The 140,792-nt window shown below is 42.6% G+C and overlaps 7 protein-coding genes and 1 long non-coding RNA gene across 13 annotated transcripts; 5 read left to right on the top strand and 3 right to left on the bottom strand.

Moving 5' to 3' along the window:
- Positions 1 to 6,303: 6,303 nt before the first annotated feature.
- On the top strand, positions 6,304 to 10,474 carry LOC130208221 (adenosine receptor A1-like). Its single transcript, XM_056437226.1, has 2 exons — positions 6,304 to 7,650; positions 8,548 to 10,474. Exons 1-2 carry the CDS (start codon positions 7,295 to 7,297, stop codon positions 9,191 to 9,193), a joined length of 1,002 nt encoding a protein of 333 aa, XP_056293201.1. The 5' UTR covers positions 6,304 to 7,294; the 3' UTR covers positions 9,194 to 10,474.
- Positions 10,475 to 16,314: 5,840 nt separating this feature from the next.
- On the bottom strand, positions 16,315 to 22,951 carry LOC130208222 (uncharacterized). Its single transcript, XR_008834377.1, has 2 exons — positions 22,554 to 22,951; positions 16,315 to 17,079 (listed from the first exon to the last, which is right to left on the bottom strand). It is a non-coding gene; the product is annotated as an uncharacterized LOC130208222 (long non-coding RNA).
- Positions 22,952 to 29,379: 6,428 nt separating this feature from the next.
- LOC130208795 (tubby-related protein 1-like) lies at positions 29,380 to 41,640 on the top strand. Of its 2 annotated transcripts, XM_056438119.1 has the most exons (16): positions 29,380 to 29,397; positions 29,529 to 29,610; positions 29,715 to 29,808; positions 30,461 to 30,509; positions 33,008 to 33,140; positions 33,236 to 33,346; positions 33,777 to 33,908; positions 37,117 to 37,236; positions 37,407 to 37,541; positions 37,618 to 37,700; positions 37,804 to 37,968; positions 38,076 to 38,188; positions 38,285 to 38,393; positions 38,530 to 38,628; positions 38,995 to 39,166; positions 40,312 to 41,640. In XM_056438119.1, the coding sequence occupies exons 1-16, from the start codon at positions 29,395 to 29,397 to the stop codon at positions 40,443 to 40,445; spliced, it is 1,734 nt and encodes a 577-aa protein (XP_056294094.1). In that variant the 5' UTR covers positions 29,380 to 29,394; the 3' UTR covers positions 40,446 to 41,640. The 2 variants fall into 2 exon arrangements, with proteins under 2 accessions (XP_056294094.1, XP_056294095.1); XM_056438120.1 differs by lacking the exons at positions 29,380 to 29,397; positions 29,529 to 29,610; positions 29,715 to 29,808; positions 30,461 to 30,509 and adding an exon at positions 30,812 to 30,934.
- Positions 41,641 to 45,235: 3,595 nt separating this feature from the next.
- LOC130208346 (transcriptional enhancer factor TEF-5-like) lies at positions 45,236 to 88,319 on the top strand. Of its 3 annotated transcripts, XM_056437412.1 has the most exons (14): positions 45,236 to 45,737; positions 67,683 to 67,747; positions 68,725 to 68,787; positions 68,947 to 69,009; positions 76,011 to 76,022; positions 78,334 to 78,459; positions 78,623 to 78,663; positions 79,315 to 79,371; positions 79,794 to 79,858; positions 79,947 to 80,083; positions 80,612 to 80,785; positions 84,633 to 84,776; positions 85,092 to 85,244; positions 86,119 to 88,319. In XM_056437412.1, the coding sequence occupies exons 1-14, from the start codon at positions 45,539 to 45,541 to the stop codon at positions 86,230 to 86,232; spliced, it is 1,413 nt and encodes a 470-aa protein (XP_056293387.1). In that variant the 5' UTR covers positions 45,236 to 45,538; the 3' UTR covers positions 86,233 to 88,319. The 3 variants fall into 3 exon arrangements, with proteins under 3 accessions (XP_056293387.1, XP_056293389.1, XP_056293388.1); XM_056437414.1 differs by lacking the exon at positions 68,725 to 68,787 and having other exon boundaries at positions 45,237 to 45,737; XM_056437413.1 differs by lacking the exon at positions 68,947 to 69,009 and having other exon boundaries at positions 45,238 to 45,737.
- Positions 88,320 to 89,340: 1,021 nt separating this feature from the next.
- Positions 89,341 to 98,866, top strand: smpd2b (sphingomyelin phosphodiesterase 2b). The gene is made up of 11 exons (XM_056438280.1): positions 89,341 to 89,547; positions 91,149 to 91,263; positions 91,363 to 91,459; positions 91,664 to 91,740; positions 92,078 to 92,171; positions 93,602 to 93,691; positions 93,784 to 93,866; positions 94,100 to 94,232; positions 95,706 to 95,810; positions 95,909 to 96,086; positions 97,446 to 98,866. Exons 2-11 carry the CDS (start codon positions 91,214 to 91,216, stop codon positions 97,868 to 97,870), a joined length of 1,332 nt encoding a protein of 443 aa, XP_056294255.1. The 5' UTR covers positions 89,341 to 89,547; positions 91,149 to 91,213; the 3' UTR covers positions 97,871 to 98,866.
- Positions 98,867 to 105,044: 6,178 nt separating this feature from the next.
- Positions 105,045 to 119,787, top strand: pkp1b (plakophilin 1b). The gene is made up of 13 exons (XM_056436873.1): positions 105,045 to 105,338; positions 106,426 to 106,520; positions 107,853 to 108,304; positions 109,335 to 109,476; positions 110,409 to 110,616; positions 111,459 to 111,627; positions 113,904 to 114,021; positions 114,905 to 115,081; positions 117,594 to 117,764; positions 118,197 to 118,350; positions 118,566 to 118,752; positions 118,930 to 119,014; positions 119,384 to 119,787. The coding sequence occupies exons 1-13, from the start codon at positions 105,149 to 105,151 to the stop codon at positions 119,456 to 119,458; spliced, it is 2,223 nt and encodes a 740-aa protein (XP_056292848.1). The 5' UTR covers positions 105,045 to 105,148; the 3' UTR covers positions 119,459 to 119,787.
- Positions 119,788 to 120,179: 392 nt separating this feature from the next.
- LOC130208025 (troponin T, cardiac muscle isoforms-like) lies at positions 120,180 to 125,382 on the bottom strand. The gene is made up of 10 exons (XM_056436879.1): positions 125,167 to 125,382; positions 124,986 to 125,007; positions 124,825 to 124,888; positions 124,606 to 124,722; positions 124,437 to 124,514; positions 123,718 to 123,819; positions 123,512 to 123,621; positions 123,324 to 123,414; positions 122,438 to 122,478; positions 120,180 to 120,583 (listed from the first exon to the last, which is right to left on the bottom strand). The coding sequence occupies exons 4-10, from the start codon at positions 124,702 to 124,704 to the stop codon at positions 120,544 to 120,546; spliced, it is 561 nt and encodes a 186-aa protein (XP_056292854.1). The 5' UTR covers positions 124,705 to 124,722; positions 124,825 to 124,888; positions 124,986 to 125,007; positions 125,167 to 125,382; the 3' UTR covers positions 120,180 to 120,543.
- A 2,218-nt stretch (positions 125,383 to 127,600) lies between these two features.
- On the bottom strand, positions 127,601 to 138,023 carry LOC130208023 (troponin I, slow skeletal muscle-like). 3 transcript variants are annotated; one of them, XM_056436877.1, is made up of 5 exons: positions 136,982 to 138,023; positions 136,617 to 136,862; positions 136,073 to 136,249; positions 135,152 to 135,279; positions 127,601 to 127,649 (listed from the first exon to the last, which is right to left on the bottom strand). In XM_056436877.1, exons 1-4 carry the CDS (start codon positions 137,033 to 137,035, stop codon positions 135,178 to 135,180), a joined length of 579 nt encoding a protein of 192 aa, XP_056292852.1. In that variant the 5' UTR covers positions 137,036 to 138,023; the 3' UTR covers positions 127,601 to 127,649; positions 135,152 to 135,177. The 3 variants fall into 3 exon arrangements, with proteins under 3 accessions (XP_056292852.1, XP_056292851.1, XP_056292853.1); XM_056436876.1 differs by lacking the exon at positions 127,601 to 127,649 and having other exon boundaries at positions 134,795 to 135,279; positions 136,982 to 138,019; XM_056436878.1 differs by lacking the exons at positions 127,601 to 127,649; positions 136,982 to 138,023 and having other exon boundaries at positions 134,795 to 135,279; positions 136,617 to 136,969.
- Between the last annotated feature and the right edge of the window lie 2,769 nt (positions 138,024 to 140,792).

Genomic DNA, 140,792 nt, shown 5'->3' with positions numbered 1-140,792 from the left:
TGGCTCTCTCTCATGTGGGTCCATTATTGTTGGATTTTTATCACCTTTAGTGTGACTGACTCAAAAACTGCACTCATGTCCCACTTTAATGGTGCAACATCAATGAGAAAGACGCATTGGGTAACAGAGATTAAGGTTCAATTCCTCATCTATTCCATCTCCTAACTTTAGCAAATCCAATGCAATAACATATAAGATAAGATAAGATAATATTTTCCTTTATTAGTCCCAGAGTGGGGAAATTTCAGGATCACAGCAGCGGGTGCACATTAGAGCATTAATACAAATCAAAGATAAAAATAAAACATAAAATACAATAACAATACTAAATACTAATACTAAAATACTAAATATACAGAAAAAACAAAATATACAGGACTGTCTCAGAAAATTAGAATATTGTGATAAAGTTCTTTATTTTCTGTAATGCAATTTAAAAAACAAAAATGTCATGCATTCTGGATTCATTACAAATCAACTGAAATATTGCAAGCCTTTTATTCTTTTAATATTGCTGATTATGGCTTACAGCTTAAGAAAACTCTAAAATCCTATCTCATAAAATTTTAATATTTCCTCAGACCAAGTAAAAAAAAAGATTTATAACAGCTGAGTGTTTGTCAAGGCTCAGGAAACCCTTGCAGGTGTTTCGAGTTAATTAGACAATTCAAGTGATTTGTTTAATACCCTACTAGTATACTTTTTCATGATATTCTAATATTTAGAGATAGGATATTTGAGTTTTCTTAAGCTGTAAACCATAATCAGCAATAAATCAGAATAAAAGGCTTGCAATATTTCAGTTGATTTGTAATGAATCCAGAATGCATGACATTTTTGTTTTTTTAATTGCATTACAGAAAATAAAGAACTTCATCACAATATTCTAATTTTCTGAGACAGTCCTGTATACACAAGGCAGTGACCAAAGCTAATTTCCAGCAGGAAAATAAAGTGCAGAGTGTTCCAAGATCAAAAAGGAGTGTAAATAAATATGCTGAACCCATTCATGCTTTCGTCATGTACGAGCAGTGATAGTATTTTATATTATTTCATATTTATATTATACTATTTTAATTAACACATTTAAGTGGCGCTTCTTTTCTTCTCCTGCACATTTCTTTTTCAAACTAGAAGTAGGAATTTGATCAAATACAACTATTAGTTAATTTTTTTGGCAGCGAGTATCACTGAGCAGACAATCAATGAGATGGTCTCCAGTTTCTTAGGGAGGCTAATTCAATGTCTGCCAGTAAATATCCTCGGTCAGGGTCTGCCTATTTTTTTCATAAAGAAGGCGATGACTCAGGATGTTGTTTTAGGACACATGAGCTCAGGCTCTGGTCGAAGCATTAGAGTGTTCATGAAGAGACTCTGAATCAGTTTTATTACGGCTCTGCATTCATTCGCTCCACTAGCATGCATTATCCTCTCTAATCGTGAAGACGCAGCGGCTAATAATGTCAAAAACACTGCCGCATCAAACAGATTGGTTCAACACTCAAGAACATTATGCTGCATTTGTTACGCTTGTATTGTCATTGGACTCATTTCTTCGTTTCAGTTTCCTTTTCCCCTCTTGGGGCGATCCAGTGATGTTAAAAAGTCCCCTTTGTTGTCCTGTGGTTGCACAGTAACAAGGGATGTAACATGACTGAGAAGTACTCATGGTCAACTCTTTGAAACAGATTGAAACCATTGTATAGGTTTGTATGCCACACCAAAGAACGGCTATTTTGGCCTGTAAAATAATTTTAAAAAGACATGTTTTTTTTATTTTTTATTGTTCCTTTTTTCTTTTATATATTTATTTTGATTTTACAAATTAACAAGACAGGACTTTAAGGATACAATACAAAGGGAAAGTAGAAATATAAGGGTAAAGAACAACAAAAAACAGACCAAAAAATAGATACAAAATAATTAGAAAAACCACAACAAATAACACATTTGCACATCACCAGTCTGACATAAGTACATCTTTAAGGCTACATCATCAAATCAAGTCAGCACCGGTACCAGTGTGTTTTTAATCTGGCAGGGCAAATCCCATCTCGGAGGGGTCCACCATGTCTAAGACCAGAATTGTTCCTTTTAATCACTGTGCCATTTTATCCTTACGGTAAACATTAAGTTGAATTATGACACCAAATTGAAATTTCCAATAGATCTGTAATTTTATTCCACCAATAAAGGCAACGTGCTTAGCAATATTTATTGTAAATAGTTTCCTCCCATAATCAGAACATTGTAATTATATATAACAACACAAAAAAAAGAAGGCTGCCATCCAAATATTCGCATCTGAGTCGAGATCATTAACCCGGTCGACCTTCCGACAAATCTGTACGTCAGCAATCCACCGAACGCGTTCTGTGGAGAAGGCTGTCGGAAGCAGAGTGGGGCGGGTCCAATGTGAAATCAAACGAATGTTCAGAACAGACATCTGCTAATGGCTGTGAAAGAGGTCATTTGGCAAGTGGATGAGAATGCACTTTCCAAAAAAACTCTCTCATATAGCTATTGCACCGTTGGTAAAAATACCGCGCGCCTCCCCCTGCATTAGACGTACGTCATAATAAATATAAATAAATAAATATACACTTTTATTAATCCCCAAGGGGAAATTAGTTCTCTGCATTTAACCCATCCTTAGTTATTAAGGAGCAGTATTTGAAGTATTAATTTTGTTCTTCAAACTTCAAGCTCAAAGGAAGGCCAGTTGTATAGCTTATATCACCAGCATAACTGTTTTCAGCTGTGCTAACATAATTGCACAAGGGTTTTCTAATCAGACATTTGTCTTCTAAGGTGATTAGCAAACACAATATACCATTAGAACACTGGAGTGATAGTTGATGGAAATGGGCCTCTATACACCTATGGAGATATTCCATTAGAAACCAGACACTTCCACCTTGAATATTAATTTACCACATTAACAATGTGTAGAGTGTATTTTTTATTAATTTAATGTTATCTTTATTGAAAAAACAGTGCTTTTCTTTGAAAAATAAAGACATTTCTAAGTGACCCCAAACTTTTGAACGGTAGTGTACATCATGTACATATTTCTTCCACTGATATTCCTCCACAGAACCTTTTGTTGCACCACCCCATAACAACATCATCTATGAACAGACGGAATGAATTTGATTATGGTCTTGCAGAGATCCGCTGTGCCACAGGGATTACACGACAGCAGAGCTTCTGTTACCGGTTCCAATCAACACAATTATTCTCAACATCCTCGCGAAGCATCCCATCTTAATGAAGAATTCATTTCACTCTGACATAATGACTCCACTGATGCTCTGTCTCTTTTTGTGTCGCAATTAAATCGGCCAACTTCCACAAGGATGTGAGCGTAATAGAAAACAACTCGGGAATATTAAATGTACAGAGCAGCAGGATAAGTGTGTGGATGGTGGTTGATCTCGTGGTTCCTTCTTTGTTGAGTGTTATTAGGGCTAGAACTGCTAAAAATAAAAGTATTTTCAACAGTAACTTTTCTCTTCCTTGTGGTACTTCTGCTATCATCACTTTCACATTTACCCATTTATTGTATTTGTTATATGGTGCATTTAAAAAAATTAAAAGTTTGCTTTGCGTGCATATTTTTGTGTCCGTCATGCCAGCTCAGTAATACTTGTAATTAGTCATTATTATTACATAAAACAACACAAACAAGGTCACAAACTATGACTTTCACTATGACCTCTGTCCAGACTTAATTTACCTAATTATGTGACTTCTGAAGATCATTTGTAGCAACATATCGAATATAGGGGCTTCATAACAAAGGCGTTGAATACATACGCACACACCTCTTTTCGGTTTTGTATTTATAAAAAATTTAATTTTGACAATTTTGTTTTTGTTCCATCACATGAATTCCCCCCAAAAACATCCATTTCGATTTCTGTGCATAATGCAACAAAATGATTGTATTTATTATTATTTTACAAGTCAAATGCTACCACAGAATGACAAACTAGCATAATGACGCAAGCCTGCAAAACAATCCAGATGCACAGCTTGCAGGCAAAGTATCTTGGAGTGTCATCACTACTTTTCTACTCACTACTTTTTTGTGCCGAGCTAAGACACAAGGTGCAACGTTTTTCTATGATCGGGCGACCCTGTTACAGCTGAGAGAGCGCAGTCATTTTGGACTCTTTTCCCCCTACGAGCCGCAACTCTACCCAGAGCTAACATGCTATGTTGACTCGATGCTAGGCCGGCACCCTGAGAACAACAGGCCGAAGCGGAGGCGCGGCAGACGGGGAGGAGCTGACCGAAGGCTCCGGCGCTTGGTTAGCATCGGAAGGCTAACACTCCCAATCATACTGTTCGCAAATGTTCAGTCTCTGGACAACAAGATGGACGAGCTACATGCTCGGATTTCCATGCAGAAGGACATTCGGGATTGCTCCATACTGTGTTTCTGTGAAACCTGGCTGGGGGAGAGAACACCCGACGAGGCAATGACACCAGATGGCTACACGGTCTTCAGAGAGGACCGATGCGCTGTGGAAAGCGGAAAGACTCGCGGAGGAGGAACGGCCGCACTCGTCAAAAAATCCTGGTGTACCGACAGTAAGATCATATCAACATCTTGCTCTGAACATGTGGAGTATCTGACTTTGAGGCTAAGACCATTTTATTTGCCCAGAGAACTGCAATGTATCATTGTGAGTGTTGTGTATATCCCCCCCTCCGCTAAGGAGGAGGCTGCACTGAAGGAGCTACACGACATGATCAGTGAGCATGAAAACACATATCCCGACGCTGCTGTCATTATTCTGGGAGATTTTAATCACTGCAATCTCCGGAAAAATATGCCCAAACTGCATCAGTTTGTGACCTTCCCCACCAGGGGAAATAAAACACTGGACCAATGCTACAGCAACATCAGGAATGCCTTCTCAGCTGAACCAAAACCCCATTTTGGAAAGTCTGACCACATGGCAATCTGGCTCAAACCGGTCTACAACAAAAGGCTCAAGACAAAGCCAGTCCTCGTCAGAACCTTTAACACCTGGACTGATGGGGCACAGGCTAGCCTTCAGGGCTGCTTTGAGGCCACAGACTGGAGCACCTTCAAAGTGGCCACCAACGACATCCACGAATACACAGAGACTGTGAGTGACTACATCAGCTGGTGTACGTCCCTATGTGCACCTCCCAGGACTGTGCGTATGTTCCCCAACCAAAAACCCTGGTTTAATGGAGACATAAAAAATAACATCAGGAAGAGACGGGACGCCTTCAAGTCAGGAGACCAAGAGGAGTATATGAGAGCCTGGTACGAGCTGCAGAAGTCCATCAGAGCAGCAAAGAGGGCTTACTCCCAAAAACTTGAAGGCTACTATCTCAACCACAACACGCGCAGGATGTGGCAGGGATCCAGTCTGTCACTAACTACAAGAAAACCACAACAACCACAGACCCCCGTGATCCCACCCTTCCAGACAGCCTCAACTACTTTTATGCCAGGTTCGACAGGCTGAATACGGACACACCCTCAATAGCGCCCTGTGACCCCATGGACTTTGCCTTTCAGGTGACTCACACACAGGTCCTGAAGGCCCTGAAGAGGGTAAACCCCTACAAGGCTGTGGGACCTGATGGAGTTCCCCCCAAAGTCCTAAAGGTCTGTGGGGAACAACTAGCCGGAGTGTATGCTGACATCTTTAACCTGTCACTATCTCAGGCTGTAGTTCCCGTATCTTTAAATCCTCCATCATCATACCAGTCCCCAAAACCAGACACACCCACCTTAAATGACTTCAGGCCAGTGGCACTCACACCAGTCGCCATGAAGTGCCTAGAAAAACTGGTCCTCGCCCACATCAACCACACGGTCCCGGACAATGTCGACCCCCTCCAGTTTGCATACCGCCCCAACCGATCAGTGGACGACGCGGTAGCAATAGCTCTACACCACACTCTGCAACACCTGGAAAGCCGCAGAACGTATGCCAGAATGCTTTTCCTGGACTATAGTTCTGCCTTTAATACCATCCGCCCGGGAAAACTAATCAAGAAGCTGACAGACCTCGGCGTCCCAACTCCAACCTGCAACTGGATTCTGGACTTTCTGACAGAAAGACCCCAGGTGGTGAAAATGGGAGGACGGGTGTCTACCGAGCTCACAGTCAGCACAGGATCCCCACAGGGCTGCTGCCTGAGCCCCAAACTATTCACCCTGTACACCCATGACTGCACCTCCACCCAGGACAACACCATCCTCATCAAATACGCCGATGACACCACCGTCCTGGGGCTCATCAAGGAGCGGGGATGAGTCGGACTACAGGACCCTGGTGAACAACATCCTGGTCTATGGAGAGGAGAACGACCTCATCCTCAACACAAACAAGACCAAGGAAATAATACTGGACTTCAGGAAGAACCCTCCCCCTCTACAGCCTCTCATCATCAAAGGGACTGAGGTGGAGAGGGCTGACGGGTACAGATTCCTGGGAATGCAGGTGACATCTGACCTGAGCTGGACTCTTCACACCACAGCCACGGTGAAAAGGCCCAGAAAAGGCTTTATTTCATCAGGATGCTCAGGAAAGCTGGTCTGAACCATCGCCCTCTCACCCAGGCCTATAGAGGACTGATAGAGAGCATCCTCACCGCAGGCATCACTGTGTGGTATGGAAACACCACACAGGCAGAGAGGAAGGCTCTGCAAAGAGTCATAAGGACCGCGGAGAGGATCACAGGGACACAACTTCCGTCCATGGACTCTATGTATGTGCAGCGCTGTCGGAAAAGAGCAGAGGGAATCATTGGAGACTCACTTCATCCAGCTCACTCTCTGCTCAGACACAAACACTGCACATACAACCTGAGACAGAGCGGACAGCATCGTCACCCATAGGACACGCTTCTTCAACAGCTTCTTCCCTGCCACAGTCAGACTGATGGCACAACACAGCTACTGAGAAAGAGGCACTCCTTGAAACTGTGAAAAATGTGCAACACTACAATCAGTGCAATAGCCCCACACAACCTTCCCCCAACATCTGAACATGTGCAAGGGTTATTATAGTGTGTTGTTTTGTACCTCTTGACTCGGAGAACCCTGCAAAAATAATTCCGATGTGTCTGGACTGCTGGTCTAGGCACAGATGGCAAATAAAAAACCTTAAACCTTACACCTTAAACTTGAATATAAAAACAGCGTGACCGAGGACTTCCTCAAAGGTTTCACAATACCGAGATGAATGAAAGAGGGGACGTCGCGGCTCATTCAGGCTCAGACTCGCAGCATGTTTAGATGCCATTAACGATCAGACGAACCACCATGGATGTGGGAGAAGGGATCTACACGTTGTTGGAGGTGCTCATCGCCGTCAGCTGCTGTCTGGGTAATGCACTGGTTGTTTTGGCGCTGTGGACCAGTAAGAGCATTCACAAGCCCACCTACGGCCTCATCGCCTGTCTGGCTGTGGCCGACTTCATGGTCGGCTGCGTGGCCATCCCGCTGGCCGTGGTGATGGACAGGCGAGTGGAGACTTCATTCCACGGCTGTCTCTTCATCAGCTGTGTGGTCATCCTGTTGACCCTCGTTTCAATTTTGTGTCTCACGGCTATCGCAGTGGACCGCTTCCTCCGGGTGCATCTCCCCCTCAGGTAGGACTTTTTTCTGGATTATTTATTCTGCCTAGAAACGGTCTATTGTGTCACGACGGGATTAGGGTGGACCCAAATGCACGACTCAGGAGACAGATAATGCTGATAAAGATCCTTTGCTGAAAGTGTTGTCAGGAACGGAACAGACCGAATAAACAAACACACTGTGGAACGCTCAAGGGCTTGGTCTGAGAAACACAAGACAATCTGGCAGAGGACAAATGCAAGTGAGGGAACCTAAGTAGACAAGGACTAATTAGGGAATGGGCAACAGGTGAGATGGGCATGAAGACCAGGTGAAGGTAATGAGGTACTAACGAGGGAGTGACCAGAGGCAGGTGAAGGGAGTTGGACTGACGAGATGGGAAGCAGGATCTGGAACGACATGATAGTTAGAGACAGGATGAAAACAACTAATACAAAAAGGAAGGTGTGGAGCTAAACTGTTACATTTTGTGGTATTAAGTATGGCTTTGAATCACAAAACGTACAGTGGGTACGGAAAGTATTCTGATCCCTTTAAATTGTTCACTCTTAGTTTCATTGCAGCTAATTGCTAAAATCCAAAAAGTTCCCTTTATTTCTCATTATTGTACACTCAGCACCCCATCTTGACAGAAAAAAACAGAAATGTAGAATTTTTTGCTAATTTATTAAAAAAGAAAAACTGAAAACTCACATGGTCATAAAAAAATGTTAGCATCCGTTTCATCACAACCTCATCACAACCTAATTTCTCACCCTTGTTCATGTCTTACACTTTAAAGGCACTGATTTATTTTCAGTTTCTTCATAACAATGACGTCATGACTTGTTTTATATAGTTTGTAATTGCATCGTGAATTTAATGAATAAACAGTTGGTTAAAGCAATAACTTAGTGTTTTTTTCTTCACAGGTACAGAAGGACTGTAACACAGAGGCATTCTCAGCTGGTGGTAGCAGCGTGTTGGCTTGTTGCAGTACCTCTGAGTTTTTCTCCCATGTTTGGATGGTACAACCATGAAACCTTGTCCGAGTCCACCAACTCCACCATAGTCTGCCAGTTTACGGCTGTGATCCCCATGTCATACCTGGTTTACCTCAACTTCTTTCTCTGCACCCTCACACCTCTGCTGGTGATGACCGTGCTGTACGGCTACATCTTCTGCACCATCCAAGGAACCCTTCGAGAGAAACCAGGCGACGGGCCCCAGAAACCGTGTCAGAACTACCTGGAGAAAGAGAAACAGCTGGCAGGCTCTCTGTCCCTGGTCCTGGCTCTGTTTGCCCTGTCCTGGCTCCCTCTCCACATTATGAACTGCATCGTTTACTTTGGTGAGCCCAAGGATGTACCAGGAACAGCTTTCCACGTCGGCATCCTGCTCTCTCACGCCAACTCGGCTGTGAACCCAGTCGTGTACGCGTTCAAAATAGAAAAGATCAAGACGGCGTACCTGAAGCTCTGGAGACGGTACATCACATGTGGAGAAGAAACCCAAGCAGCTCCGACCAGCCTGACGACAGACAACAACCTCAGCAACAGTAACATGAACAGCTTATAGACAAACACAGGTAGAGGAAGATGTCCTTGTTTGTCTCTTTGTTCTTAAGGAGCAGGTTCGATTGACTCTCAAGCGTAATTAAACATTCACATTGTGAGAACGTTTAAGATGGCAGTTACAGTGTGTGAAGTGTATTGAAGACCAACGGCCACCTTTTTTAATTGATGTTGAGGCACATCTTCAGCAGTTTGCACTAAATGTTTTGTTATCGGCCAAGTTCAAGAATGTGTGTTGCGAAAAACTGTCATGTCGGGGGGGGGGAAATGCAACTTCCACTTGTCTGAATAGCTTTAGTTTCATTTCACTGTCGTTTTGTTTCTGTTCCATTTCTTCATATCCTTTAACGAAAAGAACGCTGTTGGAAATCACCTTCACGAAAAAGAAAAAAAGATCCTTCACACGAGCAGTCTGTCCTTAACTGACTGTCACTGAGGTGACATTCGTTGTACACTTGACCAGAAAAATACAATGTTCAATTTTAAAGACTTGCAGTGTTTAATTTTTTTTGTATCAGACAGGTGTGAGCTGCATGACAGACATCCGTTTATATTTAGTTATTTGAAAACACCACAAAATGCAACCTCAAAGAGATGTTAGATAAGATATGTACTTTATTCATCCCCAGGGGGAAATTTCTTTAAAACAGCAGCAGACATGTTTACACATAAACAATACAATAAAATAGGGCATATTACATTTAAGAATTTAAATAAAATGAAAAATGTAAAAAGAAAACAGAAATGAAAGTGTATACACTGTATCTTAGTGTACATGAGTATAAAGTGAATGCGGTGCAAGGTTTATTGATGTTCGAATTTTCCGTTCGCCGACAGGAGAAAAGACGTGCTAATTAATGGTTTCTCCAGTAAACAGGCCAACTTTTCAGATTTAGTCTATTTTTTTAATTAATCTGTATACACAGCGCTGAGATTGTGATTTAGATGACTTTATGCTGCATTGTCATAGTTGCAATCCATACATGACCAAATATTGCATACATTTACCAGTTACCCATTTCATAATGGTAATTGTAAATAACCCCTTAAAAGGTTTATTGTTTTGTGTTGATTGCCTTATTTTGTATCTGCTTTATTGGTTGTGATGTATGCCTTTTTATATTGTATTGTTTTAATGATTTTGGATATGTTTTAATCTACTTCCGCTTTGAGCTAAATTTGACTTTTATTTTGAAATGTTAAAAGGAAGCGCACCTTTATTTTGTTAATATACAAACTTGACGGTACAGCTAAGTGTTACGGACGGATGCGCATTTGATATAAAGTTGTCATAGTTTTAATGGACCCGTATGAGGCTAATGCTCTTACGGTGGTGACAAGGTGATATTTATTCAAGAGTTTTGGTTCATGTTTATACAACGAAAGAAAGGAAATAAAGAAGTTCACCAGCAGTAAAGTCTCACGCCGATTGATATACGGGGATCCGTTACAGTAATAACTAGAATGGGCACTCGGTAGAGCGCATACCTTCGCATATCACAAGATTGGGCATTGAATTATGAACATTTTGGCATTAGTTGCATGCCAATTGGACAAAAATGTATCGTGCTATGGTAAAAAAAGAGTTTGACCTTTCCATGACCTTGACCTTTGACCCGATTGATCCCAAAATCTAATCAAATGGTCCCCGGATAATAACCAATCATCCCACCAAATTTCATGCGATTCAAGAAAATGTTGACCTGTTCATGACCTTTGACCTTGACCTTTGACCCGATCGATCCCAAAATCTAATCAACTGGTCCCCGGATAATAAACAATCATCCCACCAAATTTCATGCGATTCGGTTAAATACTTTTTGAGTTCTGCGAAAGATTTTGACCTGTTCATGACCTTTGACCTTTGACCCGATCGATCCCAAAATCTAATCAACTGGTCCCCGGATAATAAACAATCATCCCACCAAATTTCATGCGATTCGGTTCAATACTTTTTGAGTTCTGCGAAAGATTTTGACCTGTTCATGACCTTTGACCTTTGACCCGATCGATCCCAAAATCTAATCAACTGGTCCCCGGATAATAAACAATCATCCCACCAAATTTCATGCGATTCGGTTCAATACTTTTTGAGTTTTGCGAATAACACGCATACAAATAAATAAATAAATAAATACACGGCGATCAAAACATAACCTTCCGGCATTTTCAATGCGAAGGTAATAAACATCTCATACGTGCCGCCGCCAGGTAACTTCCGGCAGCAAATGGGCGTGAGTAAAATGTAAAATGAGAGCTCAGAGAACATGGATGTTCCAATAAGAGAAATGTCTCACTCGCTTCTCCAGCTGGAGGCTGGAGTTTTTTTGAGCAACCCATCCTGTGAGTCACATGAATTGGTTCTGCAAGTTCTGCACATTTGTTTTCAGCCAACGCAACATAATAAGGCATTACAAACTAAAACACGGACACTATAATAGTTCTTGCCCCTTGCCTTGCATATATAATGACTGTGTTCTTTTAAGACACACGTTGCTCTGAGAAAATATTTCCATTTGTTAGAATGTTTTTTTTTTAAAGGCCTTTAAAAGTTGTATTAAAATATTTTTTCAGAAATAATCAATTGTAATTTTCAAGAAGTCAATTGAAGTTAATACTGCGAGTTATATTTATGGTTATCAAAAACTGCTGTTCCTCAAACGGCCACTTGAGAATTTCATACTCACTTCATCTGAACTATCAGTCTATGAAGCTCATGTTCCAGTTCATCCAGCAGGTACTTCTCATGTTGGGCCACAGTGATCTAAAACTAAGGTTACAAAGAGAGGACTTGTACACCAGGAGGTGCAGAACCAGAGTCCTCACCACCCACAGACTGTTTCAGCTCTTTCCTCAGGCCATCAGGATTGTGAACTCCGACCACCAGGACCCCACACACACACACACACACACTCACTGTAAGCCACTTTCATTTCACTGCACACCCTGTGTGTGTATGTGACAAATAAAACATCTTGAATCTTGAATCTTGAATCTTTAAGAACCAGCTTGCAATGTAAATAATCAAGTGCAGTTCATGGCGCAGCAGCCAGGGGTGAATATACACTACTGTTCAAAAGTTTGGGGTCATCCAGACAATTTCGTGTCTTCCATGAAAACTCACTTTTATTTATCAAATGAATTGAAAATTGAATAGAAAATATAGTCAAGACGTTGACAAGGTTAGAACTAATGATTAATATTTGAAGTATTAATTTTGTTCTTCAAACTTCAAGCTCAAAGGAAGGCCAGTTGTATAGCTTATATCACCAGCATAACTGTTTTCAGCTGTGCTAACATAATTGCACAAGGGTTTTCTAATCAGATATTAGTCTTCTAAGGCGATTAGCAAACACAATGTACCATTAGAACACTGGAGTGATAGTTGATGGAAATGGGCCTCTATACACCTATGGAGATATTTCATTAGAAACCAGACGTTTCCACCTAGAATAGTCATTTACCACATTAACAATGTATTGTGTGTATTTTTGATTCATGTTATCTTTATTGAAAAAACAGTGCTTTTCTTTGAAAAATAAAGACATTTCTAAGTGACCCCAAACTTTTGAATGGTAGTGTAGATCAAAGTGTTCTCAAAGGAACGCACACACACACTTAATTCATGTTTTCTCCAACAATTAGTACATCTTTCCTCCTGTCGGCAAAATTTAAACTGCAATCACCTCCCCTCCCTTACAGAAACTTTACACACTAAGTTATCTCTGCTAAGCATCATCAGCGCACTACACATTTTCAGCTGATTAGTGCAAACAACTAAATAGATTTAGTATTGACAGTTACAAAACATAAAATTATAAGTAATGACCAATTAAAAGTTTACGCTGAAATAAAATCGGGTTTACAGTGCAGTAACATATAGGCAATCTTTGACAGATTTATGATTTATGGATTTTGTTGGAGACAATGAAGGTCTTTTTTTCATTTGTTGGTCATACAATGATGCTCTCACACTTGTCAGGATTTGTTTACAGTCCAAAAAATATTAATTCTTTCATGAGGTGATATCTGACAATATACTGTGTAAGACACGGTAGAATCCAGTGATGGCCACACATTTTCTTCATATCATTGTTTATTGTAGTTTGAGATTATTAAAATAGCATAGAGTCGTGCACAGTCATCTCCTGTGTTCTTGCATCTGATTATATCTTTATCAAATACCATCATCAAAATATACATTAAAACGTTTTTATTATTATTCTTTTGCAAAACACATATGCAATGAGACACATTACCAGCAGCACATTATTGACTGTAGGTCTTCGTCCTATGAACTGCCTCAAACATCTCTAAGACAACATGTGGAAGACCCACAATTAGAACTGAGACACAGATTCAGGAGTTTGCAGGAGCTACTTTCATCACGTCTTGTGAATATGGTTCCAGATACACACACGCTAGTTCCCAAAGCTTCCAGAGTGGGTTTTTCTTTGGTCCAATTTCCAGAGTGCTGACCAGTTTTCCCGGCAGCTTGGTCCGGGTTCTGGACAGTTGGGGGAAGTATCCCAGTATTGCCGAGCACCGTTTAGATGAACTGACTCACTAATTGCCCTGTTATTATTATCATTATTATTAGTTATTTGCAGTCTTCCTGTGCACTGCAGATTGAAAACGGTCCCATTTACAGCCAGCAGGTGGTGCTATAGAAACATCCCATGACCAACTTCAACCTGAGATCATGTTGTAAAGAGAAGGGGGGGGGGGGTATTATTTTTTATTTGGGGTTTGTCTTTTCCTATGTTTCATATGTTTACCACAGACTCAACCAATATCATCTAATTGAAAAGCTGCAGCTGATCCACTCCTGCAGTGTTCGTCTACCCTGTGCCTCCTAGTCGCTAGATGTTTACACTCATCGGGGGCGGTTTGCTCAGAAAGTTGTCCAGATGTTCGATATTGGCCAAAGGAAATGAATCTCTACTTATTCTGTGAAATATTTCAACATCTACTTGATGGATTGGCAAACAAATATTGTTATTGCGACATACAGGACTGTCTCAGAAAATTAGAATATTGTGATGAAGTTCTTTATTTTCTGTAATGCAATTCAAAAAACAAAAATGTCATGCATTCTGGATTCATTACAAATCAACTGAAATATTGCAAGCCTTTTATTCTTTTAATATTGCTGATTATGGCAACCCTAACCCTAACCCTTAAGAAAACTCAAATATCCTATCTCTAAATATTAGAATATCATGAAAAAGTATACTAGTAGGGTATTAAACAAATCACTTGAATTGTCTAATTAACTCGAAACACCTGCAAGGGTTTCCTGAGCCTTGACAAACACTCAGCTGTTATAAATCTTTTTTTTTACTTGGTCTGAGGAAATATTAAAAAATTTTGAGATAGGATTTTAGAGTTTTCTTAAGCTGTAAAAAATAATCAGCAATATTAAAAGAATAAAAGGCTTGCAATATTTCAGTTGATTTGTAATGAATCCAGAATGCATGGCATTTTTGTTTTTTTAATTGCATTACAGAAAATAAAGAACTTTATCACAATATTCTAATTTTCTGAGACAGTCCTGTATATTGTTATTAAAATATATATTACTAGTTCAGTATGTTTTTGTTTCCTACCGTCACCTCTCTTGTTTCTATTGTTATTGCTTCTAGTGCTTATTTTTACCATGTAAAGTGACTTGAGTATACCTTGGAAAGCACTTTACAAATAACATCTATTTTTATTATTTATACACAATGTGATTAAAACTATGACTCAACATCAAGATCACAAGAAAACGTATGCTCGTTAAGATGTCAAGTTAAAGTTATTCATTCAAATATTTTTTTCCTGTGGTAAGAGCTCAACATTTAGAATGAAAAGAGAGAAAAAAAGAGGAAAAAAAATCACAAATAATTAGGGCTGTCAGCGTTAACGCGTTAATCTATGCTGTGGCTGCGTTTACCAAATTAAAATATTTTAACGCAATTTTTTTTTTTTTTTTTTTTTTTTTTTTTTTGTAGTACGGTTTTACGGTTGTTTTTTTTTTAAAACAATAAACAACCCGCGAAAATAAGGAGAAGAAATCAGTTTAAACTTCGGGTTTCCTCCTCCGCCTTCCCCCTCCGCCTCCCCCTCCTCCTCTGATCTGATACACAGGAGGGCGGAGGCGCGGTGGTGACGTGACGCGAGAAGAACTCGTCCGTCACACGAAACCTTCAACGGATTCAACCTGAGCTCAAATGTTTGTTTAAAAAAAAACCACAAAAAAACAACCAATGTAAATCATAAAGGACCTCCCCACCATGTGATGCACGTGACAGAGTCAGTCAGAGAGAGCAGAGAACATGGCACCAGGCAACTGAGCTCTCAAGAGAGAGAGAGCTGAGATTGTGAGAATTGTGACATATGTGACATGTAGATATGTCATAAAAAAACCTTTAAAAAGGTAAATTGACATTTTGTGTAAATGTATAAAATGAGCCCAGATGGTTAACATGACATACATGAATATTTGAATGTCAAAAGTCAGTTGGGGCCATTGGTTCTGCTGTTGTTCATGAGATGACAGATGGGGTCTCAAATGGGGTCTCAATATACTTTTTTGTTACTAACTGAAGAAAGAAAGATGAAGAAACAATATCATATATTATATAATATAATGGCACTTTATACTTTATAGGTCTTGAAAAACACAAACACAGCTCTGTGTGGTCTTTTAAAGAATGAACTTGAACTTTTAACTTTTAACTTTTAATTAATCGTAAATAATAATCGCGAATGCGATTAATTAATTAATCGCAATTTCACAATGTGCGATTAATTAGTTAATTTTTTTTAATCGATTGACAGCCCTACAAATAATATAAAAATACTACAATTGACGTCACGCGGCTGCAGGTCCAAGTCCAGTGAGGGGCGTTCAGTGGAGTGGACCGGGCTCTGAGCAGACCAAGAACATTCTCAGTTAGTTCAAGTTCAGTTCGTCCTCGGCGTGACTCAGCAGCGGTCGTCCTTCGAGGGGCTCCAAACCAATCTTTCCGTGGTGACTTATGAACAGGTATGTATATGCATCAAGTTTAGGGGTTTATGCTTCAAAAATCCATCCCACTATAACCTTTTTCAGATATGCTTTGGGCAACCAGACACAGCTCCTGGACAAGCCTTTTAGTGAAAACAAAGCATGACCAGTGGTTCTCCGGCTCACCCAGATTTAAATTAGTTTCACCCTTTCCACACATCATAATGCATATCGAATTAACATCTGAGATCTTCTTCTTTTGAACTTTGTCCTCTTTGGCCACAAGATGGCACCCGAGTGGCTCCGACGCATTCAGTGTGAGTGAGCTTCATTCCAAGCACTCATTGTACCTCTCAAGGAAGGTAATTGGCTGTGTAGTTATCACCTGAGTAGGATTTACTCGATCCCACAAACTATACAACCTACTACCTCACCTTGCTAGGCTCAACTTCAGCCACCAATAAATGGCCTAAAAACAATGAAATATGTAACTTCAGTACATGTTGTTAGAATAGACCAGTTCCATCGTTGTGTCTCGTAAGTATATGAAGTTGTTGTTATGTCCACAGTCTTCTCCTGAGTGGTGAGCTTTTACTTATAAAAATGCTATTTTGTTGTCTCCTTAAGAAAGATGATTACAACATCATAACCAATAACCAGATTTTTAAACTATAGGGGATGGGTTATGTCTTGTTTGTGAATTCCTTTATTCCCGGAGCCTTCCGGGTGCATAGAGAGCACATCTTCACAGCAGATCAACCTGTCTCCTGAGGAAAGACAGTAGACTGTATAGTTATCTCAGAGGGAGGACACGAACCCCACAACTATTCAATCTACTACCTCAGCCTTGAGGACAGACGCTTTTGCAGGAAGCCGTGGAACGTTGTCGGTCGAAACTATACGAGACAGAAATAGAGAGCGATTAAATGAGGTTGTATTCCACGTGGGACAAACAGCAGATGAAACTCTTTTTTTTTTAAAGTCTGCGTCGGGGAAGCATGTCATCATCTCAGATTATATTTAGTAGCGGCACTAAATGAGGCGTGACTTTTTTGGGGTCGAAAGCTACTGGAATTGCATTTAGAATACTTGCACGCACAACTGGAGCACAACTTTATTCAGATGACCCCCCCCCCCCCCTCTCTCTCTCTACACCACGGCATGAAATCAGCTAGTCTGGGAACAGTTTTATCAGGAATTACCTTCAAGGAGCAATTCCCCAGTAGTTCAATCCCTTTGGCCTCAACAACCAGAGAGCGAAGGGAAAAAGATGGAAAATGGCAGTACCTCGGCCATCTTAGGGAGTTATTTGGCACCCGTACCCAACATCTGTGGTGCAACCTGTTAACTTGTGCCTCCTCCTTCCAATCCTTATCCATAAAAACAGACTGTTTGTTTACCTCCAAATAAAAGGAGAGTGGCTGAAGGAATTTTTCGTTCATAAATCATTTCAGAGTGCTGATTGTTGCACATTCATGCTGGCAGTTGTTGTTTTTGCTTGGAGTTTGAATCGAGAAGCTCCAGGTTGGACTTCAGATTATTGCCTTTTTTCGCTCAGTGTGAAAGCCACTTCAAGTCCATTGAAATAAAAAAAGAGGTCTTCTGTGCCAGCTAGAGTCTGGGAAACAAGCTTGGCTGTCTGGACCCAGACAGAACCTCCCTTTGGCCCCAGACACTGTTATGGTAGACGACGATGGTCATCGCATGCAAAGGATGGGATGCTTTTGCATAAATTAGCATGTGAACCGGGCTCTCTGAAAAGCGGCTGGGCGATTCATTAACATTCTGAATTCCTCTTTGGCCTAATTAATGCCGACAGTGATTGAAATGTTTTGGCACGCCGTGCGGCCGCGCTGCCGGGGCATGCTCATTTGTGCAGGATGAAAAAGGCACAAGGGCATCAGAGAGTGGGGAGCCTTAATTGAGATGTTGAATTAATTAGACGGTAAATGGTATCAAACTCCTCTAACCGGCTGGCCAACACAGAGGGGATGGAGTGGATTCAACTTTTTACACAAAAAGAAGTTGGGTGGATTTCAAACAAATGTTGTTCTGGTGATGGACCATATACTAATCAACACACACACACACACACACACACACACAGTTAAGTGCATTATTTCATTAAATTATCCGCAGTCAGCATCCGTTCTTACCTTGATTGTTTCCAAATATCCTATTTGTGATTGTGCCTTTGAACAAAAGCTGAACGAGAGGTGAACACTAATTAGTATCTCCATTACGATCCCTTTGGTTTGGATAATTCTGGGTAGAACTAAAGCTAACGTTCTTTTTTTTTACACCCGGAAGTGATGGTTTGATTTTCACGGTACATCCGCATGCTGCGGATGAAAAGAAAATGGCCGCTCATTTGCAGATTACAGCAACGGTAACGTCATCGATCCGTGACGTTCACTTGAGACTCACTCTGACCGTGTCAGCGATTTGATGCCCGGCACGCTGGTTGTTCTTTCATTGTTGCTCCAGAGCCGAGAGCAACACGTCTCAATGGCAAACGTTCAAATGATCAAAGATATCCATGTTGTCGAATGCCCAGGTGGCAAAGAAATTAGTAGATGAAGACGCAACAAAAATCTACCCATGACACGTTGGCGTTGGTCCATGACGATCGACGGAGTCCAGGGGACGACTGTGAAGGAAAAAAGACTGAGGTTGGTCCCCTTGAGCGTCTCTCTCCAATATGTTGGTGCCAAGACATGGCCATTGTCTGCGTGCCAAGCTGAATCTCAATGAGACCCCCCAACAAAAGGAGAGCGATGCTGAAGATGCAGCATGGCGGAACCCGCCGCCGAGGGGGGAGGAGAGGTTTGGCAGCCAAATGAGAGGATGCCGTGTCAGAAAGGAGCTATGATACCACACAACAAGGCATGGAGGCTACCCTGCTGCCAGATGCTCAGAGCAATGAGAGCGAGGTGATCGCACGTCGAGAGAAAGGTCCTTTGTTTCCGAGAGCAGACTTCGTCTATATGTTGGGCAACTGGTTACGTCTCTGTACTTGTTTGTGGTTTCAGTTGAAACTCATCCTGTGTGGTTAATAAACTACCGGTTAGCCGGAGTTTACCGCCATCTCGCAGGCCGACGTCTTTATCGAGAACATCATTTACAGATACACTATAATTTCAATAAGAGGTGTCCCAATTTACCGATATTGACTAGAACAGGGATATTTCTACATTTAAATATTGATACGCATATGATAACATTGTGTATAATTTTAGTGATTGTGTTTCAGTTGGCACAGAATTTTTTTTGTTCATTAGTGGATCTGATTGCATTTTCTATTAGTGTAATTATGCACTTTTTTACACTTTTGTACAGCTATGATTACTCTCTCCAGCTCCTCGCGGTGGTTTTTTGAGTATAATTAATGTGCTGAAAATGGGACAAAATGCACAATAAACAAAGGAATTTAACTAGTGGTATTGTTTGTTTGTAATTACATTGTACAGATATCGCAAAACATATTGTTAATGTGAATTATTTAGTTTGACACGAACTATCAATGCAGCTTAATGGAGCATAACTGAATAAAGTACTGTACTTAATATTTTCTTCCAAAAGTGCACATATCAGTAATTACATTCACTCTTCTTATAAACTTTTAAACTATAAAGATTTTTAATTATACCCCCCAAAAATGTATTCCTGAGAAACAAAGTAAGACTATTAAGCTAACGTAAATTAGCGCCAACCAATTTCAACCAATAACATCATGACATTAATTCATCATTAAACCTACAGTCCTATTTAGCTCCGTACATTTAAAGCTCGTCCACTTTTTAGTCCGATCAAAGGCAAAACATTTTACTTAAATTGCTTTTGTAACCGTACACGGCACACTGGGGGGTACTCGGAGTACAGAGGCTAATGACGCTTTCACTTCTGTTTCACAGGGATTTAAATCTTACAACCCTCAAGGGGGTCCAGACTCCAGACGGGTGAGCCACTGCTCTATTTAATATCTGGTCCTAATTGAAAAGAAAATAGCCCCTTTTATTTTGTCAGGATGTCATTAGATGGACCGGCTTTGGTCTTTATAAATGGCATGTGGCCGGACATGAAGGGCATTTGGTGCCGACTTTGATTTACCAAAACCACTTCTAAGATTACATGTAAACCGCTGCCACTTCTATCTCATGCCTGTTAAATGAAGGGCAATGTGCAAACCAAAAGGGGGGAGCATTAGAAGTATGTGTGATGCAGGGTGACGAAATAATCATCCTAAAATACTTTTCACGTTCACTCTCTAAAATGGTTGTCGCCGCTTGTGGTATCGGTCATTGGAACCGTTGAATTATGCTCTAACCAGAATGTGCCATGACTGCATAAGTTGTCTTCTGTCGGTGTTTATGGTCTGTATTGCAATATTTATTTATAAACTTTGCATTATAATATCTAAATTGCTACTAGTATACCTGCTATTTATTTAAACCATCTATACAACTTACTTCATTATATTCCGAAGTACAAAGAAGGGCCATGCCACTATAATTTTAATCTGAAGTATGTTCATGTTATGTGAAGTGCTTTGGAGTTTATGTGGAAATCTCTTTTCTCGGTTTACTTCTCGGTGAAGTACGACAGATTGGATCTTTACTTGACGCACAATGACTTTCTCAAGAGGCCGCGGTAAAAAAAATCTTTGTGAACACTTTTTATGGTTTGTTGTATTCAAAGTTCGCAGCTTGATGTCAACACGACGAGTGCCCGAAAGTTTAGACAATGTCAGGAGAGCGAGAGTGAAACTGAGTTGTCGTACGCGGCTCTATCGAGTCACGGAGGGGAAAGCCGCCAATCCGATAGTCCACACATTGAAACAAATGCAAAGACACTGGTCGAACATCTGGACCTTCCAGATGTAAATCTCAAGATAGATGTCCCCCGCCCAAAACTAGAACGAGTTTAAAAGTGGTAATTTATGTCAAGAATCTGATCAAATGCAGTGTATAGCCCAGGAATGTGTTAGCTAACAAACAGGAAGAGCTGAATGTGTGTTTGCTGTACCTGTTCCCCCCCCCCCCCCCCCCCAAACACACACACACACACACACACACACACAAAAAGAGACTTTGATCCTGGCAACCACAGAGTCACTCTAAGCAAGCGGAGGAGAGGAACTCAAATAGCGGAGGAGATGGCTTTCCAAACAGCATGTCATCAAGCAAGTTCATCTGAGGAGAGCCACAGGAGGGGGAGGGAGGGGGGGGGGCAGGATGTAAGTTAATGTGTTCTCTCTCGCTGCCTCTTTCCTTCGTTCGCCCTTTGTGTACAACTGTCGTAATCGCGACAGATTACGGTATGCAAACAAAAACCTGACACAGCGAGCAGCGTGCGGCGAAAACCTTCACACAGTTCAAACAGTCAGTTCACAACAACATTGTTTCATAAAGGAGAGAAATCTGTAAAGGAGAAGAAGAAAAGAAACAAATTATTTATACGTTACGTTTTTTTTATATAGCTTTTAGTGCTTGTGTTTAAAACCCCGACCGATGAGCGAGAGCCTGCAGTCTTACGACGCAAGCGTGTTACAGCACAATGCTTGGAACAGGGAGATCTGGTTCATACTGGTTTGTGATCAGGTCAAACCGCAGCGTTCGAGAACACCTCAGAAAATAATAGTATTTGGCCGTATGTTGGTAAATATGAAAGCCCAATATTTATATATTTAAGATGCTTATTCCAACTATGACGGATACTTTAAAAAATTATATATTGTATTCAAATAAATGGCGAACAATAGCCACAATACAGCTGAAGATTATTTAGTGTTGCCTCTGGTTCAGATTTCTCGCACCTTCGTTTTAAAACCATGCAAAAGAGAATCCGAAATGTTTGATAAAAAGCGCTAAATCTCTTTTTCTCTAATTTCTTCTCTGAAACCGAGAGGCAATTATCACTTTTGGGGGTGTGGGGGGGATGTTGGTTAAAACGAACCACTGGAGTTGTTGTATCTTAAGTCTCCGACTTGCGGTAAATTGTTCTTACACGTTGCTTTCTACTCGTCTCGTACTTTAAGAGGCAGTTACACGACCACTAAAATGTCTTTTTATTCAGAGCGTGTGTTTTTATCGTTCAGATCTATGCAAACAGACGCCTCATTACGGAAACTACAGACCCGCTTTGTTCGTTATTTCTTAATGCATTCAACTTAAGAAACAACATCATTTCAAACTATATCTCGACGTAAACGGTGGCGATTTAGGCGTCGCGTTGGGTGCAAGCGAAGCAGACGCGAGTATACAGGGTGCAGGGTGACAGTCAAAGAAGTGCAAAAGAAATGCAGACAGGCTTCAGCACAAAGGAGGAATATCAAGGCCCAGACAGAAGCAGAATCCAAAATGTGAAATACCTGGAGGTGATTTTTTTTTTTGTACAGGTCAGGCGAGTGTTCACCCGCAGAGAATTAGGCCACGGTTGAGGCGGGGGAGTAAAAAAAATAGCGAGCAAAAAAAATGCAGATTAGAAAAGGAGACAAGAATGGATTTCCGTATCCCTCTCTTTCGCCTGCAAGACGAGGGAAAGGCTGAACGGTGTACCAGCGAGCCGCCCCACTTGAACAGGGGCTGGGGCTTGGGAGACGTTTGTGGGCCATGCCCTCCTCTCTCTCCCTGCCCACTTTCGTCCCGCTGCCAAGAGAGGGAGAGACGGCAAGTAGAAAAAAAAGGGAGGGAGGAAAATAAAACAAAATCACAAAGTCACAAAACGGGTCTTTCACCGTCCCAACAACAACCCACGAAATCTGCCGGGATTGGCGTTTTAAAAGTGGACTCGAATTCTGAAGGTCGATCGGTCACACGAGCTGTAGATTACGTGTCATCAAATAGACATCTCACTTTGACAGTCGGAAAAGGAGCCGGGAGGGGGGGGGAGGGGGAGAAACCCAGGTAAAGAAATCACAAGTGAGTGTATACTTACACGCTGTAACAAGACGTTTGACAGATTTATCCACAGTTGACCAAACAACTCAGTGCCAGATATTCCCCGAGCAAATGAGGCGAAGGCTTCTCTCCGAAATCGTGCAGTGACGCCTTTTGTCAGCAGTTGGCATCGTTCCCAGGTAGTACATGCCTCGTATAGTTCCCATTTTCGGTAGTCACTCCGGACGTCTTTAGTTGTTCTGCACCTGCCTGTGTTGTTATTCCTTCCATAGAGAAAGGGCAAAAAACAACACTGAGGTTCTGATTTAATTTGGAAAAAGGAAACCGGTGTTTACTGTCAACATAGCAGACAAACGAGTGGCGTGGGATGTTTACCACAATATATCCTCGAGAAGCAAACTGTGTCATGGAGCTCTGGAATGAAAACAAGGGCAATGGAAAGGGTCACTCTCTGGGGGGGAAAAAGAAAATCCAAAGAGAACGTTTTTTCGCATGGGCCATCACCAAGAAATACAAGAAAAACACTCAAATAATCCAAATCTGCGAGTCCTGAATGGAGCGCCACACTTAAATGTTCAAATGTTTCCGTGCCACAGACACTCATTATTCTCTTTCCTCAGGCAATATCCAAGACAGCTTCCTGTGTGACGTCACTAACTCCTTCTTCCTTCTTTTTTTTTTAAAGCAATTATGTCCATACATATACTTTAAAGCCTTTCCCCTCCCCGTGCCGTCTTCTCTTTTTTCGGGACGTGTTCTGTGAATGTTCTCGAAAAGCTATTCAAGTGCAGCAGCAAAAAAAAAAAAAAAGCCAAGCTATACGAATCGATGCGCTGACATCTCGGGCAGCTCGAAAGAAGAGAGCAGAGGAGCTGCAAACAGATTTCAACTCTGTCCTTTCTCTTCCTGCTCACGAACGCCGAGCTTGTAAAAGTTTCAGCTGCAAGGATTTGGGTCAGCCTCTCTTGGCCTGGTTTCAAAAGAGCACTGCCTGTTTCAGAAAGGAGAGAAAAAACGGAGGGGACGAGTCTGCGAAGGGGAACGCTGGCTCTTTGTACTCCCTCTCCTGTCACCCTCTTTCCCTCTTTCCCTCTCTCTCTCGCTCTGGGACTCTGGGCTGTGACCGCTCCCAGGACTTTTGCTCTCTGCTCACAGGGTAATGCCACCTCGTGCCAGCTCAGCCGTTGAGGCATCTGTTGGTCCGTTAGGGGATCCACGACTCTGGGGGGAGGGGGGGGGGGGGTCTCTTATTGCAGACACCCACAGAATAGGAAATGAAAGCTCCGGCACTATTTCCTGGATACTTTGTCCTCCATTTCGGATGCGTGTCAAGCTCTCACGAGGCTCAGCGCCGCTTGTGTTACAGTTCACCCGAGGTTCTGACCGCTTTGCCGTTAATACTTTCGGCTCGGGGACTCTCATCTGACCTTCCACGTTGCTAAGTCATTCTACACACTTTGGAGCGATCCAAATGTCCCTTTTTCCTCTCTCTTTCAACAGGTTTTCCCTTCCAACATCAACCGAAGAAGAATAACGCCCTCAACGATATATAGAACGTGGACAAAAGTAGGTTTGTGTTAACGCCGCCGATGGTTTCCCACGTGTTTGAACCCTCCCTGGTGTTATTCTCATGTTACGAGGGTAAGCTCTCCCTCCTATTTGATTGTAAGGCCTCTCTGTGCAGGTGTCACATGGAGGACACAGAACTCTGTGCACCGCCAGCAGCAGACAGGAATGAGATCTGTGTGAAACAATACCTGTCAACACACATGTTCCCCCCCCCCCCCCCCCCAGTGTACCCAGAAGTTACATAATGACAGGGCTGATGACAGTACAAACAGAAATCCTGCTACAGCAAGCAATATTTAAACTTTATGAAACGAGAGAGAGAGGCAGTCCTTCCTCTCTGCTTCCTGCTCGACTGAAAACCTTGAAAAATGTGTGAGGCGACTGTTGTGTGTACTTCAGAAACACAGTCACACACTGACCCTTCCCACCGCCATCGACACAATCAGAAGGGTGTGAAGATCACATGACCTATTGTAAGACCAAAGAAAGAAAGAACTGCTCTACAGTTCTGCGTAAACATACCGTACAAGGTTATAAGTAACGTGCTATGTGAAAACATTAACTTCCAGCTGTTTGATACGTTATATATTATATGCAATTAGTCCATGAAAGCCCGTATATCACAAAGGTCCTCAGCTCCTCACTCACACTTCTACTTACAGGGTTCGTACGGTCATGGAAAACCTGGAAAAGTCATGGAATTTTAAAATGGTCATTTCCAGGCCTGGAAAAGTCATGGAAAAAACTTAAATCATAAAAGTTTTGAAAGTCATGGAAATGTGTTCTATTTACATGTTCATTTACGCCGAGTTTGAAATAATTAACATGTTTTTTAAAGAAAGACGCTCAAAATATAAGCCGGCGTACGCTCTCAATTCGCACAATTTTCTAAATGTTTCATGTTTATACCGAGATTTCAGTTTGGTCATGGAAATTTGGTTTAAAGTCATGGAAAAGTCATGGAAATCCATTGGTCAAAATGTGGAAGAACCCTGTACTGAATACCATGTACGTGACAGTGCGCATGCATATGTTCGTTCCCCCACATGTTTGTGTGCCTCTGCTTCCATGTTAGTGCACTTTGGAGGGTTGAGTTTCCGTTAATAGTCTCTGGATGAGCATTAGTGTGTCCGGTCTCCATCCAGCTGAGAGCCTGGGTTGGACTGTCAGGGGTCTGCGGTGATGTCGGCACCCCGCACGACTCCCGTCTTGCCACGCGGACCCCATCTCGTTCAACCTCGCTTTGTGAGTGTGACTTCTTTTTTGCCGTGTCATCGCCATGCAGATTTATTCAACCGACGTGTTTCGGATCCAATTGTGAACACAAAATCGTTTTCCCGAAGATCTAGCCTTTACATTTTTCTCTCAAAGTTGGAAATCTTTAAAATCCTACAAAAGAAAAAATAAATAAAAACATTGTACATTTTTGTCCAGTAGCGTGCAGGCCTCCTGTGCATCGTTGAGTCGTTCATTGGTCCTCCAATGTTCCTCTCTTATGGGTCGATAAGGGCAAGTGATGCACCGTGTTCAGACATAATATGAACATATTATGTTGCTGATATGATTTTATTAACAAGGAACACAGTGAGTGAAGGGATGTTCCCAATTTGCTCGTTATTAGATTTGAGCCGTTGCTGCACTGGCCTTCATGGGGAACTTTTGTTTCACTTTTGTCTCCTCTCTTGTTACCAAGCCAACCCCTCGGTCCAGTGAAAACCACATGTGTGCAATAGAGAGATCATTTTGTGCTGAGAGGAATAGAAACGTGATATCTCGGTCCCCGAGACAGCAGAAGGGAAATTGTAATACGAAGTTGGAAACCCACTGGACCCGTCAGGGGGACTGTACTCACAAGTATAAGAGGAGCTGTTTATTCGAAGCGTTTTGTTTGTTTACCTTTAATGAGAAAGTACAAATGTTTTTTTTTTAAACCAAGCCCAAAAGTAAACGTTATGAAATGGATTTCTGAGGCCTGAAATGAGCATTTCATTTTCTTTCTTCATGTCAAGTAGCCTTGGAAAATGCTTCAGACATGCATGATCTCGTCATCTGGAGTCACCAACCATCTAGAATCCTCACACTAGCTTCAAAACTCAGGGTACCGAAGGTTTCCGGATAAACAAATGACTCTCATCAGCCTCTGTATTTTGAGATTGACACTTACATGCAGCATGCTTAAACAGAATATGTCAACAAATGTACTTGACGTTGACAAAGTAACGCTAATGAAAACGTAGCCATGTGAGAGTTGTGCTTGACGAGTTGAGTCTGAACCCTTTTGATTCGGGCCTTCTCCAGAACACCACCTTCAGGTCCAAAATGTGCGTTGTTTTCCGGCACTAAATCCGAGATGCATGATCATCTCGATTGTCGACCAAACACCTCTCAAAGCCGAGCCGGCGGCTCATAGCTCACTGTGCTAACAGCGCTAACAGTGCAAACGTGGGCAAAAGTGCTGACTGAGCAAACAGTGTTTACCTGAGGGGGAACCGGAAGGGCGGGAGCTACGCCTCCATCGACGGCGCTGTCGGTCTTGACGGCGCTATCAGCTGTGACCGCCGTATGGAGGCAGTGCGCCGCCGTGAGCTAACCAGTGGAGCGCGCTCACATGCACTCGAGGCACGCGGGGTCGGCCCGGTTATATCAACAAAGGAAGGAGAAGCTCGGATAACATCACACAAGTCGACGTTACTCCACCATATTCACAGGATATCTACACAAAGCAAAGAGTTGCTTGCTGCTACATTCATGTTCAGAATGTTAAATACAGCTCCTTCAGGAATCTAAGAATAGTATAGCCCAAACCCGGCTCTCCATTTTTCAGGATGTGACCTCGTCGAATCAAGCGTCAGATTGCGAGTTTCATTTGTATCTTCAACCCACGAGACTCCCGCCTCGCATCTTTCCATGTATAACTAGAATGGGCACTCGGTAGAGCGCATACCTTCGCATATCACAAGATTGGGCATTGAATTATGAACATTTTGGCATTAGTTGCATGCCAATTGGACAAAAATGTATCGTGCTATGGTAAAAAAAGAGTTTGACCTGTTCATGACCTTTGACCTTGACCTTTGACCCGATCGATCCCAAAATCTAATCAACTGGTCCCCGGATAATAACCAATCATCCCACCAAATTTCATGCGATTCGGTTCAATACTTTTTGAGTTCTGCGAAAGATTTTGACCTGTTTATGACCTTTGAGCTTTGACCCGATCAATCCCAAAATCTAATCAACTGGTCCCCGGATAATAACCAATCATCCCACCAAATTTCATGCGATTCGGTTCAATACTTTTTGAGTTTTGCGAATAACACGCATACAAATAAATAAATAAATAAATACACGGCGATCAAAACATAACCTTCCGGCATTTTCAATGCGAAGGTAATGAATGGAACGACACCTCCGGCCATTGTCTTCTGTTGTACCCCTCCACCTTCCGACCAACAATCCCTCCACTGGGGATGGACTCGTGAACCGCAGACTTTCCTGTTTCGTCCGCATTGTTTGTCCTTCCTGAGATACGGCCCGCTCCGAGTTGATGATTCACCTGGCTTTAACAGTGCCACCGAGTTCACATCCTCGACAACGTGCTGTTTCAGCACTCAGTCCACGGGTGAACTAAAATATCACCGTCATACCGGCCCCTTTCTCAAACACAGGTCACTACCTTTCATGTATTTAACATAATTCACCCTGGTTTAGTGTTTGTACAACTGCTCTGTACGGTCCCCGGTCCACCACAGCTTTGATTGATGTGTTTTCATTTCGTTCAGGCTTGTTGTTCCAGTTGTTGGTGTAGTAAGAGCTGGTTTTTTTACGGCCTCTCTCCTATACTCCTGCTGCTTCTCACCTTCAGAGCATCCTGCTCGCTGTAGTAAAACACGTCTGACGCAAAACAAGATCGCAAAGGCAAATCGCGTGGTGAGAAACACACTGTAGTTTCTGTCTCTTTAAGATCTTCGCAGCTTCTCCGCTGCTCCCTCGGGGTCGCTGGCCTTCCTTAGGCCGCCTGCCAACTGCCATGTTACTGTCAAGCGTTTGCAGAAATGCCAGCAAAGCCATTAGTCTAGACCCTTTTCAACAGTCAGCAGACTGGACAGCGTGGAGAAACACAAGGCCTGGCCTTCTGAAACCACCAAACACGTCACTTTTCTTTCTTTCCTATCACATGTGTTTGTGTTTCCCCTTTAGCTGTGATTGCTCTCCTCTTGCAAGCTCTGAGGCTGCAACCAGGCAGGACTGAGGTTGAGGTTGAGGTTGTCGTGAATCCCCTTTATGGCAGGAAAATATGTTTTCCGAACACTTTTTAGGATATTACTTTTGAGGTTTAGCCAGTCATGCACCTCCATGTGCCCCCTGGTGTCTCACAGCGGCTCCTTGCCTTGGCTTCTTTTCTCTCTGGAGACACAGCAGCATCTGGTGGTCGAGTGAGGAAGTCGCACTTTTCATAACGTCACCCTGCCGTACCGTCACACTGGTGCAGGCCTACGCTTGAAAAGCAGACCAGTGAAGAGAACTTTTATTTTTCACCTTTTCCCAGCTGGTCTGGAATTCAAACATCAACCTTTTGTCCATAAACCGCACATATTTACATTTTCAAGGCTATTTGTGCACTTTTATCCTCGTTTATTTAAACACACCTACATTAAAACTTCAACATTTTTATTGAACCTGTGTCTTTCTCTTCCCCCCAGTTTTTGTCTTTCTTGGAAACCTCCACAGAAATGCTCGCAGATGGTGAGTAGCTGATTACAGTAATCCCCACTGAAGGGTCGGGCATCCTGGGTGTGTTGTCGATGGGGGGGACCTGTTGCTTTGTTAAAAAGCCTCTTAGAAGTCAGGTCATGTGACCCCTCTGTGGGCTACAGGGTGCGTATGGAGCCTCTTGGACAACCTCAAGCTGGATAGAGACAATCACACATGCTGCCAAGAAAACCCCAAACAGACTTGGTGAGTGAATGTATTCAGCAGGTTTTTTTTAAATATGTTTATACTAATACATACATGTGTTGGATTTACTTTTATCTGACGCTCTTTTTCTCCTGTTTGCTCAGAAAGACCAAAATCTGGATGTGCCGTAAAACATCTTTACACAGCAGCCATGCCCCTCCACAACCACGCGGTGAAAGAGGCCTGGACGCAAGACGGGTATGTCAACATTACCACACGACGACACACAATGTATGCAGATGTATGTGTAGACCGAGCTTTTTTCAGATGAGGCCATGGATATGATCCTTGTGTGACTCCTATACCTGAATCCTTTCTGCACGGTTATGACTGCTTCACCACACCCATTGTCCACTGTCACGAGCCAAGTCGTGCTAAACCAATGAGAGTCCTGGGAAAGCTTTACCTGTTGTTATGCAGACATACTTCAGAAAATGAATCAGCATTTATTTATTTTTTTTACAATAAATGAACATGCAGGCCTATTCATAAATTAATTAATTAATTACATATTTCAGCATCTTTATGAAACAAAAATGCTTTTTGCTTTCTCTGTTGATATTGTTGGGTGAATATGGATATTAAGTTGTATGCACCAAATGATTAATCAATGAATCGATAAAATTGATAGATAAATGAACAGTGAGACTAATTGTTGGTTATCAACCTTTTCCATAATCACACTTGTGGTCACATAGAACAAATTAACACCCTATTTTATCGACATTATGTTTTTGTCGAGACCAAAATTGTATTTTTGCAAATAAATGATGGAATAGTTGTGGTAAAAAACAACAGCTAAGTTACTATTATCATTACAAACATTAATATTTCATTGTTTTCGCCTCAGGTTTCAAGAGCTCGAGGATTCTGCTCCAGCACTGAAGCTACAAGTTCAGGTGAATATTTTATTTCAATGAAAAAATATATATAATGCATCTCTTAAAACTGGAAAACAGAGGGGGAAAAAAATACGTGAGACTTAATAAGCACCAGATACTGCTGGCGGCGTCTTGTTCCAGCTGTACTGAAGCTTGCATGAGTATCCCAGAAGAGTTTGGGGTCTGTGGATAGTGGTAAACAAGTCCTCTCCCTCCTCCCGAGCCTTTGTTGGTTTCTCCCGTTGACGTGTTTCCACGGAGCAGATGGCTTTACACATAAATCCTATTAACAACGTTCTGCTGATGGCGACTCAGTGAGTACAGGGCTTTCTTACTCTTTCATTATCTCCGCGGAGAAGCCTGCTTTTTTAAAATTGTCCACCCTCCAAAAGAAAAGCAGCGGTAGAGCTGAAGGCAGAGGCCTCGCCATGTCTGCAGAGAAGGTAAAAGGGAGCGCTTGTGGTTTTGTGGATTTTGTACTTTTTATTGACTTACAAATATGATTTGATTACATGTATGATGACATGCAATTATATTTTTAGAGAGAGAGAGATGGTATGAATGGTACTTTTAATAACAATTTAAGAGTTTAATAACTCTTCTTTTTTTTCTTCCATACAACCATATGTGTTTATTTATTTAAATATTACCCATGCAGAATTTAGACTCGGGGTTACAAAGCATCCACTAGTGTGTTTAGTTTGTGATGTGGAATACTTTAGTTATTTATATCTCAAACAGAGACATTTAGAGGAGTGATTATGGGGACAATATCTGACACAATATCTGTGTACAAATGCCAGCATGGGAAGTATTTCATGAGACGGGTGAAATATAATCACAGAGCATCTTTTGAGGCAGCAGCAGAACGGAGAGCTGACGTTAAGGTGCATCCTGGATTGAAGATGTCCAAGTGTATTGAGCAACGCTTCTGCAAAAGCATACATGAGGGATTGCAGGCGCTCAGTAATCCAGGAGCCAAACCCCTTCCAGTGCTCCTGCAGTGACGTCCATGTGGAAGGCATTTCCTTTTTTAATGCCTATATTCCATGTATGGCCATGTGTATCAACAACTGTACAGCAGTGTTTTAGCTGCTGGTCAAGCAATCATCAAACACAGAAACTGGGTTAAAAATAGATTTGTCGCTTTTTCCTCAATATTAAAGAGGATTATTGATTCATTATTTTATAGATGTGTTCGTTAAATCCTCTCATCAAATTGCAATAATGTGTCAGCTTTATTAAAATTATGCATTAAGGTCACGAGCAGAGTTTCTATAAAAAATATTTTTAAAAAAAAGGGCTTTGAGTGAAATAACCGATCATTTGAAAACACTCTGTGGCAAAAGTTTTCATGTGATTTTATATTTTACAGCGGGAAGAACTAAACAATTTGTTTTTAAAAGATTCTAGTAAAAAAAAAAAAAGTTCATTAACTCCTTTGGGTATATGGAAACAAATGACATTTGACAACTTTAACACAACAATTCATTACAGTGTGATGCCATAACTGTGAGTTGTGGCTTGTGTGAGAACACAAATAGACCTCTGTCCATGCATCACCTCCATCTAATAGGATTACCTTCACTGTCTCTGCTGGACGCACCCACACTGACCTCCCCCTCCTCAGTGTGTCGGCTCAGCGACACGTTGTTCCTCTCTTCAGACTCCTCACGCTGGAAACATCAGATTATTACATGGGATATCCACATCCTCATATAGACAAATACATGTGAGGCTTTGCTTTAAGCTTGAGGCGACCCAGATGAAAGCTCAAGAAACAAGAGATTTACAATGAGACAGAATATAAACAAAATATGGTTTATTTCAGAAAAATAATAACAGAAGGATCTCGAAGAAAGATTCAATAGATACATTCTTCTGACTCGTCTTATATTTTTCTGAGCGGTTAACTCATGTATTCATTCATTCATATCTCCTCCTTCCCGGCTGCACATCATTTAATTATCTCATAGAATGATCGAGCCGCCATGTTGTGTCCTCTAATACGTGTGATTCACTTTGATTGTGATGGATTTGTTTTCTTCGTACTCGGGAGGAGCAAATGACGTTGAATTGTCTTGTATTTAATTTTTTTTGCATTATATTCTCAATCTGTGTTGTCAAAGATGCTTAATAAACTCTATAAGATGCAGGTTTTCATGCATCTTACCTGTACCTGTTCATATTACTACATTATTACAGGATTGTCTCACTGCTTTGATATAAGCGTATTCTTGACAAAAACAACAATTTCTATGTTGTACGACGATATGAAACGCAAATTGTCACGATAGTTTTTGATTTCTTTGCTTTCTGCTCCCCTGCACATCTGTCTTTGAAATGGTAAGTTATTATCATCATCATTATGTAGTGATCATTCCCAGATATAGATTTTATTTCCCAGTTTTTACTCTCTTTTTGTCTCCAGTCCATGTCATCTCTTTTCTCTGCTCTCTTGTTCTTCTTCCATGAGCCTCCAATCTGTTTTTTGTTTTTTTACAGGAAATCTTTAGAAGTTAAAAAAGAAGAAAGAAGAGGCAAACGGCACAACAGAAGCCAATAGTACTGTAAAAGAAGCCAAGCCCAAAAAGACAAAGATTAAGAAATATGAAGATGTTTCCGACGAGGACAGTCCAGCCATCCAAAGTGAGGACCTGTAAAGAGATGAGGAGAGGCAGCAGATATCAAAGTCTCTATCTTACCACATTTGGTAAACTGTTGTTTTGTTATCAACATAATAGATGGAAAGAAGGTGAAGAAAAAGAAACCAGAAAAAGAGACAGAAGAACCAGAAAAGGAAAAAGACAAAGAACCGAAAAAGAAAGCCAAAAGCGCTCCGAAAAAGAAGAAAGGTACGTCAACGGTGGCACGGGGGCCACCTGTGAGAAGATTGTTGGTTTGTTTGTTTGTGTTTTTTGTTTGTGTATTTTATTCAGTCAATCAAATCAAATACAATACAATATTATTCTATATAATATACAAAAGAGAAAGACTGAAAAGGTATAGGTAGAAGCAAAAAATGCTTATAAATTCCTATCCTAAATTGAAATCAAAATAAATCAGAAAATTAATATAAAATAAAGAAGAAGAAAAAACAACAACAACAAAACAACAATAAACAAAATAAAAAACAATATATTTATATATACTACCACATACATCTTCCATATTAATACGTTTTTAATTACATTTATATAACTCTCAAGAATTGTTTTATAAATAATTAATCAAACATATTTGGGAATTGAAAAATGCAACCGCATGTGTTTGACATCTCCGCAGGTTCCGGCTCAGACGCCGACGAGGACGATGACAACGATGAAGACGCCTCCAAAAAAAAGACGAAGAAAAAGACAACAAAGGACGGCTCTTCGTCTGCAACCGCTGCCAAAGAAAAGAAATCTAAATCTAAAGGTATGACAAAGAAGCTGGGAGGAAGGGACTTAGAGGCATTAGCAGGGTGACCTAAACAACAGTTATGAGACCAGACGAATGTACTTAAGAGGATTAACAGATTTTATTGTGTCATGGTGAGTGAGTGGAAACACAAAACACGGGCGACAAGCTCGGCCCGAAGCGCTCGGCTCGGGAAAATGTCGTTAAAACGGCCAAATCCCGACAATCTCTTTAATTACACTCTGCTTTATTTAACACAACTGGTGTGGAACCTTTTGTAGCGCCTTTACTGTGCAGGAGATCAGGGGGAAATCATGTGAGGCGCATGAAGTTGTAGTTCTTTCTAAACTGTGTGAATACATTCTCAGTCTTTTTTTTCCCAGCTGAGATGTGAAGCCGTGGCTTTCTCCACTTTCCGTGTGAGTTGAAGTTGAAAGAGGACTTCACACTGAGGCTGTTCTCTCAGGATTTCTTAAGCTCTTTCGAATAAATGTCCGTGTAGTAGCGACATTCGTGGTCCCCAGAGGATGAGTTGACCTCACTTACCCTGAGCTTTCCTGTATCTTCCTTGATATTTGGTTTAATATCCATGTTTCCCATCAGGGGGAATCAGGATAACTTTGATGATTCTCTGACTTCTCATCGAGTGGCATCGTCCGGTCAACTGTTCATGTGTCCAATACTTTGATTTATGACCAGATATCTTTTTCAAACTGATGGCACTCATGCTCCGCTGTGCTAACTAGAAAATGTGAGCATGCTACCCCGCTACACTGATATGGTGAACATGGTCAACATCGCCATCACATTAGCATTTAGCTCAAAGCACTGCAGTGCAGCCGATGGGGAGTGAGAGAAAGTTGCCTTTTTTTCAAGGGGCGACTCAACTGGTTGAAAATATAAATGTCTTTCTCTAGACGTCTATGAGAAAATGACTCGACTTCTCACTTGAGTTATTGCCTCTTAAAACATTCTGAAGAAGAGTTTATGGTCTCAATCACTAATGCAAGACTTGTCTTTATGGTCCCATTTAAAGTAACATAGACCGTAAAGCAGGGTATGCTTTTGGGCGTGGTCACCATGTGATGGATTGGTGTTGTGCACCGACAGATATGCTAGAGAGGTTCATGTCATTTATGTTCGCTTTCTCTCATTCCAGGCTTTTGTTTGTTTTTGTCATCACACCTGTCTGTCTCCTATGCTCATCAGTCAGCCCCGCCCTGATTGGTCCCACCTACCATGTAATTCTTAAATTCCCTCCCAGTGTTCCTTGTCAGTCTGTGTCTTCTTTTGCCATGATCAGGGGTCGGTTATGCTCTTGAAAAATTTTTTTTTTGATCCTCACTACGGCGCTTTCATTTTGTTCACTGCAGAACCGAAAAAAAGTACTTACAAATACTCCCCGGTCGTGTGCAATTGGGTCCTACTTCCTAAGTGTCTGAGTTCGTAACAATTGGTCAATTCCACCGGCAGTGAAGACGTTGTTTTCTCCACTTTAGTGTCAGTTGGAGTTGAACACGCTGCTCCATACAGAGGCGGTTTTGTACTGTAGGTCACAACAGCCTTTCTGGGAGTTGTCCGTGTTTTCATCCAACAACTTTAACCCCTTTCAGAGTGTTTCTTTTAGTTCAGAATCAGAATCGGCTTTATTGGCCACGTATATGTGCACATACATGGAATTTGGACTTACACACGCTCATCGTACATACATGGAATTTCCAAATTTCCAAAAAGCAGACTAAATATTTCACAAGACATTAAAGACGACAGATAGCAAAAAAAAATCATGGAAGTTAATTGGAACATTTTGCTCGCCTAAGAAAATGTCTGATTCAGCATCCAGTTGTACTTGGCTCCACCCTCTTGTCTGTCTTTTGGTTCAATCAAAACACCGACAGCCCAAAAACCAAGATGGCTACAGTTAAAATGCCGAACTCTACAGTCTGCAAACACCCACTTCCTATATGCGGCCTACGCTGTGCTTACTTACAGCCACACAGGCTCTTCTAGCATAGCTGTAGACCAATTTAGTAATATTAAATATTCATCCGGCACATCGGATTCAACATTTGTTCAAACTAATGTCACGAAGAAATAAACTATATGACCATGACCTGTCTTTTACAATGTGGACAGGGACAACTCATGATTCCTTTGAGCTCAATTCAAACTGATTATCAGTGCATGCAGGGATATAACTTTGTTTGTATTGTATTTTTTTAATTTAATTTTAAATTTTTTTTATTGAGTCAATCAAATCAAATACAATACAATATTATCCTATAAAAAAAAATACAAAAGAGAGAGACTGAAAAGGTATAGGTAGAAGCAAAAAAATGCTTATAAATTCCTATCCTAAATTGAAATCAAAATAAATCAGAAAATTAATATAAAATAAAGAAAAAAAGAAAACAACAAAAAAACAACAATAAACAAGATAAAAAACAAAATATATTTATATATACTACCACATACATCTTCCATATTGATTATCACTTTAACGCTGAATGACGATACGACATCGCCCAGAGTGCTGCTGCTCTTTTCTATTTCTTTGGTTGGATCCAGAGCTTTTGCCTCTGAGCTGAACTTAACCTTCCTCCGCCTCAGATCCGCCGTCGGTCATTTCAGTAATACCTGCTCCGACTTGAGCTCGTGTCTCGTTGCTCCTTTCGAGGAGTAAAAGAAAGTCGGGTGTTTGAGTTATTTTGTAACCACGGGACTGGATTTCATTATAACAGAAGCCTGTTTTATGGTTGCAATGGTATTATTTGTTTTATTTCGTGATCGAGTCTCTTATACAACATTAGTATTTATATGTGTGTTCTCAGACTTGCAATTCATTTTAATCACTGTGTGTTTAGCTGAAGGTAAAGAAGTATGACCAGTTAACATTGAGACTGAGCCAGTCAAGGCTATTTAAAAAGAAAATGACTTGACATATTTTGAGAAATTAGTACCTAAGCCGATTTTTAACCACACAAGTGCTCAGAATTGGACAAACTGAGCACTAAATGGTGCTTTTTATCTGTCCTCGTATCAAATCCTTTCTTGCTGGTCGACTACAGTTTTTTATTCTCCTATCTAATCACCAAAGGAATGAGATTTGCATTATTTGCCTTTTGAAAAAACAAAAAGCTGACATTTCTCAGTGTGCTCACATCATTCTTCATGTTTGGTATCACATTCAAGGACAGATACAACATTTAAAATTCTCCATTTTCAGACGACAAAGATTCTGATGGAAAAGAAAAAAAGGCAAAGTCAAAGGAGAAGGACAAGAAGAAAGACCCAGCTTCTCTGTTCCAGATAAACGGAGACAAAGACTCAAAAAGCAAGAAGAAAGGTGATTACATGTTGGTAAACTGTCACAGCTCAAACGTTATGGTTTCATACGCTGTTTACTCTCTAATACAACCTTCTGACCTCGCTGACAATAAACGGTGTAATTATTGCTGCAGAAGAGTTCTTGCAGATGTATGAAGGATTGTATCTGTACGTGTGTCTCCTGAGCAGCTGCCAAATCAGACAGCGAGGACAGTGAAGAGGAGACAAAGACGACCAAATCGAAGAAGAAATCGACCGCCGGCTCAGCATCCATGTTCCAAACATCAGGAGACAGGGAAAAAGAGAAGAAGACCAAGAAGAAAGGCACGTTTACCAGAACATCAATCCTACGTTTGAGTCACTGGCAAGCATCTAACTACATGTCCGTTGCATGTTTCAGCAAAGGCAGAAGAGACCGACGACTCTGACTCCGAAAAAGAAGAGAAGTCCAAGAAGAAGAAGGGCAAAGGGAAGAAGAAAAAGGTTTCTCAAATGTCTTAATTCACCCTTTTAAAGAGCCACGCTGACATTTTAGAACGTTTTATTTCAACGTGACAGAATTAACTTATCGTTGCTTGTCGGCCAGGAGAGATCGCCGTCGCCTGAGATTGTGTTTGACAGCTTGGAGAAGTTTGTGATGGATCCGGCTCCGCAGGGCGTGACCATCAAATGCAGAGTGACCCGAGACCAGAGAGGGATGGACAAGAGCCTCTATCCCACTTACTACTTTCACCTCGACAACGCAAAGAAGGTGAGGGGAGGAGTCGTCCTCTCGCGTGTATAATTCAGGGATTTGTTGCTTTCTTTAAAAAAATTAAATCTAACTCGACTACTCGTCCTCGTTTCTTTTCTTTGTAGACGTTCCTGTTGGCCGGCAGGAAGAGAAAGAAATACGGAACTTCGAATTACCTCATCTCCATCGACGCCACGGATTTATCCAGAGGTGGAGAGAATTTTGTTGGGAAGCTGAGGTACGTCGAGAGAACCACAAACTTATTCAAAAGTAGCACAGCAAATTTTAAGGATTTTTTTTCTGTGAGTTTCCAATTGTTTATTATAATGTGTAGGTCCAATTTAATGGGGACTAAGTTCACCGTATTTGACAACGCTCGGAATCCAGAGAGAGCTCTTCCAGACATGTCCAATGCACGGCAGGAGCTCGCAGGCATCATCTATGTAAGTTATTAGACAGCTCATCAGAAATTATTTATGTTGAATTTAATTAATACAGTTGAAGTGAACATTTGGTTTAAAAACTAAAGCAGTACAATTTTGAAGAGAATGATCCTGATTTGACTTATTTTTTTATCAGGAAACAAATGTTTTAGGGATGAAAGGACCGAGAAGGATGTCGATTATCATTCCAGGGATGGACAAGGACAACGAGCGAGTACCTCTACGTCCAAGAAATGTAAGAATTTAACTCGCTATTACTTTGAGTAAAAAAATAATAATAATAATAAATAAACAGAACGACATACTGAACCGACCAGCTCACCAAGGTCTTTATTTATGTATTTATATAACAATGTGTAATTGGGATTATCAACCATCAGAATTATTTTTACCATTAGATGACTCATTAGCAAAGTCCGCCATCCCAGAATGCATTGCTGCTATGCAACATGTCAACAGGTTATATCCATACTACTTAAAGCTTCTTATTTTAATGATATGCAAGTCTGTTTATAATGAGGGCAACACAAGGACGACATTTAAAATACTTGGTTGTTGTTGTTGTTGTTTTGCTGACTCGTGCTTCGCCGATTCCTCGCAGGAATGTGACGGCTTGCTGATAAGGCACCAGAATAGAAGGATGGAAAATCTGATCGAGCTTCACAACAAGACGCCGGTGTGGAATGACGAAAGTGCATCTCATGTGCTCAACTTCAACGGCAGGGTCACCCAGGCCTCCATCAAGAACTTCCAGATCGTCCACAGCAAAGACTGTGAGTCTCCGCGTTGGGTGTCATCACAACGAGATGTTGGGAGACCGAGAAACACAAAGACGTTTACTCAGTACACTTCACGCAGATGTATAACCTTGTAAAATAGCAAAATTGATGCACTTCCTCTTTAGTTTTTGTTTGGAAATGAGATTTAAATCTGTTTATAAGCGTAAAGTTTAGTTTTAGAAACAAAACAAACACATACTACTAAAATGTGTTTTTTCTGCCATAAGGTTTTATCTAGAAATACCACTTGTGTGTGAGCAGATCTGATCACCAAAAGCACGACATGAAACGTATTAAATACATAACTGTACTCTTAGAAATAAAGTTGCTACTTAGGGTTCTCCGTTCTTTACTGGCCCAGTTAGAAATACACTGGGTTCGGAAAGTATTCAGACCCCTTTACATTTTTCACTCTTTGTTTCATTGCAGCCATTTGCTAAAATCAAAAAAGTTCATTTTATTTCTCATTAATGTACACTCAGCGCCCCATCTTGACAGAAAAAAACAGAAATGTTGTAATTTTTGCAAATTTATTAAAAAAGAAAAACTGAAATATCACATGTTCATGTTAAAGGGGTCTGAATACTTTCCGTACCCGCTGTAAGTGACCGACTGAAGGCTTCCAGAAAAAAACAAGTTGTTGCCATTCAACAAAACGTATGAACCAAGAAGCGAGCCTCCATGAGCGCTCACCTCGATATCAACGCACAAAGGATAACAACACAATGTGTGTGTGCTGGTTGACGGCTTTAGGGAAGTTCAGTCCACCGCTGGAGTCCAGACTGGAGCATCCCGACAACAGTTGGAAGGATCGCCGGGAAATTGAGTGAAGACGTTCATGTTCCCCAGACGGGGTTTGATGATTGGACTTTTTTTTCCACAGGTGTTTGTGTTCTGTGTGAAAACCAAATTACTTATTTAATCCCAAAACATGATGTTTTACTAAACCGATCCAAGTATTTGGGTTTTGTTTGAAAAGGTCACGTGTTGCAGAAAGGAGCTGTTGCTCTATAATGTAAAGTCTTCTTACACTACTAATAACCTGCTATGATGCTATAATATTGGATTTCGAACAAATTAATACGTTTTTAATATCTATACCCGTTTAAATCATTCCTTTCCTTTTTTTTTTCTTCCAGTGGACTACATCGTGATGCAGTTTGGCCGCATCGCCGACGACATCTTCACGCTGGACTTCAACTACCCGATGTGTGCCGTGCAGGCCTTCGCCATCGCACTCTCCAGCTTCGCTGGCAAAATCGCCTGCGAATGACAGAAAGTATTTTTCCAGTCGTCTTCTCCCACTAAAACCGGTATTGCAACACGCCCACTTCACGACAACTCTTTGGACTCGCCTTTCAACGCTTCCTGTGATTGGCGGCGACCGCGAGCGACGGTTCCCTCTCATCGTGACGATACCTGCTGCCGCGCTTCGGTCTCCTGTTACCGTCTAATCTGATCTGATCTGGCCCCACACAGGAGAGTGCTGGCTTCTGTCCCGGTAATTCAGTTGAACCGTCAGGACTTCTGTGGATCACAGAGAGACACACATCCTTTCAAAGGACCCCAGTGACTGAAGAGTGAAGGGCCCTGAAGGGGGTGATGGGACCCCTGGATTAGGAGGGTTACGAACATCATTAAAAGATGTGGTTTTCTATGCTGTCTTGTATTGCTGTGTATTTGATATATCAAATGTTTATGTCTTGTGTCACATGTGACACAAATGCAAGCAGACCAAAAATGAAGGCATGATAAAAATGTCTAAACAGTCTAAACAGCTTAAATTATTGCTTACCTTATGAAATAACTAGCTTTAAAATAATAAGGTACTTTTATTAAGTCTCATTTAACAACTGTTAAATGTTTAGAGATGTTGACATGCAAATTCCAGGTTTCCGGTATAGTTAGAGTGACATAGAAGTTGATTATATAAAAAAGGAGTTTCTTTAGTTCTTATATTTGTTGTTATAACGTTGTAACATGACATTTTGACAAAATAGAGACGATCTCTCTGCTTTCTCAGATGATATTTTAGCGCCTGTCGGATTTTCAATTTTGTACTTTTTGGTTCCAAAGTTTTATAAAATGTATTTATTTTTCTGAACACTGCCTTTGTTGCATTTTTAGGCTTATTTTAAAAATATTATTTCAGAAAGCACCTTGTATTTGCATTAAAGGAACAATGTGTAGCATTTTGAGGATCGATTGGCTGAGATAGAATACTATTAATAAGTATGTTTTTGTAAAGTATATGAAATCAAAGTTTCAGTCGTTGCAATCTGCAACCTCACCACTAGATGCAGCCAAATCTTACACACTGCACCTTTAATAGCGTTAGTTGTTGGTGTTTGTGTCGACCTGCCCAGGGACTACTGGTGGAAAATAGCTTGCAGCTGAATCTCTTTTCCTTGTATAAGATTGTTTTTGCACATGGTCAAATAAATGTAATAAACTAAACTTATTCATTTCCTTGAAGTCACCATTGATTTAATGAATACATGTTCTGTCAACTTGTTCTTGTTGCACTTAGTAAGTGTTACAAAAATGTTTAAATATTACAATAATAGAAACTAGAGACCATTTCAGGATGGGCATCACACCAGATCCAGAATCAGGGGCCCCTTCCCTACTTCCGTCACCCTTCCTTGGACCACACACACATTTCCACATATCCTTCATTTTGATCTCCACTCTGCACCTGTGAAGTGTCACGTTTGCATCTTGCACAGGTTGCGATGCGATAGCGGTGACTATCTGACGACAGACGGAAAGGAAAACACCCGGCAAAGTACTCAACGCCTCCTCAGCAGGTTCCTCAGTCGGTGTCTCCGGGACCACATTTTGCCGTAATGACTCACTCAGGCTCACAATAAAGCAATACTACCGTTGCTGACGCAACTGGTAATTAAGGGATCTTGGGCTGCAGCAGCCAACCGGTTGAGACGCATACCACAACATCCATAGTTTGAATTCAGCCAGAGACCTTATAGCTGCACTCCATACTCTCTCTCTCCCTCTCTCTCTCTCTCTATTCGGAGAAAATCACCCATAGGCCTAAATCCTGAATGAGGTTTTAGTGGAACAGCTTTACAATATGTTTTATGACAGTGCTGTATCTTCCTCCGTGAGCTGGCAGATAATCAGAAAGACTTCTTCCAGTTGCAGGTTTCGAAAGACACCCACCTTGTTCTGCTGTCGTTGTCTGACGTGTTGAGAGCGGCGCTTCACTCAAGAGGTAAAACCTGTTTTTTGAGCGAGCGAGAGGTGTGTATTCTGCCTGAACCTGCTCAGGCAATTGTTCAAACTCGCAGATTAAAACGAAGCCCGAAGCTGGCGGTTCTTCTGGACAGATGCTGCAAGGTGAGTTTTTTCTTTCCCCCCCCCCCCCCCCCCCCACACACACATTGTGTTTTTCTGTATCGTGCATTCCGGCTAAACAACTGCCAAGGATACAGTTATCAACACTAATCCACCGAGTTCATCTTCTGGAATGAGTGAGTCATGTTCACACCATCTGCACGTACAGAAGCTCTGCTTTCAGCCTCTGTGGTGATGGGTATACATGGCCGACTGTTTAAAAAGTTGCAACCATGCTGTTGACCAACAGAAGGAGATGTTGCAGGGTGTGTTCAAGGTTCTCAGTTTATTTTGTTCACATTCTCAGTCGTGAAAGATTTCCCCTCTACAAATTAACTTACAATATATCCAGTGTCTTTCATGTTTATTCGATGTAATAATCCCACAGTGAATTTATTATTGAGTCATATGTACACAGTGCTGGAGAATAGATTTGAGGAACAATGGTCTCATGATACATTCGAGTGTGTGAAATGTTCCCTTGAATAAAATACCTGTCATTTCAATGCACCTCATTATCAAAGGTGAGTCACCAGTCAATGATGCTTCTGAGATTTGACTCGCAGCACAGCACCAACTTTTTTATTTTGAAATTAAATTATACAAACTAATTAATATCTACGCCCCAGATAACCTCAACATCGTGACCCTTTTATTTCACTGTGATAGTCGCGTTTATATTCGTTATCTGCTTGTTTCAGCACTTATTGAAGCGATATGATGTTTACAATGAATGTAGTTTTATTGCTGAACTATTCCATCAAATAAAAATATGTTAGATGTGAATGTTCATTTGAAGATATCCTGAACATCATTAACAAAGTACATTTACTCAACCACTGTCCTTAGGTACACTTTTAAGATAATTATACTCCAAATGAATGCTGCTTTAGACCATATATACACTTTTTTATTTTATAAATAAATAAATTAGGGCTGTCAGCGTTAACGCGTTAATCTATGCGATTAATTTGGCCGCGTTAACGCACTAAAATATTTTAACGCAATTAACGCAACTTTGTTTACTTCCGGTGTTCGTTGAAGTTTTTTCACTCCTCTGAGTGTCAAGCCGCGGCAGTGCGATTTGACACTGTTTCCGTTTCTAGAACAATTTTTTCTCTGCGAAAATACGGAGTAGAAATCAGTTTAAACTCCTGGATGAATCAGTCGGGTTTCCTCCTCCGCTCCTTCCTCCGACCCACAGAGACAGGGGGGGGGCGGCGTGTCGGGTGATGTGTCGGGTGACGCGGCGCGGAAAGAACTTGTCACACGAAACCCTTCACCATGATTTGTCAATCCGTTTGTCTGTCAACATTTTGCGAAAAAAACAACCAATGAACACTCAGTAAATCACAAAGGACCTCCCACCTCACAGGTGAGGCTCTATAGCAGCCTGTCAGTCAGAGAAGACAGAGAACACGGCGCGAGGACAACTGAGCCTCATTGAATAGAGCTGAGATTGTTCTGGAATGTTTGATGTAGAACACGGGGGTATGTGTCATATGCAAATGCCTTTAAAAGGTGAATATATATTTTTTTGTAAAATCGAGAAAATGCCCCCAGCCTCCAGAGGGTGAACGTGACATATTTGAATGTCAGTCAGTTACCAAGGCCACTGGTTCTGCTGCTGTTCAATGTTAAAGATGACAGGACCAATGGGGTCTCAAATATATATATATATTTTTACTAATCTGGATGTTTCACTGAAGAAACAATTTATCATCCACAATATTAAATACCTCGCAGGTACTTTATAGGTAGGAGCCTCTTTGAAAACACAGCTCTGTGTGAAGTTTTGTCTTTAAAAAGAAGAAAGAAAAAAAAAAGAATGAATTTCAAAATGTACGATTAATTAGTTACATTTTTTTAATCGATTGACAGCCCTAAAATAAATATATATATATAAAAAAGAAAAAACACACATATATATGTATATATATATATACATATATATATGATATATTTATTTATTTAATAGATTCTGATTAGTAATCCAAAATATAATTAACAAATTAGTTATGGTGTATTATTTATAGATTCAACAGCATTATATACATGTGTTAAGACAAGCCCCACTCTTACCAGCTGCAACATTAAATATATGTACTCATACATATCTTAGCACTTAAGTGAAGTTCTGAATGCAGGACTTTTTACTTGTAGTACATATACACACTTTTACTGAAATAAAAGATCAGAGTACTTCTTCCGCCGCTACAAACGTGTACACTTAATTAAAGTAATTAAAAACCGGTCGTACTTCGGTTGGTTCCTTTAGTTTCAGGGCTCTACAGGCCGGTGCTGTGTGTGTGTGTGTGTGTGTGTGGAGAGGCTGATTCCAGGGCAGGAAGCTGCAGCTCGGGCTGCAGAGTGCTAGTGGGCGGAGCCTGGAGCGAAGCCTGTTGATTGACGCGCACCAGTGGCTCCTCCTCGCGAGTCTAGTTTCTTTTTTCCCCTCTTTTTTTCTCCCTCCCCCTTCGTTTTCCAGTGTAGTGCGTTGATTTCATACCAAAGTCATACTTAACATTCCACTTATACTGTCAAACCTCTGAGAAATATTACGGGACAAAAGCAAGGCGGCAAATTAAAAGAAACTAACTAAACTGACCAGCTGCTCTCACTGAGAAGAAGAAGGTGACTGCCACATTATATTATATTTAAAAAAAGAAAGAAAAGGTAAGTTCTCTCTCCACTAATGTTCCCTCTCTCTCTCTCTCTCTCTGTGTTTGGAGCCCTTTTCTCTGGGTGAGTTTTTTTCACGCCGCTCGTCTCGCTGAAGTTTTCAGATCATTGTCATTTTTTACATTTTTCCGCGGAGCTCCCTTTCGTTGGGAGGGAAGGACACATTCGCAGATCGAAAGCCTATTGTGTTTGACTTTCCCGCTGTGCATGGATATCTTTGACAGCCTCTGTACGTTCATATTTCCACCGTTGACGCGCTCGCGCACAGACACGTTCGGAAACGAAACGCGAAGCGAACCTTTTTGACAGCAGAGATGTGGAGCCGATATGTTTGCTTTCTGTCTCGCTCAGTTCACCTGGATCCCTCGACACTTCCAGCCTCTCGTTCCTCCAGAGGAATCCATCGCTTCCACCAGCAGGAACAGAGAGAGAGAGAGAGACACACACACAACAACAACAACAACAACAACAACCAATTTGGAGGAATACACAACTCCAGTCTGGTCTGGACCTCTGCGTCCCGAAGGTAAGACACGTTCTGGATGTGTGCTCCTGTACACACAGCACACACATGTATGTAACAACAACAACAACAACAACAACAACAACAACACATCTACTGAAATAATCTGTTTTCACCAATGTTTTTTCTCTTTTATTTTTTGATGAGATTTTGATTTCATGAATACATTTAGCATTTTCACCATTTCCATCTCTTTCAAAGACCGATTTTTTTTAAAATTATCCATAGTTTTAGGTTATTGTTGGACTCATAACTCTGTGAACAGATTATCAGCAGATTTACAAATACACGAGCAAATGACAAATATGAAGTGATGCCAAGCGTGTAGACCTCTGACTTCACGTCTGCATACCCACAAGGGACATATCTGTTACATCATTATGTCAATTATAAGACATACCTAACCCCTGTTAGTTTATTAGCTGATCACAAAAAACATCCAAAAAATCATACTTTTATCAATTTAGAAGACATTCTGAAGCTGTGAGAAATATGTGACGGACTCGAAACATTTAACGTGATATACAAATATTTGAGGGCTTCCCGAGGACATGTAGTCCCTTGCATAGATAATGAGGTATATAATACTATCGTGAGTTTTTTTTACTATCTATCTTATCTTTTCTTTCTTTTGTTTTTCTTTCATGCCGACAAACAGAGCGAACGGTGATTCTCTGCAAAGTCCAAACTAAGTACATAACTCAGAGGTGAGGATTTGAGATTCATGGATGTATGCAAGCAAATTGTATAATGATATGAGCGCCACCTCTGGCTACACCTGCTCTGAGTCTGTGTGGTTAGTTCAGGCTTGGGTAGATTTACCCCCCCACCCCCCCTAAAAAAGAAGAAAGAAAAAAAATTTTGACCAAGCCAATTGTTTTGGTTATTATAAAAATAGGAAGTAACATGGTAGTTTATGAAGTCAGACAGTCAAGTGGTTTGACATAACAGAATGCCGTCTGTCAGGTTCGTCACAGCGAGCAGAATAACCTGTTAACGCTTCTCTGCTGGCGGCCTCCGACTGCCTTCTTTTACTGCAGCAACATTCCTTTAGACTTATACAGTGTCATCTTTTCGCTCAATTAAAAAAATATATATATTTTCACCTACTTTGTACGGGAATCGCAGCATATTTTTTCCTCACGGCCGTGAGTCTAAATACGAGTCCGGAGATACGATCTCTTGTTGCGACACAAATAAAGAGGATGATCAGTTATCGCTTTGGAGGTTCTCCTGTTCCTGTTAATAATAATAATAATAATCATTTATTTTATATAGCGCTTCTCAAGGCATGCCGACATCCCGAAGTCGCTTTTACAGAGTCCAGTAGTCACACACACAGTCATCCCGTCGTGTTAGGCCACAGTCGACGGGCAGCATCCACCGTTTAGAGCTATGCTTTCTATCACCATGTGGAAATGATGTTCTGAGACCAAACAACCAACCAGAACCACCGAACAATGTGTCTTTGGAAAATGACGCCAAGACGCCTAATAATAGATTTCGATGCTGATGGGTAAATCTGGAGAGGATTAAGCATTCTGCCGCTCAGACAGATTCCCCTTCATTGTTTTCATGCAGCATGAATGCATCAGGCCTCCCAATGTACAATGTGGTCTCTCTCTCTCTCTCTCTGCCTCTCGCTCTCTGCTTCTCTGTGTCTCCTTGAACGCACTTTTATGTTCCATTTAGCGTGAACGCCGTGTGAGAGTTAAATTCGAAGGGAAAGTTTTACAGCTTCGCTCGTGTCACGGAGGTCAATTAGATTACTCGGGGGGGTAATATCCCCTTAAAGTGGCAGTTTTCTCTCCTTTACTCCCCAGCTGTGTTCCTCGGGGCCGTTTCTTGTCGGAAAGGAAGAGTTAATGAGCATGTGCTTTTCTTCACGAGGGGGCGGATCAAAATGAATACGTTATCCTCTTTTGTCGAAGCTTTTTTTTTTCTCCTCTCAAAAGTTTATTCACAATCTGCGGAGGAGAAATTTTTCTAAATCGTACGTGGCGCTCTGCCGGTTCCAGCCAAGGTGCATCCCTCCTCTGCCCCGCGGGAGTGTTTGCTCGGCTGCAGGGTCTGTTGACCGTTTGTCAGCAAGCGGCTTCACCCGTTTGTGTTAAACCCACAGCGGGCCGGCTAATGAGCTTTTTTCCCCATTTGTGCAGACGTCGGCCGCTTTTTTTTATTTTTTAGCACCGTCCCCAGAAGTGCTCGTCCAAATGGTGGACACTCGCCCCTCTGTCAACCCCGGATCCGAACAAATACCACTGTATGTCTGCGTGGCGAGAGCACACAGAGGGCCTCAGAGGAAAAGCCGGCAGCTCTCAGCTTGCAGACGGGCATTCACGGCAATCTGGAGGACAATATGCAGCCGGACGCTAACTAGCAGCGGGTTGGGTTAAAGTTGTGCTCCGAGCTATTTATTCCAGGGATACGACCCAAATGCTGCACGCTCGAGTACCGGCCAAGTTTATCTTTAAACAGACTTCCCGGTTACTTCACTCTCTCCACAATTGATCAACATTGTATTCACGTTAATGCGCTGCACATGTTGACATATCCTCCAAACCATGAGGGTTTTAACAGATAAGCTTTCTGGCCTCCTATTCGGACCGTTCGGGGCGGGGGGGGGGGGCCTAGAACAGTGTGGTCTTTGTATCGGTTGTCCCCAAGTTGTAGTTGTTCTTTCTCTGGCGACCGACGGCTCGAAGTCATGTTCCACACAAAATGTTCTCATGTCTGTGCGGCTCCTCCAGCCTCCATTATAGATAGATAGATAGATAGATAGATAGTGTGTGTGTGTGTGTGTGTGTTTTAGTGGTACTGGAGCTCCGGTGACCCAAGGGCACTCGTGTGAAACCCCTTTAATCCTTTAGTTCAGAGTGATTTGGGATGGGGGATGATCTCCCTCTGCAGCCCACAGCTATCTGTCGGGCTCCTCGTATAAAACCACACAGGTGTCCGAGTGAGTTTGCGATCGGGCCTTTACGAGTGCATGAACTTCCATTAAATGTGCAACAGCACGACACGTTTCCTCTCTCTGGTGCAGAATATCTAATCATCACATCTTAATGTTCCCTCGTGAAAGTCCCCAGCAAACGTCCCTGATCAAAGCCGCGGCTGCTTTTAATGCCTCGTTCCACGGTTTATACGGCTGGATGAGTTACTGGCGGGCGCATTCTGCTGCAAAAGTTCTGCATGTCTTAAAGGTTTCACAGATTATGGCTTCAAACCGCTCCCCCGACCACAAGATGACCAATTCGGGCTAGAATGGCTCCTCTCCGCTGCTTTCTCTGGAAAATTTCCGATTTTAAAACGCTGATTCAGGCTTTAAGAAAAAAAGAAGAGAAAAAAAAGAAACGGAGAGAAGCATTCTGGCGCACTTCAACCGTTTTATGTCAGTCTTTCCCCTCCTCAACTGGATTTAGGCTTAACTCTCTGAAACTGTGACAATCCAAGGTGGACCACATGGGCAGCAGCGTTCACACAGAACAATGAATGAATGAATCGGGCCTTGTGTTCACGCTCCGGCTCGACGCGTGGTACCCACTCATCAGTGACTCATTTAGAAAACCAGTAACCTCTCCTTACCTCAGAGTGAGCTAGCCTGTTTCCAGGCCGGTGAGATTTGATCACGGGGAAATCAATAAATGAAAAAAAATCAGTTGCGGGGAGTTTCGTATTGCGTAAAAACCCCAAAATCGGTCTCTTTCCATCTCGGATCGCTTTTCACGCTTCCTCGTTCTTGTTTTTCTTACGTTCTTGTTTTTTCTCGGGCATGCAGCTGGTACCAAACTGCAAATGTTTGACTTGACAAGGGGAGCATGTGGCGCGTTGTGTGTGTGTCTCTGTCTTTCTGTCTCAACTTTTCCCTCTGCCTCTCTTTCTGCCGTCTTGCCGTGTGAGCTGTTGGCCGTCCGGCCCTCCTCTCACTCTCGGCTCTGATTGTTTCCTGAGTGCCGTGCCAGATAGGAAGTAGGAGGAAGTTATTGGAGGAGCTGGAGAGAATTTATTAGGGCCAAACACAGACACGGGAGGGAAAGGGGAGGGTGGAGATTTTCTTTTTTTTGGTGGTGGTGGTGGTGGTGGGGGGGGGAGATTGGGCCTGTGCTTTCATGAGTCTGAAGAAGGCACTTTGAGCAGACACTCGGGCCAGCTCATCGCCTTTCTCATTTTTTCTTTCTTAACCCTTGTGTTGCCTTCGGGTCAATTTGACCCGATTCAATGTTTCACCCTCCTGTCGCCTTCGGGTCAATATGACCCGATTCAATGTTTAACCCTCCTGTTACCTTTATATTTACTAACATATTTTACCCTTGAGGTCAATATGACCCCAGCTATTAAAATCTCCAGAAAATTATTAGAATTAATATTGTTTTCCAAGTTTAAGTGTGAGGTACTTTATGTTTGTTTGTTGACTACCGAAAGAACACCGACATTAAACATTGAATCGGGTCAAATTGACCCGAAGGCGACAGGAGGGTTAAATATTGAATCGGGTCAAAATGACCCGAAGGCAACACAAGGGTTAAGAAAAGCGATGTGCGATTTCGGCTGTAAATGCTTGTGTGTGTGTGTGTGTGTGTGTGTGTGTGTGTGTGTGTGTGTGTGTGTGTGTGTGTGTGTGTGTGTGTGTGTGTGTGTGTGTGTGTGTGTGTGTGTGTGTGTGTGTGTGTGTGTGTGTGTGTGTGTGTGTGTGTGTGTGTGTCGGCAGGAATAAGGCAGCGTCTCCAGTTCTCAGTCGCAGTGCAGCTTTCCTGGCCTGGACCCTAAATGTTTTCTTTATCTGTAATCTGACCCCAGAGAGCAGCTGCTCCCTCTGCCACCAAGTCCTGTTGTTTCCCCTGTCAAGAGTGTGTTTGCGTGGCTGTCGTCGTGTGTGTGTGTGAGAGAGAGTGTGTGTGTGGGGGGGGGGGGGGAGGAGGGTCTCTCCATGACATCTGTGAGCACCCCTCAACCTGAGACGGCGTGGAGGAGTTTCAGACTGTGGATCTGTCGGTGTCTATAAAATGTGAAGTTTGGTGGAGGTGTGTTTAACTCCCAGCTAAGCAGGGGGCGTGTGTGTGTGTGTGTGGGTGTGTGTGTGGGTGGGGGGGGGTTATCGGTTAACCGGCAGACGGAGGTACACACGCCGTGCCGGGAGGCGTGTGACGGAGAGGCCAACACGAGCCGGCTTGATGGCCCGACAGTGGGAGAGACAGATTTGAAGGGAATCTGTTAACAATCTGCGACATGAGTCGATACACTGGTGTCACGGTAACGCAGAGAGAGAGCGAGGCTGATCCGTTTGACCGTGATACCGGAAAAAACAACATGAACATTTTGCCAAAACGAGTCACGGAACATGTTTTGTTTCTAAAAAATCCTTTTTAGTTCTTCAATCTGCTATAATCAGCATTTGTGAGTGTAGTGACGAACCCTCGGGAGGATTACGGCCGAAGCCTTGCAGAGCATTTGAACGTCTTTGAGCTCATTGTTTCGGTTCTACGACCGGCACGCAACTGGTTTAGTTTCACTTGTAATCCTCTCGTCAGCGTTGTTTTGCAGCAAAGACCTCCGATAAACTCTCTGCACACGACACGCTCGGCACCGAATGGTAGCTTTAATTAAGTTAGCGACATGACGGAGTATTTAGCAGCTAAGGAGGCCGATATTTAAGAGACCAAAACGGAAGGAAAAAAGGTTTAGCTTTAGCTTCCGAATAAGACTTCAGAGCGAGACTTCTCCGAGCGAGACTTCAGAACAAGACTTCAGAATAAGACTTCAGAGCGAGACTTCTCCGAGCGAGACTTCAGAACGAGACTTCAGAATAAGACTTCAGAGCGAGACTTTAGAATAAGACTTCAGAGCGAGACTTTAGAATAAGACTTCAGAACGAGACTTCAGAATAATACTTCAGAGCGAGACTTTAGAATAAGACTTCAGAACGAGACTTTAGAATAAGACTTCAGAACGAGACTTTAGAATAAGACTTCAGAACGAGACTTCAGAATAAGACTTCAGAACGAGACTTCAGAATAAGACTTCAGAGCGAGACTTCAGAATAAGACTTCAAAGCGAGACTTCTCCGAGCGAGACTTCAGAACGAGACTTCAGAATAAGACTTCAGAGCGAGACTTTAGAATAAGACTTCAGAACGAGACTTCAGAGCGAGACTTTAGAATAAGACTTCAGAGCGAGACTTCAGAATAAGACTTCAGAGCGAGACTTCAGAATAAGACTTTAGAGCGAGACTTCAGAGCGAGACTCCAGAGCGAGACTTCAGAATAAGACTTCAGAGCGAGACTTTAGAATAAGACTTTAGAGCGAGACTTCAGAGCAAGACTTCAGAACGAGACTTCAGAACGAGACTTCAGAACGAGACTTCACAGTTCGCGCACTCGAAATAATTTAACGCCACTGGAGACGCGAGCGACGTTAGCTCCCTAGCGGCTTTGTGTCCGTTTTCTGTTTTAACACCAAACGGGCCTCCGTGCTCATCCTCGGCCCGATGGACCACGTGCATGAACATTAACGCTGGGCCCGTTTAATCGTTGTCATTTGATGCTTTTTTTTGTGTTTGTTGACTCGCCTTTTTGGTATTTACAGCAGTTCTTTAACGAGTAACATCAAAAAGGTCGTTTTTTTCTTCTTCATGCAGGCGGTTCTGTTAGACATCATTAAAATACAATACTGTTGTTTTCTCATGAGAAGGAGTCGCTATGAGGAACAGAAACACTAAACTTTTGTCTAATACTGTGCACAGTCTGCCGTTTCTCGTACTGCTGGCTCGCCTACTGGGATGTTTAGTCTCCGAAAATATAAATGCGATCCATCCTGTTTGGTTTTAAGACAAATCTTTCCTTCTCAGCAGACGACTGGATAAAAGCGATGTTGCCATCGGGCCCTTTTAAAAATGACGAGATGTGACCGAGTGGTTTTTGACTGACGGTCTTGCCCCACTGTAGCCTTTGAATTCCACGGCTGGAGCAGAAGCCCATCTGGCCGGTTCATCAGAGAGCAGCGAGATGATCTCATTGTTCAGCAGGAGGATAAAAATAGAGGAATAAAAATGTGGCAACGTGAAGGAAAAAAAGAAAAGAAATCGCCTCTCTCTGAATAAGCGTCATGGCGTCGCCTCCTGAATGCCTCGCCGTCCACGAGCCGCTACCGGAAAACACACGCGACCTCCGTTTGTAGGCGCGTGCGAGGGATTTCCTCCGCTCTGTGGCACCTTTTTAACAAATGCCTGCGATGGAATCCCCTTTCCTGGTTTAGGTAATGCCGTCCAATAGAATTACTGGAATTCATTGGGACATTTTATTGCACTAGGATGAGAAATTTAAAAAAAAATAAAGGGGGAGGAACTGAGTGCGGTGCCAATAAACTCTCGGATAAGCCGATAGCTGAGAAGGATTGCAACGTGATCGCTCCGCTCGGGGCTGGGAGAAACGGGGAGAAGGACCGTGGTGCACGAATGGCGGCGTTTGAAACGCGCGAGGCGCGTAGGTCGGCGGCGGCGGCGGCACCTCCCCTCCCGCTCTCTGGGAGGGGAGGTGTGTCCCCGGATTTTTGGGTAGAATGCAGGAACAGCGTGTCAGTCAATGGAGATGCCTTCAGTGCACCCTCCCATCTGGGAAACGAGGCCTGCAGCCAACAATCAATTTCATTATCCATTAATCTGGAGATTATCGTCTTGATTAATCTAATTTTGGGTTTGTATGAAAACAGTGAAAACAAGTTCTGAACACTAATTGGTGTCATCAGTGTCCTTTTTTTATTTATTCCACCATCAACCCCAAAACCTTGAAGATAGATATGTATTATCAAAATATCAATAAGGAGAAAAGCAGGAAAACCTTCATTTGAAAAGCTTGAAAATGAGACGGATTGACTGTGTGTATCTGCAGTGAGTCTTTTTTTTATTCTGTTACACACAAAACGTGTCTCAAAGTGACAATACAGTATCTGTATATATGTGTGTATATATATATGTATAACATGTTGATTACAACAGCTCTTCTTTTTAAGAAGTGAATCCCCAACGGCCTCCGTCTCGAGTCAAACACGCTGTTGCATTGGAGTCCATAAAACTGTCTTTGTAATTTTTATTTATTTCGCGTTTCTATCGCGACTATCGTCCAGATTTTAAATCCTGTGACTCCGCGAGAGGATGTATTGAAGAAGAAAAAAAGCCGGCCTCCTCGCTGACAATGCCTCTCGTCTGAGCTCTGAGCGTGTTCACTGCTGATGTTGCATTCCAGCTGGAACAATCCCACTGTTTTCCAGACCCCAAAGTGGACGCCTAAATTGGACAACCCCCCCCACCCCCCACCCCTCATACACCCTCCCGCCCCCACCTCTCTGCTCTCAAACCGACCAACCAACCAACCCACCCTCCCAACCCACTCCTCCCACACACGCATCCCCTGGTCTCCTGTCCTTATTTGGGTAGAGACGTTCTGAGCTCTGGGTCGGGGGGGGGGGGGGGGGTTGGAGGAGGAGGAGGAGGAGGAGGAGGGGGTGGCAGAGGAGGGAGGGGAGGGAGGGCGTCGGGTTGACACAAGGGAGGCAGGAGGAGAAACAGTGAGGCACTCGCAGCCCTTTTCTTAATAAGGACATGTCTGGAATTCAGCCCCCCCCCCCCCCCCCCTCTCTCTCTCTCTCTCGGTGAAGAGCCTCTCTTCTTTTCCGCAGCACCTCACTCCAACGGGCTCCCGGAGCCCCGTTGGAGGTCGTCTGGGTCGCAGCGTCGCACCGAAAACACACTCGCTCGCAGTGCCCGAGGAGCCTTGCAGTGTTTTCTGTGCTATAATTGGAGATAAACAATGGAGTGCCCCCCCCCCCTCCTTCACTCCTTCACTGTGCCACCAGTCGTTGATTTGTTGCGCCCACAGCACCTGTGCATTCATTAATAAAATACTTTGGGCTGCCTGAAATAAATTTTTTACACCCGGCCACACAAAGGGCATCTGTTGCTCTGAAGGCTGAGAAGGAAGTGTGTGTTTAAGGGTTAGTCTGGTGTTGATGATCATGGCTCTTTGTGCCTAAAGATGTTTCAGTTTTTAATTTGTAGCCACAAGTGGTTTGCTGGCAGCCGGAGAATGGAAGTTAACATAATGAACCAATTGTATTGTTTTAAATGGTGATGTGGCTATTTAGGCACATGTATCTCCGGGCCTTGATATAAAGAGTCAAAGGCGACCCACACAAAAATTATTTGATAATTCAATTATAATTTTTCAAGTCAATTTTACTAATATGTGCTGCTTCGCAAATGTCAATGTGTAATTCTCTTCTTTGTCGTCCATGAAAAGAAAGTGAATATCTTTTTTTTTTTTTTTTTCCGTCACCTTGCGCTGTTGGAAATGAGAACCGGGTTTTCTTTCTTTTTTGTTGATGATTCAGAAAATTATGGTAAATGAAAACAATTGTTAGTTGCAACACTTTGCAACAAAAAAACACAATATTGAGTTTACTGTAATGTCAGAAAAGAATAAGCAGGAACAAGAGAATCTTTGCCTTTTCTATTCTTGAAAAATAACCAACTTATATTTTTTATCGACAATTTACTAATTGTTGCAGCCCTGATTCAATTTTGATTGATTTACTCACATTTTCTATGATTTTTGTTCTTGTCTCTTGGGGTGCCAGTATCAAAAGTCAGTTTAATAAATAATTTGGGGCAAAAGGCAGAATTGCTCCCACGGTTTTCCCCATGAAATCAAATCGAGGGGTCAAATACAATTGTGTGACTGTGAATCCCTTTTTAAATAAAAAAAATCTGGGCAAAGATGAAAAATGATTTAATTGTCTACCCTAGTGCAGATAATGATTCAACTGACCCTACCGCTCGGCGTATGTTGGGAGCGACCCAGCCGTGGGGTCCGTGAGGACTGATATGGATCAATTGAGCCGCCGATGAGTGCTCAGTTTCAGTGCTGAGTTCTAACACCATGACCCTGTTGCAAAGGGTCCGCCATAACCAAGACCCTCTCGGCTAAAATTAGCAGCTTGACTTGTGGACGGCTGTCAAACTCTCGTTTGAGTTCAGTGACGTCCATAAATTTCACGTTGTAGAATATGATATGCTCGCCTTTGATCTTTTTTTATTCCTGTTTCATGACGATGGGAAGAGAAAGGAAGCGTTAATAATAATCCTCCAACGCCAACAACCAAGAAGTGGAGGCTGTGCGCGATATCGAGGCTATCGCCACAAGTATATCTCGATAAAGTAAAACGACTTCTTCGCTGCAGAGCTTATATAATGAAGAATTATACAGACGTATGTGGCCTTGAGACCAATGCTTGATATTATTATATTATATTATTATATTATTTTTCATATTATTATATATTATATTATTTTCTATAATTAATATAATTATATTATTATAATATTTTGTATATTATATTATTGTTTTTTACAAATAAAGTTAAAATCACATTTCAAGACATAAACTTGATTTTTGTATCCCACAATAACCGTACGGGTAACATTTGACCTGACGGTGCAAAACCTCGTAAACGAGGTCAAATACGGCCCAGACTGAGGAAAAACAGCTGAAAAAGGATTATGTAACAAATCATTCAATCATAAAAACGCTAAATGGAAGTATAATATAACTCTGTATTTATCCGTTGTACTTTATTTTTGTTAGCATCTGCAGAAAGCAGACACACGATCATCCTGGGAGGATCGTGGTTACCTCATAGACTTCCCTTTCAGGAACAATACGATGGTGAAAAGGCAGCTTGAGAAATACTTAAGATCTTTTCCTGCAGTCAGCCATAAGCCGACCACACTGGGACACAGTTCCCAGACCGCAAAAATTCTTTGAGGCCAGCGCTGATTAGTGAGGTCTTTTCAACCTCGTTTTATGGAATATCTTGAATTCATTTGGCCAGTTCAGTGAAATTAAACCGAGGAATCGTATCGTGGTAATTACAGTTAGCATTGTTTATTCATAAAAATTTCACGACTGCAAAATGTCAAAGAAAGCCAAAGTAGTGACCTATAGATGAATGGCATTCCTTCTCCCGGTCTCATTATGCTTTACATGAATTCAGCTCTGGGCCTTCTTTGGAGCCACACAAATAATTCACTGTCAGTATATTTATAAGGAAAGTGCAATTATCGCCTCGTGTTTGTGATGCGTCTGCCGACCAGTCACGCTGCAGTTTACATCCGTGCCCGTCCAAAATGCCATCATTGTATCCCCTCCGACACCATATGACCAGAGACTGCATATGAGAAGTTAACGTAGTCATGGCGACGCCACACATCGGCTTGTGGACAGCGGTTTTGAAGCTTGGAGTTCAGCATTTTAGCCGTCGCCATCTCGTTTTTTGGGGGGCAATCGCAAGGTAGCATACGCTCTATGCTCCAGTTGACTATAAATTAGGATAATTGACCAAATGAACATGGTGCTGTCTTGGAGAAGACTTGAAACCAGCGCTTGTTCACAATGTTTCTCGAGGTAATAAGTCAAGTGGTACGTTCTCTTCTCATGGACTTCTATACAATCGGACGTCTATTCGCAACCACAGGACTCGTCCCCCCCGATTGCCGGAGAGAATGCGAGTTCAAATCACTTCTGCAGAACTGGAGGTTGCCCTCTGGATTTGACAAAGACATGTGTTTTGTGAGGTCACGGTGACCTTTGACCTCCAAAATCGAACGAGTTCATCCCGAGCAATTTGCTCCGGGTGTTCTTGAGCCACCGCGTTCACCAGAGAGGACATGATGGACGGGCAACCCGACAAACATCCCGCCTCTGGCCACAGCTGTTGAAACGGTAGAGAAACTGAGCGGGAATTAAGTTCACACAATGTGGAAGGTGTTATTTAAGTTGGGACAAAATGTATTTAGTCAACGACATATACGGTCTTGTATGTCATCGCTCCGGTTGGCATCCAGGAGAAATGTTCTTGGCGGCGTTGAATCATAAAAGTAAAACAAGGAAATGATAAGAAAGCCGTTTTCTGGTTTTTCCAGTCGAGTGTGGCGAAGGCGAAGCAGCAGTGGATGTCGCCTGAGAACAGCTTCCCAAGATTCATGAAACTTGCTCAATCAATAATACCTCCAATGAAGCTTTTTCACGACCCATCATGTGCCGTCCGAGTTGCTCCACACATAATATGTCGATAAGACACATGGTGGCTTGTAATTAGACCGTATGATCCATCTAATGAATTAGTTTTAAATGTTGTGAGACAGAAAATTTTCTTCATAGTAATGGATTTGTTTACCAGACGGCGTCACACAGACCGCACTTCTACAATAGATAATGTCTCTGTCCAGAAATACTATTTATTGTGTGGTACTGCAAAGCTGCACATATTTTAGTTTAATTAGAGAAATGTCTTTTATTGAAATAATGAAATTATGGTTGAACACAGCATGCTTTTTTTACATGATATATTACATTATAAAGTGGGTGATTGCATCATTATTGGCAACACATGACGTGAACGGACCAAAACCAACAACGCGTCAATAGGTCTCCCACAACCGTCTGACTTTTCTGTCTCTGGCACTCGGGCCGGAGCCCGTTAAGTACGACTCGAGACATAAATCCTTAAAAATGGGTCACACATCTAGAGTTTCATTCTTAAATAAGATTAAGTCATTTCCTAGAAAAGCAGGGCACTGTAGTTTTTAGAAAACGGTTCTCAAACAGCAGTTAAGAGAACACTTGTTGGGGACTATTGGCGGCTGCAAATCAATACAGAATTGATGCGAGTATTGATCCCCGCGAGTATTTTTACATGACCAGCAGAGTGTGTGTTGGACTGAATATGAGTTCACAGCTTTGTTAAATACTCTGATTCTCCATAATGCTACAGTCTGTTGTTTCTTTACTTCAGTACGATGCAAAAATAATACAAATTCAAATTAAATATATATTTTTTAATACATGAGATTTTTTGTCTTTATCATAAAACATTTTTTTTTTGATTTCTTTCGTAAGTATCTGTATAATAATCCCCTGCTCACCCTCTGGGATTATTACTTGATGATGACTGGCTGTGATCCCTGACTGAGACTACAATGGACTTCTGCAGCTCGGCGCAGGGAAGACGTTTTATTAGGTCGATACCAGAAGTTAGCAAAAAAAAAGGCCAATGGGACTTTTGGTCAAAATTCACGAGGGGGGTTATTTAACGATTATGTCGTATAACAAAACTTTAAAATCTCGTGTTAGTCCAAAAATCCTTCTTCATTTCTGGCTTTTAGGACTTATTCCTTCACCGCTCTCTCTCGAAAAAATCTTCTATATTGTGGTTTTGACTGCAATCATTGTTGATGTGTGTCATTGATTATGATGATAATTAAAAACATGTTTTGAACTGGGCGTAGAGGGCTGACCGACCTGTCTTTCAAAAGGTTTTACACCGTTGGGTGGAGTGTATAATTATGATGAACATTTCCCACATAATTCAAATCAATATGAAATGGAAAAAAAACAGCCGAGCAACTTGATGCATCTCTATTTCACAGGTGTCCCACCGATCCTTTGATTTTGGGGCTCGGGGTCGGGCCCAGGGGGAGCCGCCACCATTGCGTCCAACGAGTGGAGCGCCAACGGTAGCCCAGAAGATGGGCTGGACGGGGAAAACGAGGACAAGGCCATTGACGGGGACGCCGAGGGCGTGTGGAGCCCGGACATCGAGCAGAGCTTCCAGGAGGCGCTCGCCATCTACCCTCCCTGCGGCAGGAGGAAAATCATCCTGTCGGATGAGGGGAAGATGTATGGTGAGTGCACTGAATTCCAGATCCCAGATGTTTGCAATCAGCGCTGGTTACAATCGTGTGAAAGGCTTTCGCCGGGAGGCTCCATCAAAGGACGGAAAGACGTTGTAATCATAAAAAGACGTATAAATTGGAATACAATAAATATATAAAACGCGAAAGAACATCTAAATGGAAATGAGTCGCGTGACGGATGGAAAAACGAGAACGCCGCGCATTCCTCCGATAGTTGTGGCTGGAATAAAAACCGAAACTTCCCAGCGCCTTGAAAATAAAGGAGAATAATACTTTCCCTCCTCTTCTTGCTCATTGTCCTAGCTTTGACACGGAGGTGAATGTTTTCTTTCCACTCGGAGCTCTCGTTAACAAGTCTGTACCTGTTGAGTTGTGACCCAGGGGGCTGGTTCTTCCAGTCGCACCAGCGCTCTCAGAGCTGGTTATTGCGGTCCTGAGAGCATCTCCGCTGCTCTCCGTCTGATTTACACCTGTCTTTTTTCCTCTCCAGTGTTGTCCTTTACAGGCCGGGCTTTTAACGCTCACTGTTTTACGGCCTTTTTAGTCGCAAACCCGGCTCTTTGTGTTTTATCGCCGGGCGTAATGTTCCCCCACAAACCGGTATCGCTGGCAGAGCGTGTTGTTTTTTTTTGGTTTATATATTTTTTTGCCTGTAGGTGACCGGTTGGCGCTGGTTTGCTGCGTTTGATGCCGCTCGGCTCTGTTAAATTGGCAATAATTAGCACAGCGTGGTAGAAAAACAGGAACAAAAACATTGCATTGGCATGTTGAAGATTTTAAACATCCATGTGGTTTCAGAATCGTTTTGGCTTGTTTCCTGCAGCTCGTTCATTAAATTGCAGGTGTTGAGCCTTTAATGCCCCGAAAAACTCCAGATGGATAAGTTGGCACGGTCTCCGGTCGAATCACCGACATCCAGGTGTCGGTATTGAGCGTGTTTGTCTTTCATTATTTTGATCCCACTCCTATTGTTGGGACGGAACACGCTCGCGTAATTCGATTCAGCGTCTGAAGCTGGGGACGGTGCCCAGCGGGTGATTGATGGGACTTGTGCTGCCTTTTTTCTTTACTTGTTGTCCTCAACAAACCTCTTTTTTGGTTTTTGTGAGATTGTGTTATTTTCCCGATCGTAATTCAACATCCCTCAAGCCATGCTTTTGTAAGACTTTCCTTCCCTTTAATTATTGTCCACCAAGTCAACTTGCAATTGATTCCATCTTCAGAGCGACCACAAAAAAACATCAATCATTGCCACCAGAGTCTCAGCCGCGCTGTGTTTTTAGAAGCAGTAGTGTTGGTTTTTAAATCACTTTTCTTTTTTTCTTTTTTTTTGGATTTGGCTGTTTTTTTTCTTTCTTCTGCTCTTCACGTCAGATGAAATTCTTTTGGAGTGATTCACCCCCCCCCCCCCCCCCGAGATTGAATCTCATCCACTCGTTCGTCAGGCAGATTTAAATATTCAAGGTCGAGCACATACCTGAGATATACCAGGAGCGGTAGTGTTTGAGGAGACCAGAAAACGATTGAAGGATTAGTTTAACGCAAAATGAATCGACAACTTTCTCCCACCCAGTTATTATTCACGTCTTTTATCAAACAGAAATGCCAAACATCTGCTGATTCTAGCTTCTCGGGGGGAAAAATGCTGATTCGGTGCTTTTCTTTGTTTTCGATCACTGTTACCGGGTTAGACGAAACACGGCATTTTAAGATATTCCCTTGGGCTCAAGGATAGGCATGCATTTTTCACATTTTTCAAACATTTTGTAGACTAAAATAGGATTTATTGTCAAATGAATTGACGGATCGATCTAGAATTTTTTTTTAAACTGACTAAACTAATAATGTCCTGTTCAGCCTGTTTACAGGAAGCATTTCTGACATGATTCAGTAAAGTCTAATAACTTTTCATTTAATATGATTAAACCAAGCAAATGTTCATTCCAGTCTTGAGGGACGTGCTTAAAAAGGGTCTTCGTTAACTTACTCCATCATTTCCAGAACGACCAGTTCACGACGTGCTTCTAATTGGTGTGCGGCCCTTTAAAGCCCTTCACTTTAGGCATCTCTCAATTGACCGAAATAACCCTCCTGGCCTGTTTAGCAGTACGGTGTTGTGCCCCCCCCCCCCCCCCCATCCGGCTCCATACATTTGCCATGAGAATGTCAACAAAGAGGCCGGCCGTGCTCAAACCTGCCCCCTTTTGCAACAAACTGCCAGGACCCCCTTTAGAGGCCTGCCTGCTTTTTCTTTTTTTTCCCGAGAGCACTAAACACCCTCTCCATTTACCATAAGTCATCTGAGGTTCTGCTCACAGGGCCAAGGCATGCCCCAGAAGACGTCGTCCCACAAGGTGATTACCTCAGACATCTAGAAGCTGCCCTGACGTGAGCTCGGGGGAATGTTAACGATTACGCTGTAATACTGTCTACCTTGCAGTCTCAGACTACCAGTGGCCTCCAAAAGGAAGGCAAGTCATCCCTCCCACTGGGAATTCCACTATTTCCACCAGTTTTTTTTCTTTTATTGTAATCTTTTTTCTTCATTTGATGAGACACTTTTTTTTCTCGCAAATGACCATTGCATGACTCTCTGTACATGTGTTTTTCTTTGCTCTTCAAAGCTGCCTATGCTTCCCAGAAGCGTTGCCAGTCATGTACGTGTGGCTCAGGGGTGACGAAGAGTTCAAAGAAACACTTCATTTTGATCAGTCACACATGTTAATAATCACTCCAGAACACGAACGACACTCACAGGAAGTGGAGGGAAGACGTATGAAGTATTAGCCGCTTCCATCTGCTGTCCACCGCGTGAAAACAAGGAGGTCATTGCCAACATTCTCATTCAGAAATATGTTTTTTTTCTTAATTTTTCAAGTATCGTGTACTTTCAAGATAAAAATGACAGAAAGTTACTTTTACAATAGTTCTGAACTATAGCTTCAAACCAAACGAGGTCTCAACCTCTCGATGCCTTCGGTTCGCTTTAGTGATTTTATTTATACTTGTGCTCGTCCTCTCGCCAATATATCACGACAAGGATCAAGAGTCTGTTATGTTTGTCTTTTTAGGATTATGTCTTTCCAACATTAACGGTTTATCTCCAAATTATTGTCTCAACAGAGCTAATATAAAACATCAAACAAAGTGAAAATGTTAACGTTGCTCATTTAACAAAGTACCAAGTGGGTCCAGATTAATTGGCATCATGAAATAAAGGGATTAGCACCACCTCCTGACTTGGACTTATTCTGAATAATGGCACATGTTATTGAGAAAGCCGGCTAACATCGGCGCTCCTGAATATGATCAGATATCAGAGTAACAGTTTGATATCTTTGCATTATGTATACGCTTGGCACAGTGATGTAACAAATCTCTGTGAGAAAAACAAACTTGCATGCAAATGTCAAACCTCCGATTCCTTTGATTTTCCGCTCGTATTCTTTCAGAAAGTAATTAACACATTGTGTCCAAAATCCAACAAATAGTTGCGGCTCAGAGGCAATCGGGCCCCGTAAAATTAAATCGTTTAACAACCGAAGATCAGAGGAAGTATCTCCACAAGATCTAAGTGTGTCAATAATGTTGTCCGTCTTGTTTTTGCTTTGGCGTTGTACTGACATGTTGTTCCTCTGGGTTTTTGACAGGCATTTCAAATCCAAAGCACGAACACACACACACACACACACACACACACACACACCCACACCTACCTCTCTTAGCCCTGCAGCAGTCCCGACTGCAAAGCATTTTGGGTAATAATTTTAAAAAGCGCGGTTTTAGTGCCAGAGAGAGACGTGTGTCTTTTTTTTCTTACCTTTGAGGTATAAAAAAAAAAGTTGTGCAAAAAGGTGTGTGTGTGTGTGTGTGTGTGTCTTGGGTAATGATGACTGAGCAGGCCTTCACTGTCAGCCCCCTCACTGAGATGTTAGGAATGTTTTCAGTCATGGCCGGGCAGTATGTTAGCAATTTAGGATTACCTCAATGTTATGAGAAGGGAGGAGGGGAGAGAATATGGGTGGAAAAAAGGTTCAGGAGAGAGGGAGGAGGAGGAGGAGGAGGAGGAGGAGGAGGAGGAGGAGGAGGAGACCACTCAAATCACTCTTCAGGGACAAAAACAACTGCTGAACACAACGTATTCAACAGGCTTTGAAATCAGAAGTGCAAAAAAACAAAAAACCTGTTGGTGGATTATTGAGGAGGAGGAGGAGGAGGAGGAGGAGGAGGAGGAGGGATTACCTTTTTGCTCACTATTTTAGAGTGGAAGTGGAAAATTCCAGCGGTCGTGTAGTAAAAGAAAAAGATGGGCGTGTCCTGTCGGGGAAGAGGTTAAGATGGAAGCCTTCAGTGATCTGAGCGGGTGTTGAGCAACCAACCAGGGGATCACGGGCAGCTCCAAAAAGAGAGAGAGAGAGAGAGAGAGAGGGATGGAGAGACAGCCACTGTGGGGGCGGTGGGAGGCCGAGGACGAGCGAGGTTGCGAATGCGATTGCACGACCGCGTGTGTCGGTGTGCACCTGTCACGTCCCCCGTGCTGCTGCACACCGTCTCTCTCTGACCTCCGCCTACGTCAAGTCTGAGCACATCTCGGCTGCAGCTGCCACGAACAACCGTGGAGATCGTGTCCTCTATATTCTCTCGTGGGGGGGGGGGGGGGGTCGACTAGCATAACCAGTCCTACAGCGTCGCTGCTCCACACTGCGCGGCTGCTGCTCTGAAGTCCTGACTTCTAACAACTTCGACTATGTCTTCTACGTCAGGTTGTGATTTTAGATAGAGAGATAGATAGATAGATAGATAAATACTTTATTAATCCCCAAGGGGAAATTTGTCGTAGCAGTAGCAGCACCAATAAACTAAACACACGAGAATAAAAAAAAAAATTATATATAAAATATAAAAAACAGGGATGAAAGATATAGATGTATACAAAGTAAAATATAAAATAATATATATATATATATATATATATACAACATATATGCATACACAATACAATACTAATGACTCAAATTAAATTAAATATTAAATATAGACAGTGTGCAAAGTATGTGTATGTGTGTAGTGTAAATGAAAATGAAATGAAATGTGTGTGTATGTGTGTAGTGTAAATAAATGAAATGTGTGATTTAATAATCCAATAATCCACCAACAGGTTTTTTTGTTTTTTTTGCACTCCTGATTTCAAAGCCTGTTGAATACGTTGTGTTCAGCAGTTGTTTTTGTCCCTGAAGAGTGATTTGAGTGGTTTCCCCTCGAAATATGTTTAACTTTATGGTCCTCTAAGATTTGATGAGGTGGAGGATGAGGCATTTGGGAACGATTACTTGAGCATTTCTAAAAATCCTTTTAGCCAACTCTTGCATTTAGTAAATGAGTGCGTGTTAGGGATGCAACGGTTACAAATGAAGGCCGTGTTCAACGAGTTGCAGTTCGTCTCCTTCCGCCGAGCTGAAGAAGCAGTGCCTGACGACGTGTCCGTCGGCTTCCATTTCCAAATGATTTTCACGTTCAACTCCGCGAGAGCTTTCGTTGACACTTTGAAATCAAACACCGGTGTTGTTTGTCAGACTCGCTTCAAAGCGGTGTCTCTGCAGGAAACCGTCTGTCACATAAAACAAAAGCTTCAATTTGAAATATCACGAGACCCACCAGATGTGTCGGAGGAAGAAAAAAAACTGTCGATATCTCGGCTCCCAACCGCAGATGCACTGTTCGACAGATGAACTGAACACATGTTTGATTATCACACGCTATGTATTGTCTGTCATTAAGCAAGTTACGGCATTGTTCTTATTTTTATGGTCAAAAAATGAATAAATGACACATTATTGTGAAAGGAGATGATTTAGTTTGTGTTCTGGCCCTCAATGCAGGGAGGTCTTCATGTCTGCTGTGACTTTAAAGTCTGACCACCAACACCAGGGTTGCCAGGTCTGTGTGACAAAACCAGCCCAATGGCCAATCAAAACCAGCCCAATATCAGAACTCAAAATATGCCCGTGCCAAACCATATACACTGCTTTTAAAGTCCATGTCCAGTACCGCTGCTAACCATGTTGGTGCCCTAAGCATAACTCCTTCATGATGCCCACCTGAGATAGGAAAGTGACCCACGGCGAGCGTTGTCGACGGGGGGACGGGGGGGTGCTAGTGAGAGTCCTGTGTGCGCGGATGTGTCGGCGTGTACGTGCTGATCTGGAGTCAGTTTGGTAGGATTTGGGTATAGATAAATTATTTCATTTACAATATGGATTTTTATTTAAAGATATTCATGTAATTTGCATGCAAAATAGGTCTACCCGAACCAGCGGACACAAAATTCAACCCGCGGCAACACTTCAAAAGTAGCCCGATTCCGCGGGAAAACCGCGGACCTGGCAACACTGACCAACACCGAGACCGGAGAAGTCCTTATCACTGTCTTTAAACTCCACTTCCTGCTGCACTACTTTGCAATGAGATATCTGTGAAATCCGTAGTGGAGCTCTGCGGACAGGACGATGTAATGCGTGTCCCCCCCCCCTCTGCTCCTCTGCTGAAGAGATTGAGAGTGACAGTTGCACGGGGCTGGAGCTGGCATTGTTCTTTCTTTGCCATCCTCTGCTGGGACGGCCGGCAGCAGGTGCTGCGCCGGCCGTTGAGCGCGGGGTCACACGGTGGTGTTGTTCTGGGAGAAGGGGGCTGCGCCGCTGCCAGGTGGCAGTTGTTGGCAGAGACAGTTATGGCTTTGTGTTTCCTCCCCGAGAGTTACAGCATCAGCTGCCCCTGGTGCCCCCCCCCTCTGACCCCCTAACCCCGAACTAATGGCCCTCACCCCGGCTGTAACCCCTGCGTCTCTCCAGAGGTGTGTGTGTGTGTGTGTGTGTGTGTGTGTGTGTGTGTGTGTGTGTGTGTGTGTGTGTGTGTGTGTGTGTGTGTGTGTGTGTGTGTGTGTGTGTGTGTGTGTGTGTGTGTGTGTGTGTGTGTGTGTGTGTGTGTGTCCGCCCGCGCCCCCCGAGAGCTCTGGCTGTGTTCGCATGGCCCGGGCCAATCAGAGTGGCTCGCACAGATGTGACAGGCTCAGAGGAATGCGAGGAATGCGGAGGCGCTGGAGCGGGCGTGTCCATCCTTGGCCCGGGGCAGAGGGGGGGGGGGCAGGACTAGCTCAGTATCGGCACAGACAGTTCAGCCTCTGCTCTGCTGGCCGGCCGCCTGCCTTTTGAGAGCACGGTGAGCCTGCTGGAGACGGTCTGCAGTACTTTTATGGTAATTGCAGTAACCAGGGCCTTCTGGGGGCCAAGTGCTAAAGAGTGTGCAAAGACACGGGACTCGTTTCTCCTGCGATTCGGTGCCTGGACGCTCTGAAGACTCCGAGACATACGGTGCATTGTGCGTGTTCAAGAAGGCATCTCTTCACCCGTTTTCTTTTTTCCGTCGGTGTAAATGTCTCAGTCGGCAAGTTTCGAAGAGGTTTCAAACGCTCATTATTCATCATCATACCGCGGTTCCACCTCTCCCTGTGGCCCAATTTTTGAGCCGCAGAAACCCCGGTGAACGTGACTTGGCAAGGACAAGAATTATAAAAAAGACTGATGTACTGATTCCCCCCATCCACCCACCCCGGTGACATCATCATAACCGTTTGTTCCCGGCTGCGCTTGAATCCGGCGTCCGGCTCTGACGGAGAAGAGGGCCGTTCAAAGGGCCTGAATTGGAAGCCTGTTTCTCGGCACAACCTGTTTGTGCAGAATCTCGAGGGTCGATGTCATGTCACGAAGAACACGCTTCTGTTTTCTAAGCGACTCTCTATAATTAGACTTCGGGGCCACGTGAGCTGACAATAAGTAGGTGTGAAACGAGCTCATGAAAAGTTTAGGGTAAAGCAAGAAAATCCACTTTTGTAATAGCGGGCCTTATTTCAAAGACAAAGAAGAAGAAGAAGAAAAAGAAGAAGAATTTTAAATACGGGCCCCTGGAGGAAACAGAGGTGTTATTATGGTCTGTGACCTGTGACCAAAGTGTGTTTGCCTGGGGTCTGTGGAGCTCTGGGAAAAGGTCACGCGACTGAAAGAGCTGCATGCAAACGCGTGACAAGATCGCCCCCTTGTGGCCATTTGAGGGTATAACCACATCGAGAAACATGTGACTCTTCCTTCACTATTTTCTTGTTATTGTTGTTTTTTGCGACCTTTTCTTTCTTTTTTTGCTTCGTTTCACAGGTCGCAACGAATTGATAGCGAGGTACATCAAGCTGAGGACGGGCAAAACCCGCACAAGAAAACAGGTGAACGACATTTGATGATTGGATCAGAATAATCAAGCATGAGTTTGTTGTTTTAGTTACTGACGATAACACTTAACAGATGCAACACCAGATGGGTGAAAGACATTAATAAACAGCAACAACTGCTATGTAAAGCATGTATAGTTCCTGATGGCATGCTTAGTTACACATAAGAGTAGATTACTAGTTGTCTGAATGAGTCTGGTTTTATTATATATGTATATTTCTTAATGTCAACAAATCCCATAAAAAGACCAAAACCAAGTTCCTCTCTCAATAGCTATCAACGTATTCTGTGGCCCCGAACCACAATGTACGTCTTTGAAAGGTGGGTCATGCATATATGATTTAGCTTTTTCCAGAAGACATAGTGCATTTATTGGGGATTATTTTCAGCTGTGGATTAATGCACAACTTGTTATTCTTATTCTTATGTTGTTCCTTCTGGATTAAAGTTAGTATTTGTAGCAGCAGGTTAGTGTATCTGGGATGGACACAAAATAAACAGAAGGGCCAATGTTTATAATGAGGCCAAAGAATGTCACCCACAATGAGGCTCATTCATTGTCAACAATAGAGGCCGATAATAATATAATAATAATAATATAATTCAGGCTACACAGGGAGTACATATTGGTAGGATCAGTTCATTGACATGTTTGGTCTTTTTTATAGGGTTTATTGTATAACATGGCCAGCCACATGCCCATTTATTGTTTGCATGAACTATTGAGAGCTCTCACTGTGTGTGTGTGTGTGTGTGTGTGTGTGTGTGTGTGTGTGTGTGTGTGTGTGTGTGTGTGTGTGTGTGTGTGTGTGTGTGTGTGTGTGTGTGTGTGTGTGTGTGTGTGTGTGTGTGTGTGTGTGTGTGTGTGTGTGTGTGTGTGTGTGTGTGTGTGTGTGTGTGCACGCGCATGCATGCATCTTTGAGTGCATGTTGTTTTAATGATCAACCAAACTGTCTCACACCCCTTTAGGTGTCTAGTCACATACAGGTGTTAGCACGGAAGAAAGTTCGTGAATACCAGGCCGGTATAAAGGTAGGTGCCCCCCGCCGGCCTCCCGGCAACACTGACAGGGCGTCTCTTTCCTCTTTGGTTACGGCTTCTCTCTCTTTCTCTCTATCTCTCTTCCCTTGTCTTTTCACTCCCTGTCTCCTTTTCCTCTTCCCTCTTCCTCCCGGCTATTCTTCTGTGCAGGTTTCTAGCCACTTGCAGGTTCTCGCCCGGAGAAAATCTCGCGAGATCCAGTCAAAGCTAAAGGTATGCGCTTCACCGCGGGCTCGGCGGGGCTGGTTCAAGGCTTGGCTTCGCACTAACCCCGCTCACTCCTGCACATGGTTACCAGTCCTCGCTTTGACGCCGAGGCCCCGGCTCCCGGATGCAGACTTGGCGAGGGACACCCCGGACATGTTGAGGGATAAATCAGATGATGTGTAAACATCGTTTTGGGAGCTCGTTGCCCGACGAACCCACAGTCCTGCTTCTGAACCCACGCATGCAGCGCACAGAGAGAGAGAGAGCCAGAGATGCATGAACTGTAACACTAATCTCCCCCCCCCCCTCCAGAATGAAAGTATAGTATCTGCTTTTCCCAGCTGCGCGGGATGATTGGCTACAGATGGCAAAGTGTGCAGCTTCACAACCGTGCAGCGGATGGTTGGGTAACTGTTTTTCCTGGTAAGCAGGAAGCTCGCTGAGGAATTATCCCTCGGGCTTCGCCCTGAACTATAGTCAGGAACGAGAGCAGTCCCTGCTCCAAGCACACCCAGTGCTAACGGGGCTCTACGGAGGACGTGGCTGGGAGCGCGAGCTGCCAAGCGTCAGCTGGAAACCCTCTCAGGTTGTAATCGGGGCTCCGTGTCATCTTTGCGCTAGGCTTTGGACTGCTGGGTAAAATTAATGGTCAACTGGTGTGTGTTGAATGGTAACGTGTGCTATCGCAGTATTCTCGCCGGCACGGAAAATTTGCATGGAGTCTTGTTCCAGCGAATTTAGCCTTTCAAAGCGGACACCGGTGGCAGACAGCTGGGCCAACTAAATGGCAACTCAGCGAAATCATGGAAAACACGATTCTTTCAAGAGTGGGACACGGGAAAGCTTGAGAGACGGAGTGAGATTGGCTTGAAACTGGAAGCTGGGTAATCACCGGACAGGCTGATGAGTGACCCCCCGTCATCCCGGACTCTGAACGTCTCCAACTCAGGTTAACACCCTTTGAACCAGGAGCAGAGTTGGACAAACGGACCCGGGAGCTATTCAGACTGTTGAAGTCCCACGGTGACTTTCTTTACTCTTGATTGAGCAGTTTCATCCAGGACACTAGAACAATAAATGTCACAAGTACTTACAAGATTTCAACAGGAACAAGTAAATTTCTCAGGACAAGATAAATAGGAAAGTCAAAACAAGTTAAAACTATTAAGCAAGGAATGATTTATAACTTGTCTAATATTTGATTGTCTGTAATCAATGCTAACCTGGCTGTTCATAGAAAAATATATTTCATATTAGATGAATCGATTCTTCAATGCCTAACGGAAACCATTATCCCCGATGAAGAATAAATCTGGCCTCATATTAATATTCTCCAATGTATCCTATTAATTAATCCAAAACATTTCAGAGCAATTCCACATATGGAATAATGAAATTAATTTATCACCAATAAATCATGAAACAACAGCCAATATCAATAAATATAGTCTCTCCCACTTCTTTCAGTTTATTCAGAGTTCATATCTGAACATTCTGATCTTATATCAGGTACATAAGAGCCACCTATGAATAGATTTTATGAGATTCTGCTATCCCAAACGGATAGTTATTATTTGAACTAATTCGGTATATTCTTACATCCTAACTGGGATTCGGCTCCTATGCAATTCTTTTTTGGAAACGTCGATTGGCTTCTGTCAGGCCGCTTCGAATTGTTTCACTCAGGTGGCCTGACAACTCACATTGAACGCCTTAAAATGCGATCTTGTTGCATCTTAACACCTTTAATTCTTTGATTATTCTGTCCAGACCACTCATAGTCACTTCTTTCTTTCTACTCTTGCTCTGTACCGTTTTTGAATAGTTTTAACACTAGATGTCTTCTGTAAGTTGCTCTCTCTATCTAAGCCAGGCTACAGGCTGAATTTGATTCGATACCACAGTCCATTATAGATTTTCGATATTTCTACAGATTTAGTCCTACTCATGGCAGTGTACTCCTTGACAAAGCCTAGATCTCTTTTTTGTGACAGCACCGTCTCAATATCTGAGACAGACACTGGGATGACAGACCCCGTCCTGAATGAAACAGATCTTTGTGGTGGTGTATAATGCTCTCGTAAAAATGACAAGAGACCCGCCAGTCACAGCGGAAGAAGAGCTTGAGTTAGAAGAAGAATCGAATCTTAGAGGTATAAGGTACTCATAAATAATAAGAAAATAAAAATAATGCAGGCAATAGAAAAAATAAACTCGGCCCAGGCAAAAAATAAAAGCACCCCGAATAATCTAACCTATTGTGACCAGGCTGATGAAGTCACAGCTCTGTTAGCCGAAAGTCAGCCTAAAAATAAAACAAGACATATAATCCTTTGCTATAGAAAAATTGCGACACTGTTCTAGGGTGAAGATTAACAGAAAGCTTCTATTCAAGTGGTTCTCTGCCGAGCATTGGAACAATCAACCGCAACCAATTTTTCTATTTTAATAATGGAAGTCCGCCTGGTCGTCTCTTGGTTCAATTCCCTCATCTCTTGAACATAAAGAGTGCCTTGGGCTGTTAGCCGGGCCTACCTTCTTCTTATCGTTATGCCTCTGCTAACATTCTCTGTGTTCACCTCTCAACAGGTGGCTGTATTCAAACTCCTTCAAGGTGCTCCACTAAAAGCCTCTTGTGAACCAGCCTCCACTCCGATCTCTGTAACTTACAGAATGATAAGAACCTTTCTCTCTCAGTCTATCTCACTCTGTGCTGACAAGATCTCACATTCCACTCCTTTATTTGGCATAATTTAAGTTTAATTTAGAAACACCTCAGATCAGATTTACAAAAGTTATGAAAATTACAAAGATCAGGCAGGAAATTGTGCAGCACCTCACCCTTAATGTCCTGGTCTTAACCTCTCTTTGCTGGTCTTGACACCATAGTTTGCTGCATCGACCACACCAGACTGGAGCAGTACCTGGAGCAGCACGCACGGCAGGCAGGCATGGTTCAAAGACTGGTTTACAGCATTGGCTTCCTTTGTATTTGTAAGATATGACGTTACTTGTATTTGCAGTGCTGTCACAACCACCAACAAGGTTCGTTCCTGTTACACATTCCATTTAATTCTGTGTTGCTTCCATTTTCATTGCTTGGTTTTTTTATTTTGGCTTTATGATATCTCCATGACTTTCATTGTTATACAGATGACCTCCAACTATTGCTATTAACTTTCGATACTCACTTTGGGAATAAAACCAGAAAAACATTCATAAACTTTCATTGTTATACGATGACACTCAAAACCAAGTAAACTTTAAAAACCAGAGGCAACCAACTAATTTATTATCTGATAAGTGGAGAGGAAACAACGATATCGTGATTGGGTGTGATGTAAGGTCTGTAAAGGCATCCAACACTCTCAACAATTTTCTTAATTCATCTTGTGACCGCAGCTAATAAACAAGGAGCCTCAAGGACTGCATAAAGGAATTTCTGATTTCAAAAACTTGTCTTAAAATCTTCTCAAAAAAAAGAAAATCTCTGTCAGTTATTTCGACATTGGGACACTTCAACTCCTACTTGCTATCTGCTCTACTAAACTTTCTTTCTCTCCAGGTCCCTAACAGAATGCCGCAGCTGCTGTCTTTGATTCGTGCTCTAAGAAAAAATCTCACAACTCCTAGACACTATTTGCCATACTCGCTGCCCCTAAACCCTCTAATCACTCTTTTAACTCTTTCTAATATTCTCTCTTAACCCACAAAGCCTTGATTCATATTATAAGAAATCTGTCGTATCTCTTACACTAACTCTACTGTACGCTTCTTAAATCATCAACTGCGGGACTACTTCCTGTAGTTGCCCCTAAAAAATGGAGCCAGAGCCTTTAGATACAGCCTCTCTCTTTTATGGAACCAGCTCAAATGAGACAGGAGGTCAGACACAGTCAGTCCTGCTAGCTTAAAGACAGACTTTTTCCTTGACAGAGCTTATTTGACATAGTTTAAGCTTAACCAGGTTTGCCTGGTTCCCCCTTGTTGATACTGCTAGAATAGGCTGCTAGAGGTTTTGGGACGCAGATTTTATTTTTGACTACCCATCTCCTTTTTCTCCAGAATTTGTTATTTTCAATCTCACATCTCTCGCTTCTAAACTCTGCTTTCTCGGAGTCCCTTTTTCTTTTGACTTTCGTCTCATCGGGTCCTCGGACGCGACGGCATCAATCATCTGCCTGATGGATGGCCGGGATAAAATTCATTCCTGTGTATGACTACGCCCTGTCCTGTTGAGACTCTCCTCCTCCCTCCTCCTCGCCGCGCTCTCTGGATGATGGATCTCAGTCTCCATCGTGGAACCTCACCTATGAACTATTCATTACACTCTGTCATATTCATTGAATGTATTTTAACTCTAAATCTGTCCTCTGTACACACATACAATCTCATCTGTCCATCATCCTAGGAGAGGGATCCTCTTCTCCTCCTCCCTCCTTCTTTTTTCCTTTTTTCCCTGGTTATTTGGGAGTTTTTTTGGTCCGATGTGAGGTTTTGGGGGGATGTCTATATATGTGTGTGTGTAAAACTACACCCGAGACAAAAACAAATTTGTTGTGTGTGGGCTACAAATAAGCTGAATTGAAAAGCCCAGTGATCCTCCAGCTCTGAATCCTCTGTGCCATCGACGCCTCTGCAGCAGACTGCACTTCTCTCCGACTTCGTCTTTCCCTACCACTCTTCTCTCCTTTGATACTTTTAGTTCCTCTACTGTGTCTGTTTGTGATGTGTGCTTCTTTTTTCTTTTTTTTACTTATCAAACTGAACATTCACAAAACCAAACCAAACGAAACCAAATTAATCTTCATCAGATGACACCTTTTGACTTTGTCTTGGATTTCTTTCGATCCCTCCTGGTCTCTCTTCATGCTTTTTTATTGTTGTGCATATTAACTTAAATGTAATGCAGACGTGTGTAAATGCCAAAGAAAATGTGGCATTATTTAGTGCTAACATCAATTTAAATTAACCCCATTAATGCAGACTAATCCGCCAGTGGACAGCAGCATCCACAAGTCACTGATGTTGTCGTAGGAAGTCTCAACTTGTGCATCCCGAGACACAAATGACAAACGTATCTTTGAATGCATCTTTCATAGCGGGAATCCCCAGATAATCACGATATGATCCTTTACTGTGAATTTAAACATGTTGGGATATGCTGAGTATTGCGACAACAAAACAATTGCAATTCTGCAGTTTGTCAACATCTGTTTTTAACTAATAAGATAAAGTTTTCACCATTTTGTTTTATTGTAGCAATATATATATATATATATACCCAGGTGAAAAATAAATAGGCTAAGTATAGTTAATTTTAGCATACTTGAGTATACTTGGAGCCCTTCTTCTCACAAGTATACTTGGTGTGTTAATTTGAAACAACTGTTTTTTACCGAATATATTTAAGTTGTGTTTAAATAGTATGTAAGTACTATTTATAATATATTAAGTATATTTCTTTGTGCTAAATTGGAACAACTTTAAGAATACTTAGTACAATTTAAGTACATTACTGTGTATGTGCTAATATGCATGCCGATAATGTACTTAAAATATATTTATATTGTACTAAAAGTATACCAGCACAATATAAATATCATTAAATTGCGCTTGTAGTCTACCAAAAGTATAATTTAGGTATACTAATAATACATTACAAAGATACAATAAAATACAATATAGATATAATAAAATGGTGCTTGTAGTATACCAAGAGTATACTTTAGGTATACTAATAATACATTAGAAATATAATAATATTATGCTAAACATATATCTATTTATATATACATACTATGCTTTCTCCATCCCCCTCCCTCTTCATAAGTTCTCCCCAGTGAAGTAACAGGATTGGCAAAGAGAGGCCGCCATATTTATCGTGTTGGTGTGTGTGCGTATCTAAACCGTACTGACATCGGATTGGATTCGCTTTGTCATATTTTATTTTCAGAGATTTGCCGACAGGCAGCCGTTATGTGGAATCAGCTCGTCGGTTTTTCATGGCTTGTCATATATTCTGTGTGGTGACTTTCATCCTCTCTGCTTGAAGGAGTGAATCACATTCTCCTCACTTATTACACACACACACACACACACATCTGTATTCTGTCTCCTTCACACAAACACGACATATTTGACTGAATGAATATGAATACTTGTAATCACCTCATACTCTTGTGTCCTTGTTAAACCTTTTCCCAAATACATATTTCAATGTTTACTCGGCGTGTAATCTGATTCAGCTGTTTGTGTTCATGCTTCCGGAGTTCACCGTAGTTGGATGATGGTATTGGCAGAACTTCAATGCGGTTCTTCCTTTTGAATTTGTTTCCCCCCCAAAAGCTTTTACGTGGCAGATATCAACTCATAAATTGACCAAGTATTAAATAAGGTGTTAGGAAGTCGAGGCAAAGTAGTTTCTTTGCCAAAGAGAAAAACGCACTTGTTTCCGAGCCGCTCTCTAAGTTAAGTGGAGAGTAACTCTTTCCGCTTGGGAATAAAGAGCGATCGCAGCATCAGCTGAACAAATAGGAAGTAAACACGTGGCGGCGGTAGACCAGCTGCACTTGTGATGTCATTCACTGAAGGCTTGTGCTGCAATGAACCTCCAAGGATTTGACTTTTTTTTCATCGTTCATGTGTTTACGCTGCCGGTCTTCTATTGGGGGGGTAGATGTTAGACAGGGCAGATTTTTATGGGAAACTTACTGGAAGAAATATCCTCAAAAAAAAGCATTCAACCTTACACGTTATAGTTGTGATGATTGTCTGAATTATTTTGTATTGTTTCAACTGTTCACTGCTGTCCAATGATAATTTAGTGTTGAAGCATTCTTCAAATACCTTCGTCCCTCCTGAACCCCGTAGCCTCTAAACAAACGTATAATGTGCCTAGAATATAAAGACAACAGATTTACAGCAACCGTTTGACATTATTAATTCATCTCAACACGTCATTGAAAACTGCCCCGTACTAATGGTTTCTCTCTTTTCTGATTCAGGCGATGAATTTGGTAAGTGGATCTGAATTGTGCAATATGCTTCCCTGCTCCGCTTTGTTTGGCAGCACCGGTGCACTGTCCCCTTGCTGTGGCCCTCTGCTGGCATGGCGAGCCCGCCCCCTTACTGCCCTGTAATGAAGCAACGCTTTGGAAGCAGCCACGCTTTGATGCACATCCTGCCTGATGTAGCGTAATCCCCCTCGGCCTCTCGCGGAAAATCCCAAAGTCTTGCTTGCTTTTTTTTTTTTTTTCATTACGGTGTCGCTCTTTGATTCGGGGGGGGGTGTCATCTGTCCTGTAATTGTAAAAGCGGAATTGGATGGAATTGCATTATTTTAAAAGAAAAGAAAAAAAGAGGAGCAAGTGGATGAATTTAAATAGTTTTTGATTAAAATAAAAGCTTGAATGAAATGACTTCTCATGCACCATGGATAGGAATGTGTTGGCTTTGTTTATCTTTTGCTTTGTATTTCACCAACATTGTGCCGCTTCCGTCCGCGTAGCAGTAACTTGATGCGTAGACAACGAACGCTTTCCGATGCGGCGCCAATGCAAATCTGCATTTCCAACTATTGCCCTCTCTTCATTCTCTTTTTTTCCTGGAATATGTCTCGGTAGCTGAGCTTAAATACAGGCACGGCTTCTTCATCTTCTGCCCTTTGCTTCATTCTGCCAAGCTGCTCTTCCAAAAACACACTTTATTAAGCTTTAAGAATAATTAGAATAGGGTCTTTAACCCTCCTGTTATGTTGCGGGTCAAATTGACCCCTTTAAAAGTTTTAAAACCTATGAAAAATATTTCTAAGTACTTTTTTCTGTATAAAACTTATTCTGCTTACCTTATTTAGTGTAATCAACGTAAAAAATTAAATGAAATAAAAATATCATGTATTTGCAACCCCCCCTGCAGGTTTATATAACAGAGATGATGTTTCTTTCTTTGTAAATCTGGGACAGTCTTTCTTACTCCCTCCCACCAAGTTTCAACACACACACACTCACACACACACAAACACACACTCACACCAACAAACACACATATCAGCACACACACACCCCGTTCACAACCCCATATATATTTATATAAAGTTGTACACATTTCAAACTTCAAACAAAAGAACCAGGTGGTTGTTATGAGAACCATCTCTATCCTGCTGTGTGCCCATCACCCAACATGAGAAGCACACTTTACAAACTAAACAATGTTTCTCATCTTCTAACTTTCCCCCTAAATACACCTTTATTGGACATGGGACACTAAAGTAAGGGTTTCTTTCATGTCTCTCCTAATAAATATGTACTATAGTACTTCTAATAGACTGTCTAACTGGGAGAGACACACCCTGTTTCATCCCAATTTCAGACGCACACACACTCTCTTTCTAACGACCCCACCCGTCTGAGAAATACAGATATTCTGACAGGAACCTTTATTTTTGCCTGTGGGAAAACTCCACCCACACTTATCAGGGGAGGGGCCAAACATACAAAATGGTTGCTTAGAAGTCCTACAACATTACACTCTGCAGATACATACGACTGCAACAAGAGGATGACTTTGTGCTGGCCTTTGGTCATCTTTTATAACATAATTTATGCATTTTAACATTAGAAATAAACATAACTAAAATGTACTTTCAATACCAATCCTTTATGACTCATTTAGCTTGATTTTGAGTGGGCGGGTCATTATGACCCTGAACAGCACAGGTGTCTCATCTCTATTTATCTACATCACCCCATGAAAGAAAGAAAAAACGTGCAAAATGCAAATAAAATTTAGGAGAAAATACATGTTATGGTAGACTAATGTAATTTAGATTTAGATTTTTTTCAATGTACCTAAAAAATTGTTTGAACATGTATTTGTCATTAAAACGAGTGAGTTCTCCTGATTGAACTGTGATCTATGGAGGGGTGGATAACTCAATTACACTAAAAACTGATTTAATTGTTAGTAATGTTGTTGGTGATGAGGTACAAACTATAGTTTTTAGGATTTTTTTGTTTCTGACTACTTTTGGGTGATTCAACATTAACCGGGTCAAATTGACCCGGGAACATCACGGCTGTATGTAAGAAACGAACATAACAGGAGGGTTAACTGATTGTCAAGTTTATCGTAACTCTTAAAAACTCTCGAGATTATCAAACATATTAATTTCAGAATCTAGATGTTTCGGTTGTTAATCAAACGGATACACAAAGCTGCAGTGTAGCGTGGCAGTCCATACACAACCTTTAACTAACACGCCAGTCGATCGTGTCGAGGTGACAGCGCCATCTTGTGGCTGACTCGCTGCTCCTCTGTTTCCCTCCGTAGGATCAGGCGTCGAAGGACAAAGCCCTGCAGAACATGGCAGCGCTGTCGTCTGCACAGATCGTCTCACCGAGTATGATAAAGAATCACCTTCCACCACTGCCTCCTGCCCACTACCAACCACCCAGAGTTAGCCCACCACTCATTTTTTCTTTCTCACCCACATACAACACATTTCCTGTTTATATATTGTTTGGTCATCAAAAAAATTGCATCAGATTTCAGAAAACAAGCGAAAACAAAGAAATCCTACAAAAACACATCTAACAATGTTTTCTTTCTTTCTATCCAGTTCTGGCCTTCTCTGGCGGGACAGGCTGGACCCTCTCAGGAGTAAGTGACCCCCCCCCTGTGATGAACCCACGACATGTTCTGTGAAGGTGTATTTAGATATGTGACGAGAGAGATTGGTGCGAGAGAGTTTAGTTTAGTTTATTAACTGTATCCCCCGTTAGCTGACGCCTTTGCGGCCGCTAATCTTCCTGGAGTCCACAGAAAAGTCAACATGTGAGACATAAAACATGCAAAATATGACGTGAAACAAACATTCATATTAAATAAATAAATAAAGTTCAGTCGAGGACTAGGTCGTTTATTCTGCAGGACATCAGTCATTCATACAAAGAATAATCAGATGACTATAAAAGTCAAGGAGTTAATATCAAGTGGTTGATGCCCTGATATGTGCCTTTTAATTGTTTTTTAAATGACAAATTATTACCTGTATTAGATGCATGATGAGGTAGTGAATTCCAAGCATTAATTGCACGAAAAATAATGTTTGAGGAGGTTTGTTGTTGGGGTTGGAGGTGTATCAGTGACCTAAACTAGCGTTCCCTGTGTGATGGTTACATCTGTTACATGTATGTTGTAACTGATTGAAGAAATATTCAGGTGTAAAAAAGGAGTAAAGAGTGACTAAAGAGTGACTCACCAGGTGGGTATTGCAGGGCGTGTTTAATGGATCACGTTTTTGCACTCTAGGCTGATTCTAGATCTCAACCCAGGAAGGACTCCAGGGCTTGGCCGCACCAGCCATGCGTAAGTTCCCCCTAGCCGAGGTCCAGCTGTGGGCACGAAGCAGAACTAACTCTTCTTCTACAGCGTATTGTACGATATGTTCCCTGCATTGATTTTAAAAACCACCGCCGGGCAAATGAACTGCCATCAAAATTTGATTGAGTGCATAAATTCTCACGTGCACTGAAAAGGCAAAAAAGCTACTTTAAACATTTATATGGATTTCCTTGGAGTTCGATTCATTGATGCTGATCTGCATCTTTAAGAAGCATGGCAGCAGGTGGGCTTACGCCGAGCTGGTGCACAAGCACCTGCTTACGCTTTGACACTAACAGTTCTTTACAATATTGATCAGAAATACAAATATAGAAGGACTCGTGTGCACATGAACATCTGTGTGAAGTCGAGCTCGCCGTCTAACCGAACCATTCGTTGTCTTTCAGTCTCAAACCGTTTGCACAGTCCCCGTACCCGAGCCTGTCGGGTCCTATTCCGCAATCCATACCAAGTAAGTATCAAGTGAAAAGCCCCGTGAGAATGTTTCCAAATGGAAACCAGAAATTATTTTTCTAAATGCTTGTGTGTGGGTCATTCAGCTTATGAGCCCTTGGCCCCTCCTCCTCCTCCATCTGCTACTGCTGTGCCGGTGTGGCAGGACCGGACCATCGCCTCCTCTAAGCTGCGGATGCTGGAGTACTCGGCCTTCATGGAGGTCCAGAGAGACCCAGACAACGTGAGTGACGATGTCTAACAGGGCTTCCCTACGTTACGTAACGGCCTATCATTTCCTTTCAGAAAGTAACGGAGCTCATTTAAAAGCTGACATGTCCCGATCAAGTTTTCTTGCTCTTAATCCTGATGAGATATTTCTTTTTAAGGCAGATGCGATGAGCACCCAGGAGTCAGAAGCCAACGATACCATTTGCAACCAACCCGGGCACACATTAGATCATGCATGAAAAAAAATAATAATACAAAAACAGAAAAAGGAATTAGGAGGCTTTTACATGTGAATGCTGTTGTCTCACAGTCCATCAATGCATTGACAGCATCTCCTAACCTGTCTGGTGGGTCCTAATGTAGTAAAGCTATCGGGTACCTAACGTACAACAAACACTAACCATTGTTTGGGAGACAATGCGATACACTTTCCTCTTTCCCTTTTCTTAAAAGTAAGCAGGATTTCATACGAAGTTCTGCAGCTGATGTTCTTGAGGTTAACCCCGCCCTCCCTGGTCTCTTCTGATTCTGTCCACTGCAGTACAGCAAACACCTGTTTGTCCACATTGGACAGACCAACCCCTCGTACAGCGACCCGCTGCTCGAGGCCGTGGACATCCGGCAGATCTACGACAAGTTCCCAGAGAAGAAGGGCGGGCTCAAAGAGCTTTATGAGAAAGGCCCTCAGAACGCTTTCTTCCTCGTCAAATTCTGGGTGGGTTGTTATTTATCTATTACCACCTACCAGCAGTTATCATCATCGTTGTTATTGTGCATTTGTACATCACTTTGTCTGGTTTTTGCATCAAGGCAATAAAGGCACAACACTAAAAGCACAACACTCATGAAATGTTTATATATATGTGTGTGTATATGTATGTATATCTATATATATATGTACATAGACATGTATATATATATGTGTGCATATACATATATATGTATATATCCACATATATATATGTGTGTGTGTGTATATATTGTATATATACAAATATATATATATTATATATATGTGTGTATATACATATATATATATACATATGTGTGTATCTATATTTGTGTGTGTGTATATATGTATATATATAGACATTTAATTGTATTTAACTGACAAAATCGCGTTTATAAAAAATAATTACATCTTGTGTATGATCGGCATACAACATTTTTTGTAACCTACCATTGCAAATTGTTCTATAACCTTTAACTACACAGTTTGGCAGCAAAGTATGCAACTACTTCCATTCCTTATGACTCAGAGTTGGTTCTAAATTCTTAGCAAAACACAATATTTAATCTCGAGATTAAACGGACACGGAAAGAATTTCACAATAGATTGCTTCATAATGTACAGTTGTCTTTATTTTAGGAAAACCGTCTCTGCGCACGTTATGTTTTCACCCCCCTGAAAAAAAACCTAGTCGTTGCACAGAAACAAAACACCATGAAAGGCCTTAAAATGTGTTCTTGGGAGTCCCATCCGAGTGTGACATCATTCAAGATTCAAGAGATTCAAGATGTTTTATTTGTCACATACACACACAGGGTGTGCAGTGAAATGAAAGTGGCAATGCTCAGCAGGAATGTGCAAGGGCAACAAGTACACACTATTTACAAATAAAAAACAACACAATATTTACAGTAAGTGTGTGTGTGTGTGTGTGTGTGTGCCTAAGAGGGGCAGTTGTGTGGGTCTATGTGGGGGTCCTGGTGAGGTCGGAGTTCACAATCCTGATGGCCTGAGGAAAGAAACTCCGTCTCAGTCTCTCTGTTCTTGCAGCGTGACTACGGAGGCGCCTGCCTGACCGCAGCAGCTGAAACAGTCTGTTGTTGGGGTGGTGAGGATCCTTCATGATCCTGCCGGCTCTGGTTCTGCACCTCCTGGTGTACAAGTCCTGCAGGGTGGGAGTGTAGTTCCAATAGTGCGCTCAGCCGAACGCACTACTCTCTGCAGAGCCTTCCTGTCCTGAGCGGAGCAGTTGCCAAACCAGGCTGTGATGCTTCCTGTCAGGACGCTCTCTACAGCTCCAGAGTAGAAGGACTGAAGGATCCTCTGGGAAACTTTAAATTTCCTCAGCTGCCTGAGGTGGTAGAGGCGCTGCCTTGCCTTTCTCACCAGAGTGTCTGTGTTTGTTGACCATGTCAGATCCTCGGTGATGTGGACTCCCAGGTATTTATACCCGCTCACCCTCTCCACAGTAGTCCCGTTAATCCCCAGTGGTGAGTACGTCCTCTGTTGTTGTACCTCCTAAAGTCCACAATCAGCTCCTTAGTTTTGGTGACATTCATGATGAGGCTGTTGTCCTGGCACCAGAGTGACAGATCAGCAACTTCCTCCAGGTAGGCCTTCTCGTCGTTGTCGGAGATCAGGCCCACCACCACTGTGTCATCCGCAAACTTGATGATGGTGTTGAGCTGAACCTGGCCACACAGTCATGTGTGTACAGGGAGTACAGTAGGGGCTGAGGACGCAACCCTGGGGGGATCCTGTGTTCAGGGTGAGGGATTTGGAGGTGTGTCTGCCCACCCTGACCACCTGTGGCCTGGCGGTCAGGAAGTCCAGGATCCAAGCACACAGGGGTGTTCAGTCCCAGCTCAATCAGCTTGCCGCCAGTCTGGAGGGACTATGGTGTTGAAAGCTGAACTATAATCAATGAACAGCAGTCTCACATAGCCCCCTCTGGCTGTCCAGATGAGAGAGTGTGGTGTGCAGTACCTGGGAGACAGCATCATCCGTGGATCTGTTTGGGCGATAAGCAAACTGCAGCGGGTCCATGGAGGAAGGGAGGAAGGTGCAGATGTAGTCCTTTATCAGCCTCTCAGCATTTCATGACCACCGAGGTGAGGGCCACGGTCGGTAGTCATTCATACATGCTGGAGAAGCATTCTTGGGCACAGGGACAATAGTGGATCTCTTGAAGCAGGCGGGACCACGGACTCAGCCAGGAGAGGTTGAATATTGTGGTGAACACTGGAGCTAGCTGGTTAGCACAGGTCTTCAGTACTCGCCCAGATATGCCATCTGGACCTGCAGCTTTCCTGGTGTTCACCCTCAACAGAGCCCTCCTCACACTGTGCTCGGTCACAGAGAGTGTGTGTTCATCCCCAGCGGTAGAACTCACCTCGGCTACGCTAACGGTGTTGTTGTTAGTCGGCGAGCTAGCGCTGTTGTTGCTAGCCTCAAACCGTGCATAAAATGAGTTCAGGTCATCCGCTAGGGATGCGTCGGCACTCACCATTGCGCGGGGTCTGCTCTGGTAGTTTGTGATAGTCCGTAGCCCCTGCCATAGGCGCCTGGTGTCGCGCTGCTCCATCTGTGATTCCACTCTGTCTCGGTACCTCCTTTTGGCGTCCTTCACCGCCTCCTCAGTCCATAGACCGCTGCCTTGTACTCGTCCATGTTGCCGGATACAAGACCGGAGTTATAGGCAGCAGTGCGGGCGTTCACAGCTTCACGGATGGATCTATCAACCCACGGCTTTTGGTTAGGAAAGACCCTAACTTTTACCGTGGGGACGATGGTGTCCGTTAGCGTTGCTATGAGGCTCATTGCTACTTCCAAAACCGCTGGCGTCACTGGAACTGGATTGGATCATGTCCCAGTCGACGATACGAGCCTCCTGTAGCTCAGCCTCTGATTGGTCAGACCACCGCATTACGTTCCTCGTCACTACCGCTTCCCGCGATCCTTTGTTTATACTCCGAAGCAGAAAAATGGCGGCATGGTCTGATTTCCCTAACGGAGGAGAGAGACAGCCTTGTAGCCTCTCTTGAATGGCGTATAGCAGTGGTCCAACGTTCTTTCCTCTGGTAGCACACGTAATGTGCTGGTGAAAGTTCGCATGACTTTTTAGGTTAGCCCTATTAAAGTCCCCAGCCACCACCACAGCCGTCGGGATACTTGTTCTGATGCCGACATAACACATCATGTAGGTCCGATAGTGCTACGCCGGTGTCCGCTTGTGGTGGTATGTAGACGGCTGTGGTGATGACCGAGCTGAACTCCCGGGAAGGTAGAATGGGCGGCATGAGATCGTCAGATGTTCCAGGTTCGCGAGCAGGAGCGAGAAAGAGTCTTAATGTTCTTGGGGTCACACCACATGTTGTTTGTCATGAAGCAAACCCTCCACCCTTAGATTTACCAGACTCTTCCGTCTGTCTGCACGGAAAACAGAGAAGGACTCGGTTGGGCATATGACTCGATCCGCACCAGCGGGTCAGCCAAGTTTCCGCCAGACAAAGATGTTACAATCCCGCATGTCCCGTTGAATCTGATCCTTGCCTAAAATCATCCATCTTATTTTCCAGAGACTGTTAGCAAGAAGGATGCTGGGCAAAGGTGGACGGTGGGCTTGAACTCTCAGTCTGTTCTGCCCGCTTTATTTTCGAAACCGTCTCTGCGCACTGTTGTTGTTGTGGTTCGCCCGTGAAAAAAACCTGGATCGATGCACAGAAGTGGACAAAAACCATGCGGGCGTAAAGGCCTTAAAATGTGTTCTTGGGAGTCCCATCCGAGTGTGACATCATCGCCGCCAGTCTGACGAAGCGTTTCCCCTCCGCAGGCCGACCTGAATAGCAGCGGCATGCAGGACGGGCCCGGTTCTTTCTACGGCGTGAGCAGCCAGTACAGCAGCCTCGAGAACATAACCATCACGGTGTCGACCAAAGTCTGCTCGTTTGGCAAGCAGGTTGTCGAGAAGGTAGAGGTAAGAGCTCGCAGTCGGGACTGTTTAGTTTAGTTTAGTTTATCAACTGGATCCCCGTTGGCTGACGCCTTAGCGGCCGCTAATCTTCCCGGGGTCCGCAGAAAGGACAATATGTAATACATAAAACATGACGTGAAACAGTTAAAACATAGTACAAACAGAATAATAAAAAAGAAATAAAGTGCAGTCGAGGACTCTGTAGTCTCCTCTCAAACAGCTGGTATACGGCCTCTCATCTTCACTACTTGGCTCGTGTGTGTGTGTGTGTGTGTCTGTGTGTGTGTGTGTGTGTGTGTGTGTGTACGTGCGTTACAGACAGAATACGCCCGGCTGGAGGGAGGAAGGTGTGTTTACAGGATCCACCGCTCTCCGATGTGCGAGTACATGATCAACTTTATCCACAAACTCAAACACTTGCCGGAGAAATACATGATGAACAGTGTTCTTGAAAACTTCACCATCCTACAGGTAACACACACTCGGCTTCACGGGCTCGTTTAAAGAACAGTGTGATGTTTCTGGAAGTGGACGTGATGCACAAATACTGGACCACAGTTGGATAAGATACTGCTCTCGGGTCACTCACTTTTATTTATCAAATGAATTGAAAATTGAATAGAAAATATAGTCAAGACATTGACAAGGTTAGAAATAATGATTAATATTTGAAGTATTAATTTTGTTCTTCAAACTTCAAGCTCAAAGGAAGGCCAGTTGTATAGCTTATATCACCAGCATAACTGTTTTCAGCTGTGCTAACATAATTGCACAAGGGTTTTCTAATCAGACATTAGTCTTCTAAGGCGATGAGCAAACACAATGTACCATTAGAACACTGGAGTGATAGTTGATGGAAATGGGCCTCTATACACCTATGGAGATATTTCATTAGAAAGCAGACGTTTCCACCTAGAATAGTCATTTACCACATTAACAATGTATAGAGTGTATTTCTGATTAATGTTATCTTTATTGTTAAAACAGTGCTTTTCTTTGAAAAATATAGACATTTCTAAGTGACCCCAAACTTTTGAATGGTAGTGTATATATATATATATATATGGTAGTAGGGGGATCTGTTGCCTTCAGGCTATGCTAGCCGTTCCCAATGTTTTCAGTCTTTATGCTCAGCTATGCTAATCAGCCGCTGACATTAGCTTCACATTTAGAGCACAGATGTGAGAATGGTATCGATCTTCTCCTCTAACTTTCTGCACACACAAAACCCAAATAACAGCATATCCTTGAATGTCAAAATATTCCATTGACAAATTCATAAATTGAGAAGTGTTTTCACTGCAGCTTCGTGTTTCTCACTCGACATTTTCCCTCTGCCCCTCAGGTGGTGACGAACCGCGACACCCACGAGACCTTGCTCTGTATAGCGTTTGTTTTCGAGGTTTCCACGAGTGAACACGGAGCTCAGTATCACGTCTACAGACTTGTTAAAGACTAACGGCTCCTCCGTGGAATTTTTTTTGTGGAAAAGCCAGACTAAAGCGTCACACAATCTCTCTTCGACCAGCTCAACCATCCAGGAAAAAAACAACAACAACTACAACAAAAAACATTCAAACAATGCCCGACCGAGCTCACATGGACACATTTTCTGCTTTTAAAAAGTCTTGTTTGCGAGGAGAAAAATCTCAACGTGCCGACGCGCAAATCAATTTTTGAAGAATTATGGATTTTTCGAAACAACCAGCTATTTTCCATGTGTTTAAACATGCTTTAGATGAAGTGGGTCACTTTTTTTTGCCACGGTAATTGATGGAGCCTGAAAATGTTTTATTGAGGGAATGAGAATGTGTTGAAAAGACTCTTGTAGTAACGAGAGAACAGGACCATGGAAGGGGAAAACCAGAGCCAAGTGGTGTTGTTGCAGTAGGTTTGTTTGGAAAGCAAGTGCCGCCTCGTCTCCAAGATTATATCATTGCCTGCCACTTTGGATTGCGTTTTTCTTCTTCTTTTTTTTTTACTACCTCTTGTTTTTAAAACAGAAAATAGTCAGACAGGTGTATTTTATCCAAAAGATTGAAAAGAAACCTCTCGGATTAACATCTTTTGAGGCGTTTTTTAAAGTTTTATTTGGACACACAGAAATGGGATGGTATAACTAATTTTCATGTAGCCTGTTTTCTTCCCCGATAAAGATCATCCCACGTTTTACAGTCCACGTGTAGAGGGAGAAGGTCAATTGTGTTATTTAGATTCTGCTTTTATTTTTATTTTTTACATTTTATTACACAGTTCAAAAATCAGCTCTTACAAGCATCTATCTAGAACTGACTTTTGACACTAGGGATGCCTTGTAAAATGCGAGCCTGACATAAAGCCAGGGCTGTGCCATCCTCACTGTTAATTCTCTCTGTTTGAAGACGTGTGCTTGGTTGCACTTAAAAGATCAAGATGGGGAGACGAAAGCAACACCAGTGCTTATTTTCTGCCTTTAGTTATGTAGCCTAATTGAAAAAAAAATTGTTTCTGTACTGTGAGTCAGTGGATGCTAAAGGAATACGTGTTACATAGGAGAATTTTTTTGGAAGGCGGGGGACCTTTCTGTTCATATTTGTGTTCAAGTAACTCAGCACAGAGACCATGGTTTAAGTGGGAGGGGGGGGGGGGGGAGTTAATCGCTGTTTCTTTTGTTTAAAAAAGAGATTGTATGCTGTGAAGTCGGTTCATTTGCTTCACCCTTCTCCGTTGTAACGTGTGGAGAAGCTGCATTCGTTGATTAAAGTTCCGTTTTGATATTTAAGACTCTTTTGTTGTTGTTGTTTTTTACTGATATTAAACATAAACTAATTTTGAAATCAAACGAAATAATTGTCTTGAGAGCTATTGTCTCTGTGCTGTGGAGTATGACCATTGATTGTTATTTATAGGGTTGGAAGAGAAATAGCGGGAGGGCGAGGTGGGGTACTGGAGATGTATTGATCTTTTTCCACTGTGATGGAGATGTTAAAAGTATTGCAGGACTCGTATTAGAGACAGGAGATCTGTCCCCCCATGGATCCTGCTAGACAAGTGTCTACTCTGTGTGGTTCACTGGACAATTGTGTTATAAAAGTTCAAATTTAAGATATTGTGCGTTGGGATAATTGCACCTGGCTTTGAATGTCATATTTCACAAGCTAGATACAATAACACTCCTCCTCTAGCAGGTTTCTCAATTCATCTTTTATACAGACATGTTTTTGCCATTATCAAGATTCATGTTTCCTTTTGATTCTGTTGTCTTTTGACTTTCAGTGTTTGCCATATGCCTCACTGAAAATAATGTGTGATTGTGCTGATATTGAGAATTAATAACGAGATATCTAATGTATCATATTCTGAATGGTGTGGGCAGTTTTATGTTGTTGTTTTTTTTGGTTTAAGGTGGTTTACTGTTGTCCTTGTTACCATTGTGCATTGCAATTTTATACTTCAAAGTAGAGGTTGGACTATGTAATCAAACAAATGTATCTAACAATAAAAGACGCATGGTGCCTTTGGGGCCATTTTTCCCCAGAAAACGTATTAAACATGTTTGTAAATTTGTTTTGTCCACGATGGTTCTTTTTTTTGCGATATCTTTAGACCTATCGTAACTACATATTACGTTAGTATTGGCTTCCACAATTGGGCTTTTAGATCTCTCTCTTGCTTCTTTGTTTACCCACTTCACTGAATTAATTCAATTCAGTTTATTTGTATAGCCCATTTTCACAAATTACAAATTTGTCTCAGAGTGCTTTACAATCAAAGGTGCAGTGTAACATTTAATTCCCCCATGGTGTCCCAGGTGTAGTTGCGTTATGCTAAAGAATTTAGTGCATGTGCATTTACTCATGTAGTGTACTTGTGTGAAATGTTGAGATTTTTCTATTTACTTGAGCATTTCCCTTTTTTGTTACTTTCTACTTGTTTTATTTTACTCCATTATTTTCATCTGCCAAATATACTGTAATTACCGGTTTCTTTTTGGATTAAGATGTACAATTGCCAAAGATTAAACCTTTGGTTCCCAACCCCTTTGTCTTTTAACAAAAAGCACGAGTTCCCAAGGGGGGAAATAAATGCATTGATGCAGTATTGACAATTTAATAATGTATTTATAATAATATATTATATACAGGTGTTTCCTTCACATTGAGTATGTATATTTATTATACGTGACGTACATTTAGCTGATAATACCTCTGTCCTCAAACGGGGCGTTGAATTAAGGACTTTAACTTGCCTGTGCCAAGCATTTGAATAAAAGAACTTCACCTCCCAGAGGTAACTGCCGAACTCAAACCGGAAACGACTATCAGTAAAGCAAAAATAAAACCGGATGTTTGATGAAAGCCTCCTAATTAAAATGTTGCCTCAGAAATGATTGCTTATTTAAAATCGAATGTTACTAATATTCACAGTTACAATTCACTTCATGTAAAAGTGCTCTATCATTTACTCGGGGGAGTCATGACGGTGAGATACGGACGCATATAAAGTTCCGGTTTTATTTTGGAGGTAAAAACACAACCGGAAGTCATCCACAAATTTCTTTTTTTTTTATCCCAGCTGACTTTACGCTGGCAGGAAAAGCACAGAGCAATGGCAGTGGACGAACTCAAATGAGTTCGTGTTCCGGGATGCAATACAACCGATTTCGTTACACATTTCCAAGGATTAGTTACAGTAATAATTGTCCAGCTGGCGCTCCGAAGCTAAACTAACATTACCACACAGTAATCGGTCAAACGGTCCAGTTGACATCAGCTGACGTCACCAGGTTTGCAAGGTGAGTTTACTTAGCTAACGCTAGCTAATAAATGAATAAATAAACTATGTTGGTAACCAGTCAACAGCAGCCGGTGCCGTTCGCAGCTAACTAGGTTACACGTTACAGAGACTAACGTCAGTAAAACGGCTCCACGGCTAGAGTTGTTCAGCTGTTAACGTCATGGACTTTGGGGGTTACCTGTGGTAATTAACGGTTCCATATTACAGCTGGTTAAACGTCAACGTCACGTGATAACGAAGGCGATGCGGTTTCAGTAACGTATCCGCGAACTAAATACGCAATCCACGTGGTCTGCCAGCCAGAAGGGTATTCTACATTTGCAGTATTTTTGTGCTGATTTGACAACATTTGACCACCTTTTTGTAGATGGTGTCAGAAAAGCGTGACGACTTTATAGCTTAAAGTTCAGTGTCTGTGGCATTGGCGTTAACATGTCATATGGCTACGACATGTATTGTCTCAACACAGACATATGCACATATGCTTTAGACAACTTTTAGGTTCATGTTTAGCCTCATAAATGTAATTGTTTTTTTGATGTTGTGCTTTTTGTTGTCTTATTTGTTGTTGTTCTTCATCTGACACTGAAGCCCCTTGGTTTCCACTGCATTGCTGCTCCTCATTCTCTCCAGACTGCAAAGCCATGTCAGCACTGTGTTTGGGGCTGGTGTATTGTTTCAGCCCCACGAGAAGAGAGTGAATGCAATCGCCTCTTTACTTTGTCTCTTTTTTTGGGAACTAAAAACTTGACCTCTCCCTGCTGCCTGACATGGGGTCGGGTAACTCCTTTATTTAATAATTGGCTGTTTGCAATACCAGTTAATTTGTGTTGTGTTCTATTCACACTCTATTAATATCCAACAAATTATTCCAGAGGAACACATGAGATATGTTGAGTTTTTTTCCCCGAGTACAAATGTTGAAAATCTAATAATTTAACACCGAAACCGGGAACTATCGTCGGGCAGTAACCCGAAAGGTTTGCACTATCGATGCTTTCCATGCCAAATTGAATGTAATTTATTTTATTTGTCTTTTACCACACACTTTTATTATTACCTTCGCATTGAAAATGCGGAAGGTAATGTTTTGATCGCTGTGTATTTATTTATTTGTATGCGTGTTACTCGCATAACTCAAAAAGTATTAAGCCGAATCGCATGAAATTTGGTGGGATAATTGGTTATTATCCGGGGACCATTTGATTAGATTTTGGGATTGATTGGGTCAAAGGTCAAGGTCATGAAAAGGTCAAAATCTTCTTGTTACCATAGCACGGTCAGTTTTTATCCAAGTGGCATGCAACTAATACCAACATGTTCATAATTCAATGCCCAATCTTGTGATATGCGAAGGTATGCGCTCTACCGAGTGCCCGTTCTAGTTTATGATTGTGACTGTGTGCTTTCTCAATTTTATGAAGTTTTGGAATTTAATTCATACGTGTATTTACCCTCGGTCGGCAAGTTCCAGTGCTGAATTACTCCAATTCTATTACAATGCGTATGTGTATTGGAACGGTTTTGTGCACTAATGTGTGTTGGATTGGGTAACCAAAAAACTGACCGTATTAATACCAACAATCATTCCACGTGTAGGAGCTGTCCCAGTCATCTCACGCCACCTGACACTCCATCATCTACTGATCCTCTGATCTACCAGCATGGCTAACACAGACTCGCTCAATATCCGGGTCTTCTCTCTGAACTGCTGGTCAGTGGTCGTGGTTTGTTGTGATTATAAATGCACCGTTGTTGTTGTTGCTTTTTTGCTTCGCGTATGTAAAAACACCATTTTTGTTTATTTCTTCAGGGGGATCCGCTACGTGAGCAAACACACTCCTCAGCGCTATGCCATGATTGGAGATATGCTGTGCAAGGAAGAGCATGATGTTGTCTTACTGCAAGAGGTTGGTGGACGCCGTCTTTCAGAGATATCAAGTTGCAGAGTCGGCTGACTTTTTCAGCTCATGTGCTCCGTTAGTTTTCTTTTTTTTGTAACGAACACCAACCTCAAGTCATAAATCTTCTTGGAAACTCGCAGGAATAATATTATTTCTGCATAGATGACTGGTATTCTACTATTAAAGTGACATATCATTCTTTTTTTCCAGGTGTGGAGTGAGAAAGACTATCTCTTCTTGAAAAAGAAACTTGCCTGTAGTCATCCTCACTCTCATCACTTCAAAAGGTAATTTTTGTTTTATCGTTTGTGTGGCTCTACTTTAAGTAAAGCCTAAGCAGTCCTTAAAGGATTAACTTTTGTGTATTAGTTCTTTCTTGACCTCCATTACCAAAGCACATGACTGAGATTAAGGAAAGGCCCTAACTTTCTAATCCCCTCACAAAAAATGTAATCTCTCGCAGATACATTCTCACGTTGACTTCAGATAATACAGAATTAATTAAGAATAATGTAGATCTGAATGTAAACCAGGGATGGGTCTTATTTCTTTAGACGATAGCCGCGTACCACTGAAGCTAGTGTGTGTGTGCCACTTCTCTTCATGTCCTGTTTCTCTCGTCAGTGGAGTCATCGGCAGTGGACTGGCCATTTTCTCCAAACACAGAATCCATGAGACATTTCTATACCGCTACTCACTGAATGGTTATCCCTACATGGTGAGTCTACAATGTACATCACAAATATGACAGGATGATAGTGAACAATATAAACAAAACGGTTAAAAGAAAAGATGCATCTCATCTTTAACCACTATTGCACAACATGGTTACAGAGTGCTTCATAAAAGCCATAAAGCCAAGAGTTGCACAGTGCAATAACATATAAACGGCATGACAATAAAGATCTAAACAAAGGCAGTAAATGCACAGAATATAAACTATTTCAGACAAAAAGTGCATTTTGAATGCATCGACCTCTGCAAAGACCAATGACATGCAAATATGCAAGCGCAACCACTCTACGTCTAAATATTTCCAAAAATATTAACATGTCAAAATATGGTAGTGGCTAGCGGAAGTTTCGTAATCACAACTGTGCATTTATTATGCATTTCTCAATCAGAAATATCATAAACGCATTTGTAAAAACCAGAAAACACATCATGTGCACATATCCAAACATGAAATACTCGGACTGAAAAAAAAACATGAACGTAGCAGCTTGTTATCAAAAAATGTAGGTGAATTAGTTACTCAAGTCAGATCTAAAATGGGCATATTATAAACAAAAACATATCGCACAAACTACTATGATTTAGTAAATTGCTATTTACACTCGTATTCTCTCTATCTGCCCCTCCCTCTGGAACTCTCTCCCAAACTCATCCGAGACGGCACCGAATTTTCCATATTCAAATCAAAAATCTAAACCCACCTTTTCAGAACTGCTTTTAAAGTGTGATTGTGTGTTCTATGTGCTTATTGTTTTTATTGTAATATTTAGTTTTTTAGTAATTTTATTGTATAGCTTTACGGATGTTTTAAATATGGTATGTAAAGTGTCTTTGAGTACCTTGAAAAGCACTATATGAATCAAATGCATTATTATTATTATTGAAAAATAATTGTTTCACTTGAAATTTGATGGGTTGTCCCTTCAGCCAAGTTTAGTTGTCTTTATTTTAGGAAAACCGTCTCTGCGCACGTTATGTGAGAGAAGTTTGCCCTCAGGGATTTCTGCCAGAAATCTGCTTCTAGTTTCGGCCCCTCACCTCCTCGGCTAGGTGGAGGAAAGCATCATTTTTTAGGTCATAATAAACTCTTTCTTGCACAAAGCCCTGAAAGCACTCTTTTCCATTCAGCAAATAAGGCTGGTATTTTTTCAATAATATTGCTGAGAAACTGAAAACATCACCTCCCTGGCGGAGCTGCGTAATGTAGATCTAAGATAAAGAGTGAGCTCTCTAAGAGAAACCAATTAGGGAATCCCAGGCTGCATTTGGACTTCGTATTGTCGTACAGGTGATTATTACGACTGAAAACCACATTTAATTAAACATGTAGGCCATCGGACGTCATCCCCTTCAGTGAATATGGGATTATTTTGGCGTCATCAACCTCTCATAACGTGTTTTTCCAATTCTCAGGCGCAACACGGCGACTGGTTTGGAGGCAAAGCCGTCGGGATGGCGGTCTTAAAGTTCGGCAGCCTGACGGCAAACGTCTACGTGACTCACGTGAGCTTTCCCCAGCATCAGTTCTCAGCCCCGCCGACGTATCGTATTCAGTTATTGATACGTGTTCTGTTGACGCTGCGTATCGATTGCAGCTGCACGCAGAGTACTGCAGAGACAAGGACTCGTACCTCCCTCACCGCGTGGTTCAGGCCTGGGAGCTGCAGCAGTTCGTTCGGTTAGTCGCTCTTTTGTCTGTTGATTCTGCACAAAGAGTTCGGACCACTGTTTGTTCACTCTGGACGATGTTTTGCATATTTTTTATCATGTGAACTTTCCCCCTGTTGCTATTTGGGGGTTACTGAAGTGTTTATAACACGACAGAGCCTGACTGCATTCCTAAGAAGTGCACACTTTTAAAGTTATGATTCATCTTTGTGTCCTTTTTTGTGTGACTGTATTGTCTTCCAGCCACACCTCTGTTGGAGCCGACGTGGTGATTCTCGGTGGCGACCTCAACATGCACCCTCAGGACCTCGGCAACAGACTGCTGTTGTCTTACACTGGACTCCGAGACTCGTATTTAGAGGCTGCGAAATTTGACGTAGGTAGTAACGAGGGCTGCGCACTTGAACACAATTTTTCACATCACTTTTTTTATTTTATTGTCGTGCTGCAGAGACATCCTGACCCTCACGTTATATTCTACAGATTTCAGAGGACCTTTCCTCCGTAAAAGCGATCAATCTCTCTAATATTACAGTATATAGCAGTTGTAATATCAGTTCAAATAATTGCAATTACATACAGTATTACTTTCAAATGAATTCAGCCGTATTATTTACAACACGGGTAAATAGGGTGGGTTTTTTTTCCTGATAAAATACTTTAGTATCAATTAATAGAAAATGAAGTTTCACATTTTTGTATATGGATCTTATTTTTTGATTCTGGCCATCAATCGATTGGTTTTAATAGTAATTTAGTTTGGAAGTAACAACAGTCGTAGTCGGCTCTAAAACGGCATGCATGGCTTAAAAAGTCCCTAAATTAGGCCACATTTACACATAGCCGGGTATTTACAGAAACGAATATTTCTGCCCCTCCGTTTTCAAAAATAACGTCATACACACAAGGTTGTTTTCAAAAAAGTTTCTGTTTATATGAACCCGCATAAATACGCCCCCGGGCGCCATCATAACTATGCCAAACCTGTAGTCGGCAGTGTAACGAGAAGGATAAAGACATGCAAACCAATCAGAATTCTCAAAACCACCAACAACAACTACGAAAAACACGACCAACTTCCTTTTCCTTTCGAGAGTAAATATGGCGCGAGGTTCATTTGTATGGACAGACAGCGAAGTGGAGCTGCTGCTTCGAGTCGCCTTAGATTAATTTATAAGGCAAATAAAGCACTCGATAATGTGGATTGGGAATCATGCCAAACTAAATATAGGGATATGTTGGCATTGTTCTTAGAACAGTACCCGTCCGAGACCTCCGAGGAGTATCCTCATGTCAAGGAGGAAATAACTCGGGTGCACCTAAGCAAACTAACTGTAAACATAGGACGCTCACATGACGTGAAGCATTTTTAGTCGCATACTGTGACGTTTGACAACCTAAAACTCCGTTTGACTTAGTTCACACGCAAACACAAAAACGGAGTTTTGAGAAATCTCCACTTTGGCCGGAGTTTTTAGAAATGATCGTTTTCCGTGATAAAACCTCCGTTTTTGTGTAAATGAAAGGCCAAAACGCATGAAAATATATGCGTTTTCCCATCGTGTAAACGGGGTCTTAGACTTCTCTAAAATATGTGTGTATGTAAAAGTCAGGTGACCATCAGCCAAGACACGAACATGTTTTGGTCAGAAAGTAGTTCTGCAAAATGGTAACGCTGTGATGAGCCGTGTCATTGTGGCCGCATGCCTCAAGCATTCAGGTGGCAAGTTAGACGTCACCATAACTCACAGGATGAATGGTCAGGAGTTGGGTTGTAAATGTACTTTCTTTCACTGATTGTTTCTTTAACGTGTTTTCAGAAATGTTTTATTTTAATACCGTTCCCCAGGGATGTGAGAACGGCATGACTCTAGTAGCCGACAACCCTTTCATCTGTAAAAAGGAGCTCGCTCCCTTTGAGAAAGGAATTCGAATCGACTACATCCTGTTCAAGGTGGGTTGAAATGTGAATCCTAATCCCGCAATCGAGATGTTGGGAGTCGTCGGATTAAGTTGACCCTCGAAGCCTTTCCCTTTCTTCTAAATTCCCAGGGATCTTCCAAAACGGCCGTTTATTGTGATTTCATGTCGACCACCAAAGGCTCCGTCCCTGACCACCCGTTCCCGTACTCGGACCACGAGGCTCTGACTTCGGTTTTAAGACTGGAGACGCGAGCTGAGACCGAACGTGACGGGCCACGAACATCAAAGAATCCGGACTCTGCTGCGGGTACGTTAGCTCAGCGACGGTGGATTGATGTGAATAACTGCTCATCCAACACTTGAAAACATGTTGACCCCAACATATGCATCGCCCTATTTGGGAACCAATACGACGTCGGGGAAAAAAAGCAAAGTTACGAAGAGAGCAAGATCCCGAAGAAGCAAATCAGATGGGACTTTAATGTCAGTTACGGGTACCGGTAAGTCTCGTCTAGTCCTGCAGAATGTCTGGTACAGGCAGTCGGCAAGGTGACTGTTACGGCCTCTCTTGGGAGGCTGGGGGTACTCGGGCCGTAACATGCGTGTAGAAGAGAGGCAGCCTTGGAAAGGGTGGAGCAGAGGAGGCAAAGAATGAGTCAGCTGAAATACGTAAACGGCAATGAGGATTTGACGGCTTTAAGGATTAACAAATGTAAAACTAAAATGGAAGCAGAAAGGCGTCGGGGTCTCTAAGGCCAACCCAATAAACCTAAACCTCCACGCGAACTAGAACTTAAAGGTCACACTAAACTACCGTCGCAAAAGGAGAAACAAGTCTAGCCAGAAAACGGGAGAAAACAAAGACAACAAAAATGGCCTCCCCCAAAACGACACAAAAGGTGTCCGACACTCGGGAACCTTGTTCGACTGTCAGGGGGGCGTAACAATGACTGACAACTTCAATTTGTCATATTTCTTTTTTCTGAAAATATTTCATAGAATAATTGGGAATGAGGAATAAAAGATGAACAGAAATCAAAACGACATTTCTAACATATCACAAATGAAGACGATAACGTGACGGGTCTGCTTGCTTTGCGTAGTTTGGACCGATGGTTGTTTCTGCTGTAACGTGATGTTGTGTTCTGTTTAAATCTTTTGTTATTGACTTTGCAAACACATACAGGAATGAAGAGTCGCACCACCCCGAGGAAGTGTGTGTGTGTGTGTGTGTGTGTACAGCACATGACCGTCAGTTGTTTGGGGGTTGTGTCACTATATACAATGAACATTTGAATATAGTAGGAATTAAGACGTGGAAACATGGACACATAACTACATACAATAAAAATGTATTACAAAATTAGGAAGAAGGGATGATTTGTTATTCTTGCTTAAAGCTTGTCATATATGCCACGATGGATTCTATGCGAAAGGTTTTTCTAACCGTGGAAACAATACCACGTTTGTCCACAGGGGGCCGCCAAGATCAACACAAAATGAAAGTTCCTCGTGTTCGATTTTAAACCGTTAAAGTTTCATTAACAAGGAGCACATCGTATTTTGATGCTCTATTGTAATCCAGCGGAGCCTGAACGCCTCACGGAGCTGCCGACGTGGCGCTTCGCTGCCGAATTTCTTGTCCTCCTCCCTTTCACGTCTTCAGGCAAGGCGGCCGAGCTGGTGGACATCGTGACGGAGGCGCGCACCGAAGTCAAAGTGGGCTTGCACTGCGCCGAGAGGATGCGCTACACGGCGTCGCGCACCGGGGCGATGGGGCTGGCGCTGCTGATCCTGGAGCTGGCCATCGCCGCCGTGCCCTGGCTGGCCCTGGGGGCGGAGCAACCGTTCCCCCGCACCTCCTTCTACCTGCTGGCCGCGCTGTGCTTCGCCATCCTGGCCGCCACCGCCCTGCTGTACGTCTTCTACACCATGGAGCTGAAGTCTCTCCAGGGCGCCGAGGACCAGATGAGGCTGGCTGTCGGGAGTCTGCAGGAGAAGCTGCGGGGCTTCCCGCTGGCGCAGCCCCACGACGCCCACCTGAGGCCCCCCGGGGGTCAGGGGCCCGGCGTCTTTAAGCCCGAGGAGTAGAACGGGAGCCGAGCGGCTCAACGGGGGGGGGAGGGGGAGCTTCAAGATGGATGTTTGAGGAGGTTTTATCTTGTGACTGTGTGATGTCCTGCAGAATTAGTTTCCAAGGAAGGTTCCTGAAAGTCGTGCGGGACCATACGCGCTGATGCTTTTTTTTCTACTTTTTTTATATACTCGTGTTCAGCCTTTTACGCCCTCAATGCACCGCTCCCGAACACGTCTGTGCTACTGCTGTCCCTAAAGGTCGTTGAGGTCACCGCTTGTGTTTCTTCAGCCTTCGGTCAGACCTGCATTCCACCCGCCGGTAGTTTCAGCGGGACCAGTTGTTTCACTTTTCTTTTTTGTTCTTCTCCATGCTTCCCTTTCGTGATTCCGACAGAATTGTCGGGGGTCCAAGCTGTTTGCCGTGTTACCGTGTTTCCTTTTTCTAGACTCTCCGTGTGGTCTCCACAGCACTGAAGAAACACTCCGAATGTTGAAGTATTACATATTTATCAGTACTATTTTATTTTCTCTCGAGGATCGTGGAGAGCTTCCAGTGGCACTTTAAAAAAAACAAGATCCTCTGCACCAGTTCAGACTTTTCAGTGTCGTATTGAAGGGAAAAGGAACAAACTCGGTCCTGCACTGCAAAGTATCTTTATGTATCGTCGTGTTTTCACGTGACCATGTTTGTGCTGTAGAAAACGTGCAGTGGGAAGCGTGCAGCGCACTCCGTCGGCTAACTCGATGAGCCAGTTCTTTTCATGTAGGATGGGCGATTACTTAATGCTTTTTTAAATGGCTGTAAAACAGTATTATGACTCATTGAAAGCCTGACTGAAACAACGACTGAGCATTTTAAAACTTTATTTTTTCACCACGATGTTGGAAAGGCACTCGTTAGTTCTTAATTTAGTAACGGATGTATAACTTAAAAAAATACTTGATGTTCATTCCAATAAAAAGTTGTGATGGGCATGATTATGAAGGCAATAATAAAGACTTTATACTTGAGTGTGTGTGAAAAAAATGACATTTATTTTTTCCCATGTCGGTTTCAAATCAAACCAGAATGCCAAATAGTCAATTTCATACCTGCAAACTTGTCACCATTTGGTGAAATTAACCGTTTTGAAATCAAAATAGGTCATCCACGTGAATCGTGTCGATCCGAAGGGTTTTTCTTTTGGGCTAGGGGGGGGTCAACTGGCCGGCCGGCGTTTCTAAGATTGGAGTGAGACACGGAGAAAATGTGAAGTGGTGCTCTTCGCAATAAAACGCAAGTTACGTATGTAACTATGGTTCTATGAATCCTGGATGACCACTGGATTTCTTCCGTCTCGAGCATACGCAGGTCGAGTCTTAATGACAACAAAGTCACATGTGACCTCGGATGACACGCCCACTGGGTATAAGTTCCGGTGTCATCCCGAGATCAGTCCTACGGAGTCTTCTCGCGAACTCACGAGATTCCGAGAACCATAGTTACATACGTAACTTGCGTTCTATTTCATCCTTCCTGACCGCCAGAGGCGGTGCTTAGCACTGGATGACTTGAACCAACAGAGTCACGAGGAAACCCAGGGAGCCTACCGTGTATGGATCAGGCAGAGGACTGGACGAAGAACCACCCCCAGTGGGTGAGGGGTGGCAACGTTCACCCTGTAGAACCTGGTGAATGTGCTTGGTGACGCCCAGGAGGCTGCGGCACATATATTCTCCACTGGGACCCCTCTCAGGGTTGCCCATGATGTGGAAACACTCCTGGTAGAATGGCCCCTTGTGCCGCATGGCAGGGCACGGCCCCTCGCTCTATGCACAGGCAATGGCCTCCACAATCCAGTGCTTTGAAAGGGCCAGACCCCTCCTAGGCCCGCCATAGCAGATGAAGAGCTGCTCCGATTGTCGTATGCCTGTGGTAGCTTCGACATAGGCTCTGAGGGCCCGTACTGGGCACAGGAGCTTTGACCGCTCCTCTCCCGATGGGGGGTCGAACTGTGCCAGCCGGACAGGCTGGTTGACATATGAGCGTGTCAGCACTTTAGGGAGAAACGCTGCGTTGGGCCATAGTGTGACCATCCGAGTTCCACCTGAGACATCACGGAGCAACGAAACAGAGTTTCTATATAGCAGTGATTTCCAGCAGAGCAGTACCGTGATGTGACGCCCTCAGGAGGAGTGGGGGGGGTGGTCCCCTCATCCCAGACGTGGTTGACACTCCGCCTGGATTGTGGCGTTTCGGTGAGTCACCTCGTGTGATTCTCCTACATTCGCTGCATCCCTTGGATGGGGGGGATCCTGGGGGATTCACATCAGGCGGTGGTGGGATTGACTTGTGGATCCCACAGAAGGAGCGGGGGGGTTGGCCCCCCCTCCCGGGATGGGGCGGTTTGGTGGGAGTCACCTTGTGTGATTCTCCTACACCCCATCCCGGGGTGGGGTGGGGTTCACAGAAGGGCGGATAGGCTCGGAGAGCCTATCATTTAACACCGGCACGCACCGTGTCTCAATGGCTGCGTGACACAAGCAGCCTTAAATCAGATTATATATATATATATATACAGGACTGTCTCAGAAAATTAGAATATTGTGATAAAGTTATTTATTTTCTGTAATGCAATTAAAAAAACAAAAATGTCATGCATTCTGGATTCATTACAAATCAACTGAAATATTGCAAGCCTTTTATTCTTTTAATATTGCTGATTATGGCTTACAGCTTAAGAAAACTCTAAAATCCTATCTCATAAAATTTTAATATTTCCTCAGACCAAGTAAAAAAAAAGATTTATAACAGCTGAGTGTTTGTCAAGGCTCAGGAAACCCTTGCAGGTGTTTCGAGTTAATTAGACAATTCAAGTGATTTGTTTAATACCCTACTAGTATACTTTTTCATGATATTCTAATATTTAGAGAGAGGATATTTGAGTTTTCTTAAGCTGTAAGCCATAATCAGCAATATTAAAAGAATAAAAGGCTTGCAATATTTCAGTTGATTTGTAATGAATCCAGAATGCATGACATTTTGTTTTTTTAATTGCATTACAGAAAATAAAGAACTTCATCACAATATTCTAATTTTCTGAGACAGTCCTGTATGTGTGTGTATGTAGATATATATATATATATATATACACACACAAATGAATGGGCTGTGTCTCAGCAGGATAAGTATATTTGTACATATGTACATATATATATATATATATATATTAGGGCTGTGAAACGATTAAAAATTTTAATCGGGTTAATCACAGGTTTTTGTGGATTAATCATGATTAATCACATATTACCTATATTCTCAGTATATTTTGTGAGAACATAGAGATTTATGACAAAAGACGGATATATACATTTATACATTCTTCTATACAATGGTGCTGCAACTCAGCAGTTATTTAGCAGTTTTCTTCCATATGGAACATTAACACATCTTCATCCTAAACAGAATGTTTAACCCTCCTGTTACCTTTCGGGTCAATTTGACCCCATTCAATGTTTAATGTCGGTGTTCTTTGGGGTCAATTTGACCCCAGGCTGTTTTTCACTGTGTCAAACATATAAGAAATATCAACTTTTTTATTTATTTAAAGGGCTATTTAGGTAGTCAACAAACAAACATAAAGTACCTCACACTTAAACTTGGGAAGCAATATTAATTCTAATAATTTTCTGGAGGTTTTAATTGCTGGGGTCAAATTGACCCCGAGGGTAAAATATGTTAGTAAATGTAAAGGTAACAGGAGGGTTAAACAGAACATTTTTCTCTTGTTTGTCAACCATTAACTCCACCATGATGCAATCTAAAGGCCTCTAGTCTTCCTCTAGCAGCTGCTGAGGCAAACTGACTGTGTGGGTTTTCTTCATGAACTGGGCCGTGATGAAAGGGACGGCGGGGACACCGCTGCAAAGCTGAAACCTCACCGACACGGACACGGGGACAGATTGACAAGTGACTTTTTTTGCTCGGTCCCGATGCGCGCGCACGGAGCTCTGTGGCGCGCGAGACGGAGATCGATAAGTGTTAACGCAACGCGAAGAGACAGAAATGACATGCTGCTGTGGAGATACGATCAACAACAGACGTTTAGTTTAATAAAAGAACAAAGACGTGCAATAGAGAACATGTCAGGGGCCAATCTCTTTAATGTCATGCGATCTGCCAACACTACGCCGCGATCGACTGGCAGGTCGCGATCGACGTGTTGAGACCCTGATCTACAGGAAGTAAAAGTCGTAACAAGGTTTCCGGAGGTGAACCTGCGGAAGGATCATTACCGATGAACAGACCGTCTGCATGAGAGCGGACATAGTTCAGATTGAAGTGGTGTATTGGAAGCTCATTTTGCAAGTGACTTTTTTTTCGTCCCGACGACCAACAACAGACGGATTGGAAGCTCATTCTGCGCATGCGTTAAATGCGTTTAAAAAAAAACTAGTTAAACCTGTAATTGAATTAACTGAGTTAACGCGTTATTTTTCACAGCACTAATATATGTGTGTGTGTGTGTGTGTGTATGTGTGTGTGTGTTTCAAAGCCAAGGGGGTTTCACCTCAAACACACATCTGTAAAGTTATGTAACTCTATAATTGCTCAAACTGAAGGAACTTTGTATCATCTGGTTAGATACTGACAAAAAGCCACATAGCCGTGTGTCATGATCTGGAGTTTGTGTCTTGTTTTGTGTCTTTGTTTGAAGTCCTTGTGTCGTCTGTCTCCCTGTGATTGTCTGCCCTGGCCCTGATTGTTTCCTTCTGTGTGATTGCTGGTCCCGCCCTCATTGTGTTCACCTGTGTCTCGTTCCCCGTTGTCCAATCACCGCCGCCTGCCTGTGTATGTAAACCCTGTTGGTCTCATTCCCGGTGTGGATTCGTACTGTTTGGTCTGCGTTTTTGTCGTTCTGGTCTGGTCTGGTCTGTGATGTTTGGAATTAAATATTAGTTTGTGCAGTAATGTCGGCATTTGGGTCCTGCTTTTTGAGTCGTGACACCGTGTATAATCAATACTATCATGGCTATCAAGTGTTGAAAAATTGTTTTAAAAGTTTTAGTTATTACTATTATAGATAAATATACCAATATCGTATTTATGGTATCATACGTATTTATGGTATTGTATTGAATTCTGGTATTGTGGTAGTAGGCTATCATGATATTTATGTCAGGTATTGTATCAAATATCGTGACAACCAGGTAGAGGCAGCACAGACTCAAGGCTCAGCAGAGCACAAGACTTGAAGACTTGTTCAGGCCAAAAAGTTGGTTCATGAATGACCATATTATATATCATGACAATTTATATTTATTACTATTATTATAGGGCCCGATCACTGACGTAGTGAGAATGGTGGACCTATTGTTCTCTTAAAATGTTTATTTTTAATGTAGATTTGTGGTCAGAACAATCAAATGACCGTAGTTCATACAACATGTGGCGACAAAAAAAAGTCACCAGCACTCCCCCCCCCCCCCTTGTCACCTTTTTCACTCGTGAGTTTGCAGGCATGTTATTTACACAGATGACACAATCCCTGAACACACAGCATACATATTCCCTCCAGTTGATCCAGAATGCTGCAGCTTGTGTACTCACTCACATTAAGAACAGAGGTCACATGACTCCTGTACTAGCTGCTCTGCACTGGCTCCTTATAGCATCAATAATCGCTTTTAATATTCTACTCCTCACCTATGAAAACCTTGGTGATGCTTCTTCATGCCTTAAGGAGCTTGTAGTACCATATTGCGCCACTAGAGGGCTGCGCTCACTAAATGCGGGGCTACTCGTAGTTCCTTGAGTCTTAAAAAGTAGAATGGGAGCCAGAGCCTTCAGTTATCAAGCTCCTCCTCTTTTATGGAACCAGCTTCACCTTCAGTCCGGGAGGCAGACACAGTCACCTGATGTAGACTTAAGACTTTCCTCTTTGGTAGTCTTATAATAAGTTTGGGCTGAATCTGGTTCACCTGGTCCAGGCCCATGGTATGCTCCTATAGGCTGCTGGGGGACGAGTTCTTCCTGATCCGATGTGAGGTCAAAGGTCAGGGATGTCATATGTGTACAGATTGTAAAGCCCTCTGAGGAAAATGTGTGAGTTTGGGCTATACAAAATAAACTGAATTGAATAAGTTGTATGCACAATAGGCTACACTAGACCTAATGCAAATAGGCATGAGTTTTATTCCAGTATTTTCACAAAAGATGTGGTTTTGTTATTTGAATGGAGAGAATAATGAAATTGTGTCGTAATCAGAATATCATTTACATTAGTGGTTGTTTTTGGTGGAATATGGAAGAGATATTTAAACATCTCTTTTGTAACCCTGGCCTTTAAAATATCAGTCGGTATATCATGTTTGTTTCCTACTTTTACTGCAGAATGCATTTTCAGCAAAAGCCTTTTTTTGCATGATATTTTAAATTGTATTGTAAGTGTTTTACTTGCATATAATCCTATTGCCTTCCATTACCCGGCTTTTGCATTTCTGCAAAATGCGTACGTGAAACTAAAAGTTATGCATTCAGAAAAGGTACAGTGAAGGACTATCAGTCAAATATACATACAAAATTAGTATATAAAGTAAATAGAGGGTGAAAAGTAGCTTAGTACATGGACTGAATCACTGTAGGCCTCCTGCAGTAAAATGTATAAGTGAAACACTCTTTACTTGTACTGATCTATATTTAGATGGACATTATGTTTTACTACACCACGGTGCATATTGATTTTTACAGATAGTTGCTTTTCACCTTTAAAAATTAAATGTAAAAAAATTAATTGCACACTACACAAACAAAAGACAAATCCTAGAATTGATTTTCCATTAGTTCAGCATAACTTTCTCCCTCTTCCCTGCTGCATTAATCATCACAAGGCATCCAGATGTGTCTCTTGGTTGGGAACCACTGGACTAAATGACCTCCAATATAAAGTGAAGCAACCAGCCACGTCAGCAAAATACTATATTATGGATTAATCTGCATTACACCTCTAGTTATTTATGGGCCTGATAGTGCTGAGAGTCACCAATAACACGTGTTCTATTACATGAGTATAGGATGACTTTATGTATTTATGGTGTATTGCCACTGTTTGCTCATGGGGTATAGGTCACGTGTTTGCCAAGACCAGAGAGAGAAAGGTGGTGAATTGTGTTTGGATGGGCGCGGTCTAATGGCGCAGGGCAGGGCAAGGTGCGCGCTCCCTCCCTCCTTTCCTTCCTTCCTTGCTTCCTCTCTCCGGTATCTCCCGTCACTGCGCAGTGGAGGAGCTTCACGCGCACCGAGAGAGACACGCGATGACTCTGGAGCCCATGAAATCGGCCCTCTCCATCGGCAACGTGGAGCACACGTCGCTGGCGCTGCCGTCCGGACACCAGTGCCGCTCGGCCCAGCAGCGCGTCCTGGAGCAGGTGCAGACGATCCGGAGGATCCGGTCCAGGACGTCCAGCAGCGGCAGGACCGGATCCACGTCGCTCTCCCCGACATGTAAGAGCGACGAGTCCAGAACCACACGTTTTAGAAGTTTTTTTTTTTTCTTCTTCTTTTTTTTCTAATGTTTGGAGATGAATGTGATTTGTGTGGATCTCGTTCCTCGATCGTCTCGGATTCAGTTCTGGACGTGATGACGCAGTCCGGGAATAATTACCCCTCCGACACAATGGAGACACAGCTCTGGTTGCAGAGGTGGATTTCCTTTGTTAAAGAAGCAGCTCCTGTTAAATGGAATGTGCACATCATTATCATGATTCACTTGGAATAGTCCAAATAAGTAACTGACCAAAAATGGGGCAATAATTTCACTTCATGTGGTGGTGCGTTCAAGGGACTTTCACTGAGGTCCTGCCCAGTTGCACCTGTTGCTCTTTATCGAGCTTTATCTGTTTGATTATTTATCTATTTAAAACAAATAGTTTTAATTTGACTTCACCCCCCTTTGGCAATTTTAAAGAAGACTTTGACAACAAATATTTTTTAGACTTTTTATGTTTGAGGGAATGTAATTCACAGGAAGTGCAATAAAAAAAAAAAACATGAACAGTAATAACAAAACGTTATAATTAACCAATTTTAGGGACCCTGTTTTTGGTTTGTGGTCATGTTTATGGGGGCGAGGGGTCGTCGGTGCACTCTGTAAGTCTAAAATCATAATTATGGTACGTTTCTAAATCACATTAAGTGACCTACAGGAGATACATATGAATTTATTAAAGAAAAAGGAAGAAAAAAACAGAAGATTCTTGAAACTTGAAACCAGTCTGTATCTGACATTTGGGATGAAACAAGTCATTTAGTTAATTTAATTTAAATGTCCATTGCAATTAAATAGAGTTCTATCTAAATATAGGATACAAGTGGTTATTGACTGAACAATGACAACAAATAATGCAGAATATCAAATAAGATTGGCAGTGTGACCTTTACAGGCGTATTAAGCAAACATCTCTACCTTCTTTGTGTGGTTCCTCTTCAGGGCCTCAGACTGCTGTCTTCAGTCCACAGTGGTGTTAGACATTGCTCTCAGGTTGAACTGTGTGTATGATAACAGCTGATAACCTTCCTCATGTCTCCTCAGCTCCTTTGTATGACTCCATAGTTGTAGAAGCTCTGAAGTCACAGGCCAACACGTCTAATGGAGGCCTCTTCTTCGGGAACGGCTTTTCTCAAGCTGTGAGTTCTGGAGCGTCTCTGTATTCTGTTGTTTTTCTTTATTTATAGTCGTGGATGTTCTCAGGCGGAGCCTCTGTGAGGGTTTTATCTGAGATTTCACGAAGACACACATTCAACTGTGTTTTGTAAAGGATGAGTACAGACGTCATGTTTTTGAATTTGTATTATTTTTCCTTTTTAAACACCAAGAGATGGATTGGATATAGATTAGGGCAGACTCTACTGCAGGCCTCTTCAACTAGCTTGAGTTTAACACTGGCCCGCGCGACTCTCACTAGCACCCCCCCCCCCCCCCGTCAACAACTCATCAATATTCTGTGCGGCCCTCACACCCCCTGTGATTTTCTTATTCGGCCCACTTGCTACTGAAGTTGAATAGCCCTGCTCTACTGCCTACTTTTTATGCCAAATATTTTCAGAATTAATTGATTGTTTTGTCTGTAAAGTCTCCGAAAATTGTTGTAACACGCCGACGATAGTCGCCAAGATGGTGTCCGAAAATTACTCGTTTCATCTGAAGTAATTGTCCAAAACCCCCAAAAATGTATTTACTGTCCTGAAGGACAAAAAAAAGTAGCAAATACTCCCATTTGAGAAGCTGTAACAAGCAAATATTTGGCATTTGTGCTTAAAAAAGGCTTACAACTATTCTTAAAATAGTTGCAGGTATACTTTGCTAATCAATCAATCAAATAATTCTTTCCACTTTAAAATGAATTTATTCAACCTGACAAAGTTTATAATTACCTTCGCATTGAAAATGCGGAAGGTTATGTTTTGATCGCCGTGTATTTATTTATTTATTTGTATGCGTGTTACTCACATAACTAAAAAAGTATTAAACCGAATCGCATGAAATTTGGTGGGATGATTGGTTATTATCCGGGGACCATTTCATTCGATTTTGGGAACGATCGGGTCAAAGGTCAAGGTCATCAAAGGGTCAAAATCTTCTTTTTTCCATTGCGCGGTCAATTTCTATCCAATTGGCATGCAACTAATGCCAAAATGTTCATAATTCTATGCCCAATCTTGTGGTATGCGAAGGTATGCGCTCTACCGAGTGCCCGTTCTAGTTGTTTGTGTATTTCTGAGATCCTGCCCTGGTCTGGGTGAATTCCAACTGACTTGTAACTTCCAACAAGTGGCATGTCACCACTGTGTGATGCATCGGTTCTGATTATAAGAAACGGAATCAGAGATGAAGACCTTTCTCCCATTTCTTCCACAAAAAATCAACATCAAAACAACCTGTTTCCAGATCCATCCAGACCATCTGTCTCCTCACCCCCCAAAACAATATGCATTTCTCTCTGCTTGGTTTTGCTGCAGCTCATCCAAGAGAAGAACGGCAACCGTCGCTCCGTCCACAACACGAAGGGCTCCAGCGTGAAGAGGAGCACAGCCTCCACCTATCAGAGCAAGAGCTACGCCCCCGCCGGTCAACCCAACACCAGCCGCAGCGACTCCGACCTGATGTGGCAGCGCTCCGCGACGCAGCGCTCGGCTCCCCCTCAGAGGATGCTGTCCACCAGGGGCACCGCCAAGACCAAGAGGGCCACCGCTCGCTTTGTGACGAGCGCCGCGCCCCCCACGGCCGCCGCCGTCGGCGCCCAGCCTCGGCAGCAGCAGCAGCAGCAGCAGCCGCCGCCGTACCCGGTGAACGGCACCGGGGGGCCGAGCCGGCAGCACAGCCAGTTCGTGAGCAGCCTGGTGAACCTGACCAAAACAGCGCAGAGGTCTCCCGTCAGCGAGAGCGTCCCGAAGAGCAGAGAAGATTCTGGGTGAGTCCAAATTGACAATAACCATGTGGACATTTCCTCAAAACTGTACAATTTCCGGGCACAGCCAAAACATATGGGAACGGTGGACATTTACCGCCCCACATTTCCCCCAACATGGTTGAGCAATAAACAGACATTTGCTTGTAATTTGGGGAGGAATAAAGAATCTAACTATAATTATTTTCCAACAATGTTCTCTCCAAGTTTGCCCAGATGTTGAGGATTGTTTTATCCTCCAAATATCAAACCATTTATCCTCTGAAATATTCACACCGAGTTCCTGTTCCCACTTCAGTTTGACATCAAATGTTGTATTTCCTCCTTTTTACCTTCGCATTGAAAATGCGGAAGGTTATGTTTTGATCGCCGTGTATTTAATTTTTATCTTTTATTTTTATTTATTTATTTATTTATTTGTATGCGTTTTATTCGCATAACAAAAGAAGTTTTAAACCGAATCGCATGAAATTTGGTGGGATGATTGGTTATTATCCGGGGACCATTTGATTAGACTTTGGGATCGATCGGGTCAAAGGTCATGGTCATGAAAAGGTCAAAATCTTCTTTTTAATATAGTTCGGTCAATTTCTATCCAATTGGCATGCAACTAATGCCAAAATGTTCATAATTCAATGCCCAATCTTGTGATATGCGAAGGTATGCGCTCTACCGAGTGCCCGTTCTAGTTCCATCATATTTTGATATAAAGTTGATATGTTTCTAGATTTCTTTGAGTTGTAAGCTCCTATTACAGTTCTAATTATCCCATTTCTATCCCCAAGTTAATGTTGTGCTTTATTTATCTTAATTGTAGGTATCTGAAGTGGTCCTGGTTATTTCGTGAATATTTATATTTCAGCTCCTCACGACACTTCCATCTTTAATAACTGTGCATAGTTCTGTTGTTCCATACGGAGTCCATTGTTTAAACCTCTGGTCGCCAGCACATGGAATAAAATGTCTTTCATAGGTCATCCATCGCCGGAGCTCTTCTCCTAATCTATATTTTCGTACTGTTTTCTTCAACCAGGTTAAACGGCAACAGTGGATTGGCTGATATCACGATGAAGGAGGCGGTCGAGTATCTTTCCAGCGATGATGAGACGTACCAGCACTGCGGCGCGTCCTTCATACAGCACAACACCTTCATCGACGACAAGGCCAAAGAGGAGGTGACGAGTCTTGTTGCTTCCGACCCCAGATTCAGTGTTCAGATCTCCACAAATGGGATAAACGTACCGTTCCCGCCGCAAAAAAAATGAACATTCAGCCGTAGCCCACTGACCCCACGTCAGCCAGAACCTCTTCATGACGCTCTGATACCCGCAGAGCTCCTCGTGCTTGGATCTGTCATTTGAATCCCGCATATGAACGTCTCTTAACCCTCCTGTTACCTTTACATTTACGAACATATTTTACCCTCGGGGTCAATTTGACCCCAGCAATTAAAACCTCCAGTAAATTATTAGAATTAATATTGTTTCCCAATTTTAAGTGTGAGGTACTTTATGTTTGTTTGTTGACTACCTAAATAGCCCTTTAAATATATAAAAAAGTTGATATTTCTTATATGTTTGACACAGTGAAAAACAGTCAAATTGACCCCAAAGAACACCGACGTTAAACATTGAATGGGGTCAAATTGACCCTAAAGGTAACAGGAGGGTTAAACAAGTTATTACAGGATGGAAACGCACATTGACGGCCCACCGCTGAGCCTGAATATAAATTAAAAAAACATTAGAACATCTTAATGGAAAGTTCAACCCCCAAATCCCCAAAATCATATCTTTCCTCTTACCGGTCGTGCCATTATGCTCACAACAGCATAAATATCTCACAATAGTAATACATATTCAGGTCGCTTTAAGGATATCTTTGACCTGCAGTAAATATGTTTTTTTTTGGAGAATGTCGGGGGGGGGGGGGTCCCTAGGGGTCTCTGGCCGCCCTCTGGCTCCCCAGCCTTGCCGTCTAGTATCATCTATGTAACTCTCTTGTAATCCGTCTTAGCAAATGAAAGACACGTCCGACTCCTTATCATTTGGACATTCTGGTTAATTATGACGGCGCTGAGCATCCGGCGCCTCTCTCCCCCCCGCAGGTGTTGAAGCTCAACGGGGTCCCTCCTCTGGTGGGTCTGCTGCGCAGCTCCAGTTCACGCGTGAGCGAGACGGCCTCGGCCGCCCTCCGCAACCTCTCCTTCAAAAGCAACGGCAACAAGGAGGAGGTGCAGCGCTCGGGGGGCATCGCGGCGGCTGCGGCTGCGCTCCGGGACACGGATTCGGTGGAGATACAGAAGCATCTGACGGGTACCAGTTAGTTAGACGCATCCGTACGCACAGAGGACGTAACCCTGTTTAAATCCTCCTGCCAATCACTGAGCCGTCCTGGAGTGCGGCAAAGTGCCAAAACCACCTCAGCTGGATGTTGTTGTTTTAGACTGAAATGTGTCAAATAATTAATCCTACTAGGATTTTAATCTAAACATTACAAACGGTCGGTTAGAAAGATGACGTTTTAGTCACACGCTCGGGTTTTCCCATCATGAAAACGTTGGTTAGAGTCGTGTTCTTGACCTTCATGACCTAATGACCTTTTAATAATGATAATGAGCTTCACTGCAGCCCTCTGCTCCTTCATAACTGAGGCTGGGTCAAATGCAGAGAAGGATTTCCCCACAGGGGATCAATAAAATTGTACATTTCTTTCTATTTCTTTTTTAACCCTTGTGTTGCCTTCGGGTCAATTTGACCCGATTCAATGTTTCACCCTCCTGTCGCCTTCGGGTCAATATGACCCGATTCAATGTTTAACCCTCCTGTTGCCTTTATATTTACTAACATATTTTACCCTTGAGGTCAATATGACCCCAGCTATTAAAATCTCCAGAAAATTATTAGAATTAATATTGTTTTCCAAGTTTAAGTGTGAGGTACTTTATGTTTGTTTGTTGACTCCCGAAAGAACACCGACATTAAACATTGAATCGGGTCAAATTGACCCGAAGGCGACAGGAGGGTTAAATATTGAATCGGGTCAAAATGACCCGAAGGCAACACAAGGGTTGAACCATAATCAAACATATAAAAATCGACATGACATAATGATTTTTATATCCCCCCCTCCCTTTTCGTTTTTTTTAACCTTCCAGGTCTCCTGTGGAATTTGTCCTCGGCAGACGGCCTGAAGCCAGAACTGCTCAAGAGCGCTCTGCCCGTCTTGATGGAGAGCGCCATCCTGCCGTACACAACCGGACCCGACCGGACCGGCCGCAACAGCCGGGACCCCGAGGTCTTCTTCAACGCCACCGGGTGTCTCAGGCAAGCCGATACCAATCATGCACCGGGTGGAATTGTGTAGCACATGCTGTCGGAGAGATATATTTTAGCGCGACTCTGATGATGCGCGTGATCACATATTTTTAAAGATGAAAGCGAGGTCAGCAGAAAAGTGGTTGGCATCCAATAGCAGGAAAGGCCTGAGTCAGTCGTATTTGATGTGAATGTATACGAATGAGACCGGAACACGGAGCGATACTGAAAGCTCCTCGCTCGCTCCCATCAGTCGTCTTTCTGCTGCTCGCTCTCACGCTCTCCACAAACTGCTGTGAGGGTGGGGTGAGCGGGACCGAGGCACACGTGTCATATTTGAATAAGATTGAATATCAACACAAGAAGTCATTTACTCGGCGGCACGGTGGCTCAGTGGTTAGCACTGTCGCCTCACAGCAAGAAGGCCCTGGGTTCGAATCCCGGTCGTCCCGGTGGTTCCAGGTCCTTTCTGTGTGGAGTTTGCATGTTCTCCTCGTGTCTGCGGGGGTTTACTCCGGGTACTCCGGTTTCCCCCACCATCATAAAGACATGCACCGCAGCCTCACCCCGGTTCGTATGGATGTGAATGAATGTTGGTGGTGGGGGAGGGGCCGTAGGCGCTGATTGGCTGCCTCGCTTCCGTCAGTCTGCCCCAGGGCAGCTGTGGCTACTGATGTAGCTTACCACCACCGGGATGACTGTGTGTGTGTGACTACTGGACTCTGGACTGTAAAGCGACTTTGGGTGCCCTGAGAAGCGCTATATAAAATAAATGATTATTATTATTACTCAGCCGCCAGCTGACTCGGTACACTGGCATGAAAACAGTTTATTTTAAAACAACAACCCAGTCTTCAGAGTTGTTGGCAGAACTTTGAAGCCATTTACAAGGATATCGTTTGTGATTTTTAGAGTATGCTGTTCGCGTACATCATTTAGCAGACGCTTTCATCCAAAGCAACTTCAGAGAGCATAAGAGCATCAACCAAGAGGACAAAATCAGAACAAGAATCCAGAAAGAACATTTCCTCAAGAAAGTTGAACTAAGAAAGTACCATGAGTATTACCATGAGTAATACAATAAGTAATACAATAAGTAGTACCATAAGTAATACCATGAGTAATACCATGAGTAATACAATGAGTAGTACCATGAGTAATACCATGAGTAATACCATGAGTAATACAATGAGTAATACCATGAGTAATACCATAAGTAATACAATGAGTAATACCATAAGTAATACAATGAGTAGTACCATAAGTAATACCATGAGTTATACCATGAGTAATACCATAAGTAATACCATGAGTAATACCATGAGTAATACCATGAGTAATACCATGAGTAATACCATAAGTAATACCATGAGTAATACCATAAGTAATACCATGAGTAATACCATAAGTAATACCATGAGTAATACCATGAGTAATACCATAAGTAATACCATGAGTAATACCATGAGTAATACCATAAGTAATACCATGAGTAATACCATGAGTAATACCATAAGTAATACCATGAGTAATACCATAAGTAATACCATAAGTAATACCATGAGTAATACCATGAGTAATACCATAAGTAATACCATGAGTAATACCATAAGTAATACCATGAGTAATACCATAAGAAATACCATGAGTAATACCATAAGTAATACCATAAGTAATACCACGAGTAATACAATGAGTAATACCATGAGTAATACCATAAGTAATACCATAAGTAATACCATAAATAATACCATAATAAGAGCCATTTAAGTGCCACTGAAGTGCTTCTCTGTGTTTTCATCCAGATAGTCGGAGAGTTTATTGAGCTGTAAGATTGTGTTCCTCGTATTCCTCTGATCTTCACAACCGATATTATTGATTTCCTTGTGTTACAAAACTTCCTTCCTCCATGCCTTCCATTTCTTTCCGGAACCTTAAATCAGCGTTTCTGTCAGAGTTAATGCTTTAAAAAGAAGAATGAATAAAAGGAGCTTCAGGAGTGTCTGAAGGTGTTTTATTACTCGTGAATGTTTACTACCGCCATCACATCCGCGGGTGCAGGCGGTATCGGCGTGTTGGTCACACGGCTCTCATGTAAAACATTCACTGACCTCCGATATTATTCTGGGAGGGCTGGCGGTGTTTGACTTATATTTCCCCGAGCGAGCGAGATTGCTCTTGCGTAACTTTTAAGGCGAGACTGTACTCCCGCTTGCAATAATTCCTCTTTCCTGGAGGACAACACATTGTCGATGTTTGACTTTGTGACGTTTCGTTTCAAACAGAAACCTCAGCAGCACGAAGCAAAGCAACCGACAGGCGCTGAGAAAATGCAGAGGTCTGGTCGACTCTTTGGTCGGCTACGTTCAGACCTGCGTGGAGGCGGGAACACCAGACGACAAGGTACGACAATCTGTTTATGCTCGGCGCTCTCTGTCTGTCTGCGATTTTATTTTTTAACCCTCCTGTTACCTTTAGGGTCAATTTGACCCCATTCAATGTTTAATGTCGGTGTTCTTTGGGGTCAATTTGACCCCAGGCTGTTTTTCACTGTCAAACATATAAGAAATATCAACTTTTTAATATATTTAAAGGGCTATTTAGGTAGTCAACAAACAAACATAAAGTACCTCACACTTAAACTTGGGAAACAATATTAATTCCAATCATTTTCTGGAGGTTTTAATTGCTGGGGTCAAATTGACCCCGATGGTAAAATATGTTAGTAAATGTGAAGGTAACAGTAAGTAAGTAAGTAAGTAATTTATTTTCCATAAGTACATACATAATGTGTACATACTGGCATACATTAACAGAAAAAAAAATGTACGAATGGAGGACCGTCCAAAGACCGAGGTCTGTAGGCTCCTCTGAGATGAGGAGTTGGACGGCCCCTCCCCTAACCCTTTCACCCCCCCCCCCCCCCCCCTACCAACTACTACTACAGGCACACAGACAGTACACACACATATGGATGAAAACATAAAATGTCGTACAAGCAGGAGGGTTAAAGCTGGGATAACGGGTCACCAGAGAGCAAGATGCTCAATTTCACACACAAAGTTATATAAGGCAACAATATAAAAAAAGTACAAAAATTCTTTAGTCTTTAAATTTAAATTGGCCTCTTGTGTTTAATTTTCCTGTGGCAAAAATGGGATATTGGAATGTGTCTGTGCTCTAAAAGCAGTGACATATGTTACATTTTCTACCTCTCTTCTGTTATGTATAAATATATATAAATGACTGGCTAAATATCTCTGTGTTGTTCTCCTTGTTGAAACAGTCCGTGGAGAACTGCGTGTGCATCCTGCACAACCTGACGTTTCAGCTGGAGGCCGAGGTTCCGGTTCTGTTCAGCCGGATCACGCTGTTGGCGAAGGCGGCTAACACGGGCCTCGGCCAGGCCGACGCCGGCCCCATCGGCTGCTTCAGCCCGCAGAGCAAAGCGGCCGCGCACGAGGTGAGACCGCGGAGACGAGCCCGCATACCGGTGTCGAACACGGCCGCGGAGAACGTTTGAATCCTTGAAAGTGTTTCAGTTTGTCCAGACAGAATCTGCCAGTGTGTGTGTGTGTGTGTGTGTCAATTATTGCTACTCTTTAGTGTGTGTTTGTGCTAGTTATGCCCGTAATTACTTTGTAGTTTTTGAAAGGCCTGGAGTGACAGTTTGAGACTTTAGTGCTTAGTGTTGCCTTTTAGCTTTTGTGTTCAAACATCTTCAGCTGCATCTTTTTTGCATTCCTATGACACACTGAGTTTGGCAATCATTCTTATGTTTCCAAAGAAAAAATCCTCCAGTGAAAAATCATGTTATTACCTTCGCATTTGAGAATGCGGAAGGTTATGTTTTGATCGCTGTGTATTTATTTATTTATTTATTTGTATGCGTGTTATTCGCATAACTCAAAAAGTATTAAACCGAATCGCATGAAATTTGGTGGGATGATTGGATATGATCCGGGGACCATTTGATTAGATTTTGGTATCGATCGGATCAAAGGTCAAGGTCAAGGACATGAAAAGGTCAAAGTCTTCTTTTTACCATAGCGCCTTCAATTTGTATCCAATTGGCATGCAACTAGGGCTGCAACAACGAATCGATAAAATCGATAAAAATCGATGATTAAAATAGTTGCCAACGAATTTCATTATCGATTCGTTGTGTCGCGCGATTATTACGGCTCTCAATAAGTCACGGAGTATAAATAAAGTTGAGTTGAGCGCAGAGCGGCGCAGGAGAAACAAGAGCCGAGGGAGAGGAGAGATGGAACGCTGAGTTGTGAGAGCCAATCAGCGCTGAGCTGCTCCTCTGTTGATGAATCTAATTGGCTGCTGCTGCTCACGTGGCGCTGGATGCGGAAGTCCTTCACGTAGTCGGAGACATTCACGGAGCTAAGTGCGCCTACGGGTGACGTTATGAACCCAGACACCAGGGCGCTACATGTCACGACGTGTGTGGCATTTCCACAAGAGTATAACGTAGAAAACGTGGTTATTTATTCCGTGGCGGATCGCGGACAATATTTGTCCACGGAGAAAGGCAACGGAGATAAGCCACGACGCTACTCTTTGTGAGCGCTGCGCTGCGCGTGCAGACAACATTTAACGGAGCGGAGCAGTGCGTGAGCTCTGATCGGGCGCTCTTTTAATTAAGTATCGATACTAAAAATCACATCATTTTTAACGTACGAGTACTTTGTTAGTATCGCTACACCGTGCAGCGTGACAGCAGCAGATGTAGCGGACTAACATTCAAGCTAACCTAACTTCCCAAACGCTGTCGACATCTGAACGCTGATTGGCCGAGACTCGACATGTCCCATCAAAGATGTTTTATTGCGAAGAGCACCACTTCACATTTTTTCCGCGTCTCACTGCAATCTCAACGGCAGCGGGCCAGGTGAAAAAAATAATAAATCTGAACGCGTCTCTGATATTGTTCAGGGGGCGGGGCCACATGGGGACCACTGCTCAGGAGAGGAAAGCTGTCAGTCTGTTTGTGACGGTTCATACATATGCTGACCAGTGAACAGGGTTCATCCACATGCTGACCAGTGGGTCTCCAGGACCTTTCCGTGACTTTAAACCAAATTTCCATGATGAAACATTTTGTGAAAACTCAGTCTATACGTGACAAAGTGAGAAGATGTAGTATTTAAAATAACAATGAGAATTCCAAAGCATACCGTATATATACCGTGTAAATTAACATTTGAATGAAACAAATTTGCATTACTTTTCCAAATATTTTGGGATTTTATTTTTTCAATTACTTTTCTAGGCCTGCTAATAGCCATTTAAAAATTCCATGACTTTTCCAGGTTTTCCATGACCGTACGGACCCTGTTTTGAATAAAGGGTTGAAAATGAATGTTTTTTTGTTTTTTTATCCGATTAATCGATTAATCGATAAAATAATCAACCGATTAATCGATTATCAAAATAATTGTTAGTTGCAGCCCTACATGCAACTAATGCCAAAATGTTCACATGACATCAAGCTCCCCACACTCTCATGCTGCGGCGAAGGTATGCGCTCTACCGAGTGCCCGTTCTAGTTATTATTTATTTCGCCACCATAACAACGACACACAAATGAAAAAAAACTGTTTCATTGTATTTAGCCGAGGCGTTTATCCAAAGTGACTTCCAATCATGTTACATTCATACACGTAGACACAGCTAATGGGAGCGATCACGGTTAAGTGTCTTGCTCAAGGACACGTCGACCAGGGCGGGGGATTGAACCGCCAACCCCCTGATTGAAAAGCGGACCTGCTAACTCTGACCCACCGTCACCCTGTTCATCCATCGCCAACCGAGACACCTCCCCTTGCCTTAGCATTACATCACAGAAGCGTCGCCCCTGCATCGTCCTGCACACGGACACATGATCAGAGCAGCCTCGTCTCGCCTGTGTAATCCTGTATTTCTTCCCCCCACCCCCCCCCCCCCCCTCCCCTCTCGTCCAGCAACACTTTGACTTCCCGGTGGTCGAGGACCCGCAGCCGAGCGGCGCCGGCTTGCTGATCCACTCCACGACGTTGCAGAGTTACCTGTCTCTGCTGGAGACGAGCGAGCGAGAAGAAACACAGGAGGCCTGCTGCGGAGCCCTGCAGAACCTCACCACCCACGACAGCATCGTGAGAACCACCATGTTGTGCTGCTGTTTCACACTGACCGGGATTTGATTATCTTGCAGACTATCCAAAGAAAAAATCCTCCAGTGAAAAATCATGTTATTACCTTCGCATATTTATTTATATGCGTGTTATTCGCATAACACAAAAAGTATTAGACCGAATCGCATGAAATTCGGTGGGATGATTGGTTATTATCCGGGGACCATTTGATTAGATTTTGGGATCGATCGGGTCAAAGGTCAAGGTTAAGGTCATGAAAAGGTCAACATCTTCTTTTTACCATAGCGCGGTCAATTTCTATCCAATTGGCATGCAACTAATGCCAAAATGTTCATAATTCAATGGCCAATCTTGTGATATGCGAAGGTATGCGCTCTACCGAGTGCCCGTTCTAGTGGTAATTATTGTCGTTTTTCCCCTCCGTTTTCACAGGTCTCCAGCGTAATGAGCCAGACGATTGTGCAGAAGCTGAACGGCCTGCAGGTCATCTGTCCCCTCTTAAAATCAAAGAAAGTCAACATGCAGAGGAACATAGTGGGTTTGGTAGGAAACCTAACCAAAAACCCCAACTTGCACAATGCCATGGGTGAGACGCGCGTGGCACAAAAAGCACGTCACCTGCTTGTTGTCGACATAAACACGACGAAGCGACAGATCTATTTAGAGTCCACAGCGCTTCTTTGGTTCCGATTTGAGTCTGCACCTTGAAAAGCCATTTCCGCGATGAATAAACCTTCGGTTTTTACGAGTGTTTGCTCTTGTTAAACACACTTGTGGCTTTTGTTTGCCTTGTTGCTGAAGCTCGTAAAGCCCTCCCCGAGCTGCTGGGCATCCTGAGCGCAGGCACCAAGGAGGGAAATGAGTCCGATGACACGCTGGCCATGGCCTGCCAGACTTCCAACTGCCTGCTTATGAAGGAACCGGAGATGGGCAAGCCCCTGATAAACAAGAAGCTGATTAACTCACTGAAAGATCTCAGCCAGAATGGGTAAGATTGCATGAGAGAGAGAGAAAGAATGTGCCAACTTCAGCCTCGAAACCATTATTCAAGATGCGGGGATTACCCGTGACTCACTGAGGATGGATAACATTCTGAGTGCATGTTTTGATTTTCCTGCGAGTCTGAATCTAATCTTTTAACAAGTTGTTTTCCCTCGATATACAGATATCTCCCCAAATCCAGCAAAGCTGCAGCCCTGCTTCTCTTCAACATGTGGTCCGAAAAGGATGTGCAGAACCTCCTGAAAAAGGTGCGTTGAAGCGTAAACACCCACGAGTGACGGGACCTGTCTGGGTTTTGGGTGTGTCGCCTCTGTTTCTCACCTTTAAACCGCAACAGTGGCAACGCCTCTGGCAGGTATTTGTGAGAAACCGAGGGAGAAAGGTTTGTTTCTCATGGAATGCCAAGTGAGTGAGATGGAGGCTCTTAAAGCGATACTCCTCGAGGATTCCGGTAGGTCGGTCACTTTGTTTTGACACGTGCGCGACCTCGCGGTGCACCGTGACTCCCGTGTGCTCGAAGAAATTTTGCCATTTGGTGCAATTTGGTTCCCGGCGGGTTCGTACACTGTAAGTACCAAGGTGGAGCACTAATTCTGCTTTCCCCATTTGTCTTGCAGCAAGGGATGAATAAGTCCTCGTTTGTGAATGACATCACCACGGCGGCGCACAGGTCGATGCAAGTTGTGGATTAACGGCGGCTTCCGCGGATTGGCTGAAAGCCCTTTCGACAAAAGAGAAACTTGCCGCTGCACATCCCCCCCGGAGAGCAACGAGAACCTGTCTGCTTCTCAAGTGTCTGTTATTGTAAAGTCTGTGCCTGCAATCTGGGACCATGCACTTTCTGTATTAGATATTAACATATGGGTTATCATTTTTTTGTCTGTCTATGTCTGATTTTTGGTCTTTTTTGTTATAAGTTTGTAATAAAGAGTGACCTTTTTTTTCTTTTCTTTCATGTGTGTGTGATTTTGAAATATTTGTCATGTGTCCTTTTTAATAAAGCTGTCACTCCTCGAGCTTCCATGAATAGGAATTAATCACCCGTCATTCGTCACAGTCCCTAATTAGTGCAGAACGAAAAGTTGTACGTGTCCCGCGCCTCTTGGCTTCTGGTTGAAAGCAGGTTGAAACACTTCTGGGCAGATTAACAACACATCTTTCAAATTCTGTTTACTCCACCCGTATCATTTATTTGCACCGACTGCACCTGTTGTTGCCATCGTTGCACTGTGACCTCAACAGTTCAAGTCATGTAAATCACCCAACGGCCAGGAGGGAATTCTGTGATCATGGGTGACACTTTGTGGACACAATTAGGCTAAAGAAGGTATTTTTAATTTAAAAAATATATATAATTAGTGTTCCCACGAGTGAAGGAACTTAAAACTTAAGAGGCAGAGGCAACCATTTCCAGTTTGTTAAACAAAGATTTTCTTTTAATTCATTGCAACCACAAATACACACAATAACTAATTAATTACTCTATGTGGTAGGACATGGAACTGCGGTTACATACATTGAAAATCCTATTCCAGTGGTGTCCTATAGTAAAGTTATTTTAATGGGTTACGCGTCATCTGTCAAATCCCTGTTTAATAAACACAAGCTGTAACGCCTCCGTTGGCTACTGCTCGACTGCTACATTCCTGCAGATGAACGTGGCATGCACTTTGTTTCACGGATGGCTTATTTAAGAGCGTTTGTAATTCTGTCCGTAAAAATGTATGTGCAGTTATTGTCAGGCGATGGCAGTTTTCCTTCAGGTTGACGTCACGCCTTACTTCCTCAGGCCGCGCTTGCTTCTGCTGCCCTTTGATCTGAGAATGAAGTGAAAGCCGTCAGATTTCCTCCATATCAGCCACAAACCTGCAGAGCGCTCCACAACCCAGTGCCTCCCATATTAATTGCATGTGTGTGTTGGAAGCCTTTAATTTGGGCTGCGTGTCTCGGCGGTCTGTTGATTCTCATGAACGTCGGACATTTTAATATTTATTGTGATGTAAATAAATCGCTCACTTTGGCTGCATTTGACATTTAAATTATTCTAGGGAAATTCGCGCTGCAGAAAGGAAACCTGAGACGTCAAAAGCAAGCCTTTTTCCAATAAGTCTACTAACTATAATCCTCGTCGTTCAGAATGTGGCCATTAGCCGCTCGCTCGCCGCACTTGCATGAAACAGCTACAGACAGCAGTTTCTTTTATGTGTTTACAATCGGGTTAATGTTATGCCTGGGCCCATTGCAGTTCGTTCCTCACCAGCAGTGGACTACAAAGAGCAAAATACAAAGAGCTGCTGCTGGCCTCCGATGCTCTTCTGAGAGCTTGTCATAGCTGTCTGCTGTTGTAACGGGATTTGCTACCAAATAGTTGGCCGCTATCTTTATCTGCTGTTGCTACCGAGGCACCTGATCCCTGCAGCTTCACAACAAACACATACATATTTACATTTCAGGTGAAACTGTTTAAAAAAAAAAAAGTAAACCTTTATTTAACCAGGTGAGTCCCATTGAGATTAAAAATCTCTTTTTCTATGGTGACCTGGCATGACATACCATATCTGAACATGAATTGGGGCTGTTTTCATTTGAGAATAAAGTCAAATTAAGAATTTATTTCACAGGGATTCGTCTTTGAAATGATCAGTTTCAGATTTATGGGAGTCAATGTCATATTCTGCAGGAAAAAACATTATAAGGTTTGAACCTGGACCCTTATTGTAGCCGACATCAGGGGGAAGGATCCACGTCATTTGGATGACAGCGGGGTCTGGTCACTGTTTTATTGTGAGCGACATCAACACAGATGATACTGCATAGCAGCGAGAAGATCTCACAGCTGTTGTCCCTGGATTTAAACCCCATCTATCCTTCAAGACGTAGGAGCGCATGCATGTTGTTCAGATACCCCGGGGTGCCCTTTGTCGAAACACGTCTCGTATGCTCGGCCCCTTTCTGTTTACCCGGTCTGGTCCGGCTACTCTGGAAACGTTGGTCCTGCTGTCACTGCAGCCGACTCAACCGGCTGCAACTGTTGCCGCTTCAAACTTAACGAAGATTAGCGCAGCGAGACAAACTGAGAGGGAAGCTGAAATAGGAGGAGGTGGAAACTTGATGAGGTCACTCGCTGAACGTTTTACTTCAAGGCCGACTTAAGTTCAGATTGATTATTGGTTACTTTTCTTTAGTTATTGCATTTTGTATTTATACCTGTCTTGATGAAAGATCCTATTTGATATCAGATGAACCTATGTTGCGGTGTTGGAAGATGTAGCCTATTCAGATATTTCACAAAAGTAAAAGTAGGATTACCACTTTGCAGAAATACTCTGTCACTGGAGTAAAAGTAGGACAAAAGTGATGGCATCAAAACATACAAGTGCGGTAACATAGAAGTACAAAAAGTAAAACTGCTCATTATGTGGAATGGCCCATTACAAATTAATGTTTACTTTATCACTGGATTATAACGGTTAATGCATGAATGTGTGTTGTTTGTATTTTTTTACATTTTTTAAATCTAAACTGGTAAATGTGGGGAAAATCTTTATATGTTTATCCCGTAAAATGAAATGAATTTTTAATTTACCACATAACTACTTTCATGCAGTAGCCAACATGTGTTAAAATCATAACATGTGCCCTCTGATGTATCCATAACACAATAGACTTACACTTTCTGGTGATCACTGACCCGGTTTCTCAGCACGGTGATCTGTGGAAATGGTCAAAGAAATGTATTGACAAGACATCCAGCCGACTGAAGCTAACATGTTGTTGTAGCCTATGTTTGACCATTTAAAAAAAGTATTATGACATCAAAATGTTTCTGAAAAAAAAGCAAGAAGCCTAAAATTAACCTACTGCTTGTTTAACCCTTGTGTTGCCTTAGGGTCATTTTGACCCGAATCAATATTACACCCTCCCCCCGCTTTAGGATTAATTGGACCCCATTCAATGTTTAATGTCGGTGTTCTTTCGGTAGTCAACAAACAAACATAAAGTGCCTCACACTTAAACTTGGAAAACAATATTAATTCTAATAATTTTCTGGAGGTTTTAATTGCTGGCATCAAATTGAACCCAAAGGGTAAAATATGTTAGTAAATATAAAGGTAACAGGAGGGTGAAACATTGAATCGGGTCAAAATGACCCAAAGGCGGGGGGAGGATGTAATATTGGTTCGGGTCAAAATGACCCTAAGGCAACACAAGGGTTAAGTTAAAGCTAGCTTGTGAGATAGCTACAGTTAGCGTTAGCTGGAGCTAAATCTATCAACTTTTTACTGTCTCCTTTCAAATAAAAAATAATTTCTAATGATTTTACATGTTAGTAACTCAATGACCTCCTAAATGCTAAATACATGTGTCCAGTCAAACTGCTACCCAAGAGGTAAGATAATATTACAACTTATCTGTTCAACTGTTTGGCTAGCGAGCTTAAAGCTATTTCCTCCTCACTGTTTTTCAGAGTGCAGGAAGGCAGTCTCGGTAGGCCTGCATCCCATAATCACAACGGGTTGGTGCCGTATGCTGAACGCGATGATGCGATTACCTTACCTCGTACTTTTGCCTCGCTTGTTTATCCTGATGATCAAACTTCTCGGCCTCCAGCTGGCGAACCCGCTCCCACAACTCTTTGGCTTTTTCCCTGCATCGGCACGGAAAAAAGAAAGCGATCGATGGATTGGAGTCCATCGGAGTGAACACGAGGCATTCTTTTGTCACCGTGTTTATTTATATCTCACCTGAGTCGGTCCTCTTTCATGTGATCGACATTTAACTCTTGGCGTCGATCGTTGAGGATCTTCTTCTTCTTTTCCCGCTCCGTTTGTTTTTTCCCGCCCGGCTTGGACTGCTGTTGGGGAAGAGGGCACATGGAGCGATGTGCACATGTACACGCATGACATGCTTGGGAATTATTGTTTCAGATATCAAGAAAAAAGATCTTCACGTTGCATCCGGTGTAACTAAAGTTGGACAGAATCATCTTCTTCCTTGCATCGTCGGCAGCTTTCTTTTTCGCCTCGCCCTCTTCTTTTCTCGCTTTCTCTTCCTGATGGGAAACACGAGGTTACCTTCTAATGACGTTGTTTACAGAGTTTCGATGTCTCAACTTGGTTTAATTCAATGTAAGATTGATTTATAGCTGAGATTGGCCTGGGGTATGACTTTGGCAGGGCTCTCAAGTTTTGAAGACAGGCAAGAGTGACATTTCCATCAGCCCCCCCCCCCCGCCCCCCCAGAACGACATTTTCGGATATTTTCGTCAGTCGCGCGCAATTCCAGGATGCTTTATTTTCATTGGTTGCTGGATTAAATCTTACCCAGATACGGGTTTTTTTTCTGATTGGCTATTTTGTAGCCCATTTCTTTTTTCCTGATTGGCTGATAAGTGGCTCCTCACAGCAGAACTCCAGGGGAGCGCTTGATTCCTCTACGGTGAGGCCAGCTCATGTTTGCGCGCTGCGGCACATTAAAACATTAAATAGCCGAGAGTTGTTTTCAGCGTGAGAAATACGATGTGTGGCGGGAGTGCGTGATTTAAGACCGAAATGCGTGAGTGTCACGCTCAATGCGTGTGACTTGAGAGCCCTGCTTTGGGTTTAGGAAAATGATCTATCCTACGGTTCCAGTTAGTCCTCAGGATGTTATTTCTCTTTGTATACGTACATTCAATCTGTTCTGTCGTTCTTTTTCTCTCTCCGCCCTGATCTTCGTCTGCTCTGCTCTCTCTGACCTGCGTGTCTCCTAAAGTAGGAAAGAAAAAATATTTTTTACAGACCAAAGCTAAATGACGTCGACTCAAAATGCAACTAAAGTAAGTGAGATGTGAACATACAATGCGATCTGTGAGGCTGAGAAGCTCCTCCTCCTCCTTCTTACGCTTGTCAAAGTGAGAGTCGATCAGAGTGTGGAGCTCAGTCAGGTCCTTCTCCATTCTTTTTCGATGAATGTCCTGAGAGTATAGCGAGAAGTTGAATTCTGAGTTTATCCAATAATTTGCCCTTCTAAAATATACAGACAGGTGTAACTGTGATCCGTGCTGAGACGAACTCACATCAAAGTCCACTTTCTCTCCCTCTGGGATCTTAAGAGGCGCCAAGCCGGGCACAAAACCAGGCCTGCGGAGGAGGATAGAAAGATGAAGATATTTTCTGAGGTTAATATGTCTCTCACTTCAATTTATGTTATATTAATACGTAAAATCTCTGTTCTTACTTTGATCTGCCCTTTTCCTCGTCTGTTTACACACACAAAAGAAACAGCGATGTAAAATCTATAGTTTACGAGTCAATATATTATACATATAAGAAATGCTTGCATGAATAAACCCAAAGAACAAAATTGTTCGATAGTTGCACAACAAATAGTCTCTGGGCTTCTTATAACCCGTTCATACCTGCATCATTGTCCTCTGAAGTCTCTGTTAAAAGAGGAGCAGTGCAAAGTCAAACATTTCACACAGACATGTAGAGAATTATAAGACTGATGAATAAAGTCACAGGTGACTCTCAGTAAGATTTACGTAAAGACATTTAAATATCTATATGATTGTAAAAACAGGTTTTAAATTTGATGCAAGGAATTACTGCTGGTAAATTCTATATTTTATTATTATTATTAAATACATGACAAAATCACAATTCAACCTCACCAAAATTAAAAGTCAATAGGTGACAAAATAAAAGTAATAAGGACCCCTTCAGTAATTCAAACAATTAGGGAACCAATATTTTTGTTCTTTCGATGCCCTTCTGGTCATGAAGGTCGTCAGACGATACAATCAAGTGTTCTGGTTGATCGACACAATCCTGCTCGTTTAAAGGAAGCTGTCAATAATGAATGAGCTGGAATGACCTCGGTCGACTGTGTGACTGAGCTGACAAAGCGGAGCACTGATGCCGGACTTATCCAGAGAGGAATGCAGGTGAGAGGACGCGGCTTCAGATCAACCATCACAGATAACATGTATGCCACCTGAGTCTCCACCCAGTGACTTCAACACAGAGTACTGTGTCCTTATGTCATGGCATGCTTTTGGACTAATTATATAACACAACTGCACAACTCAAATTGGGAATTTAAATACTAACTGGATTTCGAGCAGACATACAAGTAGATTAATAGTACAGAGAGATAGAATAACACTATATTTCCAGATTTATATTTCATCACAGCCTCATCTCCTCGTAAATTGGAGTGTTGAAGTGTAGCTTAATTTTAAAATATGTTTAAATGTGTGTTTTTGCTGAGAGAAACATGGTTTTCCTTGGACAGCGACAGTATATTATTTATGTACATTTACATTAACACTTTCATTTGAATACATGGTTGACAACAGCGTGTTAAGTAAGAATAAGGTAATCTATTTACAGCCGGCATGCAAACAGATATTAGCATAAGCATTACTACCTTCCACCTCTTCCTCAAGCTCCTCCTCGCCCTCCTCTTCTGCAGCAAAGCAAGCGTGTAGAGTTAGCAAGCAAACAATGTAAAAATCTCAAACGGCATTCAGTTCAATATGACGTCTGTGTATTTTGTACAGTGCCTTCAAAACTTGTATTTCAATTGTTTTTATCGTACTTTTTAAATGTTCTTATATTCTCAAATGTTTTTATTTTATAATTCATTACTGGATGTGTTATCCAGCCCTGCGACAGACTGGCGACCTGTCCAGGGAGTACCTTTGCCCAATGCTCTAGGATATCACTGCAGCTTTCCCACAGTTGCATTCAGCTTTTTCCACTATTTGCAAAGCAGATTCTGTGTTTTTTGTTCTCCACATTTTTCTCCTCATCTAATTGGGCCTCAAAGGCGACAAAGAGCCTCTAGTCAGAGTCCCTTTCCGTAACTCAACCTTCTTCCCCTGCATAGAAGGTAAGCCGAGCCGCATTTAGAGGACCTCTAACAGGCAGACAAAATGAAAGTGGGTATTGTGCATGTGTCGCTGTCTTCCCCAAGGTCCCATATTGAGAACATAAGCTGAACTATATTGCTCTCTGACTGCGTCTCTCCTCCACGTAGAGGGGAGGGCAGGGGGGGGGGGGGGCTGTACAGTGGCCCGCATGGACCGCCTCAAAAAAGGGAGACAGAAATAGAGGCACAACCCTTTGCCTCTATGATGGCGACCCCGTTGCACCTTTTGAATTGGAAGGACAGATCCACTGGGATGTTTTATGTACATAGCGAAAAGTCCCCCGCCTCAGATAGAGAGGACTGACTCAGAGGGCAAAGGTCAATCCGGCAAAAGAGATCAAGGACAGCAGCTGCTTCGACAGTGGCACCAAAAATACAGTATACGCTGCACGGTGGGGCCAGCAGCTTAGCAGATGCGGTGTGTTAAGCGACGGTAAATGCGAGGCTCAAGCGTGTGAAGCGGGTAATAAAGTCGAAGAAAGAAATACAGCCAGCCTCTTAAAGTTTGGATCTAGAAGCAGTTTTTATAGATATTGTTTGTATTTTCATACCAACAATATCCTCGTGGCAATATACTTCACATGTATATTAAACATGAGCGTGGATATTTCTGATATGTCGGCTAAACATGCAGCTTAGAGCCAATATTCATGCTTTCCCCCCTTTTTCCCCCCACGTGAACAGCTCTGTAGCATCCAGCCAGTCAGAATGATCGAGCAGCTATTCACAACACCCCAAATACAAACTGTGGAGACCCATCTCCAACCGACAAATAGACTTACGTTGTCCCCTAGAAGAAAAGAAGAAGAAAAAAAAAAAAAATCACACCCAAAAATATTTTTTTGTTGCAATCGATTCCACCGTGGCATCATTTCAGTTGACATCACTTTTCTATTTTACAGAAACGAAGCGTTTACTCACTCGTTATAGGCGTCTTCTGTGTCCGACATGTTTAGGATGCAGCGCCTGGGGAAGTAAAGTCCAAATTCAAAGGAGGAAAGGGAGCGACACTCTGCACCGACGCCCACCTGGGGTAAGAAGATGAACGCTAAATTTAATCCAAGTCTCAATTGACTGAATTAAATCCTCATAAGGAGAGGACCTAGGACTTACCTGGATAGTGAGATGTGCACTTCAAACTGGGCTCAATGGGGAATTGTATACTGTGCCCTTCTCTGTGGGCCATAAGCTTTTAAGCCCAGAAATGGATCACATGGCGGCAAGCTACCCACGTCTACAATGGGTGGGCACATACCTGCAAACAGATGGCAGATGGCATTAACTAGAATGGGAAAACTACCATTCTCCATGGACTTGCATTGTCTATTTTTACACGGCCAAACCTAAGGCTGACCAGCGCAGGATTATTCCACTTAAAGGGTCTCGGTAACTCAAGTCTGCCAGACAACAGGAAGGTTAGAAATAATCCTTGTGGCTCAAGCTCCCCTTGATTTACAAGCAAAGAAACGTATTCTTAAATCGTTATGATTCTGCAGATTAATGGCACATTTGTGACGCAACATCGTGAAACAGCAACAGTGTGTTCCCTAAACTGGATGTGTTACGCAACCGTATCAATGACCATTATTCCCACAGGAAAGGAGTAAAATAAGACTCACTCCCTTCACAGGCACCGTCTCCTGCACCTCGCCTTTATTCCCTGCCCTCACATGCAATAACGTGCGGTAAACACCCTTCCCTGGCCCTTCCATGCCAAGTCTTTTGATACTCCCAGTGTTTTCTTTGAATATTGTCTCTGACCCCACAATCGGGATTCTGACTCATCAGTCATCAGTCTGAGCCAAAATATATCAGCGTAACGGATTGAATGGAGTTTCCTCCCTCCAGCTCAGCTCAGGCTTTGTTTACAGGATTGTTTTGATGCCCCTTTGAAGCCTTCGGTGGATAAGTTCAAGTCCCGAGTCAAGTCTTGCAGCAGCATCAGACAAGTCTTCAGAAGTCAAAAGGATCCGGTATCTGAAGGCTGTCATATAACATGTTAAAATTCGTCATCTAAAGCCATGTTATTAGTGTTTTTACATCACTAAATTCGTGAGGTGTTTAGATATCATGCGAGCAAAGTTTGATTCAAGCATGGATGGCTTGATGGGCACAGGCCCAGGGGCCCAAAGTGTCAGGCCCCCCCACCTCCCTGGCCTTCACCTACGAAACATCACTTCAAGAGACACTGACCAAGGAATGAAGAAGAGACTCAAAATGAAAAACATAAACAATCAACAGCTGCAAAATGACCACATGAAACATAACAACTACCAAGAGAATGGCCGAACAAATGGATGCTGAATGACCACAAAGAGACACAAAACAACTAGACAAACAATTGTTACGCTTTGGTCTTTTTCGTGTCTGTGCCCAGGGGACCATTGACTCATAATCCGCCCATGGACTCAGAAATGTACGAGCAAGTATTATGATACATCCCTAAATCCCTAATTGTGTTTATTAGGTGCAAGACAGCTGAGTCCACATGAAAGAATGTGTGCTGATCTGTTGCTATACTATACAATACAGATATACAACACTGCAATGTATTGTCGACTCCATTACCGTGGTGGGGCGAGCTCTCATATTATTCAATACATACTTGGAACAAGAGAAGCACCGGTTTCCAGAAACATTTAGAAACCACAAATTATTTGTATATTGTATTGTGTGTGTGTCTGTTAGTTTTTGAGTAATGTACTTTTGATGATGGTTCAAAGGAATCTCTTTGATGCAACATGTACACTACCGTTCAAAAGTTTGGGGTCACCCAGACAATTTTGTGTCTTCCATGAAAACTCACACTTTTATTTATCAAATGAATTGAACATTTCATAGAACATATAGTCAAGACATTGACAAGGTTAGAAATAATGATTAATATTTGAAGTATTAATTTTGTTCTTCAAACTTCCAGCTCAAAGGAAGGCCAGTTGTATAGCTTATATCACCAGCATAACTGTTTTCAGCTGTGCTAACATAATTGCACAAGGGTTTTCTAATCAGATATTAGTCTTCTAAGGCGATTAGCAAACACAATGTACCATTAGAACACTGGAGTGATAGTTGATGGAAATGGGCCTCTATACACCTCTGGAGATATTTCATGAGAAACCAGACGTTTCCACATAGAATAGTCATTTACCACATTAACAATGTATAGTGTGTATTTTTGATGAATTTAATGTTATCTTTATTGAAAAAACAGTGCTTTTCTTTGAAAAATAAAGACATTTCTAAGTGACCCCAAACTTTTGAACGGTAGTGTACATGTGAAGTAATTGGGATAGTACTAGTTGTGAGTTTTATAATGTATGTAATTAGGACTATTTAAATTCTGGAGTTTGGCTTCGAGATAAAAACTTTAGTTTTGTTCTTTGTAATATAAGTATAAGAAGTTATGCATATATTACAGTATAAGATAAACACATTAATGCCGACACGTATCTCTCTTATATGAAAGGTTGGCGTTGTGTTATAGATTTATGTGTGGCCTCTGGTGGAATCAAATAGCCTCTACTGATCTATTTCCTGTTTCAACAATAGCCCATTGTCATTCATGAGCAGAGCCTTTGACATACATATGTAATACAGATTTTGATCTTTACACATGTCATGTTTTTAACCCCTTAATAAAACACTGAAATCATGAAGTATGTGTGTGAATGTTCACAGTGGGTGTTGCTTCATCCGTTTGCTCCAACATAATCAACCGTGTCCGGTCGATCACAGTAATAAGCCTCAATAACTTTCCTTTGATTCAATAACACCTTGTATTCCTGATAGTATTGTTGCAAACCCCACCCATCTGGCACCGGAGTCCAATAAAACAAACAGAAAGCACTTAGAGCTGCTGCTTGTAAACCCTGAGAAGAGAGCAGCCCTGGCAATGAATGCCAGACCAAACAAGAGGCCATTTATGTTATTCATATCATCGTTACAATAAACTGTGAATTTAGTTCACACATACAATACTTTGAGTTTGTCTTTGAAATCTGTCAGAAAACCGATTATAAAGTGATGCTGACACCTTGTGGTGGAAACGTCATGCTGCACTTTCTCACTTATCTGAACGTTACCTTTCTTTAGATACATAAAAGATTCACACGAATTAAAATAAATACAAATAAGATATAGTGGCCTTTTGTGGGAACCCAAACCCCATCTAACATATCACAGTTTAAAGCTTAAACAAATACCTTAATCACAAATTATAGATTATATCTGAAATAATTTAATCAAAGGCTATCTAATTTTAAAACACATTTTTAGTTATAGTGCAATGATATCAAACAGTTGCTGTTTTCAGCTTCTCAAATGTGAGATTAATTGGATTTATTTTGACTTGTTAAGGATACAATAAGGTATTTGATAAATACCGTTAACTCTTTAATTGCGTTTCTGCACTTCTTTAAACGGACCAGGTATCCCGATGCGCACGTGACACACACTCTACTCGTCGGTGTGCAGATCAAACGCCTCACAGTGAAGCGGGCCATTTGAACTGATGACGCCCTCGCGCGCCCCAGCTGGCCAATTAGCGTTTCAAGACGACGCTAACCGTCCGGGCACGAGACTCAGGTCGCTCCAAGACAGATATGTGGAGGTAATAACGATATTTAGCATTATACAGGGCTCTCCAGTGTCACGCATTGAGCGTGAGACTCACGCATTTCGGTCTTAAGTCACGCACTCCCGCCACACATAGTATTTCTCACGCTGAAAAAAAACTCGGCTATTTAATGTTTTAATGTGCCGCAGCGCGCAAACATGAGCTGGCCGCGCTGCCCTCACGGTGGAGGAATCAAGCGCTCCCCTGGAGTTCTGCTGTGAGGAGCCACTTATCAGCCAATCAAAAAAAAGAAATGGCTACACAATAGCCAATCAGCTTCTGCTGCTGCTGCTGATGGAAATGTCACTCTTGCCTGTCTTCAAAACTTGAGAGCCCTGATTATATGTGGAGTTAATAACGATATTTAGCGTTATATGTGGAGGTAATAAGGATATTTAGCGTTATGTGAAGGTAATAACGATATTTAGCATTATGTGTGGAGTTAATAACGATATTTAGCATTATATGTGGAGGAAATAACGATATTTAGTGTTATACGTGGAGGTAATAAGGATATTTAGCATTATATGTGGAGTTAATAAGGATATTTAGTGTTATATGTGGAGGTAATAAGGATATTTAGCGTTATATGTGGAGTTAATAAGGATATTTAGCGTTATATGTGGAGGTAATAAGGATATTTAGCATTATATGTGGAGTTAATAAGGATATTTAGCATTATATGTGGAGGAAATAACGATATTTAGCGTCATACGTAGAGGTAATAAGGATATTTAGCATTATATGTGGAGTTAATAAGGATAGTTAGTGTTATATGTGGAGGTAATATGGATATTTAGCATTATATGTGGAGTTAATAAGGATATTTAGCGTTATACGTGGAGGTAATAAGGATATTTAGCATTATATCAGAATCAGAATCAGAATCAGAAACAGGTTTATTGCCAAAGAATGAATGTTTTCACAAACAAACGAGGAATTTTTTTTGGTGGAAGGTGCAACATTTGGACATGACAAACAACAATCAACGCAAGGAGGGAGGAGGAGTGGGAGGAAGAGGGAGGAGGAGGAAGAGGAAGGAGCGGGAAGAAGGAGGAGAGAGGAAGGTGGAAGAAGAGGTGGTAGTCCTGGGGGTGACAGTCAGTCAGTCCGGGGTCCATTGATGAGCCCGACCGCCGTCGGGAAAAAGCTATTGGTGTGGCGGGAGGTCGTGGTCATGATGGACCGCAGCCTCCTCCCCGAGGGGAGGGACTCGAACAGGTAGTGTCCAGGGTGGGAGGGTCGGCGACAATCTTTCTGGCCCGCTTCAGTGACCTGGAAGTGAACAGGACCTGGAGGGAAGGCAGATTGCAGCCGATAACCCTCTCGGCCGAGCGGATGATGCTCTGCAGCCTGCGCTTGTCTTTGGCTGTGGCTGCAGGGTGCCAGACGGTGATGGAGGAGCAGATGATGGACTCAACGATGGCCGAGAACTGTACCATCATCTTCCCTGGCAGGTTGAATTTCCTCAGCTGCCTCAGGAAGAACATCCTCTGCTGGGCCTTCTTGGAGATGGAGCCGATGTTCAGCTCCCACTTGAGGTCCTGGGAGATGATGGAGCCCAGGAAGCGGTAGGACTCCACAGCGTCGACGGGGGAGTCACACAGGATGAGAGAGGCGGGTGGGGCTGCATTCCTCCTGAAATCCACAACCATCTCCACTGTCTTCAGAGCGTTGAGCTCCAGGTTGTTCTGGCTGCACCAGGTCACCAGATGGTCAGTCTCCCACCTGTAGGCGGTCTCGTCCACGCCAGAGATGAGTCCAATGAGGGTGGTGTCATCCGCGAACTTTAGGAGCTTGACGGACTGGTGACTGGAGGTGCAGCTGTTGGTGTACAGGGAGAACAGCAGAGGGAGAGAACACAGCCTTGGGGAACCCGTGCTGGTGGTCCGGAGCCTGAGAGCCTCACGTGCTGCTTCCTGTCGGTCAGGAAGTCTGTGATCCACCTGCAGGTGGAGTCGGGCACGTGCAGCTGGGAGAGCTTGTCCTGCAGCAGGGACGGGATGATGGAATTGAAGGCAGAGCTGAAGTCCACAAACAGGATCCGGTTCCTCGGGAGTCCAGATGCTGGAGGATGTAGTGAAGGGCCATGTTGACTGCATCGCCTGCAGACCTGTTGGCTCTGTAGGCGAACTGCAGGGGTCCAGGAGTGGGTCGGTGATGGTCTTGAGGTGTGACAGGACCGGACTTCATGACCACAGAGGTCAGGCGACTGGCCTGTAGTCATTGAGTCCTGTGATCTTGGGTTTTGGGGACGGGATGATGGTGGAGGCCTTGAAGCAGGTTGGAACGTGGCATGTCTCCAGGGAGGTGTTGAAGATGTCGGTGAACACCGGAGACAGCTGGTCAGCACAGTGCTTCAGGGTGGAGGGGAGACGGAGTCCGGGCCCGCTGCTGCGGGGTTCTGCTTTTAAACAGCCTGTTGACGGATCTCTCCAGGATGACGCGCTGAGTTGATGGAGGGTGCTCCAGAGGTGTGAGCCCCTGATGGGCTGGGGAGGGTGGGCTGATGGTCTGTGGCTTGTTGGTGGGGCTGTGGGGATTGTCTCAGGACTGCTCCATTGTCTTTCAAAGCGGCAGTAGAACTCATTTAGCTCATCTGCCAGAAGCACATTGTTCATGGAGTGGGGTGATTTGGGCTTGTAGTTGGTGATCTGCCTGAGCCCTCTCCAGACAGAAGCAGAGTCATTTGCTGAGAGCTGCTGTTGCAGTTTCTCAGAGTACAGTCGTTTAGCATCTCTCACCGCCTTGCTAAACCTGTATTTGGACTCTGTGTACAGGTCCTTGTCCCCACTCCTGAATGCCTGGTCCTTCTGCAGTCTTAGCTTCCTGAGCTCCGCTGAACCAGGGTTTGTCGTTGTTATAACTCACCCTGGAGCTGGATGGAATACAGCTGTCCTCACAGAAGCTATGGAGTTAATAAGGATATTTAGCGTTATATGTGGAGTTAATAAGGATATTTAGCATTATATGTGGAGGAAATAACGATATTTTGCATTATATGTCTAGGAAATAACGATATTTAGCGTTATATGTGAAGTTAATAACGATATTTTGCATTATATGTGGAGGTAATAACGATATTTAGCGTTATATGTGGAGTTAATAACAATATTTAGCGTTATACGTGGAGGAAATAACGATATTTAGCGTTATATGAGTTAATAACGATATTTCGCGTTATATGTGGAGGAAATAACGATATTTAGCGTTATGTGTGGACAAAATGAGCATCAAGACGGAGCTTCCCGTCGTGCGGCCCTCGGCAGCAGACAAGTCTCTACTCACGTCACCGCTCCACGTCACCAGTTCACAGGAGGTAATATTAACCGACCCTCTTTTTGCATTGCGGAGTAACTGTCAATCAATTCTTTGTAACGGCTGAACCTCCGGTTTGGTAGCCTGGTTCGTTTTGCGTTTCCCTGCTGTTTGGTGAACTATTAACCTCAGTTGCTGCACATTTCATCACAACAGCTGTTTGATGTGAATAAATGCAAAAGTTTCACTTCTTTTAATCTTCAAAGAATGAAATGCAACCACATAGACCCACCAGTGAGAGAATGAGCATAGGCAGTCCCTGAGACCACAGTGCCACAACAAATAACAATCTGAATTGACAAAACAATAGATACATATTAGAAATAGATACAGCTTCATTACAGCTCCTTTATTATGACACTTCTTCGACTCTATAATAATGTGATTATTTCAGCGATATTGGAAACGAAACATGCAGACAATTTGTGAAAATGTATTGAATCTTGAAACAAACCCCCCCACCAAAAAATCTCGGTGACCCGGTGAAGTGCATCAGAGTTTAAATTAATTGTATCTGTCGTGGTGCATTCTTCACTCTTTGGTGTAGAGGCGATGGTAACGTCAGACGTCTACTGGGTTTGGCCTTTCGCCGTCGAACATCTTCTTGCGGCCCTCCATGGCCTCCACGTTCTTCCTCCAGTCGCTCACCTCCGCCGTCTTCTCCTGCACACAGAGCGACACGGAGACGTTTGTAAAGTCCTCTCGCCGTGTGGCGTTTGCTCTGCACAGTTGCATACGTCACGCTTCTATTCTGCCGCAGCCGCCTAATGAAACCAACTCCCTCTAGGTCAGGGGTCGGGAACCTATGGCTCGCGAGCCATATATGGCTCTTCCGGTGACGGCATATGGCTCCCAGACAATTTTGAGTAAAAAAAATATATATCTCCGCCCGCCACCCTGTAATTTTCTCTATAGCGCCAGATTACAGCAGAAGTAATCTAAGGTCCTTTTCTTAAAGATGTCTTTGTTCTTCTTTTAAACTAAACAGCCATCTGATATTGATCGTCTCTACACACCAGCATGTCATTTCTGTCTCTACGTGTCGCGTTAACACTTCTCGGCTCGCCGTCTCGCGCGCCACAGAGCTCCGATGCCGGCGCGGAGCAAAAAAAAAAGTCACCTGCACCCCCCCCCCCCCTATACTATATGGCTCTCAATGAAATATATTTAGAAATATTTGGCTTTTATGGCTCTCCCAGTCAAAAAGGTTCCTGACCCCTGCTCTAGGTGTCCGTGTTAAACGTGACGCCTGGCCCCCTTTGTGTGTGCCGGTGGTTTTTAATTTTGTTCGGGCGAGCCGAGGATGCCGTGAATCAGCTTCACACTCCGTCGGGCCGACAATCAGCCAAAGGCAACTGTGCAACATAAATCACCGCCATGGGAAGCGTGCCGTGTGCCGTTGAATTAAATCACGATTGTGTGTTTTTTGGGCTTTTGTGTTTTTTTCCAAACCCACCTTCTCTGTGTCCTCCTTCTTGACCGATTTGAGATTAGCTCGCAGGTCCAGAGAGACCTTGTGCTTGTAGCCCAGTAGGGAGCGCAGGATGGCGTCAGCAGAGACCCTCACCCTTCTCAGGCTGGGTCTCTTAAACTTCCCCCGCAGGTCCAAGACCTTGATGTTCAGGTCTTTGATCTGTCGAGAAAAGAGGACAGGAAGTACATCTCGGTCATTTTCTGCAGACGGTGAACATCAATTCAACCGTTGTCCCATTGTGGAACCGGCTGATATAATAACAAACCGCGTTGGTGTTTGGACATAAATAACTTGTCTCACTTCCCCAGCTTGCTGCTGCAGCTTCGATAAATGCGTTTATTTAATCTTTAGTGTCGCCGGTGTGGAAACGATCACAGCGGTTCATTGTGGCCTTTTCGAGGTAGAGTTACCTCTCTGGTGTCGTGCGAGACTTTGGCTTCGATATCGTACCGCTCCTCGTCCACCGCGTCTATTTTGGCATGCAGCTCTTTGCATAGCGTCTAGAAACAGAATGAGGATCTTCTACCTGCAGATCGTCTGAGGACAAGCCACCGATCTGTAAAGGAGGAGATCTTTCGTCCAGGTACTTTGCCTTCTGGTTCTCTTGTTCTTCTAACTCCTGCTCCAGCTCCTCCTGGGCCCTGGCGACCATCAAGCTCTCAAATACCACACTCAAAGTAAATTTCCCTGTGGGACTCTCTTTTCTTTGCAAATTGTCCCGAGGACTCACCTTCAGCAGAAGCTTCCGATAGGCAGAGATTTGAGGTTTTCCCTGCAAAAGTGAATATGTTTTGGAAAATTGTCGGCAACATTTCAGGAGTGCAGCGACTTAATATCTGCGCCTCTTCAATGATTAAATCCCTTAGTGGGTCGTGTCTTGTGAAGTCTTACCTCCGGTCTGTGGGAAGAAAATAAAGAGAGGACACAGAAATGTAGCATTAGCATTCAATTGCAGATTGTAAAACACTTATGATGATGTAATCTGATATTTGGCATATAATATTTCGTGATCTGTTACGCAATATTTCCAGATGATAATTTATCATCTTTCAATGGTATCGTGATGAAACCGTATCTAGAGATATTGTGATTCCCAAATACAACGTCTGAATTGATATAACAACAATGTCCTGCTGCAGGTATGAAAATACTGAGGACGTGTAGTTTTATTCCCTTCAGTCCTTCACCCACCAGAGGGCAATAGAGACCTGATCTCACACAGTATACAACCACATTACCATGTGGTTATTTGACAGACTATAAGTTGTATTGAATTACCAGTAAACATGCAACATTTTTTGATATATATCGTTATCGAGATATGAAATTGACCTATATCGGGAGAGAACATTTTTGCCCTATAGTTCCTATAGATAAATCTGACTTGCTGTATTAAACTGACACTCTGATTTGGAAATGGAAACAATAACAAAAAACACAATCCACTTACGCTTTCTCAGGCATCTTGGCTATTTCAATTCCCCCTAGAAGACAAAAATAAAACCTTTTGCCTCTGACGTGCTCGACAGTTGGGGACCGCGGGGGCTTAACTGGTTTCCCTTTTAGCTGCATTCCACGTGTCGTGTTACGAGAATGCAATCGTGATGCCATGTTTCTAGAGACACGTTGATCTTTTAAAGCTGTCCTAAATGTTAGTTTTTACTCTGTGGCTTTTTATTGTTCTTTAACAATGATTTGTAAATGATACATTACATTACTAAATTGTTTAACTTTTACATTATTGATGGTCTAAAAGATTGTTTTGTCACATCAACGTTTCAAGATATCCAGTCTACTCTCGCATCAGTCAACAAAAAGCATCATCTCTCAATTTAAATGCTGGAATAATGAAACTTTTGGCTCTGGCAAAACTACTCTGGATACATTATCAAAACAGTTGATTATTTTTTAATGTAAATGATTATGTAATTTATCATTCCAGCATTATATTTTAATATACCGTCTATACATGGATATCTTTCCATTTTAATATCTCTAGATTTCTTATAGGCAGCAAATCAAAGATGCCGACTGATTGTTGATCATACGGTCTCTTGAATCGTGGGATATTTACTGGAACAAACATTTCTGTCTGTTTAAAAAAAATAACCCATGAATAATTTATTTTTCTGAAATGTTACTTTTATAATATTATGTATATATATGCATATATCTTATACTTTTATAATCAATACTGTAACATATACAGGACTGTCTCAGAAAATTCAAAAAAAGTAAAGTTCTTTCCATAATGCAATTAACAAAATGTCATGCATTATATTACATTACAAATCAACTGAAATATTGCAAGCCTTTTATTCTTTTAATATTGCTGATTATGGCTTACAGCTTAAGTAAACTCAAATATCCTATCTCTAAATATTAGAATATCATGAAAAAGTATATAGGGTATTAAACAAATCCTTGAATCAATTAACTCCGAAACACCTGAAACACATTTTCAAATGTTTGATTTGTTTTGAAAAGTTATACATTTTTTAAGCCTCTGAAATGCGAATATTTGCTGGTTTTCAGTGTTTTCGGATGGTAAACTAGAATATTGGGGTTACAAAGAGAAAAAGACGAGACATTTAGTTGACGTTTGACAGACTCTGGAATCCTGTTATGAGCTTTATGAGGATTAACCGAGTCATCGAAGATGAACATTATTTGTAATCATGTTCTTATTAAATCCAATTAACAGTAATTTAGAGAGTCATTGTAGCAATGAAACAATATTTGATCCAAAACGGTTACTCGATAGAGTTATTCATCTTTAAGCCTCTAAACCATGTAATATTTGCTCAATTTCAGTGTCCCGGAAAGTAAACTAGAATATTGGGGTTTTGGACCGCCGATGAGAGAAAACAAGACGAGACATTTTAGGACGTCGCCACAGACTCTGGAATCCTGTTATGAGCTTTATGAGGATTAACCGAGTCATCGAAGATGAACATTATTTAGTTGCAGCCCTTCATGGAAGATTGGTCAAGCACTTATTCAGATTATTTAATATTATTTGATCCAAAATGATCCAGTATTTCATCTTCTAAAGTCTAAACCATGTAATCCAATTGATCAATTCATGTCCCAGCTCCATTCACCCCAGCCTCATGAAGTGTAGATTCGCGGCCTTACCTTTCTGTGTCGATGCTGTGGCTGCAACGCGATGGAGAGGAGAGCGCACCAGAATATGCATCTCCTTTGTCCCTCCTCTTTATCACAATGAGACGTAAATAGACACAGACACACACACATTAGAGGGGGCGGTTAACATCGGCTGCGATGCTCGTGTTGTGTCGGCAGATTGATGCCCTCTGCTTCTTTAGAATAATGAAACGACTTTCACTTCAGTCAGTCGTTTATCTGCGTTTCCTCGTTTACATGAAGCTATACAAAGCTTTAGCTATAGGATCTTCTCTGCTCTTATACACCAGCGTTCCTGATCCTAATAGTCGGCTGATGCACAAGTAAAAAAAAAAGAAGATGTGTACATTTATTTTTGACTCTTTATTGAAGCAAACGTTCAGCAGCCGCAGCCAAACAGCTTGTCTTGTTGCTGTAGATGATTATCTGAGATTTTCTTTGGCTCCTGAGAGGGATGTTGGAGACGTGCCCCGTCCCGCCTGAGACGGCAGGGCCCCCGCCGGTCTGATTAGGATCATAGCTGCAGACGATGCTAAGCCCAGGTTTTAAGGCAGGAATGCAGTTTCCAGTTTACATGTAGCTACGGCCACTAAACATAGACAAATTGCAGCACCATGTGATGCTGCCACTCTTTTGGTTTAGGGTCCCGGCTCTTATGTATATCGTATGTGTCACAGGTAGCGAGGTGCAAGAGCTCATGCGCAGAGCAACTGGACAGGACTCACAGTGTGGATAACAAATAACACTCTTTACTGAGGCCAAAAAGCTTACAAAAAACAAGGTCCAAAAAGGGCCAGGCAGAGCATCGGAGGTCAGAACAGGCAGAATACACACTAGCGACACAAAAGACAGGACTACGGACAAAAAACAACAATCCAGCAAGAGACAAGGGAAAGACTGAAACAATATATGGGGGGGGGGAACAGGTGTACGACATGAGACAGTAACGAGACGAGAGTGGCTGTGGGCAGGTGAAGGGAATAAAACAATCAAGGAGACAGGAGTGGCTGTGGGCAGGTGAAGGGAATAAAACAATCAAGGAGACAGGAGTGGCTGTGGGCAGGTGAAGGGAATGAAACAATCAAGGAGACAGGAGTGGCTGTGGCAGGTGAAGGGAATGAAACAATCAAGGAGACAGGAGTGGCTGTGGGCAGGTGAAGGGAATGAAACAATCAAGGAGACAGGAGTGGCTGTGGGCAGGTGAAGGGAATGAAACAATCAAGGAGACACGGAGGAGAGCCCTACAGTATGTGTGCACACTTTTGTATTCGAGTTTGCGTGTGCAGAACATAAACACAGACGACTGGTTCTTGTCTCTGTGATCACACGTGTAAGTGCTCAATGCACTCATGCGAGGACTTGTTACCTTCGCATTGAAAATGCCGGAAGGTTATGTTTTGATCGCCGTGTATTTATTTATTTATTTATTTATATTTGTCGTGTTGTATTCGCAAATCTCAAAAAGTATTGAACCGAATCGCATGAAATTTGGTGGGATGATTGTTTATTATCCGGGGACCAGTTGATTAGATTTTGGGATCGATCGGGTCAAAGG

This window comes from Pseudoliparis swirei, chromosome 18, assembly GCF_029220125.1.
Source record: "Pseudoliparis swirei isolate HS2019 ecotype Mariana Trench chromosome 18, NWPU_hadal_v1, whole genome shotgun sequence".
Classification (NCBI taxonomy): Eukaryota; Metazoa; Chordata; class Actinopteri; order Perciformes; family Liparidae; genus Pseudoliparis; species Pseudoliparis swirei.
The sequence above is the reverse complement of the archived record's forward strand: the minus strand, read 5'-3'. Positions and strand labels throughout refer to the sequence as shown.

Bases quoted from the DNA above. Each gene is read 5' to 3' on its own strand.
- LOC130208346 (XM_056437412.1), top strand. From the start codon at position 45,539: ATGTTTGCTTTCTGTCTCGCTCAGTTCACCTGGATCCCTCGACACTTC. The intron at 79,372-79,793 runs GTAAGTTCCCCC...GTTGTCTTTCAG, and splicing joins CTTGGCCGCACCAGCCATGC to TCTCAAACCGTTTGCACAGT. The intron at 84,777-85,091 runs GTAAGAGCTCGC...CGTGCGTTACAG, and splicing joins AGGTTGTCGAGAAGGTAGAG to ACAGAATACGCCCGGCTGGA.
- LOC130208023 (XM_056436877.1), bottom strand. From the start codon at position 137,035: ATGCTAATGCTACATTTCTGTGTCCTCTCTTTATTTTCTTCCCACAGA. The intron at 136,863-136,981 runs GTAAGACTTCAC...TCACTTTTGCAG, and splicing joins TTTCTTCCCACAGACCGGAG to GGAAAACCTCAAATCTCTGC. The intron at 135,280-136,072 runs GTGGGTTTGGAA...CTCTGTGTGCAG, and splicing joins AGAAGGAGGACACAGAGAAG to GAGAAGACGGCGGAGGTGAG.
- pkp1b (XM_056436873.1), top strand. From the start codon at position 105,149: ATGACTCTGGAGCCCATGAAATCGGCCCTCTCCATCGGCAACGTGGAG. The intron at 105,339-106,425 runs GTAAGAGCGACG...ATGTCTCCTCAG, and splicing joins CACGTCGCTCTCCCCGACAT to CTCCTTTGTATGACTCCATA. The intron at 110,617-111,458 runs GTACCAGTTAGT...TTAACCTTCCAG, and splicing joins GATACAGAAGCATCTGACGG to GTCTCCTGTGGAATTTGTCC.
- LOC130208795 (XM_056438119.1), top strand. The intron at 33,909-37,116 runs GTATGACAAAGA...CTCCATTTTCAG, and splicing joins AAAGAAATCTAAATCTAAAG to ACGACAAAGATTCTGATGGA. The intron at 39,167-40,311 runs GTGAGTCTCCGC...TTTTTCTTCCAG, and splicing joins GATCGTCCACAGCAAAGACT to TGGACTACATCGTGATGCAG.
- LOC130208025 (XM_056436879.1), bottom strand. From the start codon at position 124,704: ATGGAGAAGGACCTGACTGAGCTCCACACTCTGATCGACTCTCACTTT. The intron at 123,622-123,717 runs GTGAAGATCTTT...CTTCCCCAACAG, and splicing joins TTAGTTACACCGGATGCAAC to CAGTCCAAGCCGGGCGGGAA. The intron at 120,584-122,437 runs GTAAGTCTATTG...CTTCATTCTCAG, and splicing joins GTCAGTGATCACCAGAAAGT to ATCAAAGGGCAGCAGAAGCA.
- LOC130208221 (XM_056437226.1), top strand. From the start codon at position 7,295: ATGCCATTAACGATCAGACGAACCACCATGGATGTGGGAGAAGGGATC. The intron at 7,651-8,547 runs GTAGGACTTTTT...TTTTCTTCACAG, and splicing joins CGGGTGCATCTCCCCCTCAG to GTACAGAAGGACTGTAACAC.
- smpd2b (XM_056438280.1), top strand. From the start codon at position 91,214: ATGGCTAACACAGACTCGCTCAATATCCGGGTCTTCTCTCTGAACTGC. The intron at 91,741-92,077 runs GTAATTTTTGTT...TTCTCTCGTCAG, and splicing joins CACTCTCATCACTTCAAAAG to TGGAGTCATCGGCAGTGGAC. The intron at 95,811-95,908 runs GTGGGTTGAAAT...CTAAATTCCCAG, and splicing joins TCGACTACATCCTGTTCAAG to GGATCTTCCAAAACGGCCGT.